This window comes from Neoarius graeffei, chromosome 2, assembly GCF_027579695.1.
Source record: "Neoarius graeffei isolate fNeoGra1 chromosome 2, fNeoGra1.pri, whole genome shotgun sequence".
NCBI classification, from domain to species: Eukaryota; Metazoa; Chordata; class Actinopteri; order Siluriformes; family Ariidae; genus Neoarius; species Neoarius graeffei.
This window is the reverse complement of record NC_083570.1, coordinates 79,028,793-79,172,971: the sequence shown is the minus strand read 5'-3', so window position 1 is coordinate 79,172,971 and position 144,179 is coordinate 79,028,793. Positions and strand designations below refer to the sequence as shown.

The 144,179-nt window shown below is 41.3% G+C and overlaps 1 protein-coding gene across 3 annotated transcripts; it reads left to right on the top strand.

Moving 5' to 3' along the window:
* Nucleotides 1–59,929: 59,929 nt before the first annotated feature.
* On the top strand, nt 59,930–130,516 carry accs (1-aminocyclopropane-1-carboxylate synthase homolog (Arabidopsis)(non-functional)). 3 transcript variants are annotated; one of them, XM_060915006.1, is made up of 19 exons: nt 59,930–60,817; nt 86,992–87,896; nt 89,879–89,938; nt 98,576–98,646; nt 98,832–98,901; nt 99,016–99,082; nt 100,336–100,433; nt 100,526–100,603; nt 100,700–100,800; nt 102,914–102,997; nt 103,081–103,126; nt 105,966–106,107; nt 106,373–106,515; nt 122,719–122,872; nt 122,994–123,455; nt 123,577–124,938; nt 125,140–125,330; nt 126,649–126,783; nt 128,179–130,516. In XM_060915006.1, the coding sequence occupies exons 1-15, from the start codon at nt 60,199–60,201 to the stop codon at nt 123,419–123,421; spliced, it is 3,066 nt and encodes a 1,021-aa protein (XP_060770989.1). In that variant the 5' UTR covers nt 59,930–60,198; the 3' UTR covers nt 123,422–123,455; nt 123,577–124,938; nt 125,140–125,330; nt 126,649–126,783; nt 128,179–130,516. The 3 variants fall into 3 exon arrangements, with proteins under 3 accessions (XP_060770989.1, XP_060770988.1, XP_060770986.1); XM_060915005.1 differs by having other exon boundaries at nt 126,644–126,783; XM_060915003.1 differs by having other exon boundaries at nt 126,592–126,783.
* The last annotated feature ends 13,663 nt before the right edge of the window (nt 130,517–144,179 follow it).

Genomic DNA, 144,179 nt, shown 5'->3' with positions numbered 1-144,179 from the left:
ATGTAGTGGGAGAGAGGAGGATGTTGGCCAAGTTGTCATCCTTAATGGCAAACACCTCCCATCCACTGCAAGAGACAGTAGCAGCACTGGGCAGCTCCTTCAGTGACCGGCTCCTCCATCTGCAGTGTGTTAAGGAGAGATATAGCAGCTCCTTCCTCCCTACTGCTGTAAGACTGTACAACCAGCACCTCACCAAGCACAGCACCAGTCACTCCTCACAATAATGAACAATACTGTCCAGATCACTTCTACATCCATAGAAACCCCTCTGAATGTATCAGGCCTAGAAATTCATATATTTTTTTCACCAGCCAGCCAGACTAGTTACCTTCCAAAGTAACTAGCCAAACAGAAAATCAACTAGCCAAAATTTGTTAATGTATGAATTTTACTTCTGTCAAAATAACACAAAAGAGAGTAGTTACCATTGTTCATGACTAATGTGCATTTATTTCAAGACCCAAGTATTTTGACACTGTTGATACATAAATGAGAACACAGAGCACCATAATATAATATCAACAAATAATAATATATTGGAAAACTTCCCTTAGCAAAAAGTAGTATACTTAAAGTTCATTTTATTAAGTATGCTTCAGTATAAGTATAGCAAGTATACTACAGACCATGTACTTTTAGTGTACTAGAAAGTATACAAATTTAATCCTTTTTCGGACTAAATTGGAACATTTCAAGTTTATAAAAGTATACTTTAAAGTTCATTTTAAGTTTGCAAAAGTACACTTTAAAGTATACAACAAGTACACTCATCTATATACTATCAATGTACTTGGTATATCCCTCTCATATGCTTAAAGTATACCACAAGTACACTTATCGATATACGGTACTGCCATTGTACTAGTTATATACTTCAAGTCCCTATTTTTAGTTTATTATTGTATACTTTAAGTATACTGTTATAAACTTTGGTTATTTCACTAGTTTACTTGTTATACTTTAAGTTTGCTTGGCATATTACTTGTAGCTTACTATTTATATACTGGAAATATACTCCTTAAAGTATTCTTAAAGTTTACTCATACTGTATGTACACGAGTGTGATGCATTTACAAAATCACAAGACAGAATGTTGAAAACAAGTTTGATATATTTTCAAACATTTCAAAAACAAAGACCTATGAAATCAAGTCCTTCCTTACTGGAGAAAATGAAAAGAAAAAGTGCACATTTGCATGTAAAAATGTAAACATAATGGTCTCTCCAAGATCAAGTCCTTATTTGTAAAAAGTAGTAAAGCAAAACTTGTGCATATGCTTGTAAAAATGTAAACATAGCGTCTTCAACTGAGAACTAAAGTCCTTCCTTGTCAAAAAAGGCAAAAGAAAAGTGCACACCTTTGGAACCAAAAATAAATAACTAGATAGAAACAAAATCTGTACTTTTATGATCAGACAGGCCTGTATGTAAAGATTCACAAATCAATGTACAAAGTACTTTCCTATATGTTGTTAAAAAACTGAAACTGTTAATGCTGTCTGGCCTGACATGATCAAAACAAAATGTGTTCTTGTTGAAACAGCTGACGCTATGTACATAACACCATTGCCAAACCCTTATGAAAGGGACTAGCTTGATCAATGAAGTCAAGTCAAAAGTTTTTCTGTTTTTGTGTATGATTTTAAGGTACATAAAGATAATGCAATTGAGCACACATACTATATACTGTAAAGTTTTAAACTCCAGCATTATATTATATTAATAAATAAATTAAATGTTAAGCATGAGTCAATGACTTGACCTTATTATGCACTTGGAGCAAGATATACTAAGTTTTAGTATTAAAGTATAAGTGTAAGTCTTAGTATTAATGTACTTATTCTTAGACTTTTGTTTATATTTTTCAGTATAAGCCAAGTATACTTCACTATACTATTCTTAAGTATATAAAATATAGTTTATAAAAAGTCAACTTCAAGTATACTTCCTCAATTTGAGTAAAAAATAAGTATACTCATAGTACATTTGAATAAACTTCTTTTTGCTAAGGGTTGGCAACTTGGTGTATGAATATTGAAAACAAAGATACTTACTATCATGACTATAGCACCCAAAATATGTCCAACATGCTTTCTGTATTTAACCATTTATGAGAGAGAAAGCATTAGGAGCTTCATATTGACTAGGAATCAACTTGAAAAAAATTAATTATTCCATAAAAATCATATCGCAGCCAAGGCCTACATTTGCTTAGAAGTCCTTTGTCATTTCTGTTAGGGTTTTGCTAGGATTCGAACCCGGGTCGCTGGTGTGATAATCCAGCAAACCCCCACTAGGCCACCAGGGGGATGACTCAAGTGGTTGGCCTGAGTCTGGTTGGTTCTGGAGGTCTGGATGAGGGTCCTCCTGACCTTGCTCCAGGTCTCGCGACACCATCTCACATATTGGTTGACTGAGGGCACCCCAGTGTCCTCCTCCTGGTCTGGGAACAGAGGTGGCTGGAACCCGAATTGGCACTGGAACGGTGACAGCTTGGTGGCCGATGACTGCAGGGTGTTGTGGGCGTACTCTGCCCATGGCAGCCAGGTGCTCCACGATGTCGGGTTATCCATTGCCAGGCCTCGCAGGGTGGTTTCCAGGTCCTGGTTGAGCCTTTCCATCTGGCCATTGGACTGGGGGTGGAACCCAGAGGAGAGGCTGGCAGTGGCTCCGATGAGATTGCAAAACCCGTGCCACACTCGGGAGGAGAACTGGGGCCCCTGGTCTGAGACGATGTCCTGTGGGAGACCAAAGACTCGGAAGACATGATTAAATATTAATTTAGCTGTTTCCAGAGCAGAAGGGAGTTTGCACAGTGGTATGAAGCGGCAGGCCTTCGAGAATCTGTCGACTATAACCAAAATGACAGTGTTACCTTGAGAGTCTGGCAGGCCTGTAATGAAGTCGACTGCCACATGGGACCAGGGATGCCGGGGAATAGGCAGAGGATGCAGGAGACCCTGGGACGCTGTCATGGGTTCTTGGTTCTGGTGCAGATCTCACAGGACAAATGACCTCACTTCCTTTTCCATGTTAGGCCACCAGAAGCATCTCTTCAAGAAGTCCAGGGTCCTCCAATACCCGGGTGGGTGGTGAGAGGGGAAGAGTGACCCCACTGGAGAACCTTGGCCCGGGCTTGACGAGGGACGTACAGGAGGCCCGGTGGCCCCGTCCCAGGACCAGGGTCCTGGCGTTGAACTTGTCGAACGGTCTCCTCAATACCCCAGCGGACAGGGGCCACAATCCGGGATACAGGGATAATAGGCCCAACCTCACTCTCCCTGTTGTTGGGCGAGAACAGCCTGGAGAACGCGTCCGGTTTGGTGTTCTTAGAGCCCGGGCGGTATGATAGGGTGAAATTAAACCGGCTGAAAAACAAGGCCCACCTAGCCTGTCATGGGTTCAGCCTCTTGGCTTGTTGGAGGTACTCCAGGTTCTTGTGGTCCGTCCAAACCAGGAATGGATGTTGCGCTCCTTCCAGCCAGTGCCTCCACTCCTCAAGGGCCAGTTTCACTGCAAGCAGTTTTCGATCCCCCACATTGTACCGGGATTCCGCAGGGCTCAGGCGGTGGGAGAAGTATGCGCAGGGGTGCAACTTTCCTTCCGAACGTTGAGAGAGCACCACGCCGACACCACTGTCTGAGGTGTCCACCTCTACGATGAATGGTTGGGAGGTGTCCGGGAGGACCAGAATGGGTGCCATGCAGAAGCGGTGCTTGAGGTCTTTAAACGCCTTTTCCGCCTGAGGAGACCAGACATAAGATCCACCAGTCCCTTTGGTGAGATCTGACATGGGTGCTGCTACGGAACTGAAGTTCCTGATGAACTTGCGGTAAAAGTTAGTGAATTCTAAGAACCGCTGCACCTCCTTGACGGACTTGGGAGTGGGCCAGTCCCGGATGGCCAGGGTCTTGGCTGGGTCCATTTGGAGTTGTCCCGTCCGTACAATAAATCGCAGGAAGGAGACCTCGGGGACATGAAACTCACATTTCTGGGCCTTCGCAAACAGATTGTTCCATAGCAGCCTCTGGAGAACCTGGCGGACATGGTGGCGGTGCTCCTGCAAGGTCTTGGAAAATACCAAGATGTCGTCGAGGTAGACAAAGACGCACTGGTTAATCATGTCCCTCAAGACGTCATTGATTAGGGCCTGAAAAACAGCTGGTGCGTTGGTGAGTCCGAAGGGCATCACCTGGTATTCGTAGTGCCCTGATGGGGTGTTAAAGGCAGTCTTCCACTCGTCTCCCTGTCGGATACGGATGAGGTGGTATGTGTTCCGTAGGTCCAACTTGGTGAAGACGGTGGCGCCTTGGAGCAGGTCGAATGCTGTGGACATCAGCGGAAGGGGATAGCGGTTGCGCACAGTGATCTTGTTCAGGCCCCTGTAGTCAATACATGATCGGAGCCCCCCATCCTTTTTGCCGACAAAGAAGAAGCCAGCACCAGCAGGTGAGGTGGAGGGTCGAATGAACCCAGAGACCAGGGCATCCTTGAGGTATTCCTCCATGGCCTTGCATTCTGGCTGAGAGAGGGAGAACAGTCTGCCCCGAGGAGGGGTAGTCCCAGGGAGCAAGTCGATGGCACAGTCGTAGGCCCGGTAGAACGGCGGCCCTGCTTTTGCTAAATACCTCCTTCAAATCCCAGTACTCTGTGGGAACTTGAGATAGCTCGGTGAGATCAGGGGGCTTGGCAAGAGACACAGGAGGGCTAGAGAGCAGACAAGAGGCATGGCACGCAGGGCCCCGTTCCACAACCTGGCTTGTTACCCAGTCTATGCGAGGGTTGTGGCGGGTAAGCCAAGGAAGGCCTAGAATCACTGGGAACTCTGGTGAATGAATAAGATGCAGGGATATCTCTTCCTTGTGACCTTGAGACTGGAGAAAGACTGGAGAAGTAACTTGGGTGACTCTTCCGTCACCTAAAGCTTGGCCATCAAGGGCAGACACAGACAGTGGGACTTCAAGAGGTGCAGTAGGGACATTGATACTTTGGGCAAAGTGAACATCCATAAAGTTTCCAGCCACCCCAGAGTCTAACAAGGCTTGACAAGAGTGGATGGACTCACCCCAGGAGATGGAGACCGGGATGTAGACTCCTTGGCCAGGGAGTTCAGGAGAGAGGGTAGGCCCCGTCACAACTCTCCCTCAGCTGGACGGAGCTGTCCTTTTCCCGAGAGCTCAGGACATGATGCTCAGAAATGGCCAAGCTTGCCACAGTAGATGCAGCACTTGTCCCTCCTTCTGCACTCCCTCTCAGCTGCAGAGAGACGAGCACAGCCAACTTGCATGGGCTCTGGACAGTCACTGGAGGAGGTAGACAGGCTCCATGTTGAGGCAGTGAGGCCAGGGAGACTCAGGACTTTGGCGGCATTCTCTAATCCTGTTGTCCAGACGAATAGCATGTGAGATCAGAGTTTGGGCATCCGATAGAGGCCAGGCCGTCTTTGAATTTGAGAACGTGATTACCGCGATATTCAACGAGATGCGTTATATGCATGTGCAGTAGTGAAAAAACCGACAGCCTGACTCGTACACGATATGATTCGGAATTCTTCGGTATTTTCTGTCCTGCCGATAAACACATCGATTAACACAGACACGGCACACACTTAATATGTGGCAGCTTTAGTTGACGGTGTGTCTGAATCTTCGCTTCATATATATTTTTTTATTTTCAACTAGCCAGCCGGGCTGGCTAGTGACAGGAATTACCCGCCAAATGACAAATTAAGTCACCTCGGGTGACCGGACCATCGCGAATTTCGAGCCGTGTGTATACTGTGTGCACTGACTATCAGCATCAGTACTGTACAGCGAACTGCTAGCTACACACAGTTAAAATGGCTCTTGGCCAATATACCTACTTACTTGTGCAATACTAACTGGGTAATACTGGTAATAATACCTGTGCAATACTTACACGTGCAATTCCACACAGCAAAATCCCCAGTGTTGAATTAACACCCAGAGTGTTTATATAGGTCCAACTGGACACAAATTAACTCTGAAAGTGTTAATTCAACACTGAGGAATTTGCTGTGCACTTTTGTAATACACTTATATTAACTGTATATTTGCAAACCTGTTAATCTATGCAAATTTGTTAATTTTTTATCTCTAAATTTGTAGTTTATTACTTTTATTTATATATATATATATATATATATATATATATATATATATATATATATATTGTATAGGCCCTACTTAGTACTTTTGCACCTCTCCTTCACTGCCTTATATTTTTCTCTTTTTATATATATATATATATATATATATATATATATATATATATATATATATATATATATATGCTGTAACAATGTAAATTTCTCTTTGTGGGATAATAAAAGGTTATCTTATCTTAAATCCTGGGTTGGGCAAATTGCTGCTATAATAACCCTGTTTAATTAAATAGCTGGTTGTTTAGTAACTGGTTAGCGAGAGGATTGTTTGGCATTGAATCGTTTAGCCTGTGAGTATTAGGATGGATTTTCCAACTAAAAAGTATGAACGCGGGAGCAACTGATCTGAGCCCGAGGTGGTGTAGCTTTTACAGCTCTGGTCGGATAAAGCAGTCCAGCTGGAACTGGAGAGCTGTCTCCGCAACCAGCACGTTTTTAACTGTATAGCTGTGGCGCTGCATGACCGAAGCATCTACCGCACCGCGGACCAGTGCCGGGAGAAAATCAAGAAGCTGAAGCTCGATTACCGCCGCATGAAGGAGAACCAACAGACGCCACGCGGTGCAAGAACGTGCAGGTTTTATGACGTGATAGATTGCGTGCTGAGTAGCCGCACCGCTGCCTCTTCCTCCTCCTCCTCCTCATACTCCACGGGCGATTGCTCTAAGACAACGAGGGAGGCTCAGCCTCCTCTAAAAATGACGAACATCGTGTAGGATGAATTGCGCTAGGCTTATGTTATAGCCAACCTTATAACATTGCTATTTCAGATCCAGAATCATAGAAATATGTGCTCAACCCAACTACAGTGCGAAATCATTCCGTTATAACTTTCCCCAGTTCACCTAATGTGTGCGTGAGTTTTTCCCCTCGTGACAGCGCGATGCAGCCCAGCCTCAGTGGACTTCAATGGCATTTGGGAGCTATGCACTTTCAATATCAAAATGCAAGAAGATTACTGGACAAATACTGTGAAAACGCCCACCCAAAGAGTCCCACGGACTCCCAGCCTCAGTGGACTTCAATGGCATCTGGGAGCTATGTGCTTTTCAATATCAAAATGCAAGACGATTATTGGACAAATACTGTGAAAATGCCCGCCCACAGAGTCCCACGGACTCCCAGCCTCAGTGCACTTCAATGACATTTGGGAGCTATGCGCGTTTCAATCTCAAAATGCAAGACGGTTATTGGGCAAATACTGCGAAAACGCCCGCCCCACGGACTCCCAGCCTCACAGTGGGAGGGACATGGCAAAGCTTTCCGCAAGGAGACTGGTGATTGGTGAAAGTGGCCAAATATTTTCTTTGATTGACAGCTCATTTCAAATATAGACAGGCAGCGGTGAATTTCAGTTCAGTCCCATGCGGATTCGCAAGTGGTGTGGTGTATTGTAAGAGATCAGCTTACATTTTGATTTCATTCATTACATACGGTTTCTACCAGCTTTTTTAGTTTGTATATATTTTCATTGTAAATAAAGTGTAAATATAGTGTTGTCAAGTTTGCTATCTTAGTTCCAGAAATTTCGCTTATTTGAGTGACTGAACTTGAGGGGGCTAGTCAGCTAGCAAGAAAGCTGCGCACGGATGCCAAGCATTGCTGATTTAATTTTGGCAAAGCCATTTGCCAGTCTTCCTTTCGAGGAAGACCAACGCCTCAAATTGACTTGGTGAAAAAGGTAGGGAATAATACTCGTTCCTTTCAGCTCTCCTGGTACGAGAAAGTGAATTGACTAACAGCAAGTGACCCACATCAACAACAGTAAATAGGCTACTTTAGTAATATGTCATGGATGGACCAAAAATATAGAATCTATTTAAAATGTTTATGCTGAGTATATTATATTGGAATATATATTTTTCTGGATATGAATTAAACACAGCTACAATTTGGAAAACATTTTTAAACAAAAACACAGCCGAGAACATTTCACACTACAGACCTGGATTAAAAGTGAAGGGTTATCAAAATTGTCAATAAAACATTTCTCAGTCAAAATAAGTAAAACATAGGGAAAGTGTCATTGAATGAAATGTGTGGCACCCAGCTCTATGTTTGGCTCCCCAAGGTCAGTGCTTGTGCCTATTCCAGAACACTCTGCTGTTACTGCTGAGGTTCCTGACAAAGAGCTGCTTTCAATAATGATCAATTTTTAAACAACATGCCACAATTTTAAAATATAAAATGTTAAAATATACCCCCCCCCCCAACACCACCATCATGTATATTGGACAGTAGGCTAACGGGCCAAAAGAACCTGTTATTTCACAGTTTGTGACCCTGCCAACAATCAGCCAGATCAGAGGCAAGAGTATGGGCAAAATTGATGTGTTTTTTCTTTTTTCTTTCAAAATCTGGAAATATTGTAACCGACCAGCCTCCCCTGTTTGAAAGACTACCACCCGCCACTGTCATACTCGGCTCTGTGGGGGAATGCTGGCGTGCATCAGCAGGTGGGCCCGGCCTCCTCCAGCTCCGCCTTTACATTCAGCTGTCCGCCCAAAGCAGGCGAGCTCATGGAGATAAAGCTCAAGGAGCTGAACACGGACGGCGAGGAGGAGCTGCTGAGTGCTGAGGATCCGCTGTGCTCAGAGGAAGAGGCGGAGGCGGACTGTAAATCTGCCGGAGCGGACACAGAGGATCCCGGAGCGCGGGGAGGGGAGTGTGCTGCTCACACTGGCTGGTCTCCTTCAGGTACGGTACAGCAGTAGGTTCACAGTATAAATCCCTGGATCTGTGTCTGTCTGTCTACTCTAAATTACTATCAGTAATAATAATAATTATTATTATTATTATTATCGCTTTCTTTCATCTCAGAAAGCTTGCTAAGATAAGAAATTTAATGTCACTACATGACGCGGAAAAATTAGTTCATGCTTTTGTTACCACCAGGTTGGATTATTGTAATGCCTTACTGTCTGGATGTTCCAATAAGTGCATAAACAAGCTCCAGTTAGTTCAAAATGCAGCAGCAAGAGTCCTTACTAGGACTAGAAAATATGACCACATCACCCCTGTCTTATCCACACCGCATTGGCTCCCAATCAAATTTCTTATTGATTATAAAATGCTACTATTGACTTTTAAAGCACTGAATGGTCTCGCACCACAGTACCTGAGCGAACTTCTGGTCCTCTATGACCCGCCACGCCTACTTAGATCAAAAGGTGCAGGCTATCTACTGGTACCTCGTATAGTGAAGACTACATCAGGGAGCAGAGCCTTTTCTTACAAAGCCCCACAGTTATGGAACAGCCTTCCAAGTAGTGTTCAGGAATCAGACACAGTCTCAGCATTTAAGTCTAGGCTGAAAACATATCTGTTTAATCAAGCCTTTTGTTAATATTGTTTATGAGGTAAAGGTGTAGATCTGAAGGATCCTCAGACAGAGTGTTTTGGTAAACTGGGATGTATGGATGCTGTCAGTCCCCCACTCACTTGCTTACTCGAGTTTGTTGACGGTGTAGTGGCTGGCTGCTTTATGTCCCGGGGCTCCCTCATGTCTGTGTTACCTTCTGGCTCTCCCCTTTTAGTTAAGCTGTCATAGTTAGTTGCCAGAGTCCCTGCTTGTACTCAGTGCCATATGTATACTGTTCCTACTTATTCAGGTGACACTGGGCATACCTAACAACCTGTGTTTTCTCTCCCCCCCAAAAAAAAAAAAATCTGTCCCTCTGAGTTACACGTCGGCCCTGGGATCGAGATGCTGACCTCTTCTACTCCTCGGACCTGCCTGATCTATCCTGGTGCCCTGTGTCTGGTTGGAGTCTCATCACATCGCTCCTGTGGAGGACAGCCCTATGTGACTCTGGACACTTACAGTAATGCTTTTATGGCTGATGACTACAGTTGACTTGCTAACTTTAGGACTGCAGTTGTCATGAACAGTTTTGCACTCAAGTTTCCATCAATGAAGAGTTTATAACATCAACGAAACTGACTTCATGTTAAAACTGTTAACATTATAGTCATGTTGTCTGTTGTTGCCCAAATGAGGATGGGTTCCCTTTTGAGTCTGGTTCCTCTCGAGGTTTCTTCCTCATGTCATCTGAGGGAGTTTTTCCTTGCCATCGTCACCACAGGCTTGCTCACTGGGGATAGATTAGGGATAAAATTAGCTCATGTTTTAAGTCATTCAAATTCTGTAAAGCTGCTTTGCGACAATGTTTATTGTTAAAAGCGCAATACAAATAAACTTGACTTGACTTAATACTACTACTAATAATAGAGTGGCGGCTACACTTATCAACACGTTAACGATCTTTTGGCCAATGCAAAAGTAGAAAAGACTTTCAATGTGTAAATTATGCGTAAATTAAAAAAAATGCCCTATAGAACTTCCGTAGGAACTCCGGTGTTCTATAGGATTTCAGCATGGTTCTATAGGAGACTGTGAATTGTGTCCTATAGAACAAGAAGTTTCTATAGGCTTTTCTCAGCTTTCTATAGAACTTGCCAAGTGTGTTCTTTAGGATAGAAAATTTCTATTAAAACTCAAGTTCTATAGAAAATCTATATTTGAACATTTATTGGCTTGGTGTTTTTGTGTCTTCTCAAGAATATTTCCTTTATATGATGGTGGTGGCACTACTGTTGGGTAAACCATACTAAAGGAACTGAAGAGAGCCCAGAGGACCCCAGACCATATACAGCTTGCTGGCATATAATATGATTTGTCTTTTTGAATTTTAGGTCGCAAGTATGGCTAAATTGTCATGACCATGTCATGAAATTTCAGTGCCTCAGCCAATTGTTTTCAACTTAACTCACCTGATCACCAGAATTATTTGAAGGAGGAAATAGGAATTATTTTTAAATACAAGATGGATTTATTAACAAACAGGAACTTACATGTAAGACATGCAAAAATCATGAAATTATATGCTATTAAATAAAAATAAGCAAAACAACAAAAACACCACTAAAAATCAGTTACAGTTGTAGGTTTATTTTTCTTTGGGAAAATATGGTTGTTTATTAAGTGTCTACATTTCGTACTAGTTGAAACTTCACACCACCTGCAGTAACTACATTTTAGTGGAAATAAACCACTGCATCTATCTTAAGTATAAATCCATTAGCAGGATGCACAATGACCTATCTTAAAATATTTAATAATTTTCACTCCAAAATATACTGCAAGTATTTACTATATCGAGGTGACAAATTTTAGGGACTGATCAACAATGCAGCTTGCATGGAAGAATGCCAAAAGAACCTGTAGCAATAGTAGCTGTGGAATTGCTGGGTATATGGAACTGGTCTATAGAACTAGTTTAAAGGATCTGCTGTATAGGAATTTTTTCTATAGAATGTGCCTATAGAATTTTTCCCCCTATAGAACTTGGGTACTAAAGTTCTACAGGATTTCCATTAAGTTTTCTATAGGATTCCTTTAGAACTTGTTCTACAGTAATCCTATAGAAGATTTTTAGCAGGGTTGTGCCTGAATAATTACTCAAACTTCCACTGGAAAAAAAAAGTTGATTCCTGATTACGTAGCGTATCAGATCACGTGACACCATTCCACAAGTATCGACACCTTTGTCCACAGTTAGACACCCAGATGATTATTTTAAAAAAATAAATAATCGGTATGTGGTATTAAGTTTTTAAAATTTGTTTTACATAGACTTTAGTACACAATATCTTTTATATAAATATATTGATGTCGGTGCTTACGTAAATAAGGAAGGAATTCTAATGTTTGTAAGGTGTCTCCCATAACCCAGTACGGAAAGTATGACCCAGAACAGGACGGTACATTACGATAACGTTACGTTTTCTAAATATTCAGAGGTTTCATACTTAACATCTTGTACTCACACATATCACTGTCATGTATTCTTTGATTATCCAGTATTATTATATCCTGTCACATTGTATTAACGTTATATTCACGATATTTTCAATCGAAATTGATCTAAAAGCCTGGAACTCCAATTACGGAATATACCTCGGTGTGGCATCACAAAAAAATCCCGTTTGCCGGAACGAGCACCATCCTGTTGGGATGGGTTCTCACTGGATAGCTGTCTCCACTTTTAACTGTCATGATGGAGATGTTGATGTGTTAGACAGTGGAGGAGGCAACTATCTCAGGTTAACAAGTTTAGGAAGTGTGGCTCGGTTTGCAAGACCAGTGTCAAAGTCACTAGTTTTGAAATTTGTAGATGTTCAATCCCAACCTGATACTAATTCCTGTGGTGTATTTGCCATAGCAAACTGTGTCAGTATTTTACATGGCATTGGCCCATGTACTGTCAAGTACGGTATGATGTTAGGGCCATGAGAGAGCACTTATATACTTGTATGCAAAACAAACTCTTTACCATGTTCCCACATAAAATTGTTGAGAAAACTGATAGATATGGGGCGGCACGGTGGTGTAGTGGTTAGCGCTGTCACCTCACAGCAAGAAGGTCCGGGTTCGAGCCCCGTGGCCGGCGAGGGCCTTTCTGTGCAGAGTTTGCATGTTCTCCCCGTGTCCGCGTGGGTTTCCTCCGGGTGCTCCGGTTTCCCCCACAGTCCAAAGACATGCAGGTTAGGTTAACTGGTGACTCTAAATTGAGCGTAGGTGTGAATGTGAGTGTGAATGGTTGTCTGTGTCTATGTGTCAGCCCTGTGATGACCTGGCGACTTGTCCAGGGTGTACCCCGCCTTTCGCCCATAGTCAGCTGGGATAGGCTCCAGCTTGCCTGCGACCCTGTAGAAGGATAAAGCAGCTATAGATAATGAGATGAGATGAGACTGATACTGTAGATATAGAACCATTCATGTAGAAAGGCTTTACTGTAGTTGGAAGTTACCAGGAGATTCAGATTTGTACTTTATGTGCAATGAATATAAAATGTGGTTTCACACTGATTGTGAAAACATGGGTCATAAAACAGAAGCGCAGATCAAAAAAGATAAGAACTTGAAATCTATACAATGTCAGCTGAAGAAACAAAAAGGTAGAGGCAAGAAATTGTAAAATAGATGAATAAATACAGTTGTTAAGTTATATGCTTCGACAAAACAACAAAACAATATATTTTGTTTTTCTTCTAACTATTATGTGACAGGACGGGTTCATCTATAAAGGTGGGATGACTAATGTAAGTACCGATTAATAAAACAGTGGATGTGACAGATGTCTCTGTGAAACTGGAACAAAAAAGGTAAGATTATACATTATGTAAATAAATGACACAAAAATGGTATTGCAAGATGGAACGCTTGTTATGGACCCTTTTCACGTGACGTCACGACAAATGCGGCCGCCATTTTGGACATGAACTACCAGTAGTCTACCACAGCCAACAACGAGGAACGACGGCGAAGCATCGAAAGGAATATAGCCATCAAAGAAAGTTTTTACTTTCAGCAAGACTTCCATCATGCCATTATATTGTTGTGCACCTGGATGTAGTAACCATCAACACACAAGGCAAGATTTATCATTTTATCCTGACAGATGCTGACCGACGGAGAAGATGGATGGTCTCTAAAATATTGGCAAAATGATGTTTATTGACATAGCAATCGTGTGTAACGGGAAGCATTTGCATATCCGAAGTGTTGTGTTTACATCAAAGATAAAATAAACCGATATGACAACGACTGCTGCTGCCAGGTTGGGGACACAAACTAGTAGAAAGGTCGTGTGCCAACAGTGCCAACACACTTCCTTTGTGGTCGATTAGGTAAGATGCATTTAATTATTCGTCTGCTGTGGGTTTGGAATCGGTAGCCTGACCGATTCGTTCATGTTTGTGGTGCCATTTGTTTGTTGACGCGTGTTGAAATGGAAGATTGGTTGTTGACATGATTTCCAGTGATGCTTTGGTGCTGCTGTGGATCAGATGTGTTGAGTAGCCTGACTGTTTTTTTTTTTTCTTGCGTGTGGTATCATTGTTGATGCGAGGTTGTTTTTTGAACATGCCAATGCGAACACGATTTCCCCTGATGAGTTATGACTTCAGACGCGATGCGTGTGTGGAGGTGTGGAGTCCGCATGATATGTGCGTAAGATAGGCTTCTCATGTGTTTGGAGATCCGCACTCTGAGGCAAGCGCAAGCACCCCCCCCCAAGGGAAAAAAGGGACCCCCCGAAAATATCGGCATAGTTCGAACACTGGGTTGGAGAAAGTAATGGCAAATAGTGAGTGCACAAACCATAGAAGGTAAACTGTACACAGCGCCAGGGCAGGCTGATTGTATGTCTACTTTTAGATTGTGTTAGCTTATCAATGAACACACTCGTCACTCGACGAGTTTCACGTCTTTACGACGGATACTTAAATGTGTGTTAGGTATTATTGTTGCAGTCTAAGCAGTCATTGTAGCAGCTAGATGAGCGAGAACCGAAAGGGTCTGTGCCATAAACCGTTATTTCTTCATGTCCAAAATGGTGGTCGCGTTTACGAAGGTCACGTGAGTGAAAAGGGTCCATACATGGGACGGAACAGCATATAAAAACCCGGAAGGCAAATATAAGAAAATGTGTGACACCACATTAAAATACGTGACAGTACTGTTCTGTCCCGTACTGAGTTATGGGAGATGCATGTTTGTAAACAAATAAACTGATAATGTTTAATGTGTCAGAAAGTCTTTGTTTTGAGGTGGCACGGTGGTGTAGTGGTTAGCGCTGGTGCTTCACAGCAAGAAGGTCCGGGTTCAAGCCCTGTGTCTGGCAAGGGCCTTTCTGCACTGAAAAAAATAACTGGTAAGATTTACTTAGAAAAATCCTTGTAAGTATTTGCATTAGCACTTTTTAAGTAAATTTCACTGCTGTAGTATTAAGTATTATTTACTTGCCAGTGTTGAATAAAATTTACTTACCACCACGAATAACTATCTTCAATTTTAATGAGTAAGTGTTACTCAAGTATAATTTAATATTTACTTTCATAAAGTTTTGATGAAATTATTGCTTAAATCTTAAGTGACTTTAAGATTTAGAGAACCTTTATTTATGTATTATTATTTATTTTATTCATTTATTTATTTAGTATTTATATTAATTACTTAGTTGTATAATTATATTAGTTATTCATATTATGCAAATGACACTTCTCTTGACAATTTTTTTCAAAAACTTTCAATTTTTTTTATTAAACAGCAACAAAAGTAATTCAGGTAACATCAAAAGTTTGTGAGATCGACATCTCATTTTCACTTAAAGATGGCAAGTTAAGTACAACATGTGAAGCTTAAAGAAAACTGCCCCTTTTCAACATAATCTAATTCTAGATTACAAGAGCAGTTTGTTTCAAGTACAAGACAGAGCACACACATACCAACATATGCATGCACGAACACACACATTCATAGTAAACACAAACTGCAGCATGAAAAATCTAGGAACCTCGTCAGCACATAAGCACTCGCTGTGTGTTTAGCAGGAGCACACACAGAAACAAATGTTTCACAGTAACCCCAGAGCTACACTCCATTCCCCTGCTGCCATCTCCTCCCTCATTGGCATCAATTTTCTATTTTTTAACACCCAATTCTTCATCAATTTCTGGCTCTGTTGTTAAGCGGGGGATGTAGAGCAAAGGGAGGGCGGGACGGAGGGGGAGGGGAAGGGAGTGTGTTAGGGACATAGGCGCGATAGAGAGGGCCGGAGAGAATATTCATAGTCATCATTAGCAACAGTAGACAGGATGAGAGACAGTACAGAAGGGGAAGAGAGCAACAAAGAGAGAGAGAGAGCGAGATTGACGAGAGAGACAGAATGAGTAAGAAAGAGAAGTCAACTTTTTTCCATGACCCTTCAACAAAGGGGCGGGGGCAATTCTGTGCACAGAACAATTTCAATTTCAACTTTGACAAAAAAAAACAATAAAAAAATAATAAGAATAAATGACAAAGAGTAGTTTGTTTCAAGTGCACAGGTAAAAATTACACATCCCATTTTCATTTCAAGATGGAAACACTTTCACTTTTTTCCATGACCCAAATATAAAACACAACGTGGGCAGGGAAAAGTCAAGAGTACACTTAAGAGCCATATCATGCCCTGTTGGGAAGCAACTTTGACTTGAGCGTGGCCACTTTTGGCAAAAGCTTTACCCCGTCCAGTTCCAGGAAAACCTTCTGGGACACCTCAAACGTGTATCGCAGTGGTGGGGGATATGCAAGATTCAATGAATAAATCAGTCCCATCAGTAAAACACAAGCCTTCGCAGAGCTGCCACAGTTGTCTAACACCTCCTTTCCATCTATGAGGGTGGACACACCTACTGGATCCTGTCCTACCACTCTATGGATGACGAGGATCTTCAATGGATGTTCGCTCTCATCAAAGGGGGTGTCCTCCTGCATACAGTTGTAAATTTGAAAAATAAATAAACTAAAAAATGTCATTAATTACAATTTTACTCTCTGAGGATAAAGTACACAAAACATGTTGAACATTTCAATAAAGTATCAATGCATGAAAACAAACAGTTGTCTTTTGTGGTTAAATGTGAATTAATGTATTACAACATAGCAAGTTTATACTGACAGTTTTTTAGATTTGTGGATGAATTATTGGACATCAATAGTATAGTTATCTAGACATCTTTATGTAGATGGTCGTGTGATGTACTGCACTTGGATGACAGTTTTACTAACAACAACAACAACAACAAAATTACCAGGCAGTCTTGGAAAAGCTCCTCCACTTGCTCTCCAAGGTATATGATGAGGCAGCGGATTATTGTGTCACGCCTCGTCTCAATGGTTGGGTTCTGTAAATAAATAAATGTTTGTGAAAAACAATTAATATTGTGACTACAAGAAAAGACTAGGAACGACAAGAATTGACAACTGACAATTGACAACAGAAGTTGACAGCAATGCAGCACTGGACAACTGCAACACAAGGTCAATAAATACACAGGGAACAAAGATACAGACGGCACATTTGGTCCGCCCAGCGTGAGGGAAAACAACTAGCCATGAATGAATGGCAGTGAATGGGCAGCTGTTAGGATCCCTCCTCACTAAACATACAAACTTGCCATGACCTGTTAAGATTCTAATTTTCATTTTACACCATATCATCCCTCTAAGTCAGCACACTTTGTACTGAAGTTTTGTAATGGCAGAAACTGATGTGTTTTATACAGTATGTGGCAAATAATATAGAAAATTAACCACTGAGAATCACACCTCGCTCAGCTTCTCCAGGTATGGCCTAAGTCGGGTACCCCGGATGCCTCCCTTGGACCTCATCAGTGTAATGAGTTTTGGGGTATACTGGTCCAGATTCATCATGAACGTCTGCTCCAGGGAAATTGTTGTGATCCTTCGGAATTCCTCCTTGATCTGAAATGACAGGAGATACATACACACACTGAACTTGGCATTGCACAGTAAAATCAAATGTTACTACCCGGTAATACAAATAGTTTTGACACATCTACACATTTTCCTACCTCAGCTTCACAAAATAGAGCTGGCCATCTTTCTTTGAAGACATCAGCTGCTGGGCTCCCACTGACCACCTCCAGCCTGCGGTAGGAGAAAGTTTTTGCCATCTTCTCACCGATGAGCCGGCTGTTGTTCATCTTCTTCACCTTGTTTAGCAGCTCCTGTCTCTCCGTCTCAAGGCTTTCGACGTTTTCTCCATTGGCTGTTCAAACTGCGACAAATCCAGGTATGTATATTCAAACGAGATGTCAGTTCAAATTTCTTAACACTTTAAGACCAAAGTTTTGCACTGAAACGTTTCACATAGGTGTAGAAAGACTGGTTTTGCATTCATAAGCCGTAGAACTTGGAACAGTCCTCTAGCATGCTATGTGACGACTGTTCTCCTGCTTGATGAGAATGAAATGTGTCCAGTCAGTGTTCTACATCCTGACATACATGCTCAAAATCGACGAAAATAGCTGTAATCAGTGTCGAGATAAACCATTAAATGCTTCCGTTTTGACTACAGTGGTGCTTGAAAGTTTGTGAACCCTTTATAATTTTCTATATTTCTGCATAAATATGACCTAAAACATCATCAGATTTTCACACAAGTCCTAAAAGTAGATAAAGAGAACCCAGTTAAACAAATGAGACAAAAATATTATACTTGGTCATTTATTTATTGAGGAAAATGACCCAATATTACATATTTGTGAGTGGCAAAAGTATGTGAACCTTTGCTTTCAGTATCTGGTGTGACCCCCTTGTGCAGCAATAACTGCAACTAAACGTTTCCGGTAACTGTTGATCAGTCCTGCACACCGGCTTGGAGGAATTTTAGCCCGTTCCTCCGTACAGAACAGCTTCAACTCTGGGATGTTGGTGGGTTTCCTCACATGAACTGGTTGCTTCAGGTCCTTCCACAACATTTCGATTGGATTAAGATCAGGACTTTGACTTGGCCATTCCAATACATTAACTTTACTCTTCTTTAACCATTCTTTGGTAGAACGACTTGTGTGCTTAGGGTCATTGTCTTGCTGCATGACCCACCTTCTCTTGAGATTCAGTTCATGGACAGATGTCCTAACATTTTCCTTTAGAATTTACTGGTATAATTCAGAATTCATTGTTCCATCAATGATGGCAAGCCGTCCTGGCCTAGATGCAGCAAAACAGGCCCAAACCATGATACTACCACCACCATGTTTCACAGATGGGATAAGGTTTTTATGTTGAGATGCAGTGTTTTCTTTTCTCCAGACAGAATGCTTCTCATTTAAACCAAAAAATTCTATTTTGGTCTCATCTTTCCACAAAACATTTTTCCAACAGCCTTCTGGCTTGTCCACATGATCTTTAGCAAAGTGCAGACAAGCAGCAATGTTCTTTTTGGAGAGCAGTGGCTTTCTCCTTGCAACCCTGCCATGCACAACATTGTTGTTCAGTGTTCTCCTGATGGTGGACTCATGAACATTAACATTAGCCAGTGTGAGAGAAGCCGTCAGTTGCTCAGAAGTTACCCTGGGGTCCTTTGTGACCTCGCTGACTATTACACGCTTTGCTCTTGGAGTGATCTTTGTTGGTCGACCACTCCTGGGGAGGGTAACAATGGTCTTGAATTTCCTCCATTTGTACACAATCTGTCTGACTGTGGATTGGTGGAGTCCAAACTCTTTGGAGATGGTTTTGTAACCTTTTCCAGCCTGATGAGCATCAACAACGCTTTTTCTGAGGTCCTCAGAAAACTCCTTTATTCGTGCCATGATACACTTCCACAAACATGTGTTGTGAAGATCAGACTTTGATAGATCCCTGTTCTTTAAATAAAACAGTATGCCCACTCACACCTGATTGTCATCCCACTGATTGAAAACACCTGACTCTAATTTCACTTTCAAATTAACTGCTAATCCTAGAGGTTCACATACTTTTGCCATTCACAGATATGTAATATTGGATCATTTTCCTTGATAAATAAATGACCAAGTATGATATTTGTGTCTCATTTGTTTAACTGGGTTCTCTTTATCTACTTTTAGGACTTGTGTGAAAATCTGATGATGTTTTAGGTCATATTTATGCAGAAATATAGAAAATTATAAAGGGTTCACAAACTTTCAAGCACCACTGTACATATTTGTCATTCATCTCGTCACCTGGCAAGAAAGCTTGGTCCTTTTGTGTTCCAAATTGCTAGATAATCCTTAACAACGAGTCGTGGTCCGCGACTATTATTGCGACGATTAGCCTACATTAACTTTACCCATATCATACACATTGTAATCAAAATGCCCTCCTCTTCAATGAGTTGTCGCACATGGTGCAAAAAAGTTCACAAAGTAGGTTACTTACCGCAATTTCTTTACAGACACAAGCACTGCTCAAGTGCTGCTTCTCATATAGGCTGAATGGCTGTTCTCTTCTGGTTGTAGAGTTCTTCTGATTCCAACCGTCTCCTCATTGAGCGCACATGCTCTGAATTTAAAAAGTACTAAGTTTTACTTAGTTTTTCTGTGTTTGTATGTAACGACCATATAACCCTTAAAACCTATGGGTATTTATATAGTAGAACTTACTCACTAAACACAATATTTTGATGACACAAGTAAAGGGCCCCATACACGTTCAAAAAAGTCGTCAAAATTTTGTATCAAAATTTTGATATCAAAATTTTGATACAAAGTTTGATCATGTGTAGGGTGTTTTGATGTCAAAAATTTGATGTCAAAATTTTGAATCCAAATTTTGACATATCAAATCACTTTGATATTTTTTGAAGAGTCGTCAAATTATTGATGCGTGTGTGGGGGGCTTGTCTTTCCAATTGCTTGCGGAGACGTTGCAGTCAGGAATTTCAAGTCTTCAAAAGAATTTCCAGATGCCAGGTACCTCAGTGTGATGGACAAGCTTTCACTTGGTGGTATAGATGAACGCATCACAGTGTCTTCTTTCAATATCAATGGCTTGACAAGGTCCAATAATTCATCGAAGGATGGAGCATCCATCCTAAGGAAATTACGGAAGCCCTCTGGTTCTTTGAGACGAAGTTCTCTGAGGAGGTTGATGTGACCGTACGTTCGCCGTTTCAAAAACCAGTCTTTCGACCATTTCCATTGATGCCGAGGCGGTTCATTGTCCAAAGCGAACACAAGTGCTACGGCCACTGCTGCGTCCATGTCAAAGTTTTTGACAATACTGAATTTTTGATAGAAAAAACATTGAATCGTTTGTGGACATTTTACATCAAAATTTTGCATCAAAATTTTGATACAAAATTTTGACGACTTTTTTGAACGTATATGGGGCCCTTAAAATGTCTATATGTTGTTTATTATTATTAAGTAAACGGCAGTTTTCACAGAATTATATTTCTGTGTAGAAATTACCACACCTGAGTTTATATATTTTACTACCCCCAAAAGTCATTTTTTTCAGTGTGTGTGGAGTTTGCATGTTCTCCCCGTGTCCACGTGGGTTTCCTCCGGGTGCTCCGGTTTCCCCCACAGTCCAAAGACATGCAGGTTAGGTTAACTGGTGACTCTAAATTGACCGTAGGTGTGAATGTGAGTGTGAATGGTTGTCTGTGTCTATGGCCCTGTTTACATTATTTCGAATCAGCGGATCATCAGATTAACGTTTTTAAAACGATTCGCATGCACACAGCAATGCCAATACACGATTCGCGTGCACACAGCAACGCCAATACATGGATACGCTAATCACATGACTAATTAGACAGCACGTCACATGATCCCAGTGCATATCGGGCATGCGCAAGTCACTCACCACTTGCAAGTGGAAGGATGGCAAGCGAACACCTTCTCTAGCAGATAAACACACCTGGCTGTGATGTTCATGTTCTCACTGAGTTTAAGCGCCTGAAGGAGGTTGAAATGTGTAAATAAACCTCAGTGTGGCTCAGCGCTTCCTCCTGCGCTCCAAATCACTCCACCCTGAACAGTGAGTGCCCTCTGCAGGGTGCGCACTCCGGCCCTGCGCAGCTCACAGAGCACGCGAGTGAAGCGCACGAGCAGTGATTCGGGACTGAGCCGCTGTGTGTGTGTTCCCAACGCCAGTGAATCAGGAAGGTGGATGTCACAGTGACGTTGTCCAATGACGACGTCAGCTAGAGCTCAGCACAGCGTATCCGCGTATCCTCAATGTTTACACAGCACCGGACCAGACACGAACTGGACTGACTACGTGGGCTCTGGTGGATTCCTGTTTCCCGGCGTTTCCCGGTGTTTCAATGTGAACGGACAGTGCATCCGCGAAGAAAACGAGACAGATATGGTCTAATGTAAACTTGGCCTATGTGTCAGCCCTGTGATGACCTGGCGACTTGTCCAGGGTGTACCCCGCCTTTCGCCCGTAGTCAGCTGGGATAGGCTCCAGCTTGCCTGCGACCCTGTAGAACAGGATAAAGCGGCTCGAGATAATGAGATGAGAAAGTCTTTGTTCCACTTTCTACCCACTTTAAGTATTTTTATAGATCACATTTTGTTAATCATTCGTTGTTTGTATTAATTTCTAGTTTGCCAATAAATGTCAGGCAACTGACATTGTAACCACATGAAAATCCAGGTCAAAGGTTGCATGTCATTCCTCTACCAAAAATATTACATGTCTCCTGATATTGTAATATGGGGTAGATATTTACAACAAACTGCAAAAAAAAATTATATTATATATTTTTTTTTCTGAGTGGATTGGGAAAATCCGAATATTTCAGGCATGTGATTTTTATATGCTAGGAATTTAATTCTGGTCTAATTCTATTTATTGCAATAGGATTCCAAATACTTTAAGCATTCCATTCTGTTATGAATCAGAAAAAAAATATCACAGCACTTATTTTTTTTAAAGTACTTCATCTACTTCAACAATGTTACACAAAGTTATACATAACAGATGTAAATGTCACTTAATTCCATAGGGTGTCAATAATGGTGGACACCGGTGAAAGTGATCACTATTATCGAAACATCACTTGACTTCTCAAACGCGCGTTTAGATACAAAATGGTGATTATCAAATAAAAGAGTAAGAAATAAAGTAGGTTTCGAAAAGGATATTATGAAATAACAGTGAATTTGATAAGTAAAAACATGTCCATGATCTTTCCACCATGCTTACCTGGAATGATAACATCCAGGTTTTTCTCAACTTGCTGATCGTGCTGGAAAAAATTCCATCTCAGGTAACGAGCTGTGTCATCGGACAAGATCAAAGGGCGGGTGTGTGTGTGTGTCTGTCTTCCGGTTAATTAATCAACCAATAATAACTTGTAACTGAAACTCATCTTTGGAAAATTGTTTTATTGGTAAATCTGAAAAGGTCTCAATAATTATTGACTGTCTTTAATTGTAGCTGCCGCTGTATTAGTGTTTTAGTAATATTACTATAATATTACTACTGCTACTACTACTACTAATAATAATGGCACGGTGGTGTAGTGGTTAGGACTGTTGCCTCACAGCAAGAAGGTCCTGGGTTCGAGCCCAATGGCTGACGAGGGCATTTCTGTGTGGAGTTTGCATGTTCTCCCTGTGTCTGTGTGGGTTTCCTCCAAGTGCTCCAGTTTCCTCCCACAGTTCAAAGACATGCAGATTAGCTAAAATACCCAGTCACTGGGGTTGTACAAGACAGTGCATACTTAGTGCTGGTCCCAAGCCCGGACAGATTGGGGAAGGTTGTGTCAGGAAGGGCATCCAGTGTAAAACCTATGCCAGATCATTATGTGGAACAGAGCCGCTGTGGTGACGCCAAACAAACGGGAGCTGCCAAAAGAAGTCGTTGTCACTGCCGTACCTGATCCGGGCTTGAGGCAAACCATGTTTGGTTGACTTGGCCATAATTACAGCTGTAGGGTGGCCAGTTCCTTTCTGCGCAATCACACACATTCACACCTGTGGGCAATTTAGAGTAGCCAGTTAACCTAACTGCATGTCTTTGGACTGTGGAGGAAACCCACACAGACTGAGGGAGAACATCCAAACTCCACACAGAAAGGCCCCTGTTGGCCCCTGGGCTCAAAGCCAGAACCTTCTTACTGTGAGGCGACGGTGCTAACCACTACACCACCGTGCTGCCCATTATACAAGTGCTTAAGTTTAAATTATGCCAGTTACTCTAATTTTTAATCAGAAGTTGCTCATTAACAAATCTAAAACTTAAACAAATATAGCCCAGGTCTGAATTACTTTACCTCATGTCCACTTACCCACTGTTACGGTCCAGAAATAAACCAAGACAAACAGCGATCTGTTTTTTTGTTTGCAACAACAATGGTAATTGCATTAACAATATGTACAATACAGACTTAAATAGCAGACTCTGGTAACAATAAGGTTAAATCAACAGCATGACAGTCACTCACGAAATTGTGTCCATGAACCCAGTACAGTATTCAAACAGGATTTAGGATCCAATAGAAAACACAAAGTTCAAATCCAACGCTGGCTCACTTGTCCACGGAAAAACAGCGTTAAGGGTGGCGAGATAGGATCCAATAGCAGAACACAAACCAGAAAATCCAATTAATATAAAATGATTTAATTAAAGTCCAAAAAAAAGTCAAACAAAAATAGCAAAAATAATCCAGACAAAAAACGAGGTAGGCAAGGACAGTGCTAATATGAAAAAAAAAAAGAAAAATAGTTCAGACAATAACCATAGTGCAAAAAACAAGAAAAAAAAGACAAAACGGGAGTACAAAAAACTGTGGCTAAGACTAGGCAAAACAGAGACCAAAAATCAGGAAGCAAAAAATGGCACAGAGACAACATGAGAAACAGACAAGATGTTCTGGCAAAGTCCCCTTCTGAGGCCTATTTTTTTTTTTTATTAAATTCAAACATAAACAGAATTATTTTATATTACAACATAAAATCACACCTCCTCTGAAAATATAATCTGAAAAGAAAACTTATCAAATACATATATATATAATATATGTAAAATGGAAAAAACAAAACAAAACAAAACAAAACAAAACAAGGGGTTTATGAAAGGTTAACTTCTGCTATGAATGTGTACAGTATATTTGCATGGGGATTGTTTATATATTTCAGACATTTTTGTAACAAGGACAGTTCATTCTTAAGAGCAGGCCATGGGGGGGGGGGGGGGGGGGGGGGGATTTGGCATATTGACACTTGTGTATGTAATATTTTGTAAAAATAATGAGATTATTCACCAAAAACTCAGTTTTCTTATCTTTAAGGATTACTCCCATTTGAATATGTTGAAAGGACCAGGAATCAATATTCCTGGAGCTGGACGATATTAAATCATGGAGAGATTTCCACAAACTTTGGACAATTTCACATTTGTAAAACAGGTGCTCTGTCGTTTCCATATCTGTTTTACAAATATAACAGTTTTCTACATCAAATTTAAAAATTCTTTTTATAAATTCATTTGACGGATAAATGTTATTTATAGTTTTAAAATGAACTTCTTTACATTTTGGGGAAATTGGGAATTTTAAGTAACTTGTTCGAATAGATAATATATCAGAGTTGTTATAATCTTTCAGAATGAGTGAGCTTTTTGTTATACTTGGATATAAAGTGTTTACTAAGTACTGCCTTAAAAATTTATTGTTACATTTTTCATTTACTAAATCCAGATCATCTATCTTTACTTTGTGTAAATTTGGAGTTGGTATGTTCCAAATATTATTCTTAATCAAATGGATAAAGGCTCTTGGGATATTATAAAGGGCATCATCATCATCATCATCATCATCATCATCATCATCATCATATTCTATGTGACTTTCCTATAGGTCTCACTGGAGCAACTCATACTATATTTAGCATTAAAATCATTTAGCTCAAGTATGTTTCCATTTCCATCCAAAATATGCATAACAGACCAAATTTGTTTTGCCATCCAGTCTTTCATAAACATAGACCTCCTCTGACTCAATATCACCCTATTATTCCACAACAGCACATTATGGGGGCTGAAATTATGTTTGAACATCATTTTCCAATATAACAGAGCCTGTTGGTGAAATTGAGAAAGTTTTATGGGCAGTTTGAATATTTCAAAATCACATACTAATAGAAACTCAATACCTCCAACTTTGTTGAAAACAAGAGAAGGCAACGAGAACCATATCTCATCATCATTTCTTAAGAAGGAAAGGATCCATTTGATCTTTAACATTCCATTCATAATTTCAAAGTCAATTGCTTTTATGCCACCATCCTCATAGTCCTTTATCAAATCTCCATTTCTAATGAAGTGATGTTTATTTTTCCATATGAAATTAAAATGTGTTCTATTCATTTCTTTTAGAATCCTTGGTGGGATTGCTAGGGAGTATGCTGGATAGATTAATCTAGATAATGATTCAACCTTGGTTAATATTGTACTACCAAACAGTGTTAAATCCCTTTGCAGCCAATTATTTAAAGTTTTTTTGCATTTATCAAAAGTATTTTGAATATTCTTTTTTTCACTAACGTCTGCACATTTAGTTATCCAAAGTCCTAGATATTTGATCTCATTTTTGATAGGTATATCATACAATGAAGAATCAGAACAACTATAGATACTCATGAGTTCACATTTTTCCAGATTCAGGTGCAAACCAGAAGCTTGAGAGAAAAACCTTATTGCAGGGGTCATCAAGTTATGGCCCGCTTTGACCGGCCCCCCAGCCCCTCTGCCCCCCACCACTTGAACCGGCCCTATGAAGCAATTCCCAAAAGTAGTCTCATTCATCTCATCTCATCTCATTATCTCTAGCCGCTTTATCCTTCTACAGGGTCGCAGGCAAACTGGAGCCTATCCCAGCTGACTACGGGCAGAAGACAGGGTACACCCTGGACAAGTCGCCAGGTCATCACAGGGCTGACACATAGACACAGACAACCATTCACACTCACATTCACACCTACGGTCAATTTAGAGTCACCAGTTAACCTAACCTGCATGTCTTTGGACTGTGGGGGAAACCGGAGCACCCGGAGGAAACCCACGCTGACATGGGGAGAACATGCAAACTCCGCACAGAAAGGCCCTCGCCGGCCACGGGGCTCGAACCCAGGACCTTCTTGCTGTGAGGCGACAGCGCTAACCACTACACCACCGTGCCGCCCCCAAAAGTGGTCATGGCCTATTTTTTTAAATTGCTTTTTGGCAAATAATAACATGTCTGCATCTTGCATTTTGTTGATTTTATCAATTAAAATTGATATTTAGTTATAAAATGAACTGTTCATATTTTCCGAATTTTCGTCATACGCTCACGATCAAGCAGTGACAGGCAGCGCACGTGCAGAGAACTGTCAGTGTTCAGGACAGCAAAATGGCTAGCAGTAAGCGAAAAGCTGACAGAGAGTGCAGAGTTTTTAAGGAACAGTGGACCACCGATTATTTTTTCGTTCAGTGTAAGGACCGTGCAGTTTGTCTTGTATGTAAAGAAAGTGTGTCGGTTTCAAAGAATATAATCTGCGTCGTCACTACGAAACCCGCCACAAAGAGTATGCTAGTTTGCGAGGGCAAACAAGAGAAGACAGGATTCGGAGGATGAAATGCGGACTGGCTGCACAACAGAATGTATTCCTTCGCCAAACCCAGATCAACCAGGCTGCTGTCTGAGCTAGCTATAAGGTAGCTCACCTACTAGCTACCCATGGAAAGCCGTTTACTGATGGGGACTCTGTTAAAGTAAGCATGCGTGTGTCCCGACAAGAAGGATGCGCTCAACGCGGTGAGTCTCTCCGCACCTACTATGACCAGGCGAACCGAAGATTTGGGGGACAACGTGTATAACCAGCTGAATGAGAAAGCATCAGAATTCAAGTTTTTTGCTTTGGCCATGGATGAGAGCAATGACATGCAGGACACAGCACAACTGCTGTGATCTATTGCTCATATTATTATAATTTCACTGTTTTTTTTAATGTATTTATTTTATAGGCCTATTTATTTGACCTTTATTAAGTGCTGCACACAATTATTATTAATATTATTAATAATATCAACAGGCCTACCTACAATTTATAATTTTCCACCCACCTTTGCCAGTGTCAATCACCTCAACTAGGCAGATGTTTCTTACCTTGACAGCTTTGATGTTATTTTTATTAGAAAATAAATAAATGGAATATCTGTGGTATTTCAAATTAAAACAAAGTGTGAAGACTCAATTACTACTTTTGCAAACCGCTAAACAAATAAACAAGTAAAGATAAACAAATATGTGCCAGGAATCAAGTATTGATATAGTACTGTGGATATACGGTGCTGGTGGTCATATTTGTCTGGGTCATACCCGTACAATTCTATGTTATATAGCTGACCCGACCCCGGCCCCCCATCACAGTCAGGAACAACAATGTGGCCCCCAGATAAAAAAGTTTGGTGACCCCTGCCTTATTGTTTCTAAGGCCAAAGGAATTTGTTCTTTATTTTTTAGAAAAATTGTTGTATCATCAGCAAGCTGACTTATAATTAATTTGTGGTTGTTTATGTCTCATCCTTTAATATCTGAGTTTATAACAGTCATGGCTAGTAATTCTGTAGCTACAATAAATAAAAGAGGTGAAATACTGCAGCCCTACCTGATGCCTCTGTCTACCCTGAATCTGGAGCATGTACCTTCTGAGAGGGAAACGCAACTATTAATATCAGTGTATAACATAGCAATCATATCAAGAAATGCATTACCAAATCCAAAACGTTTAAAGATGTTAATAATGAAGGCATGTTCAGTTGAGTCAAATGCTTTGTGGAAGTCCAGGAACAACATAAAACCATTGTCCTTAATTAGGTGATTATAATCAATGAGATCCAGAACCAAATAAATATTATTATGGATCATCCTTCCTTTAAGAAATCCTGATTGTATTGGGCTAATTATTTTAGAGCACGGGCGATTGCTCTAAGACAACGAGGGAGGCTCAGCCTCCTCTAAAAATGATGAACATCGTGTAGGATGAATTGCACTAGGCTTATGTTATAGCCGACCTTATAACATTGCTATTTCAGATCCAGAATCATAGAAATATATGTGCTCAACCCAACTACAGTGCGAAATCATTCCGTTATAACTTTCCCCAGTTCGCCTAATGTGTGCATGAGTTTTTCCCCCTCGTGACAGCGCGATGCAGCCCAGCCTCAGTGGACTTCAATGGCATTTGGGAGCTGTGCGCTTTTCAATCTCAAAATGCAAGACGGTTATTGGACAAATACTGCGAAAACGCCCGCCCCATGGACTCCCAGCCTCAGAGTGGGAGGGACATGGCAAAGCTTTCCGCGAGGAGACTGGTGATTGGTGAAAGCGGCCGGATATTTTCTTTGATTGACAGCTCATTTCAAATATAGACAGGCAGCGGTGAATTTCAGTTCAGTCCCATGTGGATTCGCAAGTGGTGTGGTGTATTGTAAGAGATCAGCTTACATTTCGATTTCATTCATTACATACGGTTTCTACCAGCTTTTTTAGTTTGTATATATTTTCATTGTAAATAAAGTGTAAATATAGTGTTGTCAAGTTTGCTATCTTAGTTCCAGAAATTTCGTTTATTTGAGTGACTGAACTTGAACTTGAGGGGGCTAGTCAGCTAGCAAGAAAGCTGCGCACGGATGCCAAGCATTGTTGATTTAATTTTGGCGAAGCCATTTGCCAGTCTTCCTTTCGAGGAAAAAATTAAAATTAAAGAGCAGGGTAGACCAACGCCTCAAATTCACTTGGTGAAAAAGGTAGGGAATAATACTCGTTCCTTTCAGCTCTCCTGGTACGAGAAAGTGAATTGGCTAACAGTAAGTGACCCACATCAACAACAGTAAATAGGCTACTTTAGTAATATGTCATGGATGGACCAAAAATATAGAATCTATTTAAAATGTTTATGCTGAGTATATTATATTGGAATATATATTTTTCTGGATATGAATTAAACACAGCTACAATTTGGAAAACATTTTTAAACAAAAACACAGCCGAGAACATTTCACACTACAGACCTGGATTAAAAGTGAAGGGTTATCAAAATTGTCAATAAAACATTTCTCAGTTAAAATAAGTAAAATATAGGGAAAGTGTCATTGAATGAAATGTGTGGCACCCAGCTTTATGTTTGGCTCCCCAAGGTCAGTGCTTGTGGCTATTCCAGAACACTCTGCTGTTACTGCTGAGGTTCCTGACAAAGAGCTGCTTTCAATAATGATCAATTTTTAAACAACATGCCACAATTTTAAAATATAAAATGTTAAAATATACCCCCCCCCACACCACCATCATGTATATTGGACAGTAGGCTAATGGGCCAAAAGAACCTGTTATTTCACAGTTTGTGACCCTGCCAACAATCAGCCAGATCAGAGGCAAGAGTATGGGCAAAATTGATGTGTTTTTTCTTTTTTCTTTTAAAATCTGGAAATATCGTAACTGACCAGCCTCCCCTGTTTGAAAGACTACCAGCCACCACTGTTTTAGAGATACCTGTTTTAATCTTGTTGCCAAGACTTTTGTAAAAATTTTGTAGTCCATATTTAAAAGTGTTATAGGTCTTAGGTTGCTTAAAATTTTCTTATCTTTTCCAGGTTTTTGGAATCAATTTTATTACCCCCTGTTTCATTGTTTCCATGAGTTCTTTTTGACTTATACACTCAATTAAAGCTTGGAACAATAGGAGTTTAATATCTTCCCAAAAATGTTTATAGAAATTTGTTGTTATTCCATCTAGCCCTGGTGAGCGGTCAGATGCCATATTTTTAATAGCACAATCAAATCCACCCACAGTTAAGTCTTTGTCACATATTTCTTTAAAGTCATCATCAATTACCGGAATCAAATTATTAATTTTGTCAAAGAAGGATGTAACATTCTGTTCTGAATATGAGGATTTATAAAGGTTACTATAGAAATTAAAGACTTCCTTTGAAATACGCTTAGGATCTGTGCATTCCTCTCCATTGATTATTAGACTACAAACTGAGTTATATTCTTGTCTGTGTTTTTCTAAATTACAAAAGTAGGCTGTGTTTTTTTTCTCCCCCTTCTATCCATCTGGCTCTGGACCTCGCATAGGCACCCTTGGCTTTATTCACATATCACATCCAATTGGGACTGCAGGTTATTAATTCTTACTTTCTCTTCCTCAGTCCAATCCAACTTGCTATAAAGATTCATAAGTTCTTTAACCACAATTGTTTCTTCTTCTTTCCTTTGTTTATTTAGTTTTTTACCAAGTGCAATTGATAATTTTCTAATGCAAAATTTTAGATATTCCCATTTGGATATCGGTGTGCTAATAGAGTCGTCATTTTTGATATCCGCAATTAGTGTTTTAATTGAGTCACAGTACTCCACATTTCTCAGCAGCTGGGCATTAAATTTCCAATAATTTTTAAATTTGTTGTTTTGAACTCTGTTTTTTAGTCTTAAATTAATAGTACAATGGTCACTCAAAGGACAATTAGAGATTGTTGTCTCTGTAACATATTGTGAAATTGAATTTGAGACCAACCAGTAATCAATACGAGATCTAATTTGACCATTGGGTTTGTGCCAGGTAAATTGTTTGACATCTTTGTTTAAGATTCTCCAGATATCTATTACTGCTATTGTTAGTGAAACTTTCCATGATAGGGTTTTTATGTTCCCTTGAAAGTTTTGAAGGCCATCTATCCATCCACTCATCAGGGGTTACATTGAAATCACCCCCAACTATCAAATGATCAGTGGGAAATTTTGTATTAAGTTCCCTTATAACTGTTGATATTTGATGCAACAAATTCCTATTTTTTTTATCATTGTTATACCCATAAATGTTAATCAAGATAATAAGAATGTTATCAATATTCAAAACACATGCAATCCAATGTCCATCTTTATCCACCTTGTTACACAAAATCTTCCCAGGACATCTGTTAAAACAAATGGCAACTCCAGCCGAGCGGTTTGTACCATGACTTAAGAAGATTTTATCTCCCCATTGTTGTGACCAAAACTTAACATCAGACTCATCAGAATGAGTTTCCTGGAGAAAGATGCAATTTGCTTGTTGCCCCTTGCAGGACAAAAAAACAGCTTTGCGTTTTACAGAGTCTTTGAGTCCCCTTGTATTAAAAGAAAAAAAAAGAAATGTCAGTTTTCAACTGGAACACAGAACACATGAACAAGGTTTATGAAAAGGTTTAGGGAGGTGGAGTGAAAAGCTTCGAGGTAAAAGTCCCATTACCGGAATGTTCCACTGTGTATCTATTTCACATTTAGATGTCAACCCATACCTGGAGTCTCAATCATAATGCGCTTGTCTTCTATGAAACCAAATGGGCCCCTGAAACCTGCAGCCTTGCCTTCCTTCCTGGCCTGGTCGATTTTTGGCCACATTGCCTGTCTGGATCTCCAGTCCTCTTGGGTCAGGTCTTCAGCAAAGCGGATCCCTTCTTCTTTACACACATGGGAAGCCCTTGTTCTCCTCCAGATGTCATCTCTCACTGTACGTCTCACAAACAGAATGACGATTTGTCGATGCCTGTTCTCCATCGCTTGCCCCACTCTGTGGACAACGTCGACCTCTTCGTCCATCTTCATCTTCAGGTCTGGTGCAATTCTGCCCAGAAGCTCCACCACCTCTGCTCTGATGTTTTCATTCACCTTCTCCTTTTTTCCTTTAATGCGAAGGCACCATCGCCTTTTGTATCTTTCTTGATTCAACAGCCGATCCTTCCTGTCCTGTTCCCCCTCTGTAAGGACAAGTTGATGGCCAATTTCACTGGTAACAGTGACAATAAAGGGTTCATTCATTCATTCATTCATTCATTCATTAATGTCATCATTTTCCTTTGTGAGTGATTCAATCTGTTTCTCCAGGTGTTTTATTTTTGTTTTACACCCTTTCAGCTCCTCTGAGTTAAGCTGCACTGATTTGGCGATAGCAGCCAGCATGGTGCTGTGTTGTTGCATCTGCTCTCTAACTTCGCCCATGCGGTCATCAACACGTTTTCCAAGAGTGTCGATAGCTTTCAGTATGGTGTCAGTAGATGTATCGGAGTCGTTCTCCTGAGTCGTACCTTTTGCTTTCTTCTCCATGTGTGATTTTTCTGGAGTATCTGCAGGGGTTGTCGACACTCTGTCCCGTTTGTTGCTGCTAGCGTTAGCTGTCTCCATCGGCGTTGAATAGTCATGCTCACTATTCATACGGGTTGTAAACGGGAGGCTTTTAGCCACTGAAGGTTTCATACTGTTGGTTTTTTTTCATGTTTGGATTGAATTTTTCTTTTTTACTGTTCAGGAAAGTGGATTATATAACTACAAAAACTAATACATCGGGACTTTATTTAGGAGCTCAGACGGAAACACCTGCTCAGCTCACCATCTTTTCCCCTTCTGAGGCCTATTTATACACAGCAGAGCAGACCAGGAAGTGAATGCCGGCAAGATGGAAGTCCCATCCGGGATCCGGATTATGCTGAACTGGGAGATAGTAAATCTCCGGAGTGGAAGTCCGGGGCAGATCATGACACACAGAACGATGTCCGTGTAGACACACAAAAATTCCACACTGGGAATTATGAACACAAAGTGAACAGTTCTTCAGCTGAACAAAAACCTCCAAGGGTAGTCAAATGGATCCGTTTAAAAAAAAAACCCCTGAAATCACAAAATGCAGTTGATATGCATAGAATGCCGTAACGAGAGCATACAAACAGTGGTGAACTGTCTTGTCTGCTGATAAACACCGTGAAGAGCTCTATATCAAACTTTGCACAAAAAAAAAAACGCTTCCGGAGCTGCACCGATATCTCATATATATTTCCATCTTGGTTCTAGAACATGCCCGATGTCTGTGTCTACTTCTGTACTGACCTAGATTGTTCTAGAAAAGACCACTTTTAACATAAACAGGAAGTTGACGTCAGCCAAACACTATCAAAAGAAAACTTTCTAGAGCCATCTAATACACACATATAAAACTAGGTCAGACATGTGTCAAAACAAAAACAAACAATCTTGTACATAACACCTGCGATTAACATGGTCTCTTATTACCAGATCCTATTTAGTCTGCAGAGCTTGGCATGCTCGATTTAACCCAGCTCTTAATTGCTTTTACTGATGGCAGTGATTGAAATCTGACCTCCCCTGGGGTCGGGAGGTCAAGCAGTGGATTGTTTACATAGGTGACAGGAAAGGGTGAGTGATGGGGAGTATCATGCACATTTCAGACTTTCCCTACCCTTAGGGGCCAAGGGGCAAAACGGTTTTTCCCCCACACCCATCACTCTGAAAAGAGTCTAACTCTGCTGCCAATTCCTGCTCATAACTTTTATGTACTGTATCTGCTTTCAATCACTAATTACTAACATCTTAACTGCTCCCAAGTCCAAGTTCTTTCAGTAGACAGCATCCAGATGCAATGTAATATTACTAAATTTCAATACAGACCATGCCCTGGTGCTATTTTTTGCACCACGAAAACTGGGACCACCCCCAGTACCTATTTACTTGCTCCACTAAAGCTGGGACCACCCCCAGCGACTATTTACTTGCATTAATGGGTACCCCCAATTCTTCAGTGCTTTTCCCTAGTAATGCATGACCACAAATCGTACGAGCAACTAAGGCCCTGTCCACACGGCAACAGATTCAGGTGACTCCGATACAATTGCTTATCGTTTAGGCCTGGTATCCACACGGCACCGGCGTTTTGGGTGCTCAAAACGCAATCTTTTTGAGAACGGGTTCCAGAGTGGAAAGATCTGGCAACGTTGCCATTGTGAAGTCGTCTGGATGAGTAGAACGGATTTGTTTACGATGACGTCACAACCACATGACTGTGAGTGCTTCACGCCGGGTAGAAGTGTAACGAACTCGATGCGAGTTGTCAATAAATCCTATAACTTGGTTCATGAAACGCGCTTACAAAATATTTTCACTGTGAATATTTATTGTGTAATGGTGCAAAGTGAGAGAGAGAGAGAGAGAGACTCTGCCCTTAGGGCAGAGTCAATCCTGCCAGCAAAAATAGGGAAAAAAAGGAGCGATCTCATCTCTTCAGATGTTGGTTTAAGCCCTACAATACATTTCTCAAAAAGGGCATAGAAGAGCAAATTAATCCATTAACGTGTAGCATTCAATTTATTCCGGACCATTAAAGACGCCGCCTTCCGCGTAGAATCATACGTCATCCTCGCCGCCATATTGGATAGGTCAAAGCGGAGAATAAAGATTCATGTGCTGCGTTTAACTGTACCAACAGGTTTACCGTCCAAACAAGATCACATGGGATTACCTTTCACAGGTGAGAAACAACAAATTAATCCATCAACGTGTAGCATTCAATTTATTCCGGACCATTAAAGACGCCGCCTTCCGCATAGAATCATACGTCATCCTCGCCGCCATATTGGATAGGTCAAAGCGGAGAATAAAGATTAGCTGCATTTAACTGTACCAACAGGTTTGCCATCCAAACAAGATCACATGGAATTACCTTTCACAGGTGAGACTGGAAAAATACTTTTCATTGTATTTGGTCATTATAATGTAATTTTACGAACAGATTTTCCTGACTTTGTGGCTAATATGAAGTCTCGCGCATAATAGTTTATGCGCATGCATCCTTACTTCTTCTATTGTTCTGGTGTCTCCGAAGGGACCGTCTTACAGCGCCCCTAGAGGTGTGGCATGTGTATTGCATCGTTTTCAGCAAGCGTTGCGTTGCCATATGGACCTGATATTTTACTGATCGTTGCCCATTTGGACGCGATATATTTTTAAATAACATCTCGTTGCCATTGTTGTGTGGATGTAGCCTAAGTCATTACCCTAGGTTCAGTATGCTGTATTACATACTGAAAGTGTAATGTCAGGGTCAGTATTGACAAGGCTAAAACCAAGGACCTATTACTACATCTAGGATGATCTAGGGCCATCTGAGAAGAAGCTTGGACTACTGCGTTTTTCTATAAATGTTTAGGAGAAAATGTCCGAAAGCATAAAAACTAATCTCACCATTAGTCCTAATATAAATCTGCAATAGCTTTCATGGCTTTCAGAGTAGTGTCATTATACCTTGTTAGAAATAAATACAGTCTTGATCAGTTATTTGTCTCCTGGGTCTGATAGTGAAAGCTGTATATATAGATACACAAAAGTGTATATAAAACATTTTAAATACTCAAACACCACATTGCAGCTGAAATTGAAACAGCACCACATGGTTGTTACATACCAAACAGATTGAACCAGAAGTAAAATAAAAACAGCAGATATATTTAGTCTTTCAGATGCAGAAATAAATTGTTGGTACACAGTTTTCTTGCCTAAGTTGTCCTGAGTGGTATGAAAGCTACATAATTTAAACTTCAGAGGGCACTAAACTCCTTTCTGCATCAAAAGATGAAACGTGCTTAACACAGCGCAAGCTGATCAAAGGTTCAGTGTCTGAATGTAACCCATGTACCTGAAATGGTATACTTTTGAAGAAAAAAGTATGACAGATTTTTCATAATGTGACATGTTCTCAAGTGAAATGGGTTTAGCTTTTTGCTTGATGATACCTGGGAGTAGATGATGGGAGGAGGTGAAACCTAACATGCTTAAAATTATTTTTTTTACTGCCTGGGTGTGCATGGTCTCATCTCATTATCTCTAGCCGCTTTATCCTGTTCTACAGAGTCACAGGCAAGCTGGAGCCTATCCCAGCTGACTACGGGCGAAAGGTGGGGTACACCCTGGACAAGTCGCCAGGTCATCACAGGGCTGACACATAGACACAGACAACCATTCACACTCACACCTACGGTCAATTTAGAATCACCAGTTAACCTAACCTGCATGTCTTTGGACTGTGGGGTAAACCGGAGCACCCGGAGGAAACCCACGCGGACACGGGGAGAACATGCAAACTCCACACAGAAAGGCCCTCGCCGGCCACAGGGCTCGAACCCGGACTTTCTTGCTGTGAGGCGACAGCACTAACCACTACACCACCGTGCCGCCCGGTGTGCATGGTGACCTGCTAAAACTCAGATGTTCAGAGGTGGTCAAAAGTTTAATAGGAGAGTACAGAAAAATCAGATCTGATACAGAGTGATCATGAACAATATGACCAGGGTCATAAATAAGGTAAAAAGGTCAGTTTTCCCCCCTCAGGTTGTCTTCTTTCAAGCCTCTTGTGTGGAACTGTAGTATTCATGAATTTGGAATGAATATGTCATGAATGTGACGTAAAAATGTGTAACTATATAAACTGTATAGTCTGAGACTGTGTATTTATCTCTGGATATTCAACCACCACTCAGTGGATTTGCTCTATGAGCAGTGTGTTCTCAGGTCCTGCAGGGTCAGCAGACCATTTTCCTGAAAGTGTTCTGTGTGCCCTGAAATAATGTCAAGTGTCTTTTACTGCAATAATCTACTTTGTACAGTTTTATAACACTCAAGAGCTGTGTCCTATTGGTGTTGTGGGTTTAGGCACTTAAGTTTCTTTTATGAAGTGCTCATGTTCAGCTTGTGACACTTCAATTGACTTGTAATTCACAAGGATCAAAGCCACTAGGATCTGGAACCACTGCAGTAGTCTGTCATGTGCACCTTTTGGACCTTATTCTCTGTATCAAAGACTTTTATATAATTTTTTGGCTTCAGTGCACAGTCAGCTCACTATGAACTTTGGCAGTCAGCAAGCTTATGTTACTGAGTTTATGAAGCTAAGGTTACTCAGCGTATACTCATGAGTTTATGTCTCTAAAAATACTGTGGATCAGGCTTGTACTTTGCAGGCAAATGGAAACCGATCCTGTAGATAACAAGGTAACATTTATAGAATCAGATACATAAGATGTGTTTCTTATGTTTTTATAGAGTAATAAGAACACTGTTTACAGCACCGGTCATAAGTTTGGACACACCTCCTAATTCAATGTTTTTTCTTTATTTTTAAGAACCAAAATACACTTCATGTCTTAAAGTAATGATGGACTGTCATTTTTCTTTACTTAGTTGAGCGTTTCTTGACATGATATGGATTACAACAGTTGTGGAGTAGGGCTATGTACTGTTACTCACTTACTTACTTACTTACTGTCTGTCTGTCGTATCCGACAATGATGATCTATTAATTGCTCTTTTCCATCCTGTTCTATCAAGTGACCAACGTTGCCAGGTACCGGGTGAGATGTTTCTTTCGGCTAAGTTCCTTTTTAAGGTGTCCTTGAAACGTAACCTAGGCCTTCCAGTTGCACGACTACCCTCACACAGCTGAGAAAAAAGAATTTGCTTGGGGAACCTCCCATCATTGAGCCTGTTTATGTGGCCGGCCCAATGAAGATTTCTCAGAATAAGGATATCATAGAGGCTGGGCAATTTGGTTCGTTGCAAAATCTTCTGATTGGACACAAAGTGCCACCACTTGATGTTTAGAATCTGGCGCAGATGATTAATTACGTATGCACTAAGTTTATGAGCAGCAGCTTTGTAGACAGTCCATGACTCGGCTCCATAAAGCAAGGTAGAGAGAACAGTAGCAGAGTATACGGCACATTTGGTTTGCAGTGTAAGCTCACTATTTCGCCAAACTCTATTTCTTAGTCTGCCAAAGACTTTCAAAGCTTTCGACATCCTTGAGGCTAACTCAGCATCAAGCTTGTTGTTGTTGGTAACTATCGACCCCAGGTATTTAAATTCATTCACCTTGGTAAGGTTAGTACCGTCAATCTGGATGTTACCTCCCTCTACATGTGAGCCACCACCAGGGAATTCTGCAGGAAGGCTACACAGAGTACTTTACCAACATGCATGATGAGAACAGTAACCCTGACGTTAGTAGCACACAAATTACACCTATAAATCGAAGCACTTTGCTTACACATTTGTACAGCTGATGAAGGACTATTTTCTGAAATGCTTCTCTGGAAAGGAAAGATGTTATTATATTTTAGAATCTGACCCTATTTGCCTTTTTTTTTTTTTTTTTTTACCACAAATGACAATAATGAATTAATGATATAAAATGTTATAAAGGTAATGTTATATACATTTCACTAGCTATATTTGAGAAAGTGTAATATTGAAAAGGGTGAAAACCTTCTGACTCAGTGTCTTAAGATTACAGATTTGTCTTATAGGACCTTGGAATTGGAAAGACATTTGCAAAACAAACAAACAAAAAAGATTCTTTATTGTCTTTGGTTTCTCTCATTCAGGGCATTATAAATATGGGTACATCTCACTTTCTACCCCTATGTGTGGCGTGCACACAGTGCACACGACCTGCACACAGCGCACACGACCTGCACGTGACACGAGGGGCAAGACTCTGGGTATATACTAGTGCATCTCAAAAAATTAGAATACCATGAAAAAGTTCCTTTTTTTCATAATTTAATTCAAAAAGGTAAACTTTCATATATTCTATATTCATTACATGTAAAGTGAAATATTTAAAGCCTTTTTTGTTTTAATTTTGATGATTATGGCTTATAGCTCATGAAAATCAGAAATCCAGTATCTCAAATTATTAGAATATTCCCTAAGATCAATCAAAAAAAGGATTTACAATACAGAAATGTCCAACTTCTGAAAAGTATATTCATTTATACACTCAATACTTGGTTGGGGCTCCTTTACCATGGATTACTGTATCAATGCAGTGTGGCATGGAGGTGATCAGTCTGTGGCACTGCTGAGGTGTTATTGAAGCCCAGGTTGCTTTGATAGTGGCCTTCAGCGTATCTGTATTTTTGGGTCGGGCGTTTCTCATCTTCCTCTTGACAATACCCCATAGATTCTCTATGGGGTTCAGGTCAGGCAAGTTGGCTGGCCAATCAAACACAGTAATATCATGGTCAGCAAACCATTTGGTAGTAGTTTTGGCACTGTGGGTAGGTGCTAAGTCCTGCTGGAAAAGGAAATCAGCATCTCCAAAAAGCTTGTCAGCAGATGGAAGCATGAAGTGCTCTAAAATCTCCTGGTAGATGGCTGTGTTGACTTTGGACTTGATAAAATACAGTGGACCAACACCAGCAGATGACATGGCACCCCAAATCATCACAGACTGTGGAAACTTCACACTGGGCTTCAAACACCTTGGATTCTGTGCCTCTCCACTCTTCCTCCAGACTCTAGAACCGTGATTTCCAAATTAAATGCAAAATGTACTTTCATCTGAAAAGAGGACTTTGGACCACTGAGCAACAGTCCATTTCTTTCTCTCCTTAGCCCAGATAAGACACTTCTGACATTGTCTCTGGCTCAGGAGTAGCTTGATATTAGGAATGCGAAAGTTGTATCCCCTTTCTTGAAGATGTCTGTTCGTGATGGGTCTTGATACACTGACACCAGCCTCAGTCCACTCCTTGTGAAGCTCTCCCAAGTTCTTGAATCAACTTTTCTTGACAATCCTCTCAAGACTGCAGCCATCCCTGTTGCTTGTGCACCTTTTCCAGCCACCCTTTTCAGCAATGACCTTTTGTGGCTTACCCTCCTTGTGGAGGGCATCAGTGATCATCTTCTGGACAACAGTCAAGTCAGCAGTCTTCCCCATGATTGTGGTTGTGTGTACTGAACTAGACCGAGAGATACACTGTGTTCATATTGTTTTGCTCAAACTCAAAATGAAATATTCTAATATTTTGAGATTTTTTTTTATGTTTTTTTACTGTATGCCATACTGATTAAAATAGAAAAATGCTTGAAGCATTTTAGTTTATGGGTAATGAGTCTATAATATATAACATTTTCACTTTCTTAAATAACTGATGGAAAATATTGAACTTTTTCACAGTATTCAAATTTTTTGAGATGCACTAGTATATTGGGGAGGAACCAAGGAACCATGTAGCGTGTAGTATTGTCAAAGAGAAGAAGACCACCTCATTTGCTGTTTTTATTTGAGTATATGTTAATTTACCATGCAAACGTCAAATAATAAAACATGAGTATAAGGGAATAATGCATTTTATTATATTGTAAAAATCCCAACTAAATAGCCCAACAGTTTGAGCACTGAGACACACTTTAACTCTGAGCTACTGTCCTGCTCCTACTCCTGCTGAGTGGTGGGACAGGGTGCTGGGATGTCCTTGTCCTTATCACTGAGCATGGCACAATGGCCTGACAGCGATGATGGGATTGCAATGTCCTCACTTCTGGGTGTCATTAGCTGAAACATACATGAAAATCAGCATATATAATGTTAATTACATAAGCATATAGATGCTGAAATGAATGTTTAAAGCATGTGTAAATAGCATGTTCAGTGAGTGTGGAGTGTGAAAATACCTCTGGCAGGATGCTGTGCCTTCTGCCGGCTTGAAGGCATACTTCTCCCTGTCCGTGCAGGGCTCGCTGGTGCTGCTACCATCATCATCAAATTCTTCCTCCTCCTCCCCCTCCGCTGTTTCAGGCTGGGTAACTTCACTTTTGCTCGCTTCTTCTTGGGTCCCATTTTCTAAACTTTAAACTGAAAATTTTTACATTTTTTCCACAAAATATCCAGTGTTCTTCAGTCGAAAGACAGATGCAGAATGCTGCAGGCTTTATACCCACTCCTGGCTTGCATCACACACAAGTTATGAGTAATTGTAACGTGCTAATCACATGCGTCACACACGCTTCACAAGTGCAGCCCGTACTTGGCGTGCAGGAAATTAGTAAAATGCAAGTCACATGCACTCCACACTCACTGAACATGCACTGATCACGTGCGTCAGACATACGCTTTCCACGGGCTAACGGTGCAATTTTTCTCATGCCTCAAGGAAGTCAGGCGTGCAACCTGTACTTGACAAGTACTTTGCCCGTACTCCTCCCCCAAACATTCCCCTGGGTTCACTGCGACCCTGCGGCACGGCTGCGAGCTACCAAGCCCTGCGACCTGTGTGTGTCCAAAACACTTACGGCTGGTTGCGAAGCTTTATGTGGATATCAATCTTAATGTTATTCAAAGTTTACTTATCTGTTAGACATTAGGTATGGCAATAGCCAGAAATAGAAAATGGAGAAATAGAGAAAAAAACGGACCAATTGCCCATCTGACACATTTCAAGTGATGAGGTGTAACATGCTGTACTAACGTCACTGTGCCAGCTAGCATGAGCATTCATGAGTTGCATTTAACTATTACAGATCAGTTACCTTAGTGAAAAAAAAGCTTTTATGTTTTTATAGGTATTCTAGACTATTTCATTAATTGCCTGGCATGTGATTAGCAACAAAATGCCAACTACAGGTCACTCATAGAGAGTCAGAAGCACCTGAGAACTATACAGGGTTTTCCCAATTTCCTAGACAGCATTAACAAAACACCAGATAGTCCAATGATAAGTTATTACTCTTCTACAACTGGACAGACCGTAACATTACATACTATTAAGGATGTTCGGTGTGAGTGTTATAGTCTGCATGATTAGGTAAAACTCAACAGTGGAGGTGTTTTCTGAAACAACTATATTGTTCACCTGTGTTTCACTTTGATGTGTGTGTACATGTACATGTTTTTGTGTGTGTCTTTAATAGTATCTAAAGGAGCACACATTTGCAGAGGAGCTGCGTTTATAGAGGTGTTTACTGAAACACCGGGTGTTGCTGAGCTGTGGTCAGGCATTTAGCTGTTCTTCACCAGGATGGTTCCGTATCATCTTCTCTGACCAGCACCATCACCTACAACTTGGTCTGCTTGTGTACTATGCCATGCCATATGCCTCTCATTGAATTTTATACTTTTTACCTTAATGTGCTCTATATTAGCTGGTGTGTGTGTAATGGGGCCAATTTCTTCTTTCTACAGGCTTAGAAAGGATCAGAGAGACTCTAGAGCTGGGGTGCCATGGTAACGGCCCGCGGGCCGGATACGGCCCAATTGGTCATCACATCCGGCCCGGTGGTTCATGAGACTTTTTTTTTTAAATAATAAATTAATAAAAATCGAATGTTGTGTTTTTTTTCGTAATGATTTTAAATCTAATGTTTCAATTTGATTCCATTTTCGTGTAATCCATCGGTTCGTTTTTAGCTGCTCTCTGCTTGCTGCAGCACGCGCAGGTGCAATGACCCGGATTTAATGTAGAGTAGGCTAGTTGTTGCTCGTTCACAAGCAACAACAGTCTAAAAAGAGAAAAGTTGATTCTGAGGGTCGCATCTTTCAGGAAAAATGGAGAGAGAAATACTTTTTCTGGGAAGTAGGGGGAAAACCTGTTTGTCTGATTTGTTCGCAACAAGTGGCTGTACCGAAGGAATACAATGTCAAAAGACATTACGAGACCCACGCCGACAAATATAGCCAATTCACCGGGCAACGCAGGACTGAAAAGCTAAATGAGCTTGCCTCAAACCTTCAAAAACAGCAAGCAGCTTTCTCAAAGTCTCGAGAGACACATGAAGGTTCGTTTTAATATCATACATCATCTTCAGTTCTCCTTTAATGTTAAATGCGGCTGTTTTCAAAGAGGGGTGTCTCAATATCTTTGTTGTACATTTTATTTCATGTTAGGGGCAGTGAAGGCGAGCTACATCATCGCGTGGGAGATCGCAAAAGTGTCCAAGCCATTTTCGGAGGGTGCATTCGTCAAGGATAAATACGCATCTGTTGGAATCCAATCTTTCTATCAGTCATTGCCACCAGAGTAACCAATTATCACGGCCTTTGCCGGTAAAATACTCTGTATGTTCGGGACAACATATTTATGTAAACAGGCATTTTCAGTAATGAATATTAATAAATCGAAACTGCGTAGTCGTCTGACCCATGGACATCTCAACGATGTCATGAAAATAGCAACTGCCCAGAGTCCACGGGCGCAGATAGAGGGGGGGATGGGTGGGATTCGTCCCACCCAGATTTAAATTCACCTCGTTCGGTCCCCCCCACTTATAGGGAGGAAAAAACGTCTATGCTGTCTTTCTTTGCATAAGGCAAACCTCACGGAAAAATCAAAAGACTAATTACCATTCGGTTTATTGAGGTGCACAGCAGTACATACATAGTTGCAACTGCGCAGACTGCACAGGTTGCGAGCTCGAGCTTGGTTGCTATGGTTACAAGTTTGACAGGCATATCGGGGACAGCTCCTCCTAGTTCAGGACCCCAACACGGCATGATGAAGGGTGCCAAAAGGCAGAAAACGATTGCATTGTTTTTTCAAAAAAAAAAAACGACTGTAAGTAAACTGTGCCTTACTTTACCATATCACCTTGCAATTTTTTGATAGTCTGTTCAAAGTAATGTCGTAGTGAAAGTAAAATCGTACGGAGTAGAGAAGCCTTTCTGGTAGCCTCCTTCTTTCGGTGGTAGCCTGTAGATACAGTGCTCAGAAGGCAGTTTTAATGTTTAATCTGGCGTTCCCTGCCATAATTTCAGCGAGCATATTGTTTCATAAGGAAACTTTGCGAAGAGTTGTTGACTGACTGCCGCTCACGCAACACACAGGCATAGTTAGAAAGTCAGGATGCACTGGTTTACACTTTACACACACACACGTAGCCCAGCCTCTCGCTATGTTTAACAGTTGGAACTTAGCGGTTTTAAAACTAGTTTTGCAGTTTTGCAATTTCTGTGCGTGATGATAATGTGTAAACTTTGGATTTCCATAGGCTATGTTAAAATGTTATCATTGTCCTGGCCTGCAGGTAGTTCCTGGTGATGGCAGTGAGGGAGGTGAAATAACATGTATACACACTACCGTTCAAAAGTTTGGGGTCACCCAGACAATTTTGTGTTTTCCATGAAAAGTCACACTTTTATTTCCCACCATAAGTTGTAAAATGAATAGAAAATATAGTCAAGACATTTTTCTGGCCATTTTGAGCATTTAATCGACCCCACAAATGTGATGCTCCAGAAACTCAATCTGCTCAAAGGAAGGTCAGTTTTGTAGCTTCTCTAAAGAGCTAAACTGTTTTCAGCTGTGCTAACATGATTGTACAAGGGTTTTCTAATCATCCATTAGCCTTCTGAGGCAATGAGCAAACACATTGTACCATTAGAACACTGGAGTGAGAGTTGCTGGAAATGGGCCTCTATACACCTATGGAGATATTGCACCAAAAACCAGACATTTGCAGCTAGAATAGTCATTTACCACATTAGCAATGTATAGAGTGGATTTCTGATTAGTTTAAAGTGATCTTCATTGAAAAGAACAGTGCTTTTCTTTCAAAAATAAGGACATTTCAAAGTGACCCCAAACTTTTGAACGGTAGTGTGTATATATATATATATATATATATATATATATATATATATATATATATATATATATATATATATATATACACACACACATATATATATATATACAAAATGGAATCATTTGCTGACAGCTCAGTCCCCCCCAGTTCAAAAATCCTATCTGCGCCCCTGCCAGAGTCTGTCCCCCAATGTCGACAAGCTGGTAAAAAGTTAAAGACTTCTGGCTTCCACATGTAAAATGTAGCTGGTATTTCTCCCCCATGTAACCTTGTGCTGTGTGCTTGAGGGGGAATAAACAGGATGGGTGTGTGGAAATATATGTGGGACTTGACCAGCAAAGTTAATGTGCCATCTGTAGTTTGTTTTTATTGGTATGTTCAGTCATATTTGACTCTTTTAAACTAATGCTACTGGATATTTAGTCACTTGACCTATTGGTGGAATTATTTACCCTGGCACTTCTTTCTTTTGACTCGTTTAGGCCTACTTGCCAATCGTTTTAATTGGCCTAATTAGGCCTATGCATTGACATGTTTTTGATGTGCAAGATCAATAAATTTGATCTAAGTCATTTACAGTTTACACTTGTGTTATTTGTGTCTTAGTCCATTTCTGTAGCATTTTTTTTTATAAATGTAGGCTACTTGCATGCTTAGACTGTTACATTTTCAGATGGTAAATTGCTTTTGTCTGCCATGTTATTGTGCGCCTCATTTTGAGGCTATAGCTTTACAATTCCTTTTGGGCATATAGGCCTTCAAAAATCATATAAAATAATGTCCTTTTGTTGAGTTAGTGTCTGGTCTTTTCAGGCCAAAAGTGTAATTCGGCCCCCAAGGTCCCACTTGAAAAAAATCTGGCCCCCTTACCAATTTCACCCTGGCACCCCTGCTCTAGAGGAACTTCATTGCTCCAGCATCCTGACTGACTGTGAGAACACAAAAGCAGACAAACAAGAGGATGACAGACAAACACAGAGGCATTAAAAGACAGCGGACAAAAACAACAAAGACAGTTCCAAAGATACAACAATTGAGGCCTTCAATAACAAAAGTGCATTTAGAAAGTAAAGGTGCTGTGGGTGAAAACTTGTCATTGGCTGAACGAGGATGTTCAGGTTAACAACTGCGAAACATTTGCCAACTCAGAGAGTCTAGAATAAGATTCACTAATAGGAGCATTGCGACAGCAGATCCACTCCTCTGATTGGCTAGAGAACAGGCCAGGATGGATTTTTCCTCTGTTGCTTCCAGTTTGCGCTTTTGTTAGATTTAAAATCTTTCTTTGCACCTTATTTTTGTTAATATCATGATGATCAGTAAGAATGCTTCACAAAATAACACCTTTAAATAAAGAAAAATGCTTTTTAAAATGTGTTGTCTTATTTATTTTTCTTTTATGTAATGTGAGACCATGCTGAGGCATTAGTAATGCTTCGGGTGTGACAGCAGTGCTAGCGATGGATAAATATTTGAAAAGACTATGTGAACAGACTGAGAAACAGGTAGCTTTATTGAGGAAAACCACAAAGATGAATGAGAGAGCTCTCAAAGCTAGCTACCAAGTTGCTGAACTCATCGCCAAATCAAAACAACCACACACCGTGGCAGAGACATTAATACTACCTGCCTGCAAAATCATCGTAAATTAGATGCTCGGCCCTGGCGCTTTTAAAGAAATAGCCCAAGTCCCTCTCTCAAATAATACAATTGCCAGACGTATTGATGGCATGTCTGCAGACACTGAAAGGATAGTTTTGGAAAAGTTGTGCATCAGTGGAAAATTTGCATTGCAACTCAATTAATCTACGGATATCAGTGGACCAGCCTTGTGATGACCTGACGACTTGTCCAGGGTGTACTCCGCCTTTCGCCCGTAGTCAGCTGGGATAGGCTCCAGCTTGCCTGCAACCCTGTAGAACAGGATAAAGCGGCTAGAGATAGTGAGATGAGATATCAGTGGACCTTCACAACTTTTGGCAAATGTGCGCTTTGTAGACGGAGACACCATCAGAGAAAACTTCCTGTTTTGCAAGGAATTGCCAGAAAGAACAACAGGAGAGGAAATTTTTCGAGTTGTATCAGAGTACCTTGAACAAGGAGGACTTAAGTGGGAAAACTGCGCAAGTGTTTGCACTGATGGAGCAGCCGCCATGTTCAGGTGCACCAAAGGATTTGTTAACAGAGTGAAAGCGCAACATCCAGATTTTATTAAGACACATTGTTTTCTGCACTGAGGCACTTGTTGCCAAGACGTTACCAGCAGACCTAGCTCCTGTATTGGAAGATGTTGTGAGCATGACAAACTTTGTGAAGACAAGAGCTGTAAAAAGTCGCATGTTTGCATCATTGTATGAGGAAATGGGAGCAGAGCGTTATTGCTACATATGGAGGTCCAGTGGTTGTCCTGTGGCAAAGTTTTAGCCCGTCTATAGGAGCTGCGGGAGGAACTAAAAGTGTTTTTGACAAATGAGAGGTGTGATGACGCCAAGTTGCTTTCAAGTGATGAGTGGTGTGCAAGACTGGTGTATCTGGCAGATATATTTTAACATTTGAATGACCTGAACACACGGATGCAAGGCCGAAATGAAAACCTGCTCACAAGTACAGATAAAATAAATGGATTTCGTTCAAAGGTGCTGCTCTGGCAACATGTGGAAAGTGCCAACCTTGACATGTTCCCGCACACCCAGAAATGGCAAGGCGTCAACAGTGCTGCACTGTGTGAGACAATAGGTAAACATTTGAAAACTCTTGAGCAGAAGTTATTTTATTTCCCTTCAGTTTCCACTGATTGCCTTGGCTGGGTTAGGAACCCATATAGCTCAACCGCAGTTGGAAAGGACATGACTTTGCAGGAGCAAATAACTGTACTGGGACAAAATCGTGGTTTAAAGCTGAGCTTTGCTGATCTATCTTTGGACAGTTTTTGACTGACTGCTGCTAAGGAGTTCCACATTCTGGCAAGCAGAACTATTTCAGTTCTGCTCCCATTTTCCACAACCCATCTATGCGAGCTGGGCTTTTCAAGCATGACAGCTATAAAAACTTAAAAAAAAGAGAGAGAGACTCAGAGTTGTTGAGGAAGATCTTGTGTGTCTCTCTTGAATTCCTGCAAGTATATCAGCTTTGTGTTCAACTAAACAGGCCCAGGTTTCACACTGAGTAATTAAATTGTGAGTAAATTGAGACTAGATGATCATTATATACACTTTTTGTGACATTTTTGTTTGGTAGTGTGCCATGAGATTTTTCTAATGTAAAATGTGTGCCGTGGCTCAAGAAAGGTTGGGAAACACTGGAAATATGTCTTATTACAATGGCTCTTGGTAACCCTCTTTGTCCATACTATTTTAATACATTATGAACTTACATAATAAATATTACACAATATGAAAACAAAGGGCCACAGCTCCAGTGTCACCTAGAGCTCAGATTAGTGTCTGTTTGCAGTTTCTGTGCATGTTCTCCCCTTCTCCATTTCTTCTGGGTCCTCCAGTTTCCTCCCACAAAAAGGCTGGGAGGTAGACTAAATTGTGAATGTATGTGTGCAGGGATGGATCCAGCCCAACGCAACCAATGCACATGTTTCAGTCAGAAATATATGCACACCACTTGGCATCATTCATGGGGTGTTTGTTTACTTTACCGCTAGCCGGCTACATGGGCTATAGCTATACTCAACCAACAGACCAATGGACCACCTGTGGGAAGTAGGGATGCTTACCTGACCTAATTACCTGTATTCTCACAATACTTTGTGTAGCGTGTCCTAAGACAAATCTAGGTCAAACCAATAAAATGCTCCAGAAAGAGATCATTCTACCACTAGCTTGATCATGCAACAACAGCAGAACAATCAGTGACAATGGCAATGAAAACAAGTCAAGTTTGTTTTTATAGCACTTAACAATAGTCAAGTCAACTTTATTGTCAAATAGACAGACATTGTCCCAAAGCAGCTTTACAGAATCTGAATGACCCAAGACATGAGCCAATTTTATCCCTAATCTATCCCCAATGAGCAAGCCCATGGCAACAGTGGCAAGGAAAAACTCCCCCAGACAATATGAAGAAACCTCAGGAGGAACCAGACTCAAAAGGGAACCCATCCTCATTTGGGCAACAGAAAACAGTTTTAACATGGAGTTAGTTTTGTTGATGCTATAACTCTTCATTAATGGAAACTTGAGTGCAAAACTGTTCACGACAACTGCAGTCCTAAAGTTAACAAGTCAACTGTAGTCCTCAGCCATAAAAGCATTACTTAAGTGTCCAGAGAATCTTCCAAGTGTGACTTTCAACTGTCCATATGGGGCCATCCTCCACAGGAGCAATGCAATGAGACTCCAGACATTGGGCATCAGGATGGATCAGGCAGGTCTGAGGAGCAGAAGAGGTCAGCACCTTGATCCCAGGATTGACATGTAACTCAGAGAGACAGATTTGAGGGGGAAGAGAGAAAACACAGGTTGTTAGGTATGCCCAATGTCACCTGAATAAGTAGGTACAGTATACATTTTGCGCCGAGTGCAAGCAGGGACTCTGGCAAAACTAACTATGACAGCATTGGGTGAAAACATTGAAACAAGGGAAACTTGGAACATTTTTCATTAAGACAGACAAGAAACAGTGAGCTATTGGGAGCCAGCTTGCAGGAGATGGTTCTGAGTGGCAGGTGGCGTGTGGAGAGCATGACTCGTTGCCCCACCTGGTAGGTGGGCACCTTAGGGTGGTGTTCGTCAGCCTGCCTCTTGGATACTAGGAAGGAGCAAATGAGTCTTGTCTGGGCCATTGTCCACGTCCTCCTGCAGGGGCGTATGACGATCTGGGCTGAGGGTACGGCAACCTCCTCCTCTTGGTTGGGGAAGAGTGGTGGTTGGTAACCTAGGGAGCACTGGAAGGGTGAGAGACCTGTGGCAGGTGAAGGAAGAGTATTATGAGTGTACTTGACCCAAGGTAAGTACTTACTCCAAGGCTTGCCTTTCAATGGGAGAGAGTAGAGTCGCCCTTTGGGTGGCGCTGTCCCAGGCAGGAGGTCAATTCCACAGTCATAGGGTCTGTGAGGAGGGAGGGACACTGCTTGGGTCTGGTTGAAAACAAGTCCAGGTATTCCAGAGGCATGCGAGAGAGGTCAGGAAACTCGCTGGCTGAAGGCTGTGGTGGTTTGGTGGGAGGCAGAGTGGAGTTCAGGCAGGAAGCTAGGCAGGAATGGCTCCAGCCTAGGATGGCATCATCAACCCAGTTTAGGTGGGGGGGGGGGGGGGTTGTGCTGCGTTAGCCAGGATAATCCTAGGATGATGGGTATATGGGGGTTGTTCATGACATGGAGTTGGATGGTTTCAGAGTGGTTGCCGGAAATCCCCAGGATGAGTGGGGCAGTAAGGTGGGTGATGGTCAAGCCAGTGCCATTGAGTGTCAGGACTGTGAGAGGGACATCGAGGGCAAGTAGAAGAATTCCCAGACGCTTGGCAGTGGCAGAGCAGATCAGGTTCCTGTCCGCCCCTGAGTCAACAAGAGCCTGGAGATGCTGGCTGTCGTGGATGACGATGACAGGGAGTAACGGTCGATCAGCAGGGGGCTGGTTCTGAGTGTTGCCCACCAGGGCCCCTCAATTCACTGATGGTCTCATTCCCTTTAGCGGGCAGGCTTGGCAGATGTGTCCTCACTGACCGCAATAGAAACAGGCCCCTGTGCTCCGTCGGTGCTGTCGTTCCTCCACTGACACCCGACCCTGGTCTACCTGCATGAGATCGGCGGACGCAGTGGGGGGGGGTGGAGAGGAGGTGAAGCTGGGGTGGTTCTTCTCTCTCCTCCATTGCTGGACCCGGGCATCGATGCAGTTGGTGAGGTCCAGGAGGCTTGAGAGGTTCGACAGCAGTTCCCATGATACCAATTCGTCCTTAATGGCGTCAGACAGGCCGTGCAGGAAGGCGTCAATCTGGGCACTCTCGTTCCAACCGCACGATGTTGCCAGCGTCTGGAACTCGATGGCATAGTCCGAGGTAGACCGGGACCCCTGCCGCAGCTCCATGAGCCCTCCAGCCGGGAGGCGGCTAGACAGAGAGCAGTCAAAAGTTCGCCTCATCTCCTCGCAGAAATCCTTGAAACAGGAACAAAGGGGTGCATCGGCATCCCAGACCGCTGTTCCCCACTCTCTGGCCTTGCCGGTGAGGAGCGTGATTGTATATGCTACCTAGGAGCATTCTGTGGGGAAGGCCAGAGGTTGCAGTTCTAGGCTCAAAGAGCATTGAGACAGAAATGATTTGCAAGTACCTGGTTCTCCATCGTAGGCCTGAGGCACTGGAAGTCTCGGTTCACGGAGAGGAGCAGTGGCAGGAGCTGAAGTAGGAGATGGCTGGGCAGGCACGGCTTGATAGCACTGCATCTGTGTGGTGAGGAGGTTGAGGGAGTTGGACAGGGTGGCGAGGTTCTGGGTGATCTGCTGGAGGTCTTGTTGATGGGTCCCAAGGAGAGTCCCTTGCTGCTGGATGGCCGTTCTCAGACAGGTGAGTTCCGCTGGATCCATGCTGGCCAGAATATACTGTTAGGAGAGGTGGAGGTGTGGTGAGAAGGATCCACAAGCAGAACACAGACAGCAATCCAATAAAAAAGGTGATTTAATCCAGGGAAAAAGGGCATAGCAAAAAGACAAGCAAATGGGACAAAAACAAATGGCAAAATAGTCCAGGTAAAAAGAGAAAAAACTTGACAAAAACAAAGGCAGCCAAGGACAAAAACACTAGAGCAAAAAAACAAACAAAGAAGAAAACCCTGAGTACAAAAACTAGAAAAATAGCTTGAGCAAAAACCATGAAATGCAATAAAGGCACAGAAATGGCTGAAATAGCAAAACAAGACATTCTGGCAAAGTCAGGGTCTGAAAACGGCTTATTTATACACAGCAGAGAGAACCAGGAAGTGAGTTGAAGGTGAGCTGGAATTCCAGTCCCGGATCCGGATCAGCGCTGGCTTGGGAGATCCGTAATCTGCAGAGTGGATGTCCAGGGCGGAGCATGACATATTCGCCCCTTTCCCAAATTCCAGCATGCACTGAACACTGGGAACTTCCGGTGGCTAGGCTCACGTTGCTGATAATGGTACAAAAACAAATGTTGGGCTATATAATCATTTTCAATGTTCACATATTGGATGTAAGCTGAAATGTGACGCTACTAAATTGCCTTCATTTGTCTAGTTACTGGTTCCATGATATTGTTCGTCAGCACAGAAGGAGTCAGGGCCAAAGACAATGTAATAATATAAGGATGACCAATTATAAAGGCAATCTAATAACATCACACTTCAGCTTGCATCCGATATTTGACCATTGAAAATGATTATATAGCCCAATATTTGTTTTTGTACCGTTATCAGCAATGTGAGCCTACTCACCAGAAGTTCCCAGCACACAATTCATGCTGGGATTTGTAAAAGGGTTAAATATAACAGTTTCCTGTACCTTCTATAAAGATGACTTGCCCAACTTTTCTGGTCTTTCTGCTGAACTGACTGTGTGGCAGTATCACTGGGAGAAGAAACACAATGCTGTACACGACATACCAGACAGTGACTACGTTTACATGCACATCCAAATCGAGCTGCTGTCGGTAATCGAGCTCAAGGTCCCAGCAGGGTGCCAGAGAAATCCAATCCTACATGCACACAATGAAATCGGGCTATTGTGTGAGGTGCATTGTGCACCTGAGCCACAGGTGGCGCTACATGCCCCATCGTGTTGGTACACTTCCGGTTGTCGTCATGAAGAAGAGCTATTCAAGAGTGTAAACAAAGTTATCAGTTCCGTGTTCTCCATTGTGCGTTTTTCTCCCGTCCATGAATTTTAATATATTCAACTCCTTAAGCTGAATGAGCATGAACTCTGTCTCCTCACTGCTCCAGAAGTGCACGTTTCTGCTTGCCTGTGGCAGTGGGGGCGTGGTCAAGCGCCGGTCTGTGACAGGAGGGTGGAGCCAGGGAAGGTGAGTGGCAGAATGACGGTACACCTGACGGTAATTAACCTGTGTTTGTGTGTCTTCCCAGTAACCGCACCCTATTTAAGGAGGCAGAGGGGAGAGCTCATCCCGGGACTAGAACACAGCGCGCGCGTGTGTGTGTGTGTGTGTGTGTGTGTGTGTGTGCGTGCGTGCGCGCGCGCGCGCTTCTCTCAAGAATAAAAGTAGGCTGTTAAACTGAAAAGTCTGACAATAAAAAGCCTATTAGTACCAGAAGCTTTGTCCTGCCGTCCTCTGTGCTCCACCCACACTTCAGAGAGCTCTACATCGCCATTTTCTCTTCTTCGTTTGTTCCTCCTGACCTCTTCTGCTGCTCGCTACTACTGTTGTCATGCCGACCGAGGCTGTTGTGTTTCCCGCTTGTGGTCTCGTCACTCGTCACTTCCGGAAGTAGCTCGACAGCTAGCTCGATAGGGTATACATGCACAAAGTAGCTCGGCAGAAATCGCATAAACTAGGTCGTGTAGCTCGATTCCGAGAAATCAAGTTCGGTTCAATTTCAGCTGAATTAAGGTGTATACATGGCATTTTGAACTTCGATTTCAGTCGAGCAACGGCAGAAATTCAATTCTCTCTATGTGCATGTAAACGTAGTGAGTGTTACTTCTACACTCCAGGCATCAGATCCTGACCTCTTCCCCAATGTTATGGCTGCAATGACTGTATTAGCAGTCATCCCAATCATAATCATCCCAGACACAATAGACCCCCTTCAATTTGCATATCGTCAGAACCATTCAACTGATGATGCCGTCAATGCAGCCATCCACACAGCCTTGTCACACCTGGAACACAGGGACACCTGTGTTCGAATGCTGTTTGTGGACTACAGTTCAGCCTTCAACACCGTCATCCCCAGCAGACTGACTGACAAGCTCTCCACCCTTGGACTGACATCCTCCCTCTGCTGTTGGGTTCTGGACTTTCTCACAAACAGACCCCAGGCTGTCAGAGTCGGTACAAGAACATCCAGCACCAAGACAGTGAGCACAGGGACCCCCCAAGGCTGTGTGCTCAGTACACTCCTGTACACCCTCTTCACCTATGACTGCACCCCCACCCAGAGCAACACTTCCATCATTAAGTTCACTGACGACACCACTGTCATTGGGCTGATCACCGGCAGAGATGAGAGCGCCTACAGGGAGGAGGTGGCTCAGCTGGTCTCCTGGTGCCAGGAAAATAACCTCTCCTTGAATGCTGAGAAGACCAAGGAGATGATTATTGACCCGAGGAAGAGGAGGAGAGACCAGCACGCCTCGCTGCACATCAACGGGACACAGGTGGAGAGGGTGAAAACATTTAAATTCCTCGGAACTCACATCAGTGAGGATCTCACCTGGCCACACAACACACAGCAGACCATCAAGAAGGCTCAACAGAGACTCTTCTTCCTGAGGAAGCTGAGGAAATTTGGACTGTCCACCAAACTCCTCAGCAACTTCTACAAGTGCACAGTGGAGAGCATCCTGACAAATTCCATCAGTGTGTAGTACGGGAGCTGCACAACTCAGGGCAGAAAGGCTCTCCAGCGTGTCATTAAAATGGCACAGTTCATCTGTGGAGCTGTCCTCCCCACACTACAGGACATTTACAACACCCGGGTCACAAAAAGGGCACAGAGCATCATCAGGGACCAAACACACCCGCAACACAGACTATCCACACTCCTACCATCTGGCAGACGCTACAGGAGTGTGAAAGCAAGGACTACTAGACTGACAAACAGTTTTTACCCCCAGGCCATCAGGCTTTTGAACCAAGGATTATAATCACCATCTACCTCTATATTTCCATCAGGCTTTTGAATCAGGGATTATAATTACCATCTACCTCTATATTTCCATCAGGCTTTGAGCCACGGATTATATTAGCAATTTTGCACAAGACATTGCACAGTATATCTACCTCTATGTTTTCACATTGTTTGTTTGCCTCTCCTTTTTTTAAAATATTATCTTCATTTTTCACTCTACCTTTATATTTTGCATTCCATATCTCATCTCATTATCTCTAGCCGCTTCATCCTTCTACAGGGTCGCAGGCAAGCTGGAGCCTATCCCAGCTGACTACGGGCGAAAGGCGGGGTACACCCTGGACAAGTCGCCAGATCATCACAGGGCTGACACATAGACACAGACAACCATTCACACCCACATTCACACCTACGGTCAATTTAGAGTCACCAGTTAACCTAACCTGCATGTCTTTGGACTGTGGGGGAAACCGGAGCACCTGGAGGAAACCCACGCGGACACGGGGAGAACATGCAAACTCCACACAGAAAGGCCCTCGCCGGACCCGGGGCTCGAACCCAGGACCTTCTTGCTGTGAGGCGACAGCGCTAACCACTACACCACCGTGCCGCCCTGCATTCCATATGCGCTTTATATTTTATATATATATTTCTTTTTATTTTGGTAAGCGTAGTTTGGTCGGGCAGTTGCAAAATAAGAATTTCATTACTCAATAATAAACCGCTGTGTCTGTTATTGTGTATATGACAAATAAAAAATCTTGAATCTAATGTGTGAGTGTGGGCATTCAGTATCAGTTCTCTGCATGCTCAAGACATACCTCCACAGTAGGATGAGCCAGAAAAAATTAACTGGCTTGGCTCTAATGCACATTCATTATGAAATACAATTGAATACTGATACTCTGGTTAACAGTTTTGCCAAACATTATCCTCGCAGGATGGAGTTGGTGGATGTATTAAAAGATTAATATAATGTGCAGAACCAAATTGTTAGTATATTTCAATACTATGGTATACTATTTTTTTATTGATTATAAGTAATTTACATTTGTACTTCCTGACTTATATCCATTTGACACAAATTTCTCTTGTATTTGTTATTTATTAAAAGGTTCATAGTATTTTGTACATTCCTTAGACAACTGCAAAATACAACTGTTCATTCTTTGTTACATATTATACATTCAATATTGTTGTTACTAGAAGGATAACTGATTGTTGTTATGTGATTCCTAATGGTTAGAATATGTTTTTGCTTACTGAAATTGTTTGAATACAAGTTGGCCACTTTATCGTTATGCCAAAATTATGCTTCCATCCAGTTTTTGTTGTTATATTGTAGTAGAGTAGAATTTATGTTCCTGGTGGATACTGTAAAAGAATGAAGTAGTTGTGCCAAGTCTTTTGTAGATTTTTTTTTATTTCTGTGGTAAAAACACTTGTCTAACAGAAAACTTTTACAATTCTTGTTGTAAAAACTTATTACATTGTTATTAAATGTGATTTATATGTGCAATACAAAAACATTGCTCAAACAGTATAATATGAATACATTGTCGTACATGGTGTGTTGACTTGATAATGAATATTAGCATATCTTAAAAACAAAAATCCAGAGCAATTTGGTAAAATTAGTGAAAATATTTCTGCAAATGTGCATCTGTCAGATTCTTGGGCTGGATCCATCCCTGGTGTACATGGTGTCCTGAGATGGACTTGTGTCCCAGGGTGTACTGTATATTCCCATCTCACACCCAGTGGTCCTGGGATAGTCACTGGACCCACAGCGCTTAACGAAAGATGATTTTTTTAATAACCCCCAAGACATATAAACAGCTAAAATAGACATTAAGCTAAATGATGATTAATATTGAATTTAAATCTTGTGCTTCAAATGTTTTCTATTATTCATTCTCAGTGTATTCATGTCCACTGACCATCAAATGTCATTGCTGAAACATGAACCCTTTCCAATCAAGATATGATACTGGATATATCCTCACCGAAATGCATACACAATGGCCATTGGTGATTTCCGAAATAGGGGTTGTCATTCACATGAATTGCTGAAAATGAAGACATCAGTAGTACATCTTTCCATTTTGTAGCTAGTGTTACTACAGTGCATGAATCTGATGATAAACAGAAGCTCTAATATCCATTCCTGATGAAAGTGTGTCTGTACACTCTCTACTGGCTTCATTAAAATCCTGTAGTCATTCTAAGCTTCTAGCTTTTCGAGTTGAAATATGTCACATTGTTACCAAGTGAGTAGTTCAAGTAAGCAAATGCACACCCAGCACATACATCACTATATATATATATATATATCACCACAACCTTGTCTTTTTGTTCTAGTCGTTTTTGATACAGTACCATTTTTATATTGTTTGTTGTAACTGATTGTTATTGCTTTTGAGTGGACCCCAGGAAGGTGAGTAACCACTTTATGGAAGCTAATTGGGATCCCATAAATAATACATAAGAATACATTTTCCACCACAAGACAGTGCAATGGAAATGACAGTGGTGAAAGTGACATTTCAACAGTATTTTGTGAAAAAATGCAAGGTAGCTTGACAGCTAGTATACGATGCAGAACAGAACAGTGATACTGATGTCTAAAAGAATATTAAAAAGTAAAAAAAAAATCATAATGGACAGATGGTCAAAAGTTTCTAAGATGATCTTATTGTTGCTTTATACAAGAGAGAAGGAATTATGACCAAAATACATGAACAATATGGAACAATATATAGGAACAATATATAGGAACTGCCATTACACACACACACACACACACACACACACACACACACACACACACACACACACACACACACACACGTACAAACCCCCCATTTCCAGAAAAGTCAGGAAATTTTCCAAAATGCAATAAAAACAATTAATTCACTAATTAATTAATTCAATTAATTAATTCAATGTTAATTCACTTGAACCTTTATTTAAGTGACAAAAGTACAAATGGGTATAAAAGGAGCATGCAGCAAAGGCTCAGTCTTTGCAAGCAAGGATGGGTTGTGGCTCACCTCTTTGTGCCAAAATTTGTGAGAGAATTTTTAGTTAATTCCAAAATAACATTTCTCAGTGCAAGATCGTAGAGAATTTTTGTATTTCAAAACCTAGAGTTCATAAATTTGTGAAAAGATTGAGGGAATTTGGAGACATCTCAGTGCGTAAAGGGCAAGGTCAGAAACCACTGTTGAATGTGCATGACCTTTGAGCCCGCAGGCAGCACTACCTGAGAAACTGTCAAGCCAATCAGACAAATATTGCCATATGGGCTCAGCAGTACTCTGGAAAACCGTTGTCACTTACCACAGTCCGTTGCTGCATCTAGAATTGCAACCTGAAACAGTATTATGCAAGGAGGAAGCCATTTATCAATTCTATGCAGAAACGCTGCTGGTGTCTCTGGGCCTGAATGCATCTCAAATTGGCCAAAAGACAGTGGAAATGTGTGTTGTGGTCAAATGAGTCCACATTTCAGCTTATTTTCAGGAAAACCGGATGTCGAGTTCTCAGTGCCAAAGGTGAACATGACCATCTAGTTATCAGAGAAAGGTGCAAAAGCCAGCATCTGTGATGGTGTAGGGGTGCATCAGGGCCCATGGCGTGGGTGAATTGCATGTGTGTGAAGGTACCATTGATGCGGAGGCATATACGCTGTAAAAAATGATTTGTTGTTTTAACTTAAAAAAGCTAGTACCTGGGCTGCCTTAAAATTTTGAGTTCATTGAAATTCATATAGTAAGTTAAATTGTTCACCTTGTTGTGCTAACTTACTATATGAATTTCAATGAACTCAAAATTTTAAGGCAGTTAAAACAACAATTCATTTTTTACAGTGTACTGGGATTTTAGAGAGACATATGTTGCCATCAAGGCAATGTCTCTTCCAGGGAAGTCCATACTTATTTCAGCAGAACAATGCCAGGCCTCATTCTACATGGGCTACAACAGTGTGGCTTCATAGACACAAAGTACATGTGCTTGACTGGCCGGCTGCCAGTCCAGATCTGCCTCCGATTGAGAATGTATGGCACATCATCTCATCTCATCTCATTATCTCTAGCCGCTTTATCCTTCTACAGGGTCGCAGGCAAGCTGGAGCCTATCCCAGCTGACTACGGGCAAAAGGCGGGGTACACCCTGGACAAGTCGCCAGGTCATCACAGGGCTGACACATAGACACAGACAACCATTCACACTCACATTCACACCTACGGTCAATTTAGAGTCACCAGTTAACCTAACCTGCATGTCTTTGGACTGTGGGGGAAAACCGGAGCACCCGGAGGAAACCCACGCGGACAACATGCAAACTCCACACAGAAAGGCCCTTGCCGGCCACGGGGCTCGAACCCGGACCTTCTTGCTGTGAGGCGACAGCGCTAACCACTACACCACCGTGCCGCCTATGGCACATCATAAAGGGGAGAATCAGACAACGACGACCACGGACTGTTGAGCAGCTGAAGTCTTGTATCAAGCAAGAATGGACAAAAATTCCAATTGCAAAACTGCAACAATTAGTCTCCTCAGTTCCCATATGATTAAAAAGTGTTATTAAAAGAAAAGGTGATGTAATACAATGATAATAATGCCTCTGTCCCAACTTTTTTTGAGTGTGTTGCAGGCATCAAATTCTAACTTTGTTTATATTTACAAAATACAATTAAGTTGGTCAGTAAAACTATTGAAAATCTTTTCTTTTACTTTTGTCAGTTAAATAAAGGTTCATGTGAATTAACAAATCACAGATTTTTGTTTTTATTGTATTTTGGACTTGGACATGAAAGTGGCATGTGTGTTAGAGAAGGATGTCGAGGACAGGGAGCAATGGAGACGAAATATCCACTGTGGCGACCCCTAATCGGGAGCAGCCAGAAGAAGAAGAAGATTGTATTTTGGAAAATATCCCAACTTTTCTGGAAATGGGGTTTGTACAGAACACCACAACACTGTGATACCTAGCCTACACAAATAATTCCCATCTCTCTAAGTTGCACAGCTATCATGCGGTGCTACAACATGCGGTGTGGTATTCACTTTCACAATTCCATCGTCTAATTTAATTCAGTTAAATGTTCAGGTGTGACATTAAAAAAACAAACAAACAGATTTGAACAACCTCTCTCCAGATAAGCTTCAGACAAATGAGCACTAGAGGGTGGTGTCGGGTGAAACACCAAACTGGAGCTGAATCCTAAATGGCTTTCAGCTGGGCGGCTACTGCACTACATAGGGTGTATGACAATGATTGTAATACCCTATGTAGTGTACTACGTAGGGAGTTGTAATGCATTAGGGATTCAGCCTATATTTCTGGCACTAGGTCTGCTTGTGAAAAGCTTCGCCCTGCTTTAGCACGGGCCAAAATTATCCCGGAATAAAGGCAGCACGCATGTGCCGCAAACCCGGATGTAACATTTTCTAAAACACCAGTTGGGAAACAACAAATGGGTTAGCTGGCGTTTGTCATATATCAGTAGGCCTGGTCCTTAAAACTACCCAAATCCTGGGTTGGGCAAATGTGCCAGGCGCGGGGTTGCTGCTGTAATAACCCTGTTTAATTAAATAGCTGGTTGTTTAGTAACTGGTTAGCGAGAGGATTGTTTGGCATTGAATCGTTTAGCCTGTGAGTTTTAGGATGGATTTTCCAACTAAAAAGTATGAACGCGGGAGCAACTGGTCTGAGCCCGAGGTGGTGGAGCTTTTACAGCTCTGGTCGGATGAAGCAGTCCAGCTGGAACTGGAGAGCTGCCTCCGCAACCAGCACGTTTTTAACCGTATAGCTGTGGCGCTGCATGACCGAAGCATCTACCGCACCGCGGACCAGTGCCGGGAGAAAATCAAGAAGCTGAAGCTCGATTACCGCCGCATGAAGGAGAACCAACAGACGCCGCGCGGTGCAAGAGCGCGCAGGTTTTACGACGTGATAGATCGCGTGCTGAGTAGCCGCGCCGCTGCCTCTTCCTCCTCCTCCTCATACTCGGCTCTGTGGGGGAATGCTGGCGTGCATCAGCAGGCGGGCCCGGCCTCCTCCAGCTCCGCCTTTACATTCAGCTGCCCGCCCAAAGCAGGCGAGCTCATGGAGATAAAGCTCGAGGAGCTGAACGCGGACGGCGAGGAGGAGCTGCTGAGTGCTGAGGATCCGCTGTGCTCGGAGGAAGAGGCGGAGGCGGACTGTAAATCAGCCGGAGCGGACACAGAGGATCCCGGAGAGCGGGGAGGGGAGTGTGCTGCTCACACGGGCTGGTCTCCTTCAGGTACGGTACAGCAGTAGGTTCACGGTAATAAATCCCTGGATCTGTTTCTGTCTGTCTACTCTAAATTACTATCACTTGTTTTTGTTATAATTACTATTGTCTTGTTTTTTATGTATTTTGAAACTTTTTGCCGCCAGTCTTGGCCAGGACTTCCTGAGAGAAGAGTTATTGTAACTCAACGGGACTTTTCCTGGTTAAATAAATAAATCTCATCTCATTATCTCTAGCCGCTTTATCCTTCTACAGGGTCGCAGGCAAGCTGGAGCCTATCCCAGCTGACTACAGGCGAAAGGCGGGTAGGGTGACCATTTCCATAACACCAAAAAGGAGGACATTATTTGGACGGGGGGTCTGGGGCAGGGCCGTAACCAGGATTTTTCAAATACCGAGGTCAAGCATGGCTGACATCATTCAAGTATTCCATTCAATCTGGAAAACGAAAAAACAAACAAAAAAAACCACTCAATATTTCGTTTTCCTGTTTTTCTGTATGACCAAAAAATGAGGGATTGGTGTTTGTTTTCCTTTTTTCAACTCAAAACAGAACAAATAATAAACAGGGAAACCAAAACGAAATAATAACTCTAATTTACGATTATTGATTTTCTCTATTCCCCACGCTACATTAGCCTTCCCATGATCCTCAGCGACAGTCCATCATCATCTCTGCGTCTATGAAACAGAAAAATTGCATGTGCATGTATATATCAAGTAATTTTATTCATACATCCTATTCATTTAATATATTAAGCTGATGATCTCTTAATTATTATTATCTCAATATAATAGTAATCTGTACTCGAGTTGAGGGGGGATGGGGGGGATGCCATCCCCCCGGAATAAAAAATGGTCAAAATCATCCCCCCTCTAAAACGGGCATCCCCCCTCCCTTCCCTTGAGCAATTTTATCAATAAATGTGGACATTACTTCTATTTAACATTGGAATTAGAAATGCTATTCCACGTAGCTTTGCTGAAACTGAGCATACAGTAAGCTACCGCGAGAGAGGGCGCGCGCAAGCGAAGCATTTGAGGAGGTGACATTCAGTTGGGGTTCCGTTATTTTTGATTTCATTCGGCGTCAGTGACAGCAGCGGATTGCAGCACCATGGCCAAGCGGAGTGGACAGCAAGACCTAAGCAAGTTCGGATTTAAGGTCGCAAGAAAAAACATTTCAGGAGGTAAGTCAAGAGTTACGAATATCAGTCCCACTTTCTGTGAGCCCACTATCATGCTGTAAAGTTACCGATATGGAGCCTAATTTGTGGGCGGCGGATAACAACACAGCTATCATAATGAATGTTAGTTTGGAGTCTAGCCAGCTATCAATAGCTTACTCAGGTTCATGTTAGCTTTGATTTCTTGTATAAGGCCAGTAATTTAATCAGCCTGGACGTTCGTTTGTTATTCTTCAGGCAACAAATTCTATTGACTTGATATAAAAAGATTCAGTTGTTCATTTACATTGCCTGCTGAGGTTTTAATAAATTATTTACCAAACGATTTAAAAGGAGCCTACGTGTACCATGACTATGAAGTTACACTTCAAATTGCACTAGTCATGGTAGGCTCCTTTTAAATCGTTTGGTAAATAATTTATTAAAACCTCAGCAGGCAATGTAAATGAACAACTGAATCTTTTCATATCAAGTCAATAGAATTTTTATTCAAAGCTGAACATTGGGAACATTGAGTTAAATACAGAGGTAGGTAGGGAACCAATAAGCTAAAACAAGCAACAGTAAATTGTAAATCTTCAGCTCTTCAGCTGTTGGTTCTCCTGCTTGCTCCTGCTCCTGTGTTGTCTCACACTCCGGGTCCTCCAGCTCCTGCCGCACTGTGCTGCAGTTGCTGCTGACTGTCATCTGGAATAAAGAGCAGTGGATAAGATAATTTAATTAAATATAATTATAATGTTATTTCTGATTTATTTATTATCTGAACGAGGATTTGAGCTTTGAAAAATGACCGGATTCTTTCTGTAACGTTGATTCCCGCTGTTATCTAGGTCACGTGACACCTTAACGACGGTTACCAAGGAGCTGCCTTGGATACTTTGCTTCGATACATACCAGCACTTTGATACATACAGTACTGGATACAAGCTAGCAAAATGAGTTAAAAGCAGGCATCTTTGGAAAGTTTCTTTGGAAAGGGGAAAAGGCCCATTGAGGAGACAGAAGAAGAGCCTATGACGAAGAGAAAGAAAGCTGCATTTTAGCAGACACTGTCGAGTCCTACACCAATTCTGCTCTGCCTTACATGTTGTGACCGGCTCTCTAATGAGGCAATGAAGCCTTCAAAACTGCTAGTGTCGTTAATTTTAGCCTTCCTGTCTTGAATAACATTTTTTGTTGCCTGAAGAATAACAAACGAACGTCCAGGCTGATTAAATTAATGGCCTTATACAAGAAATCAAAGCTAACATGAACCTGAGTAAGCTATCGATAGCTGGCTAGACTCCAAACTAACATTCATTATGATAGCTGTGTTGTTGTCCGCCGCCCACAAATTAGGCTCCATATCGGTAACTTTACAGCATGATAGTGGGCTCACAGAAAGTGGGACTGATATTCGTAACTCTTGACTTACCTCCTGAAATGTTTTTTCTTGCGATCTTCAATCCGAACTTGCTTAGGTCTTGCTGTCCACTCCGCTTGGCCATGGTGCTGCAATCCGCTGCTGTCACTGACGCCGAATGAAATCAAAAATAACGGAACCCCAACTGAATGTCACCTCCTCAAACGCTTCGCTTGCGCGTGCCCTCTCTCGCGGTAGCTTACTGTATGCTCAGTTTCAGCAAAGCTACGTGGAATGGCATTTCTAATTCCAATGTTAAATAGAATTAATGTCCACATTTACTGATAAAATTGCTCAAGGGAAGGGAGGGGGGATGCCCGTTTTAGAGGGGGGATGATTTTGACCATTTTTTATTCCGGGGGGATGGCATCCCCCCCATCCCCCCTCAACTCGAGTACAGATTACTATTATATTGAGATAATAATAATTAAGAGATCATCAGCTTAATATATTAAATGAATAGGATGTATGAATAAATTACTTGATATATACATGCACATGCAATTTTTCTGTTTCATAGACGCAGAGATGATGATGGACTGTCGCTGAGGATCATGGGAAGGCTAATGTAGCGTGGGGAATAGAGAAAATCAATAATCATAAATTAGAGTTATTTCGTTTTGGTTTCCCTGTTTATTATTTGTTCTGTTTTGAGTTGGAAAAAGGAAAACAAACACCAATCCCTCATTTTTTGGTCATACAGAAAAACAGGAAAACGAAATATTGAGTGGTTTTTTTGTTTTTCGTTTTCCAGATTAAATGGAATACTTGAATGATCGGATGATACACGGACCAATGAAACGTTTCCCCTTGGAAAGTTGGCATGACACCGCTGAACGGTCTGCCACTGCACTGACAATATTTTCTCACCTTCCCTCCTTCTCTTTCCCTGCTCTTCTGTTGGCTGTCCAAACCGTAATTTAGTTTGTTGCAACGTTTTCATTTTGCACTCAGGTAAAGCTCTATAATGCGACATTAGGTTAGGTAGGCATATGTGATAGAGCGTAGACTACACCCTGCCCGTTTTATCCAAAACCCAACTTCCCCGGCCGACACTAGTATAGGCTACGTCGCGTGACGCTGTGTTAGACACGGCAACGATAGAGGCTGAGAGATTTCAGATGGCATTAGACAAATGTGAATTTTACTGGGGGGAAATACAGATGACATGTGGATGCGGACGCTGCGTTTTACATTGATCACTGCTCGAATTCAGCTTAGACCAGTTTTAAATTTCTGAAAAAAATACCGAGGACATGACCTCGGTGTCCTCAATGGTAGTTACGGCCATGGTCTGGGGGCCCTCCCCCAGAAAATTTTGTATTTCTTAGATGCAATTTCCTGCATTCTAATCAATTTTAGGGTGAATAATGGCAAATCCCATCTGATTCATAGCCCTCAAATTTTTATGTAAACCACAGTGGCAAGATTGAGAATGGATTATTTTTATGCAAGTCACTCAAGTTTGGTGAAATCAACATGGCAGTTTTGTAGGGTTAAAGATTATGATTGTGGGGAAAAAAGAGTAAGGTCAAAGCATTCATAGTATTTATTATAATTCATGTATTAGCTCTTAATTGGCTAGAACACACAGTATTTATATTTATTAAAAACATTGTGGAGTTAACAAACCACTGAAATTAAACTTAAGGTGCTGAGTACCAAAAAGCACAACATTTGTAGATTCTCAAAGAACAAATAGGCAACATAACCAGCAACATTATAAAACGTTTTAAAACAGTCTATCATGCTTCAGTCTTAAAGTGTCTTCAGAATTCGTAGGTGTCTTTGTGTGTGTGTGTGTGTGAGTGAGTGAGAGAGAGGGAGAGAGAGAACAGTCAGACTCTTTGAAGTAGCCAACAAGGCACGCGCCAGGAAGATCATTAAAGGATAGAGCACAACGCGTTCTAGAACGCAACGCCTCGCGGTGCGGAGTTCGCATTGCATGCCAAAAAACATCGAGCCATAGACTCTTTATTGTAGATTACTAGTGTGCAGCACAGATCTGCAGTTTCCCTGCAAAACGTTATTCTAGAACTCTGCTCTTCCAGTCTGGCAAGTCGATATTATATAATTCCGCTCATCGTCTCTAAAAGGAGGACAAATGTGCATCTGGCTTGATGCTGCGCCGGACGCCGGACAAGACATTGAAAAGACGGACGGTCCGGCCTAAAGACGGACGTCTGGCCACCCTAAAGGCGGGGTACACCCTGGACAAGTCGCCAGGTCATCACAGGGCTGACACATAGACACAGACAACCATTCACACTCGCATACCCCTTTTCCACCAAATCAGTTCCAGGGCTGGTTCGGGGCCAGTGCTGGTGCTGGTTCACAACTCGTTCAACTTGCGAGCCAGCTGAGAACCAGTTTGCTTTTCCATAGCTCGCGGTGCTAAGGGAAGCCACGTCATTACGTTGCTGTATACATCATTACGTCGCTGTATACGTCAGTTACGTCGCTACGTTTGCATAAACCTTGGCGCGAATATTGAAGCAAAAACAACGTGGAAGAAGCAGCAGCAACAACAATAACAATAATGGATGACTTCGCGTTTGTACAGCTGCTGCTTCTCGTCGCTTAAAAATGGCGATCTTTCGCGGTCTTGTTATTGTTGTTGGTCTTAACAACTCTGCCCCCCCGCTGATGTAAGCGGTTCTTTCCTCTGGCCCAGCAAAGAGCTGGTGCTAGCCTGGAACCGGTTTTTCTGGCCCCAGAGCCAGTTCTTGGTCAGTGGAAACAGAAAACCCGGTTCCAAACTAAGCACTGGCCCCGAACCAGCCCTGGAACTGCTTTGGTGGAAAAGGGGCAACATTCACACCTACGGTCAATTTAGAGTCACCAGTTAACTTAACCTGCATGTCTTTGGACTGTGGGGGAAACCAGAGCACCCGGAGGAAACCCACACGGACACGGGGAGAACATGCAAACTCCGCACAGAAAGGCCCTCGCTGGCCACAGGGCTCGAACCCGGACCTTCTTGCTGTGAGGCGACAGCGCTAACCACTGCACCACTGTGCTGCCTAATAATAATAATAATAATAGAGTGGCAGCGACACTTACCACCTTAATGATCTTTTGGCCATTGCAAAAGTAGAAAAGACTTTCAATACGTAAATTGTGCATGAATAATTACTCAAACTTCCACTGGAAAACAACAGCAACGAGTTGATTCCTGATTACGTAGCATAAACACCGTTCCACAAGTATGGACACCTTTGTCCACAGTTATCGACACCGTTCCACAATTATCGACACCCGGATGATTATTTATTTATTTATTTTAAAATCAGTATGTGGTATTAAGTTAACAAAACATAGTTTTATTTAAAATTTGTTTTACATAGACTTATATTTAGTACACAATATCTTTTATATAAATTATATAAATGTTGGTGCTTACGTAAATAAGGAAGGCATTCTAATGTTTGTAAGGTGTCTCCCATAACCCGGTATGGAAAGTATGACCTGGAACGGGATGTTACGTTTTCTAAATATTCAGGGGTTTCATACTTCACATCTTGTACTCACACGTATTACTGCCATCTATTCTTTGATTATCCAGTATTATTATATCCTGTCACATTGTATTAATGTTGTATTCACAAGCTTTTCAATCGAAATTGACCTAAAAGCCCGGAACTCCAATTACGGAATATACCTCGGCATGACGTCACAAAGAAATCCCGTGTGGCGTAACGAGCGCCATCCTGTTGGGATGGGTTCTCACTGGATAGGTGTCTCCACTTTTAACTGTCATGATGGAGATGTTGATGTGTTAGACAGTGGAGGAGGCAACTATCTCAGGTTAACATGTTGAAGAAGTGTGGCTCGGTTTGCAAGACCAGTGTCATCAGTGTCACTAATTTTGAAATTTGTAGATGTTCAATCCCAACCTGATACTAATTCCTGTGGTGTATTTACCATAGCAAACTGTGTCAGTATTTTACATGACATTGACCCATGTACTGTCAAGTATGATGTTAGGGTCATGAGGGAGCACTTATATACTTGTATGCAAAACAAACTCTTTACCATGTTCCCACATAAAATTGTTGAGAAAACTGATAGATATAGACCCATTCATGTAGAAAGGCTTTATTGTAGTTGGAAGTTACCAGGCAGTGGCGTGCACAGATAGACACGAGGTGGTGCTTAAGCACCTGCCCCTCTGTCCAAAAAAGTGCCCTTTTGAATTTTTTTTTACAGTTTACTGAGGCCAATGTCGACATGATCTTTTAGAAAAGCCACGCCATTAAAAGCGTATGTGAAAATAATGTCCCGATGTGTGCCCCCTCCACACACACACCGGACCTCTGTCTCTCTTGCTCTGTCAACTGAACAAGCGTGCAGTGCATTCAATGTGAGGTTGCAGCAGCATAGCGTCCTGGAAGCCACGGCCTTGTCATAGCGCAGACAACACATCGGGCAGTCAGTCAGCTCTTCCCCTGCCCCACCAGCCAGGTAACACATGAATCGAGTGAAAATGTATTGTTTGCCCTCTAAGCCCAAGCTGTAATTATTTTGTCATGAAGTAGCCCGTCGCATACAGAAACAACCGCGCATAAGTATTATATTTTTTGCTAGACCATTTTCAGATTTAGGAAAACAAAAATTTCTTTTTCTATTTTGTTCAACTAGAGATTCCTGGCAAAGTCAAAAAGCCTTGATGTAATAAATTAACATTAAGTGGTTGTTTTACACCTTTAAAAACTAAAACGGGTTAATGGCGACCCGAACACAAGAGGAGGGTTAAATCTCAGACTTTTATAATAAGGTGTTCCGCATGCGCAAAAAAGTGCCCTTTTTTCCCCCCAGAGCACTTGCCCCCCAAAATGTCTGTGCGCGCCATTGTTACCAGGAGATTCAGATTTGTATTTTATATGCAATGAATGTAAAATGTGGTTTCACACTGATCGTGAAAACGTGGGTCATAAAACAGAAGCACAGATCAATAAAAATAAGAACTTGAAATGTATACAATGTCAGCTGAAGAAACGAAGAGGTAGGGGAAGAGGCAAGGAATTGTAAAATAGATGAATAAATAGTAGTTATGTTTTGACAATAAAACAACTAAACAATATATTTTGTTTTTCTTCTAACTTTATTTATCATATGAGACGGGGCGGGTTCATCTATAAAGGTGGGATGACTAATGTACCGTAAGTACCGATTTAATAAAATGGTGGACGTGATGGATGTCTCTGTGAAACTGGAACAAAAAAGGTAAGATTATGCATTATGTAAATAAATGTCACAAAAATGGTATTGCGGGACGGAACACTTGTTATACATGGGAAGGAACAGCATATAAAAACCTGGAAGGCAAATATAAGAAAATACGTGACACCACGTTAAAATACGTGACAGTACTGTTCCGTCCCGTCCAGTTCCGTACCGGGTTATGGGAGATGCGTGTTTGAAAACAAATGAACTTATAATGTTTAACCTGTGTCAAGAAAATCTTTTTATTAAACTTTCTACCTACTTTCTAAGTATTTTTGTAGAGCACATTTTTTAATCAGTCGTTGTTTGTATTAATTTCTAGTTTTGTAGTTTATCAGTAAATGTCAACAGGCAGTTGACATTGTAACAACATGAAAATCCAGGTCAAAGGTCGCATGTCATTCCTTGAACTAAAATATAAAATGTCTCCTGATATTGTAATATGTGGTAGATATTTACAACAAACTGCAAAAAAAAAAAAAAATTCTGAATGGATTGGGAAAATCCGAATATTTCAGGCATGTGATTTTTTTTTTTTTTTTTATATATGCTGGGAATTTAATTCTGGTCTAATTGTATTTATTGCAATAGAACTCTATAAGCATTCCATTCTGTTATGAATCAGAAAAAGGATTATGATAAATCACAGCACTTATATTTTTTTAAAGTACTTCATCTTCTTCAAAAATGTTACATAAAGCTCCATACATAACAGTTGTAAATGTCACTTAATTCCACAGGGTGTTGATAATGGTGGACACCGGTGAAAATGATCACGATTCGAAACATCACTTGACTTCTCAAACGCGCGTTTAGATACAAAATGGCGATTGTCAAATAAAAGAGTAAGAAATAAAGTAGGTTTCGACAAGGATATCATGAAATATCGGTGAATTTGATAAGTAAAAACATGTCCATGATCTTTCCACCATGTTTACCTGCGATGATAACGTCCAGGTTTTTCTCAACTTGCTGATCGTGCTGAAAAAAATTCCATCTCAGCTGTGTCATCAGACAACAAGATCAAAGGGCAAGGGGGGGGTCTTCCGGTTGATTAATTAACCAATAATAACTGTTGTAACTAAAACTCATCTTTGTAAAATTGTTTTTTATTGGTAAATCTGAAAAGGTTTTAATAATTATGGACTGTCGATAATTGTAGCCACCGCTGCATTAGTAATACTAGTAATATTACTATAATATTAGTAATATTACTACTACTACTAATAATAATAATAATAGTATAATAAGGGCGGCACCGTGGTTAGCACTGTCGTCTCACAGCAAGAAAGTCCTGAGTTTGAGCCCAATGGCCGACGAGGACCTTACTGTGTGGAGTTTGCATGTTTTCTCCGTGTCTGCATGGGTTTCCTCCAGGTGCTCTGGTTTCCCCCACAGTCCAAAGACATGCAGGTTAGGTTAACTGGTGACTCTAAATTGACCGTAGGTGTGAATGTGAGTGTGAATGGTTGTTTGTGTCTATGTGTTAGCCCTGCGATAACCTGGCGACTTGTCCAGGGTGTACCCTGCCTCTCGCCCATAGTCAGCTGGGATAGGCTCCAGCTTGCTTTTGACCTTGTAGAACAGGATAAGCGGCTACAGATGATGGATGAATGGATAGTATAATAAGTAGTAGTATAACTATTGTGATAATTCTTATAATTATTAAGTCCTTATTATACAAATACTTAAATCTAATATTATAATATTATACATGTCGTTGTCGTGGAGTTTGCATGTTCTCCCTGTGTCTGCGTGGGTTTCCGCCGGGTGCTCCGGTTTTCCCCACAGTTCAAAGACATGCAGATTAGCTAAAATACCCAGTCACTGGGGTTGTACAAGACAGTGCATGCTTAGTGCCGGTCCCAAGCCCGGATAGATTGGGGAAGGTTGCATCAGGAAGGGCATCCGGTGTAAAACCTATGCCAAATCATTATGCTGAATAGATCCGTTGTGGCAACCCCAAACAAACGGGAGCTGCCGAAAGAAGAAGACAAGTCGTCGTTACTGCCGTACCTGATCCGGGCTTGAGGCAAACCATGTTTGGCTGACTTGGCCATAATTGCAGCTGTAGGGTGGCCAGTTCCTTTCTGCACACTCACACACACATTCACACCTGTGGGCAATTTAGAGTAGCCGGTTAACCTAACTGCATGTCTTTGATGATGATGATGATGCCCTTTATTGTCACTAGTCACATGTACCAGCGGAATTAGCCGTCAACCTGTCCGTACATATACAACATACAATTGACATAGGGTAGACAGGACAGGAAGACAGGGATAAAGATAAAAAGGAAACACAACATGAGGAGAGAGAAGGAAAAAAAAGGACACCCCCCCCACTATGCTCCTGTCAGGAGTACAGTGTGAGAACATTTAAAAACCTTTTGCACATAAGCACACAACAACACAAGTACACTTTAAACACGGGACTTGAGGGGGGGAATCAGGGGGGAGGGGAGGAGGTAATCCAGCGCAAGCAGCTGTCCGCTCCTGCAGCCATGACGGCGCTGGTCACGCACCCGCTTGTCACACTGGGGGTAAAAATGGCGACCGCAGAGAGTTAGAGAAGGAATGCGAGGGCGAGAGTGTCTTCTGGCAGTGACCTTCAGGGGAAAATGTTGCCTCAGCAACGGCCTAAACCAAGGCCAGTGCTGTCTCGGGGCGCCGAATGTCGATAAGATATGAATTGTTTGGTCTTTCCAGACGCAGTCTTTGCACGTCCACACCGCTCGTCCATATCTGTCCATTCCGTCCATTCTATTCAAATTGATCTCCGAAAAACGTATTCCTTGCAAAGCTGAAAGTTGCTCCGAGATAACAGCCATTTTGTGGTTAAAGTTCTGAATGTCCACAGTCTGAGTGCCAACAGCTTTGCCCACCACTCCAATCATATCGGGCAGCTTTGTGGGGCTTTGAACAGCTGTCACCGTTGTCTGATTTCTTCAATATACCAGGGCAATGCATAATCCAATCAGCAAAAGTCCTGTAATCATGGTTCCGAATAGGTAGATATCTTCAATGTCCTCCACAGAAAGAATCGCCAGGCACACGATCCGCCACCGCTCCCACATGTCTATCGTGTAACCAGCCGCAAACATTCCAGCAGGACAGACGGGTTCCCCCGAACCCAGGCTTCTCGTTGAGAAAACTGTGTCAATTTTGTTAGGGGACCAGTTTGTCAATTCCATGCTTTTTTAGTTTAGAAAGTAATGCAGGAAGAGTCTCTTCAAAAAGTACAGCAGACGAGACAAGACACAGAAGCACAAGCAGGGAAAAAAGGATGTCTTTAGACTGTGGAGGAAACCCACACAGACTGAGGGAGAACATCCAAACTCCACACTGAAAGGCCCCTGTTGGCCCCTGGGCTCAAACCCAGAACCTTCTTGTGTGAGGCGACGGTGCTAACCACTACACCACTGTGCTGCCCATTATACAAGTGCTTAAGTTTAAATTATGCCAGTTGCTCTAATATTTCATCGGAAGTTGCTCATGAACAAATCAAAAACTTATTAAACAAATATAGCCCAGGTCTGAATTACTTTACCTCATGTCAACTTGCCCACTGTTATAAACCAGATATAAACCAAGACAAAGAACAGTGATCTGTTTTTTTGTTTGCAACAACAATAACAACAACGCTAATTGTATTAACAATATGTACAATACAGACTTAAAAAACAGCAGACTCTGGTAACAATAAGGTTAAATCAACAGCATGACACTCACTCATGAAATTGTGTCCATGAATCCAGTACAGCATTCAACAAACAGCTTGAAGCGGTCTAATAAAAACAACACAAAGTTCAAATCCAACACCGGCTCACTTGTCCATGGAAAAACACAGAACGAAGTCCGTGTATACACAAAAAATTCCACACTGGGAATTATGAACACAAAGTAAACAGTTCTTCAGCTGAACAAAAACCTCCAAGGGTAGTCAAATGGATCCGTTTTAAAAAAAAAAACCCTGAAATCACAAAATGCAGTTGATATGCATAGAATGCTGTAACGGGAGCCTACAAACAGTGGTGAACTGTCTTGTCTGCTGATAAACACCATGAAGAGCTCTATATCAAACTCTGTGCAAAAAAACCCCAAAACACAACTCTTCCGGAGCTGTGCTGATATCTCATATATGTTTCCGTCTTGGTTCTAGAACATGCCCGATTTCTCACAGTCTGTGTTTGTGTCCGTACTGACCTAGATTGTTCTAGAAAAGACCACTTTTAACATAAACAGGAAGTTGACGTCAGGCAAATACTATCAAAAGAAAACTTTCTAGAACCATCTAATACACACATATAAAACTAGGTCAGACATGTGTCAAAACAAAAACAAACAATCTTGTACATAACAGTGTACTCGTACATCCAAAGGCAGATTACTAGGAAACAGGGAACATAAATAGTACGAGCAATTAAGTCATTATCCTAGGTTCAGTATACTGTATTTCATACTGAAAGTGTAACGTCAGGGTCAGTATTAGCAAGGCTAAAACCAAGGACCTATTACTACATCTAGGATGATCTAGGGCCATGTGAGAAGAAACTTGGACTACTATGTTTTTCTATAAATGTTTAGGAGAAAATGTCCGAAAGCATAAAAACTAATCTCACCATCAGTCCTCATATAAATCTGCAATAGCTTTAATGGCTTTCGGAGTAGTGTCATTATAAGTGTTTTTTTCCCCCTCTACATGCTGTTTGCACTGTTATTGGAGTTGCTTTTTATCTCATTACACGTGTGTATAGTGATAAAGGTATTCTATTCTATTCTACCTTGTTAACCCCGCCGACAGTAGTCGGAGGGGTTATTATTTTCACCTGCGTCAGTCTGTGTGTGTGTGTGTGTATCTGTCTGTCTGTCTGTGTGTCTGCAAGATCTCAAGAACCAATGGATCGATTTGGACCAAATTTTGTACATGTGTTGCCAATCACCCAGGAAGGAAACCATTAAATTTTGGAGGTCAAAGGTCAAGGTCATGGCAGAACTTCGAAATTTTCGCCCAATGTATTTTAATAGGGAAAAGGCGGGGTTTGCACTCGTTAGAGTGTCCCTGTCTAGTTAGAAATAAATACAGTCTTGATCAGTTACTTGTTTACTGGGTCTGATAGTGGCAGCTGTGTGTGTGTGTGTGTGTGTGTGTGTGTGTGTGTGTGTGTGTGTGCCCTGTGATGACCTGGTGACTTGTTCAGGGTGTACCCCGCCTTTCGCCCGTGGTCAGCTGAGATAGGCTCCAGCTTGCCTGCGACCCTGTAGAACAGGATAAAGCGGCTAGAGATAATGAGATGAGATGATATATATATCAAACACCACATTGCAGCTGAAATTAAAATAGCACCACATGGTTGTTACATACCAAACAGATTGAACCAAAAGTAAAATAAAAACAGCAGATATATTTAGTCTTTCAGGGCCAGAAATAAATTGTTGGTACACAGTTTTCTTGCCTAAGGGTAGTATCTCACTGGACTGCGACAGCTCGTGACTAGTTCGAGACACAACAATTGCGATAAAATGTGCGAATTAGCGACAATTTTCACTTGGAATCACACTGAATTGATACTCCCATATTTTACCACAATTGTTGTGTCTCCAACTAGTTGCAGGCTGTCACAGCCCAGCTTTTCCTCGGCAGGCAGGGAAGTAGAGGAAGCCTCACGGAAACTGACTTGAGAAGGGTTCGCGACAGCTTTGCGACACCAGCAACGCATTTGCGACTATTTTGAGATAAATTTTGTCGCACGAATTTTTTGAACATGTTCAAAATTTCAGCGATGAAGGAGCGAGACTTTGTGGCTCATGTGAGGAAATTGAGAAGCCCCGTGAATGTTTCAAGACACTTTTGAAACTCTCGCGAGTGACGTTCGCAATTTGTTGCAAGCTGTCACAGCCCAGTGAGATACTGGCTTAAGTTGTCCTGAGTGGTATGAAAGCTACATGTAGAGGCTCGTTCGTAGTGAGACCTTGAGAAAAGTGCTATAGCTTATGCTGACGAAGTCTCTGACCCAAAGTAACTGTTTCCACTCTGTGTCCGTGTGCCTTGCAATAAATCCACTTGAAACGTCTTGAAAGTTGAACTTTAATCCTCGTTTAACAATTACAAAGGTTCTAAGATACAGAGAGTCGGTGAGTCAGTGTCAGAGAGTCAGGTAAGAAAAACTGTTCGCTTCCACGGCTTCTTGAGATCTACCCTGAGAAGCGCGAGACCGTTCTTATATAGCTGAATGAATTCTAATTCTAATTCTTGAGAAGTGTGAGACAGTTCTAATTCTTGTTCTAATTCTTCACATATGAATTCTTAAGAAGCGTGAGGCAGTTCTAATTCTTAACATATGAATTCTGATTCTTTTAACCTTGCCACATATTATTCATCATCTTAATCATGAAATAAACTACTTATATGAAATTACACACTCAAATGAAATTATATATAGCATGTAACATAAATTGTAATTCACATCTATATGACTTCTACCTTGGCCGTTACACTACATACTTTAAACTTCAGAGGGCACTAAACTCCTTTCTGCATCAAAAGATGAAACGTGCTTAACACAGCGCAAGCTGATCAAAGGTTCAGTGTCTGAATGTAACCCATGTACCTGAAATGGTATACTTTTGAAGAAAAATTTATGACAGATTTTTCATAATGTGACATGTTCTCAAGTGAAACGGGTTTAGCTTTTTGCTTGATGATACCTGGGAGTAGATGATGGGAGGAGGTGAAACCTAACATGTTTAAAATTATTTTTCTACTGCCTGGGTGTGCATGGTGACCTGCTGAAACTCAGATGTTCAGAGGTGGTCAAAAGTTTAATAGGAGAGTACAGAAAAATCAGATCTGATACTGTACAGAGTGATCATGAACAGTATGACCAGGGCCATAAATAAGGTAAAAAGGTCAGGTTTTTTTCCCCCTCAGGTTGTCTTCTTTCAAGCCTCTTGTGTGGAACTGTAGTATTCATGAATTTGGAATGAATATGTCATGAATGTGATGTAAAAATGTGTAACTGTATAAACTGTATAGTCTGAGACTGTGTATTTATCTCTGGATATTCAACCACCACTCAGTGGATTTGCTCTATGAGCAGTGTGTTCTCAGGTCCTGCAGGGTCAGCAGACCATTTTCCTGAAAGTGTTCTGTGTGCCCTGAAATAATGTCAAGTGTCTTTTACTGTAATAATCTACTCTGTACAGCTTTATAACTCTCAAGAGCTGTGTCCTATTGGTGTTGTGGGTTTAGGCACTTAAAGGAGATACGCAGAGCCTTAATTTTTAAATAAATTTCTGAGTGGATAGTATCTCCATCCTTGACCCTTGTATGCTGCATAAATGGGAATAAAAAAAAAAATATATATATATATATATATATATATATATTTTTGAGAGTTAAAATCGACCGCAAAGTTGTCATTCGAGCTGCCCTGCTGAGCCAGCCAGCTTTGAGTGGGTGATGTCACAGCAGGAACTGGTTTTAAGGCCGAGGCCTTTTACAGCTATAGACCAAAGTCATATAAATAAAAATGTATGGTGAAAATAAGAAATCCCATTACCGACTTGCTCAACTAAGACTGATTTGACTTCATTGATTGTGGGTTGACTCTCATTAAAACAGGATAGGTGTTATAACTTATGCAACATACATGTACATGCATGCATTTTCACTGATAAAACATAAAAGGCTAATTAAATAATCAGATGAACTGAGACAATCACATTCTGAAGCAAATTAAATAATCTTATACCGCTAACTTAAACACACAATACAAGTTACATGTATTAATCTAAATGCAGGTAAACAACATGTTGGTTTTTTTTTTTTATCCAAATGAGAGTCGGAGCTTACCCGTCTGTGTTCTCGCTTTTTGAAGGCTGATCTTGTGGCCGATTGTTTTTGAAACAAACAATCTGACTTTCAGTTTTCCATTCATTCACTTCTTCCACGTAAGGGTGAGATGGCAGCAATATCCAGTTTAGAAATAAACTGCTCCACTCATTCACTTTTCTTCATACTGTGCATTCCGCCATTACTGCTCGGCTCAGGCAATTACTAAAACCCGGGATGGAAAAACAACTTTCCTTTTCTTGTAGTTTTCTTTTCCTTTAATTGTTGGTATTGCACCCTCTTTCAATACAGGCTTATAGCCAATGCTCCTCAACAGATCAGAGGTCTCGTACGAGTCTTCAATAAAATGTGCAGAGCAGAGGAGAGACCACTTCATAGGTGCCCAATGTGCTCGTGAACTTCTCGCAAAACGCGTCCAAATCCTTGCAGTTTGAACATTCTTGGGCCATGAATGCAACATAAATCCAGCTTCTGTCATGTTGCTGCACCGGCAAAAAACACATCCACGTGGCATGGCGATAAATTAGCTCAAAATGGAGGATCTGAGTTGCAGTCAGCTCTGTGTTTTAGTATAGTGGAAATGGCGACGAGACCGATAGACTTCCTGTTATGACGTTACGGACGTCAAGGTCATTCACTCAGACCGCTACCTATATAAATCACTTTAATCGTAAAAATTACTATATTAGATTTATTGTTAATGCTTAAAACTATTCCTGTGCCATTCTTGAGGTCTCAAGGCATTTATAAACGAAAGTGAGGCCATGGCTCTGCGTATATGCTTTAAGTTTCTTTTCTGAAGTGCTCATGTTCAGCTTGTGACACTTCAATTGACTTGTAATTCACAAGGATCAAAGCCACTAGGATCTGAAGCCATTGCAGTAGTCTGTCATGTGCACCTTTTGGACCTTATTCTCTGTATCAAAGACTTTTATATAATTTTTTGGCTTCAGTGCACAGTCAGCTCACTCTGAACTTTGGCAGTCAGCGAACTTGTGTAACTGAGTTTACTTACGCTACGTTCACACTGCAAGGCTTAATGCTCAATTCCGATTTTTTTGTGAAATCCGATTTTTTTGTGAGGTCGTTCACATTAACAAATATATGCGACTTGTATGTGATCCTCAGTATGAACGAAAAGCGACCTAAAAGTGTTCCGCATGCGCATTGCAGGATATGACGACGTCACACGCAGTGAGCATGGCCAGTGTTTACGGAAGTAAAACCGCCTGGTTGCGGTATGACCCATCCAATCTAGCTTGAATAGCTGTATCCCCCCCAAATGGAAATCAGCTCCCTAACCTCTGCGTCCTTCCATTGAGAAGATTCAGAACCTTCACAGCCCGAAGTGTCCCTCGCATTGATGTCATGCGCAGGGGCGCAGATATGTTTTTTGAACTGGGGGGGACAAAGCTGCCAGCAAACCAACCCCAACCCCGATATGCCTGTCAAACTTGTTGTGGGTTACCATAGCAACCAAGCTTGAGCTCGCAACCTGTGCAGTCTGCGCAGCTCAACCAACCGAATATCAGTCTTTGTTTTGTTTTATGTGAGTTGTTGCAACTATGTATACACTGCTGTGCACCTCAATAAACCGAATGGTAATTAGTCTTTTGATTTTTCCGTGAGGTTTGCCTTATGCAAAGAAAGACAGCATAGACGTTTTTTCCTCCCTATAAGTGGGGGGAACCGAGTGAGTTGAATTTAAATCTGGGTGGGACGAGTCCCACCCTCTATCTGCGCACGTGATTATGCACCATGTTGTTGTAACTTTTTTTGAGAGACCCGCCGCCTACTTCAGCGCAGAATAGTGACGTTTGTGGCTTGTTGATAAGTAAGTCGGATGAATGCGACCTGGCAGTTCAGACTGAAGTCGCATATGAAAAGAGCGGATAGGAATCGGAATTAGGACCACATATCCAAACGGCCTGGGTCGGATTTGAAAAAATCGGATCTGTGTCGTTCATATTGTCAATAAAAGATCGGATACAGGTCACATATGGGCGAAAAGATCGGATTTGAGTCACTTCAGCCTGCAGTGTGAACGTAGCCTTAGCTAAGCTTACTCAGCGTATACTCATGAGTTTATGTCTCTAAAAATATCGTGGATCAGTCTTGTAATTTGCAAGCAAATGGAAACTGGTCCTGTAGAGAACAAGGTAACATTTATAGAATCAGATACACTGGTGTTGTTACACAATCAGGTACATTAGATGTGTTTCTTATGTTTTGGTAGATGTGTTTCTGAACAAAATTGGTAGTGTTCAAATTAGCGTGGAAGGAGCTTCCTGATGTAAAGAAAGTGCTGCTAGATCAGGGGTGGGCTGCTAGATCAGGGGTGGGCAAACTTTTTGGCTCAGGGGCCACATTGACTTTTGAAATTTGCCAGGCGGGCCGGGCCAACACCAAATTCATACATATCGAACATAAACCGGAAAAGCTCTAGTGTTATTGTAAGGCCTTCACTGACAAAGACCCAAATGCAGATCAGATTGACATTTATTTTAGTTCTCAGTCAACAAAGACAGAGCAGAAAAATGCTTGCAGTTCAATAGATTGGCACATAAAAAAATATATACACATAAAAACAAACACCAGCACTACAGCAGCCACCCACGACAACCAAAATTACTAAGAGTTATACTTTTTATATTATTATGTCTGTAAACATGTGACTACCATCTTATTACAGCTCCAACATAGTTTTAAAAAGAGAAAGTGTTAATACTCACATTCACTCAGCAACGGCTGAGCTGTATTCGTCCGTGCTTGCGCTGACTGGTTGTTAGCATAATTAGCATGCTTGGAGGAAAAGTGCCGTTTGATGTTATATTCCTTTAAAACTGCAACGGTTTCTTTGCAAATAAGGCATACAGCCTTTGATCGGACTTCAGCAAAAAAATATTTACAGTGGGGCAAAAAAGTATTTAGTCAGTCACCAATTGTGCAAGTTCTCCCACTTAAAAAGATGAGAGAGGCCTGTAATTTTCATCATAGGTACACTTCAACTATGAGAGACAAAATGAGAAAAAAAAAATCCAGAAAACCACATTGTCTGATTTTTAAAGAATTTATTTGCAAATTATGGTGGAAAATAAGTATTTGGTCAATAACAAAAGTTCATCTCAATACTTTGTTATATACCCTTTGTTGGCAATGACAGAGGTCAAACGTTTTCTGTAAGTCTTCACAAGGTTTTCACACACTGTTGCTGGTATTTTGGCCCATTCCTCCATGCAGATCTCCTCTAGAGCAGTGATGTTTTGGGGCTGTCGCTGGGCAACATGGACTTTCAACTCCCTCCAAAGATTTTCTATGGGGTTGAGATCTGGAGACTGGCTAGGCCACTCCAGGACCTTGAAATGCTTCTTACGAAGCCACTCCTTCGTTGCCCGGGCGGTGTGTTTGGGATCATTGTCATGCTGAAAGACCCAGCCACGTTTCGTCTTCAATGCCCTTGCTGATGGAAGGAGGTTTTCACTCAAAATCTCACGATACATGGCCCCATTCATTCTTTCCTTTACACGGATCAGTCGTCCTGGTCCCTTTGCAGAAAAACAGCCCCAAAGCATGATGTTTCCACCCCCATGCTTCACAGTAGGTATGGTGTTCTTTGGATGCAACTCAGCATTCTTTCTCTTCCAAACGCGACAAGTTGAGTTTTTACCAAAAAGTTCTATTTTGGTTTCATCTGACCATATGACATTCTCCCAATCCTCTTCTGGATCATCCAAATGCTCTCTAGCAAACTTCAGACGGGCCTGGACATGTACTGGCTTAAGCAGGGGGACACGTCTGGCACTGCAGGATTTGAGTCCCTGGCGGCGTAGTGTGTTACTGATGGTAGCCTTTGTTACTTTGGTCCCAGCTCTCTGCAGGTCATTCACTAGGTCCCCCCATGTGGTTCTGGGATTTTTGCTCACCGTTCTTGTGATCATTTTGACTCCACAGGGTGAGATCTTGCGTGGAGCCCCAGATCGAGGGAGATTATAAGTGGTCTTGTATGTCTTCCATTTTCTAATAATTGCTCCCACAGTTGATTTCTTCACACCAAGCTGCTTACCTATTGCAGATTCAGTCTTCCCAGCCTGGTGCAGGTCTGCAATTTTGTTTCTGGTGTCCTTTGACAGCTCTTTGGTCTTGGCCATAGTGGAGTTTGGAGTGTGACTGTTTGAGGTTGTGGACAGGTGTCTTTTATACTGATAACGAGTTCAAACAGGTGCCATTAATACAGGTAACGAGTGGAGGACAGAGGAGCCTCTTAAAGAAGTTGTTACAGGTCTGTGAGAGACAGAAATCTTGCTTGTTTGTAGGTGACCAAATACTTATTTTACCGAGGAATTTACCAGTTAATTCATTAAAAATCCTACAATGTGATTTCCTGGATTCTTTCCCCCCATTCCGTCTCTCATAGTTGAAGTGTGCATTTGATGAAAATTACAGGCCTCTCTCATCTTTTTAAGTGGGAGAACTTGCACAATTGGTGGCTGACTAAATACTTTTTTGCCCCACTGTAGTTGTCCATTCTTTATTGAACACCCTGCACTCACTGTCCACTTTTCTTTTTTTAGGATCACTCATTGTCAGGTTTTATCCTGTGTTCTCGAGATCATTAGTGGCACGGGCGCCAGAATGACTTACATGGCACGCGCTGCACCACTCTGCAAATGTAATCTCGCGTGAATACGACTGACTGGAAAGACGGATCTCTAGAACACCTGTCTGCGTGATAACACTGATGCTTATAGTTTATAGATCTGCTCAATCGTGTTTATATGATTGTCTTCCGCGGGCCGGATTAAAAACGCCAACGGGCCGGATGTGGCCCGCGGGCCGTAGTTTGCCCACCTCTGTGCTAGATCAACATGCCTCTCCTCCCTAATAGAAGATGATAAAAATAATCCTAGATTCCTATTTAATACTGTAGCAAAATTAACCAGGAACAAGTCCACTATAGACACATGCACACTTGCAGTATGTAGTAGCAACGACTTCATGAATTTTTTTTAATGACAAAATTGATAATATCTGACAAAAAATTCAAACTACTAATTTAAGGTCAGACAATGTAAGTGACCCTGTAGTTAACAATATAACTGTATCAGATCAGCAATTAGAATGTTTTACTCCCCTTAGAGAAACTGAATTACTTTTATTAATCTCCATATCAAAAGCCTCAACTTGTGTATTAGATCCCTTACCTACACATCTATTCAAACAGATAATACCTGAAGTAATTGAACCGCTTCTAAAAATAATAAATTATTCTCTTAGGATCGGCTATGTACCCAAATCCTTTAAGCTAGCAGTTATCAAACCCCTGATTAAAAAACCTGACCTTAAACCCTGTCAGCTGTCCAGTTATCGGCCAATATCAAACCTCCCCTTTATCTCCAAGATCCTTGAAAAAGCTGTTGCACAGCAGTGATGCTCATATTTACATAGGAATAACATCCATGAAATGTATCAGTCAGGATTTAGACCTCATCATAGCACAGAGACAGCACTGGTTAAAGTAGTAAACGACCTACTGTTGGCGTCTGATCAGGGCTGTGCCTCGCTGCTTGTGTTGCTTGACCTTTGTGCAGCATTTGATACCATTGATCATGCCATTCTTCTGGATAGACTAGAAAATGTTTTGGGAGTTAAGGGAACAGCCCTCTCCTGGCTCAGGTCTTATTTAACTGATCGCTATCAGTATGTTGATGTAAATGGTGATTTTTCTAGACATACTGAGGTAAAGTTTGGTGTTCCACAAGGTTCTGTCTTGGGTCCACTGCTTTTTTCTTTATATATGTTACCTCTGGGTGATATTATTCGGAAACATTGTATTAGTTTCCACTGTTATGCTGATGACACACAGTTGAATGTTTCTGCAAAACCAGATGAGAGACACCAGCTTAATAGAATTGATGAATGTGTAAAAGACATTAGACATTGGATGCTTATTAACTTCCTTCTGCTTAACTCTGACAAGACTGAAGTACTTGTACTAGGACCACATACAGCGAGAAGTAAGTTTTCTGATTACATAGTAACTCTGGATGCCCTTTCTGTTTCTTCACGTGCAGCAGTAAAACCTTGGGGTGATTATTGACCCCAGTCTTTCATTCGAAACTCACATTGATAACATTACCCGGATAGCTTTCTTTCATCTCAGAAATATTGCTAAGATAAGAAATTTAATGATACAGAAAAAATAGTTCATGCTTTCGTTATCTCCAGTGTAGGTACATTCAGTCCGTCTCTTTAAGAAACTACATTTCCCATCAGCCAACTTCTGCGTTGACCTACGTCACGCGTGGGCGGGATCATCTACGTCACATCCTCCAGGAAGGCATAAACCACCCGGAAACTCCTAGCTCCTCCTCTTTTGGCGCCGTGATTTCAACACGGACACAGGGAGGAATCGCTCACTCCATGAGCAAACCCAAAAAGACATCTTTTCTTTCTTGCAAGAATCAGAGTTTTGCGCTTTTCTTTGTTTACCTTTGGCCACGGTAGACTCTAAGATCGCGCGATTTCAAACTCAGCTTGAGTTTACAACCGGTTTTCATTTGTTCCTTATAAGTACGTACAACACTGCAACCAGGCAGTTATTTTAAAGTTAAGAAGCGACTGGATCCTTTTTAACTCAAAAGCAGTGCGCATTGTTTGATCAGAGACTTTCTTTTCATCACGAGCCACCACGCGTCAGACCGAGAAGTTCTCTGCGCATCACGGAAGCGACTCATGTGCTTCACAACGGCGAAACTCCAAAAGTCTCGGAACATCTCTTCATAATCTTGCTAGAGGCAAGATACTGAGTAAGACTTGGCATTTGGGCAAAACCTAGTCTTAGGAATTAGCTTTTATTGAACTAGTGTGAATTTAAACTCTGGAACGTTTAATTGTTACACTGTAGACACGCAGCGTGTTGAATTGTTCTAATTTTGTCCTCTCAATTATTTAATAGATAGGCTGTGCATGCTTCTCTTTATTCCTTACTAACATACTTAATTTCCTTATCACATCTTGACCACATCAAGATTTCAGTGGATTCAGTATTGTTATGAGCTAGTGGGTTAGCTATCGGCTAGTCCTTTGTTACTTAGAAACACGTGGTTACAGGCCTCAACAGGCCTCACAAACACACCTTAGCTAGCTTTCCTTTGCCTTAGCTAAATACAAGGCTAATCTAGGACTACACAAATGCGTGACCTCTCACAAACACACCTTAGCTAGCATTCCTTTGTCTTAGCTTAGCCACACGAGGTTAATCTAGGCCTACACGAACACGTGGTCACAGGCCTCACCTGGCCTCACAAACACACCTCAGTTAGCATCCCACACTAGCTTCTTTCTTTTACTAGGCCATAGGCCTTACCACGTGGTTAACTCCTCCCCCACAAACACACGTGGAGTTAACTACCAGAGCTAATCCTTTTTGTAGGCCACACACACAAGGCCTCTCTCTCTCCCCACACACAAACACACCTTAGCTAGCTTCCCTTTGTCTTAGCTTAGCCACACAAGGCTAATTCCTTTGTTCTCCTCAAATCCCACGTTGTGATCCCTACACCACGTGGACACACACGAACATACCTAGCTAGCATCCCATGCTAGCCTTCTGCTCAGGCCATAGGGCCTTTCACTCACACACACGCACACATCTCACACACACACACATCTCACTGTTTGTATATATTTCAACTGCCATTATCCATTTTTATCTTTGTTATAATAAATTCATTTATTATTGAAACTGTGTTTATTTGTGTTCCAATATCTCTGAAGTCCCCAATCTCCAAAGAATTCTAAAAGGTGCATATGATTTATGTAATATGGTAAGTGATCATAATAATTTGGAATATACCATGATTTAGCTGTTTGGTAATTTCTTATTAAGCACCAAAATTAATGGTATTAATTAATGAGACTGATTCCATGAGTGATTTAATGGTAACATGAGACTGATTCAATGAAAATGATTCACTGAAAATGATTCAAATGAGACTGATTCAATTTAATTATTAACCTTCAGATTTAATGAGATTGATCACTTAAAACCAAATGCACCTACACCAGGCTGGATGATTATAATGTCTTACTGTCTGGATGTTCCAATAAGTGCATAAACAAGCTCCAGTTAGTTCAAAATGCAGCAGCAAGAGTCCTTAAAGGAACTAGAAAATATGACCACATCACCCCTGTCTTATCCACACTGCATTGGCTCCCAATCAAATTTCGTATTGATTATAAAATGCTACTATTGACCTTCAAAGTACTGAATGGTCTTGCACCACAGTACCTGAGCGAACTTCTGGTCCTTTATGACCTGCCACGCCTACTTAGATCAAAAGGTGCAGGCTATCTACTGGTACCTCGTATAGTGAACGCTACATCAGGGGGCAGAGCCTTTTCTTAGAAAGCACCACAGTTATGGAACAACCTTCCAAGCAGTTTCGGGAATCAGACACAGTCTCAGCGTTTAAGTCTAGGCTGAAAACATATCTGTTTAGTCAAGCCTTTCGTTAATGGTGCTTATGAGGTAAAGGTGTAGATCTGGAGGGTCCTCAGACATGGAGTGTTTTGGCAAACTGGGATGTATGAATGCTGTCAATCCCCCACTCGCTTGCTCACTCGAGTTTGTTGACGGTGTAGTGGTTGGCTGCTTTATGTCCCGGGGCTCCCTCATGCCTGTGTTACCTTCTGGCTCTCTCCTTTTAGTTATGCTGTCATAGTTAGTTTTGCCGGAGTCCCTGCTTGTACTCAGCGCAAAATGTATACTGTTCCTACTTATTCAGGTGACATTGGGTATACCTAACAACCTGTGTTTTCTCTCTCTTCTCCCCCTCCCCCCCCCCCCAGTCTGTCCCTCTGAGTTACATGTCAATCCTGGGATCGAGATGCTGACCTCTTCTGCTCCTCGGATCTGCCTGATCCATCCTGATGCCCTGTGTCTGGTTGGAGTCTCATTGCATCGCTCCTGCACAGCAAATTCCTCAGTGTTGAATTAACACTTTCAGAGTTAATTTGGGTCCAATTGGACCTATATAAACACTCTGGGTGTTAATTCAACACTGGGGATTTTGCTGTTTGGAGGACAGCCCCATATGGACAGTTGAAAGTCACACTTGGAAGATGCTCTGGACACTTACAGTAATGCTTTTGTGGCTGAGGACTACAGTTGGCTTGCTGACTTTGGGACTGCGGTAGTCATGAACAGTTTTGCACTCAAGTTTCCATTAATGAAGACTTATAACATCAACGAAACTGACTTCATGTTCAAACTGTTAATTTTATAGTCATGTTGTCTGTTGTTGTCCAGGTGAGGATTGATCCCCTTTTGGGTCTGGTTCCTCATGAGGTTTCTTCCTTTTGTCGTCTGAGGGAGTTTTTCCTTGCCACCGTCGCCACGGGCTTGCTAATTGGGGACAGATTAGGGATAAAATTGGCTCATGTCTTCAGTCACTCAGATTCTGTAAAGCTGCTTTGGGACAATATCTATTGTTAAAAACACTATACAAATAAACTTGAAACAACCTTATCGAATCACAAGAACTCTGTTTACAGCACCGGTCATAAGTGAGCTCTAGCACGCGCTCCATGAACAAGGCGCACCTGTTTTCAATTAATGAACTAAGTGTTGGGCTATTTAAGGACTGCGCTGATGCAAGGACGATGCGAAGTATTACGCCAACTTCAGTGCACATTGCCGAGCCTTGTTTCCCATGTTTGTGGTTTTCCTGGTTTCTCGCTCCTGTTCTCGTTTTGCCTCCGACATCCTGTTTGCACCTCGACCGACCCTTTGCCTGTTTTCATGTTTATGACCTTGCCTGCTGATTTGGACTGTTTCTTTGTGTGTGTTTCATGCACTTTTTGTATCGATCGCACTGTATTATAATAAACATTTCTGCACATACGTCTGCCTCTCTCGTTCACTTGACAGTTTGAAGGTACTTTGAAGAATCTAAAATATGAAACATATTTAACACAGTTTTTGTTTACCACATAATTCCATATATGTTCCATATGTTATTTCTTAGTTTTGACATCTTCAGTATTGTCCTATAATGTAGAAAATATCCAAAATACAGAAAAAACTATGAGTAGGCGTGTCCAAAGTTTTGACCAGTACTGTATATTTGTTTAAAAATCCAAATTTAAATGCAGATCTGGACTTTTTGTTGTTCTTTGTTTTTATTTAATACATTTAATGATTTGTAGTGTTGATGCAGTGGGCAGCATTGCTACCTCACTGCTCCGGGTTTCTCAGTTTGATCATGAGTTTGTGTTACTGACTGTGAGGAGTTTTTCATGTTCTCCCTGTGCCTGCATGCATTTCCTCCAGGTTCTCTGGTTTGTCTCAAAAAACATGCTGGTAGGTCGATTCGGTTACTCTAAATCACAACTACCTTTCCTCCTGTGCCCATGCTCTCAGGATAGGTTCCAGATCCTTTTTAAATTGACGTGTTTTTTTATTCATAGACTGTGTAGTGGTCCACGATTATAAATCTTTTTTTTCTTTATAGGTTTTAGTGACCATAACGTGGCTGGTTCATCCGGTGCAGGCTTTTCTCCTGTAGCAGTTCCTGTGACCAGTGTAGACAGATGCACCCAGGCTGACCTGAAAGATCCTAAATATTCCACCAGGTTCCATCCGAGGAAGCGGCGTCGGGCAGTACGTGCAGGCAGTGGTGGGAGGTTGCTAGAGAAGGCACTGGCAAGTTTCATAAACTGGCAGCAAGTCATGGAGGAAAGATACGCCTCTCTGGAGGAAATGAGGCTGCATCAGGAGGCACGGGCTGAGAAGGAGAGGCAGCATCAGGAAGAGAGACGGGTTCAGCAGGAGAGGGAGCATGAGCTGCGTCTTGTTTCCTTACTTGCAGGGGCCTTCAGTGCAGCCAGAAGGACATCAGAGCAGGGAAGCAGCAACACTGAAACCTCTGATCCCAGTGCAACAGTGTCAGAGTTGACATTACTCTCTGTGCCACCTGCTTTTACACCCAACCCTGCCACAACCCCCACTGTACCCAGAATTCTGCAGGAAGGTCACACTGTTAATCAGGAACAGAGCAACACCATGATCCTTTACTCCAATGCAGATGTGTCAGTGCCATCCCAGTCCCCATTTGTACCCAGAATACTAAAGGATAATCAGAGAGCTGATGAGGGAAACACCAGCACAACAACCTCTGACTGCAATACAACAGCATCTGATTTAGCAACTTTCTCTGTGCCTCACAATTCTTCAGGTCCAGGCCCTGAGCCTTCCACACACCCCTTTGTGCTCAGCATGCTACAGGGTGATAAAACACCCCAGCACAGCAAATTATTGTCCCGCAGGGGTAACAGCATCCGCCATTACCAGGGACTTCTGCAGGAAGGCTACACACAGTACTTTGCCAACAAGCATGATGAGAACAGTAACCCTGATGTTAGTAGCACACAAATTACACCTTTAAATTTGAACACTTTGCTTACACATTTGTAAAGTTGTGCTTGAAAGTTTGTGAACCCTTTAGAATTTTCTATATTTCTGCATAAATATGACCTAAAACATCATCAGATTTTCACACAAGTCCTAAAAGTAGATAAAGAGAACCCAGTTAAACAAATGAGACAAAAATATTATACTTGGTCATTTATTTATTGAGGAAAATGATCCAATATTACATATCTGTCAGTGGCAAAAGTATGTGAAGCTTTGCTTTCAGTATCTGGTGTGACCCCCTTGTGCAGCAATAACTGCAAGTAAACATTTCCAGTAACTGTTGATCAGTCGTCCTGCACACCAGCTTGGAGGAATTTTAGCCCATTCCCCAATAAGGAACAGCTTTAACTCTGGGATGTTGGTGGGTTTCCTCACATGAACTGCTTGCTTCAGGTCCTTCCACAACATTTTGATTGGATTAATGTCAGGACTTTGACTTGGCCATTCCAAAACATTAACTTTTATTCTTCTTTAACCATTCTTTGGTAGAACGACTTGTGTGCTTAGGGTCATTGTCTTGCTGCATGACCCACCTTCTCTTGAGATTCAGTTCATGGACAGATGTCCTGACATTTTCCTTTAGAATTTGCTGGTATAATTCAGAATTCATTGTTCCATCAATGTTGGCAAGCCGTCCTGGCCCAGATGCAGCAAAACAAGCCCAACCCATGATACTACCACCACCATGTTTCACAGATGGGATAAGGTTTGTATGCTGGAATGCAGTGTTTTCCTTTCTCCAAACATAACACTTCTCATTTAAACCAAAAAGTTCTATTTTGGTCTCATCCATCCACAAAACATTTTTCCAATAGCCTTCTGGCTTGTCCACATGATCTTTAGCAAACTGCAGACAAGCAACAATGTTCTTTGTGGAGAGCGGTGGCTTTTTCCTTGCAACCCTGCCATGCACACCATTGTTGTTCTGTGTTCTCCTGATGGTGGACTCATGAACATTTACATTAGCCAATGTGAGAGAGGCCTTCAGTTGCTTAGAAGTTACCCTGGGGTCCTTTGTGACCTCGCCGACTATTACACGCCTTGCTCTTGGAGTGATCTTTGTTGTTTGACCACTCCTGGGGAGGGTAACAATGGTCTTGAATTTCTTCCATTTGTACACAATCTGTCTGACTGTAGATTGGTGGAGTCCAAACTGTTTAGAGATGGTTTTGTAACCTTTTCCAGCCTGATGAGTATCAACAATGCTTTTTCTGAGGTCCTCAGAAATCTCCTTTGTTTGTGCCATGATACACTTCCACAAACATGTGTTGTGAAGATCAGACTTTGATAGATCCCTGTTCTTTAAATAAAACAGGGTACCCACTCAGATCTGATTGTCATCCTATTAATTGAAAACACCTGACTCTAGTTTCACCTTCAAATGAACTGCTAATCCTAGAGGTTCACATACTTTTGCCACTCACAGATACGTAATACTGGATCATTTTCCTCAATAAATAAATGACCAAGTATAATGTTTTTGTCTCATTTGTTTAACTGGGTTCTCTTTATCTACTTTTAGGACTTGTGTGAAAATCTGATGATGTTTTAGGTCATATTTCTGCAGAAATCTAGAAAATTCTAAAGGGTTCACAAACTTTCAAGCACCACTGTGGAGGTGATGAAGGACTATTTTCTGAAATGCTTCTCTGGAAAGGAAAGATGTTATTATATTTTTGAATCTGACCCTGTGTGACTTTTTTTTTCAACCACAAATGACAATAATGAATTCGATATAAAATGTTATAAAGGTAATGTTATATACATTTCACTAGCCATATTTGAGAAAGTGTAATATTGAAAAGGGTGAAAACCTTCTGACTCAGTATCTTAAGATTGCAGATTTGTCATATAGGACCTTGGAATTGGAAAGACATTTGCAAAACAAACAAAAAAGATTATTGTCTTTGTTTTCTCTCATTCAGGGCATTATAAATCTGGGAACAAGTGAGAACAAGCTATGCTCTGACCTCCTGCAGAAACGGGTAAGGCATTTTGACTGCAGCTCACCCAGATTATCAGAATAACCCCAACAACAAGCTACATTAGATATTTAACAGTTCTTCCACGAAGTTGAGCTGTACATGAGCTGATAGCCGACAAGGCACGTAGTGCTGAGTTGGCTCTCAGCCATGTATGACAAGATTGAGTGGAATAACTGTTTTATTATATCCACATTCAGTGGATTTTGAGAAACAGAGCATTTTTATTTTTATTTTTTGAAAATTCGATAAATAAAAACTTTATACAAGATGTCTGACAAAATTTCTGCTTAGAATGTATACAAACTGGCGAAATGACAGTAGCAATTTGTGAAAAATGCTATAATTATTCTTAAAAAAAAAAAATATATATATATATATATATATATATATATATATAGTGTGTATGTTCTTGGGCGGCACGGTGGTGTAGTGGTTAGCGCTGTCGCCTCACAGCAAGAAGGTTCTGGGTTCGAGCCCCAGGGCCGGCGAGGGCCTTTCTGTGTGGAGTTTGCATGTTCTCCCCGTGTCCGCGTGGGTTTCCTCCGGGTGCTCCGGTTTCCCCCAAAGACATGCAGGTTAGGTTAACTGGTGACTCTAAATTGACCGTAGGTGTGAGTGTGAATGGTTGTCTGTGTCTATGTGTCAGCCCTGTGATGACCTGGCGACTTGTCCAGGGTGTACCCCGCCTTTCGCCCGTAGTCAGCTGGGATAGGCTCCAGCTTACCTGCGACCCTGTAGAACAGGATAAAGCGGCTAGAGATAATGAGATGATATATGTTCTTAACAACAAATCCGTTTATTTCATATTTTGTTGCTTTTTTTAATTTTTGGGGTTTTGTTTTCGAGTAGAAGTTTTATTTCTTCCTCGGTTAGTTCAGCAACACGTTGCGCCATTTTGTTTTCCTCTACTCACGGTATATGAGCTGATATCCTAGTAGTAGAGTAGCCAATTAGACCATGTGATTGCTCATATCCAGTAAATGTGGATAGAATAATAATGTTTATAAGATGAAGCCTGGTGAAGACATACAGAGAGATGACAAATGAAAGGAAAAATGTATGGCCTGAGTAAGGTTTTTAACACCACGAGACACCAGAGCAGCTTCAATTCACCACAGATTCTCTGGAACTGTGCTGCAGGGATGAACATCATTATTCCAAAAGATATTGTGATGATGATCATGATGATGATGATGATGATGGAGAGCACTCCCTAACACATTCCAAAATTTCCCATCAGTGTTTAGTTGGATTGAAATTTGGTGTTTTCATCCCCATCAAACCATTCAGAGAACCCTCATGCTCTGTGGAATGGGTGGAATCTTCCTGGACGAAACCACTCCCATAAGGATAGAAATGTTACATCACAAGAAAAAGTGATCAGTCAGAATAACTTCGTATTGATACACAGTAACTATTCTCGGGAAGGGAGCAAGCGGACTCAAACCATACCAGAAAACCACTTCTTACAGCATTATTCAACCCCGATTCCAAAAAAGTTGGGACAAAGTACAAATTGTAAATAAAAACGGAATGCAATAATTTACAAATCTCAAAAACTGATATTGTATTCACAATAGAATATAGACAACATATCAGATGTCGAAAGTGAGACATTTTGAAATTTCATGCCAAATATTGGCTCATTTGAAATTTTATGACAGCAACACATCTCAAAAAAGTTGGGACAGGGGCAATAAGAGGCTGGAAAAGTTAAAGGTACAAAAAAGGAACAGCTGGAGGACCAAATTGCAACTCATTAGGCCAACTGGCAATAGGTCATTAACATGCCTGGGTATAAAAAGAGCATCTTGGAGTGGCAGCAGCTCTCAGAAGTAAAGATGGGAAGAGGATCACTAATCCCCCTAATTATGCGCCGACAAATAGTGGAGCAATATCAGAAAGGAGTTTGACAGTGTAAAATTGCAAAGAATTTGAACATATCATCATCTACAATCACTTCCGTCTTCCTCTTCCTCTGGCGGGAAAATTCAGAAAGGCAGTGAGGCGAACAGCTGGCTGTGCTAACAGCTGACGGCAAAAGCTGGTTGTCCCAGCAACTTGCTACCGGGCTATATGGGCCCAAAGAAGATCCCCACTGCTGAAGTCGATGACATAAAAAAAAAATCACTCGACTTCATAACTGAAGAAGTTTCTGCAGTCAGGCTGCAGCAGAAGAGCATATTGGACTTGGTGGAGGAAGTGAAAACGTTGCGGATCCAGAATGTGTTGAAAGATAAGCGGATTGCCGGCCTGGAAAGCCGAGTGGCCGACCTGGAGCAATACTCCAGAATGAACAACGTTGTCGTCACCAGGCTCCAGGTGAAACCTCGGTCATACACTCAGGCGGTGACCGTTATCAGCAGGGGGGAGCCCGGGGAGCTGGATGTGAACTCCACGGAGCAGCAGGTAGCTGCTTTCCTGCAGTCCAAGGGAATTCACCTGGACTGCGATAACGTCACGGCTTGCCACCCGCTACCAAGGAGGAACACCAGAGACAAGCAGACCATCATCATGAGATTCATCAGCCGGAAACATAAAGCTACACTGCTGAAACAAGGAAGGAAACTGAAAGGGACAAACGTCTACATTAACCAGCACCTGACAAAACGCAATGCTGACATTGCCAGAAAAGCAATACAACTGAAGAAAGAAAATAAAATTCAATCTACATGGATCACTAATTGCAAAGTATTTATCAAGCTGAATGGGACACCGGAGAAGGTGAGAGTTTTGGTCATACGGAACATCGAGGACTTGGACAAATACCAGTGATGCTATCAGGACTGTACGGTAATCAATACCGACGTGACACGACACCAAACTCAACCATGACACACACCGAAATAACTCCTTCATCCATTACCCGGAACACTACTCGGCTCACGCAGATGCTTGTTGATTATGAAAACCTGGAACTGAAACCACATGAATTCACTGACCATAAACTATTGGATACAGAAAATGACATAGGCCCAGACAATAACTTTTTCTCAACCATTAAGGACAATTGCCACTATTACACAGAGGAACAGTACAATCAGTCCACTAAGGCTATGGGAAAATTATCAATAATAAACTTCAACAGCAGAAGCATGTACGCTAACTTCAAACACATCAAGAAATACTTAAGTCAGTTTACTCATCCATTCAACATAATTCAGACCCTCCAGGATTTAGCAATGTTGCGATTTGCAACTTCAACGCAAATTCAACCAATCCCCGTGAATTCAGGGCGGTGTTGCAATTATATCCAATCACCGCAACTTTCCCGCAAATTTGACCAATTGTTGGCGTCGTCTTGAGGTGACGTCGACAAACTACCTTCCGCCTTACTTCCCTGTATACGTTCAAGAGAAGCAGCATGTGCGCAGTGTTGCCAGATTGGGCGGTTTTAAGTGCATTTTGGTGGGTTTTGAACATATTTTGGGCTGGAAAACGTCAGCAGTATCTGGCAGCACTGCATGTGCGAGTCAGTGTTTATGTAGGCTTAAATTCTGTTACTGAAAGTGTGTTATGTTTACAGTGAAGGACTGTGTGCACTTTACATTATTTTTTTACTTAATACAAGAAATTAATGGATGCCAACATTTTTGCCAAAATGGTATTTTATTTTCCATTGTTTAGGCAGCTTCAGCATCATACTGTGAGATTCTGTTCAAATTGTTTTTTTTTCTTTTATGAAGCCTGAGCCATTTATTTTATTAGTTTATAATTATTGTTTAATTTACTCTTCAGGAGAGACTGCCTGCACACAGTACTAGTATTAATAGTTTTTTTTCTTGCATGACAGCTGAGGCATTTATATTATATTTTAAGGTAACTTCATGTTGTGCTGTGAGGTTCTATGCACTTTAACTTTTGAACCAACAGGTGCATTTGGATAGGTAAAGCCTATTTTTCTGCATTTTTGTAGTCCTGGTAATCTTTTATATTGGTAAAGTTGTTTATAGGACCATTTCTCAGTGTCTTTGTTTTTTTAATCAATAGTTTTTCAGTAATAACTTAATATTTAACATATCACTCAATTTTAATCACAAAAAGAGAAAATTGCAACAATTTCTCGCAACTTTCACTTCCTCCCGCAATGTAATTGCAACAAAAACCTAAAAAACACCGCAACTTTCATCGCAATTTTTTGGAAAAAACCCCCGCAACATCAGACATTTTAGCCCGCAACAATCACAAAAAAGGCCCGCGACATCCTGGGGGGGACTGATAATTGCCATATCAGAGACCTGGATTGACCTGGAGAAAGGGGTGGATTTCGAACTGGCTGGATATGAATTTAATTATATAAATAAGAAAAATAAAGGTGGAGGAGGAGTGGTGGTGTATGTGGACTGTAATTTGAATTATAAATTAATAGATGGCATGACACCAGTGATTCATAACTTATTAGAAAGTTTAACAATCAAAATTAATATTGAAAAAAAGTAGAAATGTATTAATTAGCTGTATATATAGAGCGCCAGAAACTAGTATAGAGGCGTTTAAGGACTGGGTAGAAAAGACATTTACAGTAGATAATAAAGTTATCTTCATTTGTGGGGATACTAATATTGATCTGTTGAACCCTAGGAAGCACAGTATGACTGAGGAATTTATTAATACCATGTACAGTATGAGTCTCCACCCAAAAATTACCAGACCCACCAAAATTACTGACCATAGTGCTACCTTAATAGATAATATATTTACCAATGATATAGATAATAGCATTATAAGTGGAATATTAATCAATGATATTAGTGATCATCTACCAGTTTTTACAATTTATGACTGTAATCATAAGAGAAATGTGACAGACCATAAACTTAAGTATAGAAGAGTTAGGACTGAGGAGGCCATGTTTGCATTAAATAATGATTTATTAATACAAGACTGGGAATCAGTTTATATAGAGAATAGCATTGATAGAGCATATGATAACTTTTTAAGTATATTCAAATTATTATATGATAAAAATTGCCCACTGAAGCAATATAGTACAAAACAAAACTATAATGACCAACCTTGGATTACTAAGGGATTACAAAATGCCTGTAAGAAGAAAAACACTCCTATATAGAGAATTTATTAAATTAAGAACCAAAGAGGCAGAAAATAAATATAAAAACAAGTTAACAAGTATCATAAGGAGATGTAGGAAGGACTATTATGGTAAATTAATATATAATAACAAAAATAATATTAAAGGAATATGGAATATATTAAATAGTACTCTTAAAGATGGCTCTGGACAAATACATTACCCTAAATACTTTAATGACAAAGGTATCGAAAATTATAACATGGATGTAGTTGCTAATAGTTTTAATAATTTTTTTGTTAATGTTGGACCAAGATTAGCTCAAAATATCTCTGATCCGGTAACAAATGATGATTGTATAGATAATATTATAAAGAGGAATTCTTGTTCTGTTTCTTACACCAGTAGATGAGAAGGAAATTATTGATATAGTTAATAAATGTAGTCATAAAATGTCCACAGATTGTAATGATATTGATATGAAACTTGTGAAAACTATTACTGGGGTGGGATTTCTAAACCATTAACATACATCTGTAACTTGTCATTTCAAACCGGTACATTTCCAAGCAATATGAAAATAGCAAAAGTAATTCCATTGTATAAATCTGGGGACAAACACAACTTCACAAATTACAGACCTGTTTCTTTACTTCCTCAATTCTCCAAAATTATTGAAAAACTATTCAATAACAGATTAGATAAATTCATCGAAAAATACAAACTACTCAGTGATAGTCAATATGGATTTAGAGCAAATAGATCAACAGAGATGGCACTAATGGAATCAATTGAAGAAATCAGTAACTCTATAGATGATAAGAAATATGTCGCTGGGATATTTATTGATCTTCAAAAAGCTTTTGATACTATTAATCATGATATATTAATTAATAAGGTGGAACAATATGGGATAAGGGGAGTTGTAGTAAATTGGATAAGAAGTTATTTGAGCAACAGGACACAATTTGTGAAGTTGGGTGACTGTCTCAACTCGTTTGAATATTGATTGTGGTGTCCCTCAGGGGTCAGTATTGGGTCCTAAACTGTTTATTCTTTATATAAATGATATGTGCAATGTATCAAAGATATTTAAGATGGTATTATTTGCAGATGACACAAATATGTTTTTGTTCTGGAACAAATTTACATGAGTTAGAAAACATAATCTCTTCAGGATTGTGCAGGTTAAAAAGTTGGTTTGATCGAAATAAATTATCATTAAATCTGTCTGAAACAAAAATCATGTCATTTAACAATTATAAAATAAATAGGGCAATAAATGTACAGGTACATGGTGTTGATATTGAAAGAGTTTTTAATAATAAATTTCTTGGGGTAATAATAGATGATAGAATTAATTGGAAATCACATATAAAATACATACTAATTAAACTATCAAGAAGCATATCTGTGTTGAGTAAAGCTAAGCATGTCCTGGACTATAATTCACTCTGCATTCTATACTGTTCCCTGGTTTTACCGTACTTAAATTACTGCTCAGTGGTGTGGGGAAATACGTATAAATGTTCACTTCATGCAATAACTATACTTCAAAAAAGAGCTATAAGAATGATTCATAGTGCTGGTTACCGAGATCATACTAATTCACTATTCTTAAATTCAAAATGTTTAAAATTCAGGGATATTATAGAATATAAAACTGCCTTAATAATGTACAAAGTAAGGAATTATAAAGTACCAAGGAATAAAATTGACATTTGATTAACGGTGGTATTGAGGGTTAGGATTTGATAAGTTATTTACTTCTTCCTAATCCTTTCCGAACATTATTATGTTACTGCCTTGTGGCTACGCTATTCTGTTTGTTTAGGATGATGTTTTAATGATTGCATTTTTTACTTTTATTTTTTGTTGTTTTTTTGTTTTGTTTGTTTTTATATCTTCTTTACTGTTCGGAATAAACCTCTAAATAAATAAATAAATAAATAAATAAAATCATCAAAAGATTCAGAGAATCTGGAAGAATCTCTGTGCATAAGGGTCAAGGCCGGAAAACCATACTGGGTGCCCGTGATCTTCAGGCCCTTAGATGGCACTGCATCACATACAGGCATGCTTCTGTATTGGAAATCACAAAATGGGCTCAGGAATATTTCCAGAGAACATTATCTGTGAACACAATTCACCGTGCCATCCGCCGTTGCCAGCTAAAACTCTATAGTTCAAAGAAGAAGCCGTATCTAAACATGATCCAGAAGTGCAGACGTCTTCTCTGGGCCAAGGCTCATTTAAAATGGACTGTGGCAAAGTGGAAAACTGTTCTGTGGTCAGACGAATCAAAATTTGAAGTTCTTTATGGAAATCAGGGACGCCGTGTCATTCGGACTAAAGAGGAGAAGGACGACCCAAGTTGTTATCAGTGCTCAGTTCAGAAACCTGCATCTCTGATGGTATGGGGTTGCATTAGTGCGTGTGGCATGGGCAGCTTACACATCTGGAAAGACACCATCAATGCTGAAAGGTATATCCAGGTTCTAGAGCAACATATGCTCCCATCCGGACGACGTCTCTTTCAGGGAAGACCTTGCATTTTCCGACATGACAATGCCAAACCACATACTGCATCAATTACAGCATCATGGCTGCGTAGAAGAAGGGTCCGGGTACTGAACTGGCCAGCCTGCAGTCCAGATCTTTCACCCATAGAAAACATTTGGCGCATCATAAAACGGAAGATACGACAAAAAAGACCTAAGACAGTTGAGCAACTAGAATCCTACATTAGACAAGAATGGGTTAACATTCCTATCCCTAAACTTGAGCAACTTGTCTCCTCAGTCCCCAGACGTTTACAGACTGTTGTAAAGAGAAAAGGGGATGTCTCACAGTGGTAAACATGGCCTTGTCCCAATTTTTTTGAGATGTGTTGTCATGAAATTTAAAATCACCTAATTTTTCTCTTTAAATGATACATTTTCTCAGTTTAAACATTTGATATGTCATTTATGTTCTGTTCTGAATAATATGGAATTTTGAAACTTCCACATCATTGCATTCTGTTTTTATGCCTCCGCCACCGTAAGGTGCAGGAGGCATTATGTTTTCGGGTTGTCCGTCTGTCCGTGCGTCCGTCCCGCAACCTTGTGAACGCGATATCTCAAAGGCTAATAAAAGGAATTTCACCAAACTTTCACCATTTGTGCGCTTTGGGACAAACATGAACTGATTAGATTTTGAGATCAAAAGGTCTAAGGTCAAGGTCACTGTGAGGTCAAATGTCTGTCCAAAAACCTTGTGAACACAATATCTCCAAGACTAATACAAGTAATTTCACTAGGTCAAGATTACTGTGAGGTCAAATGTCCATCCCCAAATCACAACTTAATAAAGCGTGTCGTCTACCAGGCGGAGGCATCCCCATTGAAGCCGTTGGCGTCGAGTTCTATCTAGTTATTTACAATTTGTACTTTGTCCCAACTTTTTTTGGAATCGGGGTTGTACACCGGCCCCATTTTTTCCTTTAATTTCTCACTCCTCATCCACCAGAACCAATGTTAGGTACTGTAGTGATATTTTATCTTGAAGTAATTTATTTCTCCAGTGTGCAAATGGTTCTAATCTATTTCTGGTCTTTTCTTTAGCTGACACAACCTGATATGTTCTATGTGGATTCTTGCCTGCTGCAGTACGCAGACTGGAAAGGCCATCGCTTGTATGAAAACTATCAGTCTTTTGAGAACTTTTTCATGTCGGAATGCATATTAAATTAAAGATAATAAGCACAGTGGTGTTGCTGATTAAGTGAAAAGTATGACTAGCTGAACTTCCTTTTCAGCTAAGAGCCATTTCATTAGAATAACTTTATTAAGTGTACTGAAATAATTCTCATTTCCCCAGCCTAAGAGAGGAAGTAGCAGAGTTCCTGTCAGTATATTGTCATGCTCCAAGACCTCTAAAAGCCGACAATGTGAGTTTCTTTTTATGAGTTCTGCAGCATCAGCAAAATGTGCTGTTATGGTTATACTCAGAATTAAGCTTTCCTCAGAAGGACTGATAGAATGTGGTGTGTGTGTGTTACTAGGTGGTTATGATAAATGGCTGTGGCTCACTATTTTCTGCTATAGCAGCTGTGCTTTGCGACCCTGATGGTAAGAGTCCATATGGGCAGAATCTTTACTCAGTATAAGTTCCCTGTGTTCATCAAAACACACACATCGATACATTTACTGATTTGATTCAATCTTGGGATGCTTGGCGTTTTGGATAGTTGTGTTTTTGTTAACTTGGCTAGCCTGGATGGGCAGTGTATAGAGTGCTATTTGACAATTCTTGTTTCTGATTGTCTGGCAAGTGTGCATTCATATCTCATATTTACGACATTATAGACTTGATCAGCCACTTATTTACAGTTCTGAATCAATTAACATGTTTGGAGAACACAAACTATGGGTGATATGGAAGGCAAAACGTACTAGTGGAAGAAAATCCTGATGAATATTCCAGCCTTACATCCTCGGTGTGGCAGCTAAAGTCTCCTCTGCCTGCTGTGATTGTGACAAGGATGATCTTTGAGCAAAAATAATAAAAAGCATGCACTTCTTGTTTCACTTCTGTTTGCACTGAATTTCAGTTTCAGTGAAAACATTCAATTTAATATTCATTAGTTATTCATTAAGCTTGACTTTCCTACAAGCACCAGTGACAAGATGATGAATTTGATCCTTTCAGGTTTTTCAAGTTTAGGTTATGAAAATTATTTTCCCTGACACCCAATTATTTTTGTTTAGTGGACCGAAAGCTACTGAATTCAAATCACAGACTTCCAATTTTATTTGTTTTTTTTTTTTTTCTAATAGAACAGTTAATGAATTTAGGGCTGCATGGCCCTAAATTCGCCGCTATTTTTTCTTGCTTCACCATAATGCAAAACAAGAGACTACGTCATGCATCACATGGTGGACTTTCCCATTCATGCAAGGCATTGTGGAACACAAATTTGAAACAGGAGAGGGAAATGGAGAACGAGTGTGCGAATGAAATGTGAAAGACTGACTACAGTAACGGAAAGCATTACTGTATGTATTCATATAACAGAAAACTAATCAACACATTCTGACCAATCAGAATCAAGAACTGACCTGCACTGTGGTATAAAGTCTGATATAGGGATACTTTGTGTTTTCTCTTTTGTGGGGTCACTATGCCAGATAAAGGCTGGAGAGAAACTTGTAGGCAATTGAACATTAGCCCATCATGGCATTAGCTTTCATATTTGTGGACAGTATTTGTACACACTAAACATCATGCTCATTATTGTATGACATGAAAATGTCTAAGAATTTTTATATTATAATTTCTAATTCTTACCGCTAATGTGTCATGATTCCTGGGTGTCTTGCAGATGCAATCCTCATCCCAACCCCTTTTTATGGTGTGATCGCAGAAGACGTTGGTTTGTACAGCAGTGTGAAACTCTACTGTGTTCCTCTTGACAGTGAGGTAATTGTCCAATGTCCTTTCCTCTTGTCTGTATTTCAGTGCTCTTGTTTGTGGAGTGTGCAATATTTATGTGCCATTTTTTTCCCCTTCAGCCCAGCCAAAATGATGAGAGACCATTTCGCCTCACTGCCGAAAAACTGGAACATGCTCTCCAGCAAGCACAGAAAGAGGTGATTCATGGAGCACAACATTTCATATACATAATTATATGCACACTTGCATTCAAAAGGAGTGATCCCTCTGGTCTGTTTTTTTTTTTTCTTCAGGGGGTGAATATCAAAGCTATCATCCTGGTGAACCCCCACAATCCTTTAGGGGACGTCTACACCTCTGAAGAGATGATCAGCTTTCTAAACTGTGCCAAGAGGTAATTTTATTAAATGTTCTTCCAAAACTGTAAATAATCGTGTCTGTTGTTTCTTGTTTTTACGACAAGTAAATTGAGTAAATGCCTCATCTTCCAAATAAAATACTAAAATTACTCTATAAACATCCTCTGTAATGTGCACTGGGACATCATTGCTATGAGCACATTAATTTTTACTGAGTGTAATTAAAGTGCTGATGACACGTTTTTGACATCTTTGGCGATGTTTTATAACATAAAAAGTAATTCCCGATGATCCATATATTAATTCACGAAGGCGCCTATTTTACAAGTTATGATAAAAAAACGCGGCTATTTGGGCAAATTTGATGGGGCTGCAGCACCCAGGAGACGAAAGAGGAGGAGGAGCTATATGACATCAGCAAAAGAACCTTCCTCCTAACTTACCAGTTTGTTGTTGATGCGGTAGGTGTTCAGTTTATCATTATTAGTATTTTTATTATACATTATTATATTTATATATATATATATATATATATATATATATATATATATATATATATTAGTTATAGTTATAGTTATTATGCCTTCGCGTTGTATTGCCGGCTTTTGCTCCAAAACCCACAAGGATGGGGTAAGTTTATTCAAGTTTCCCAGAGATCCCGAGCTGCATGCGAAGTGGGTGAGGCAAGTTAGGCGCACTCTTGACAAGTGGGAGCCCTCACCAACATCTGTCCTGTGCTCTGAACACTTCGATTTGGATTGTTTTGACACCCTTCCCAGCTTAAAGGAATCTCTTGGGTGTTCAGTTCAGCACAAACGTGTGTTGCTACCATCAGCAGTGCCTACAGTATTCCAGAGGGGGTCTACTAGTAGCTATGCCGGATCCAGCAGTCGCCTGGGACAAGGCGACTCCTCCAAAGACAGTCCTCCTGTCAGAACATGTGTTGTGAAACAACATAAGATAAAGGTACGTAGAGCTATAGAGTGCTCCGACATGATGCTAAATACAGTAACCATGCGGTCTGCGCGGCCATCTTGGAAGTGACTCGCTCCAGAGCGCTCATAGAGTACACATCATAGAGTACACATTCATGATAATCATAAATGTAATCATAAAGTCGGCGTGATATCAGTCATGTATTTGCTTGTGAAAGCTTGCGGCTTTCATGTAACTGCCGCCTAGCAACGAGAGGCAAAGGGTAAAGAGGGTAGGCTATCATGGATTCTATTCGGAAGAGATCAATACATGATTGCTTAAAAATTAGGTATTTTAACAATTTGCATCTGTTTTGTGATTATCGTGACACTTGTGTGTTATATAGAACTGTATGTCTTATCAGCACATCGAGGATCTTCCACCGGAGGCTTTAGCAAGTACCCGTAGCAACACTACACTTTACCCTTTGCCATGCGTTGTTAGGGAACGGTAGCAAGTACCCCGATGACCAACTTCAAGAATATGTAGAAAAAATTTAGAAATTATACTTTCCAAAAGTCATTTGAGCTTAGTGTATTGCATTTCCATTTATATTGTAGGTTCTTGCTGATGTTTTTGCGGAGTATGACGCAGCTGCTGAATCAGAAGCTGCAGAGTTTGTATGTACTAGTTGTGAACATTCACATTATTATCAATCTCATTTATTTAAAATCAGATAAAATCATGCCATCATGATCACTGCTTAAAGTACCAGTATTTGGTTGTTGAAGAGCTAACACTAGAGAGTTCACCGGCGTTTTCATGCGCCATTTCCACTGAGTAGAACAGCCAGTGAACCGCAGCGTGTTCTTCCGCTGACATCACAGCATGGCCGTGAGCCACGGACCCAGTTTTCTTGCGCTGTGCAATTAAAAGTTGGATATTCGCGTAACAACAGCTTCTTTTCACGTAATTATAACAGAAATCTAACATGTTTGCCATGTTGTATAGTTTATTTAAAAAATTGCAGAGTCATGTTCGTGTCATCAGCACTTTAAGCTCTTCATGGCTGAAAGGGGAATTCTGGTGTTTTGAGAAATTTCATTAAGACTGTCATTCATCCTGTAATCAAATTCATAAACATGTCTTGGTGTCTCCTTTTCATATCTTACATGTCTTTTTTTTATTAATTAATTATTTAATTAATTAATTTATTTATTTGATGTGCCACAGGCATGAGTTGCATGCTATTGTGGATGAGCTCTACATGTTGTCTGTGTTTGATGGCTCCTTTAACAGCATCCTCAGTCTACCAAGGTAACAAACAATGACATTTTACTTCAGAGTGCCAAGGACACACACCCACAGGAGTCTGTAGTAATGCAAGCATCTCTCTTCAGGTTACCAGACCCTCAGAGGACTCATGTGATGTGGGGCGTTAGCAAGGTGAGAGGAAAGAAAAGTGTATTTGTGTTGTTGCTCATGTGTTGATATCATTATGTGATATACTTTTATAATTTTACACCTATCAGAGGGTGGACAAATCATACATTTATTAAGCTAGCCCACCAAGCAAGCCCAGATGTGCTGCCCAATTAAATTTTTTGCCTGGAAACCTAAGTGTTTAGAAGTAGTAATGAATGTAATGTATAGTAAGCTAGCCTATTAAATATATTAATACAGTCTAAGGGTAACTGATGAGTGTATGATGGTCCTCTGTAATGTGGTATATCATGGAGTGCCCTAAACAAAAAGTCAGCAACTTCTTGGCCAACATTTCAGTCATGAGATGTGGTATTCTTTCTTCGCATAACACATCAAAGATATTAATTGAGTAATCATCTGTGCAGGCTAATTAATAGTTTTTTTCTACTGTTAGAGCATTATTTTGCATCCTATCCCTGTGAAGAAAATCTTTTCCTTGTCCACCAGGCAATTGCAAATCAAAAACTAAAATCTGGACATGAAATCTGCTTGTCCCAGGCACCTGTGCTAGTGATTTTCCCACGCCTACCCACTTTCCACCACTCATTTAATATTATCATGCTCGCTTCCCACTATATTACCTGAATACCACTATCTTGTGGGATTTTTTTTTCTTTTTTTTTTAGGATGAGGCTAACAAATTGTAAGGCAGCATCAGGAAGGCAACCTTTGTATAATTTGTAACAGTAATGCAAATAACCACCCTTTACAACTGTGATAAGCAGAAAACCATGTCAGAACGCACAACACACTGAACCTTGATGCAGATGGGCTACAATAGCAGAAGCTTACATCAGTTTCTGATGAATCTATGGCTCCAGTTGGCTCAGGTTCAGGCTAGGTGACTTTTGTCCAGTCTTCAGTTGTCCAGTTTTGGTGAGCCTGTGCCCTATTAAATTTAATATACCGTATTTTCTGGACTATAAGCCGCTACTTTTTTCCTAGGTTTTGAACCATGCGGCTTATACAAAGGTGCGGCTATTCTGTGGATTTTTCTTCCACCGCTAGGGGCGCTCTAACCGGAAGTAGAATCAAAAATAAGATAGACGGAAAATCAATGCAAAGAAGAATTAGCAGATCTTTAGCAGATAGAACACGCACGACAAATTACTAACTGGTAATTATTTTCAAATCCAGCGAAGATGATTAAAGTGACTTGTGGTTTCAAACACAGGAGAAATGAAGGTAAATAAATACCGGTTATTTTCTCTTGGTTCTGTTCCGTTTTAATCAGCAAAGTTGCTGCCGTGTTAAAAGGCACTGTTCGGAAAGAATCTGTTCAGGTACATACATGTACATTTACAGTACAAAATCATTCTGTACATGCAGTAAATATCAACATAGATATCTGCGGCTTATAGCCCGGTGCGGCTTGTATATCTATCTTTTTTTTTTTTTTTAAATAGAGCGGATGCGGCTTATATACAGGTGCGCTCTATAGTCCAGAAAATACGGTAATGCAAAATTACAGGCCACATGTTTAACTTGCAAGCAAGCCAAATAATAATAATAATAATTCTACTACTACTAATAATAGAGTAGAGTGGGGTAATACGCCCCCGTGGGATAATACACCCCCAGCCTGTTTTACCCAAAATAACCACCAGATGGCGCAAAGTTACATTTCTATTGTTGCTATGGACTGGCTTGACAACGGGGATATACAAATATCCACTGTGGATCGCATATCAGCAACGCAGCGGAGAGAAATCAAATTTCATGGTAAGTGATATAATTTTCAGATATCAGTAAAACTGTATTTAGATAGCTGCTATTTTGTCAGATATCACAGCTGTGTATGTGGTATGAGTCGACAAGTCAGTACGTTAAAAAAAATACATTAGGTATAAAAAGTTGAATCACATTTTGAAAGTAAGACCCTTTTTTGTAAAAGTGTAGTCTGTGGGGTAAAACGCCCCCATAATGGCGGGGTAAATGGCCCCCAGGGGGCATCGTTTCCTTTTATCATAATTACTGTATTTCATACATTTCTGAATAGCAGATACATAGTTTTTAATAACATGTCGCTTACCTGGTTGAGTAAAGCAAGTAATTTGAACTTAATATTAAAAATAATTGAAATTAAAAAAAATTTGAAATTCTCATCTCATCTCATTATCTCTAGCCGCTTTATCCTGTTCTACAGGGTCGCAGGCAAGCTGGAGCCTATCCCAGCTGACTACGGGCGAAAGGCGGGGTACACCCTGGACAAGTCGCCAGTTCATCACAGGAAATTGAAATTAAAATGTGAAATATAATAAAATAATGCATCTATTCATTAATTCAGGGATATTTTCTTGTTTCTTTCACATTATAGGCTTAAGTAAACACTTTTGCTATCCAAACAGCTTTTTTTGAGTGAGGGGGCCTATTGCCCCACCTCAAGGGGCCTTTTACCCCACTGGGGGGGGTAAAAGGCCCCCTTGGCACAATGTTTGTTTTTGTTAAAAAAAAAAATTTAAGTATTAACTTTAGGCAAACTTTAGGTGGCATTATTGTTCATGTCACTGTTGTCAAAAACTATGATTAAAACTAAACACATGGTTCATTTCAGCTTGGAGAAAAACTGAATTTTCCTTAAAGGGGTCTTTTTTCCCCCACTCTACTGTAATAATTACAGATATTTGGAGCAAACATACTGGAAACAGATCATAACAATAGTATCAGCTTTAATGATATGATAACTGAATATTGGTACCTGTGATCAGTTATCAAGTTTTATTTTTCTTCTACTTATTTTTTTAAAAAGCACACTGGTGTAAACCTCACACTGTGTTCTGACTGCATATTTTGTGTGCAGGACCTTGCCATGGCTGGCGTGCGTGTGGGTACAGTATACTCTGAGAACTGTGATTTAATTGAGGCCCTTGGTCGACTGGGCTATTTTCATGGCTTAGCAGGACCAACACAGCACCAGGTGTCTCAGCTGCTGAAGGACCGAGGTACTATTTAATTTGTAATTTTCATTTATGCTTGATAATTAATTAATTGCTTGGACTCTTGTCATTAGTGTTTAGAGTACATACTTATTAAAGTTTTTTCCACATTTAGGCTGGCGATATTTAATGCTGTGCTGTTTACTGTATTGACAACTCAATCTGTATTGAGCCTCAGTAACAAGTATCACAGTTTTGCCTTTGGATCAGCTGACATTCTTCGGTATATAATGGAACAGAAATAGCTAAATTCATGTGCTGATGTTTTCAGATTGGATGAATAAGGTGTTTCTCCCTGAGAATAGACGCAGGTTGCAAGAGGCCCACCAGTACGTGTCTACTGAGCTAAAAAGGCTCAACATTCCCTACCTCCACAGGGGTGCAGGCTTCTTTATCTGGGCTGACTTCAACAAGGTGAAATGCCTATAGGAGTATTGTATACTATTATGCAGACATGATCAATCATGTGTTCTAAAATCTAAATGAAACAAAACTGAATTTTTGGCTATAACAGTTTGCTTTGTGCTGAAATGAATCTGGTGTGGGTGGGTGGGGGGCTGTTTATTTGCAGATAAAAAATGGTTTTATCTCAGGAATGCACATCAACAACTTGCACTGCATCTTAATGTCTGTTTAGCACTTTTAAGACAAGGTCATACAACGTCAAGGCAAACAAGAAAAAGAAGCTGGTTGGATGGATGGTTGCTTGGTTGTTGTTTTTTTGTGTTTTCCTAATCCATTTGAGGTGTACTGTATTGTCTGTGCTCTCTGTGCAGATTGTGTCAGACTTGTATAATCGGAGACTCATACAAGACAGCTAGCCTGAATCCAAAGTGACCACTTTCCCAATATTTTTAATGGGTGTATTGTTTGAGCCTCTCACCTTCTTCCATCATCTTCTGTGCATTCTCAGTCTCATGTGAAAGCTGATCCTCCAGCTCTCCCCTTTTCTTTGAGGCTTAAGAAAACTAATCCTAATAATTATTCAAAGCTGCTAGTATAATACTAAATGAGGTGTGAAAAAAGAAACATGATACTTGCTATGCAAGCTGGAGCTCAGATTTAATTTAAACCATGTAACGACTAAAACCAGCTTATATAAGTAGCACATAAAAAACTTATAATATTTGCAGTATATATCACACATAATTGCCTGTTTAAGTGTAGCTAAATGGGAATCCCCAAAGTGCATTCCAGTGACTGATTTGTGTGTTCTGCCAACTCATGGTGCTGCCATTACTGCAGTGACACATCATAGTGACTCAAGTGTCTGCTGCTGCTTCCTGACAGTGAGAGCAGCATGGCCAGTTGCATTGATGATGCTAAGCAGTGGCCCTCAGTGACTGGTGAAGATACCTTATGTGGATAGCAATCTTAATGTTATTCATCTCATCTCATCTCATCTCATCTCATCTCATCTCATTTTCTTCCGCTTATCCGGGGCCGGGTCGCGGAGGCAGCAGTCTGAGCATGGAAGCCCAAACTTCCCTCTCCCCAGACACCTCGGCCAGCTCCTCGGGAAGAACACCGAGGCGTTCCCAGACCAGCCGAGAGACATAGTCCCTCCAGCATGTCCTGGGTCTTCCCCGGGGCCTCCTCCCAGGGGGACATGCCTGGAACACCTCCCCAGGGAGGTGTCCAGGAGGCATCCGAAAAAGATGCCTGAGCCACCTCAGCTGATTCCTCTCGATGTGGAGGAGCAGCGGCTCTACTCCGAGCTCCTCCCGAGTGACTGTGCTTCTCACCCTATCTCTAAGGGAGCGCCCAGCCACCCTGCGAAGGAAACTCATTTCGGCCGCTTGTATCCGCGACCTTGTTCTTTCGGTCATTACCCAAAGCTCATGACCATAGGTTAATGTTATTCAAATTTTACTTATTTATTAGACATTGGGCATGGCAATAGCCAGAAATAGAAATGGAGAAATAGAGAAAAAAACGGACCAATTGACCATCCGACACATTTCAAGTGATGAGGTGTAACATGCTGTACTAACATCACTGTACCAGCTTGCATGAGCATTCACGGGTTGCATTTAACTATTATAGATCAGTTACCTTAGTGAAAAAAGCTTTTATGTTTTTTATAGGTATTCTAGACTATTTCATTCATTGCCTGGCATGTGATTAGCAACAAAATGCCAATTACAGGTCACTCATAGAGGGTCAGAAGCACCTGAGAACTATACAGGGTTTTGCCAATTTCCTAGACAGCATTAACAAAAGTAACATTCCATAGAAATTAAAGGTAAAATTAGAAAATTGTACACTTCTGCAGACATCTTGCATTAACACGCATGCATATTGTCGGGAGACTCATGAATACATGCATGCACTCATGTATACACACTGGGTATACATGATAATTACTAAGAGTAATTATCTTTGTTATAACTGTAGCAGTTTTCCGATCTAAATACATTTTCTCTTCTCATCTCATTATCTCTAGCCGCTTTATCCTGTTCTACAGGGTCACAGGCAAGCTGGAGCCTATCCCAGCTGACTACGGGTGAAAGGCGGGGTACACCCTGGACAAGTCGCCAGGTCATCACAAGGCTGACACCAGTGGCGGCTGGTAGTCTTTCAAACAGGGGAGGCTGGTCAGTTACGATATTTCCAGATTTTAAAAGAAAAAAGAAAAAACATCAATTTTGCCCATACTCTTGCCTCTGATCTGGCTGATTGTTGGCAGGGTCACAAACTGTGAAATAACAGGTTCTTTTGGCCCATTAGCCTACTGTCCAATATACATGATGGTGGTGTTGGGGGGGGGTGTATATTTTAACATTTTATATTTTAAAATTGTGGCATGTTGTTTAAAAATTGATCATTATTGAAAGCAGCTCTTTGTCAGGAACCTCAGCAGTAACAGCAGAGTGTTCTGGAATAGGCACAAGCACTGACCTTGGGGAGCCAAACATAGAGCTGGGTGCCACACATTTCATTCAATGACACTTTCCCTATATTTTACTTATTTTGACTGAGAAATGTTTTATTGACAATTTTGATAACCCTTCACTTTTAATCCAGGTCTGTAGTGTGAAATGTTCTCGGCTGTGTTTTTGTTTAAACATGTTTTCCAAATTGTAGCTGTGTTTAATTCATATCCAGAAAAATATATATTCCAATATAATATACTCAGCATAAACATTTTAAATAGATTCTATATTTTTGGTCCATCCATGACATATTACTAAAGTAGCCTATTTACTGTTGTTGATGTGGGTCACTTGCTGTTAGCCAATTCACTTTCTCGTACCAGGAGAGCTGAAAGGAACGAGTATTATTCCCTACCTTTTTCACCAAGTCAATTTGAGGCGTTGGTCTACCCTGCTCTTTAATTTTAATTTTTTCCTCGAAAGGAAGACTGGCAAATGGCTCAAGTTCAGTCACTCAAATAAACGAAATTTCTGGAACTAAGATAGCAAACTTGACAACACGATATTTACACTTTATTTACAATGAAAATATATACAAACTAAAAAAGTTGGTAGAAACCGTATGTAATGAATGAAATCGAAATGTAAGCTGATCTCTTACAATACACCACACCACTTGCGAATCCGCATGGGACTGAACTGAAATTCACCGCTGCCTGTCTATATTTGAAATGAGCTGTCAATCAAAGAAACTATTTGGCCGCTTTCACCAATCACCAGTGTCCTCGTGGAAAGTTTTGCCATGTCCCTCCCACTGTGAGGCTGGGAGTCCGTGGGGCGGGCGTTTTCGCAGTATTTGTCCAATAACCGTCTTGCATTTTGAGATTGAAAAGCGCATAGCTCCCAAATGCCATTGAAGTCCACTGAGGCTGGGAGTCCGTGGGACTCTGTGGGCGGACGTTTTCGCAGTATTTGTCCAATAATCGTCTTGCATTTTGATATTGAAAAGCGCACAGCTCCCAAATGCCATTGAAGTCCACTGAGGCTGGGCTGCATCGCGCTGTCATGAGGGGGAAAAACTCATGCACACATTAGGCGAACTGGGGAAAGTTATAACGGAATGATTTCGCACTGTAGTTGGGTTGAGCACATATATTTCTATGATTCTGGATCTGAAATAGCAATGTTATAAGGTTGGCTATAACATAAGCCTAGCGCAATTCATCCTACACGATGTTCGTCATTTTTAGAGGAGGCTGACCCTCCCTTGTTGTCTTAGAGCAATCGCCCGTGGCTGACACATAGACACAGACAACCATTCACACTCATATTCACACCTACGGTCAATTTAGAGTCACCAGTTAACCTACTGTAACCTGCATGTCTTTAGACTGTGGGGGAAACCGGAGCACCCAGAGGAAACCCACGCGGACACGGGGAGAACATGCAAACTCCGCACAGAAAGGCCCTCGCTGGCCACGGGGCTCGAACCCGGACCTTCTTGCTGTGAGGCGACAGCGCTAACCGCTACACCACCGTGCCGCCCCAAATACATTTTCTGTATCTTTATACCGTATATAAATATTCAGTATCGGGCTGATACCAGCAAAAATGTTGGATTAGGTATCCGGGGGGGGAATAAATTTGTGTTGCAGTTTCCTCTTACAACTTCAAAATTGACGAGACGAGATTCTGAACTTAAAATCAGACATTTTTAGTGAATAAATAAAAGGGAAAGGCATACATGTAGCTTGTGCAAATGAGGAGTACACGGCATGACCACTAACAACAACAAATTGACTGATGTCATCACGCCAGGTTCACCCTTTTGCGCCGAGAACATCATGGGTATTGAAGTCCCCTTTTAATACAACTCCAAATTAAACACTCAAATGAAATGCAGTCCTCTTTTTAACTAAGTATTTAACACATTAACTGTCTTTATGAATATTAACTTAAATTAACTCTTACAAATATGTTCCTCAAAATAAATTCTCAACATCCTCCCCCCCAATAAACTACAGTTTATCTAAATTTCCAAAGGATACAACAGCTGGATTGGTCTCTGCAGAACAGTCCCTGAAGTAGTGCGAATTGCACATGACCTCAAAACGCCATTATGGCCTGGAAACAGTTCCTCAATTCTCCCCAGCTTCCAGCTCTGCCTTGATGTGCTATCCTCTCCAATGAGTGCAACATGCCCCACCTTCAGCAGAGAAGGCTGTGGGGTGTCACAGTGATGTGCTGACTTCAAACTCAGCAAATGTTCTCTCTGCCATCTGTTCCAGAAGTTGGTCATAAGTCTCTGTCTGTATCGCCATCTCCGTGTCATCTCCTCCTTGTTCACTGTTGGATGGTTAGTGTCAGGTGGAAATGGCTTAGGCAAGTCAGTCTCTGACCCACCAAGCAGTGAGCAGGTGTCAGTGGCTGTGGCTCATCCACATCGTTGTGCACATAGGTGAGTGGCCTCGAGTTTATTATGGCCTCAGCTTCAGTCAGAATGGTGCACATTTCCTCAAACTTGAGTTCAGCTCTGCCAAGCACTTTCATGAGAATGACTGATTGATTTTGACTGACCTTACAAGCCTCTCCCAGAATCCACCCCACCAGGCTGCTCTTTCAGTGATGAACCGCCAGGTGATGCCCTTCTCTGAGAAGAACTCTCGTAGCTGTGGATCTTTGATGCTTTTCCAGAGCTCCTTCAAATCCTGATCCGCTCTCTCAAATGTCCTGGCATTATCTGAGTAGATCACCTTGCATAACCATCTTCTAGAGATAAATCTTTTCAGGGCTAACAAAGTTCTCAGTGGACAGATCCAAGACCAGCTTTAAGTGTACTGCTCTGGTTACAGCACAAGTGAACAGTGCTATGTATGATTTTGTCATGGAGCTCTGTGCCTTCACAGCCCTGCGAAGTCCACACCTGTGACCTCGAATGGTGGTGACCGTTACTCTGTCCTTTGGCAGTGGCGCAGTAGTCTGCTGTCCAGCCTTTGCTTTGAATTTCTTGCAAAGTACACATCATGACACAACTTTCTTGACTACCTGCCATGCCCTCAAAATCCAATGCCTCTCTCTGGTTTGCACGAAAGTGTCTCATACACCTGTGTGCATTATCTTCTCATGTTGATACTGCACCAACATTTCTGTGTATCTGTGGTTGTGGCAGCGGGGGTGTGGCCAAGCAGCCATCTGTGAATGGAGGGCGGGGTCAGGGAAGGTAAGTGGCGAAGTCATTCCACCTGCTGTCAATTGTGTGTGTGTGTGTGTGTGTGTGTGTGTGTGTGTGTGTGTGTGTGTGTGTGTGTGTTACAGGGACAGAGCATAAAAGGGGAGAGAGAGCAGAGAAAAGGAGCTCTCTCCCCAACCACAATGCATGTGTGAGTGAATGAGTGATGAAAGAAAGCTGAAAAGCCAGAATAAAAGTATATGTGTAAAACATCTGTCGCCTGCCGTGCTTCTGTGCTCCACCCACATCAGGAAGTGTTACAGTGGTGCTGAAACCCGGGAGCACAGAAGAGAACCACCCCATGGAGTCCCCGCGAAGAGCTCATCCTTGCCCTCGCTACCGCCCAGCAGAACCAGCATCAAGTGCTGATTGCCCTCCGAAAGGAGCAGGAGCAATGCTTCGAAGCCTTGATGCTGGCCCAGCAGGAAGATCGCCAGGCGTTCCGGCACCTGCTCGCGTCAGCAGGGGCGTTGACCACCGCTGCCGCCACCCTCATGAAGATGGGACTGCAGGATGATCCAGAAGCGTTCCTTGCTCTTTTCGAGCAAGCAGCCGAGGCGTGGGGGTGGCTGCTGGAGCAGCGTGGGGCGCGCCTTCCAGGAGGTGCAGCACAGCAGCTCCCTGCTGACAGCTGGCTGGTCTATGCGGACCTAAAGAAAGCCATCCTGCAACGGTTCGGCCGCTCCCCGGAGCAACATTGCCAGCACTTCTGGAGGTTGGCCGGCCGTTTGCATTCGACCAGCAACTCTGGGACGCCTGCCGGCGGTGGCTGAGGGTGGAAAACCGTGACGCCGACGAGATCATCGATCTGGTGGCGCTAAAGCAGTTTGTCTTTCGACTTCCGGAAGGAACAACAGAATGGGTCCAGTGTCATCACCCGGCGTCGCTGGAGCGAGCCATCGAGCTGGCGGAGGACCATCTGGAGGCGGCTCCGACGGCAGGCAGACGAGGCCGGTGTGCTGGCGCAGCGGGGGAATCGGAGCATCTCCAAGATCAGAGCTCCGCAAGGGAGGTGGGTGCTGTAATCCAGATCCCCGACATGCCAGAAACCGCCCCCGATCGGTCCGGAACGTATCGCATACCGGTGAGTATTCAAGGGGCTACATATCACGCTTTGGTGGATTCCGGTTGTAAACAGACCTCAATTCACCAATGCCTGGTACAAGGTGAGGCATTGGGGGGAGCACAAGTGGTAAAAGGGTTGTGTGCACGGGGATGTTCACCATTACCCTCTAGTGTCTGTCCAAATTCTATTTCGGGGCCAAATGCATAGAATAAAGGCGGCGGTTAGTCCCCGTCTCATCCACTCGTTGATTTTGGGTACTGATTGGCCGGGATTTAAAAACCTAATGGAATATTTAACACGCAGTGGGTCCTGCACTAGTAAGTCACGGGAAGATCCCAGTGTGGCGTTGACTGGAGAAGCTGTTGCAGAGCCATCTACGTCAACACCGCATCAGAGTGAGGAGCAGCCTGCTCCTCCTCCCTCTCTTGGGGATTTCCCATTAGAGCAGTCGCGGGACGAGACTCTGCGGCATGCGTTTGACCAAGTGAGAGTAATCGATGCTCAAACTCTTCAGACAAGCGCAGCACCGACCTTCCCCTATTTTGCCATTATTAAAGATAGATTGTACTGAGTGACACAGGAACAAATAACCCAGTTGTTAATCCCAAAGAGCTGTAGGGAACTCGTGTTCCATGCGGCTCACTTTAATCACATGGCTGGACACTTGGAGTAAGATAAAACACTAGCCCGAATAATGGCCCAGTTCTATTGGCCAGGGATTCACAGGGATGTCCGTTGGTGGTGTGCGGCATGCCATGAATGCCAATTAGTAAATCCCGCGGCCACTCCAAAAGCGCCTTTGCACCCTCTTCCTCTAATTGAGACCCCGTTTGAGTGAATTGGAATGGATCTCGTCGGGCCATTAGCTCGGTCAGCACGGGGATATCGCTTTATTTTAGTTCTAGTGGACTATGCAACGTGATATCTGGAAGCAGTGCCTCTCCACAATATCTCAGCATGCAGTATTGCGGAAGCGCTCTTCCGCTTTATCTCCCGGGTTGGGATTCCGAAAGAAATCCTGACAGACCAAGGCACTTCGTTTATGTCACGCACACTGCATGAGTTGTATGGGTTACTGGGGATCAAGTCTATCTGCACCAGTATCTATCACCCACAAACGGATGGCTTAGTAGAGCGATTTAACCAGACACTTGAAAACATAATCCGTAAATTCGTAAGTAAAGATGCGCGTAATTGGGATAAGTGGCTCGAGCCCCTGTTGTTCGCAGTACGAGAGGTCCCGCAAGCCTCCACGGGGTTTTCTCCCTTCGAATTATTATATGGGCATATGCTGTGTGGCATTCTGGATGTGCTACGGGAAAATTGGGAGGAGGGACCTTCACAGAGTAAAAATGAATTCCAGTATGTTCTTGACCTGCACGCAAAACTTCACACCCTCACGCACCTAACCCAGGAGAATTTATGGCAGGCACAAGAACGTCAAAGCCGGCTGTATGACAGGGGCACGCGCCTTAGAGAGTTCACGCCGGGAGACAAAGTGCTCGTATTATTGCCCATGTCGAGTTCTAAATTAGTCGCCAAGTGGCAAGGGCCCTTTGAGGTCACACGGTGAGTCGGGGACGTCGACTATGAGGTGAAGCGAATGGATAGGGGCGGGGCACTGCAAACCTACCACCTCAACCTTTTAAAACGCTGGAATGAGGGGGTCCCTGTGGCTTTGGCATCGGTAGTCCCAGAGAAGGCAGAGACGGGGCCGGAGGTAAAAAAGATAACAACATCTCGGACCACTCTGGTCCCTTGTGGAGACCACCTCTCACTGGCTCAACTCACGGAGGTAGCCAAGTTGCAGAAGGAATTTTTCGACGTCTTCTCGCCCCTTCCTGGTTGTACCCACCTCATAGAACACCACATCAAAACGACCCTGTGGGTGGTAGTGCGTAGCTGCCCTTACCAATTGCCTGAACACAAGAAAAAGGTGGTTCGGGACGAATTCAAGGCCATGCTCGAAATGGGCATAGTCAAGGAGTCCCACAGTGACTGAAGCAGCCCAGTGGTCCTGGTTCCCAAGACCGATGGGTCGGTCCGGTTCTGTGTGGACTATAGAAAGGTCAACGTGGTGTTTAAATTTGATGCATACCCAATGCCTCGCATTGATGAGTTGCTTGGTTGGTTAGGCTCTGCTCACTTTTATTCGACACTGGATCTAAGAAAGGGATATTGACAGATCCCCTTGACTCCTCTATCCCGAGAGAAAACAGCCTTTTCCACACCGTTTGGATTACACCAATTTGTCATGCTCCCTTTTGGGTTGTGCGCCCGCTACGTTCCAGCGGCTTATGGACAGGGTCCTCTGCCCTCACACTGCCTACACGGCCGCCTATCTAGACAACATCGTAATTTACAGTAATGATTGGCCATGGCACTGGGAACACCTGAGGGCTGTTCTAAAGTTGCTGAGGCGAGCGGGCCTCACAGCTAACCCAAAAAAGTGTGCGATTGGGCAGGTGGAAGTATGGTATCTGGGGTTCCGCTTGGGCCATGGACAGGTGCGTCCCCAAATTAACAAGACCACAGCAATTGCGGCCTGCCCGAGAACCAAGACCAAAAAGGAGGTGAGACGGTTCTTGGGGCTGGCTGGCTATTATCGTAGGTTTCTACCTAATTATTTGGACGTCACCAGCCAGCTAACCAATCTCACTAAAAAGGGGGCTCCAGATCCAGTCCAGTGGACGGAGCAGTGCCAACAGGCCTTCTCTGAGGTAAAAGCTGCATTGTGTGGGGGGCCACTTTTACACTCCCCTGACTTCTCTCTCCCCTTTATTTTGCAGACTAATGCATCGGACAGAGGGCTGGGGGCCGTTTTGTCCCAGGAGGTGGAGGGTGAGGAGCGCCCCGTGCTGTACATCAGTCGGAAACTCTCGATGCGTGAAAGCAGGGACAGCACAATCGAGAAGGAGTGTCTCGCCATCAAGTGGGCGGTCCTCGCCCTCCGATACTACCTGCTGTGGCGCCCTTTCACTCTCTGTTCGGACCACGCGCCCCTCCAGTGGCTCCACCGCAAGAAGGATTCCAGTGCATGGATCACCCGTTGGTATCTCGCACTTCAGCCATTTAAGTTCGAGGTGATCCACAGGCCGGGGGTGCAGATGGTGGTGGTGGACTTCCTGTCCCATCGGGGCGAGAGTCAGCTTCAGGCCAGATGACTCCCCAGCCTGAGTCGGGCGGTGGGGGTATGTGGCAGCGGGGGCGTGGCCAAGCAGCAGTCTGTGAATGGAGGGTGGGGTCACTTGTCATTAATTAACCTGCTGTTAATTAATGTGTGTGTGTTTATTACAGGGACGGAGCATAAAAGGAGAGAGAGAGCAGAGAAAAGGAGCTCTCTCCCCAACCACAATGCATGTGTGAGTGAATGAGTGATGAAAGAAAGCTGAAAAGCCAGAATAAAAGTATTTGTGTAAAACATCAACTCTCACCTGCCATGCTTCTGTGCTCCACCCACATCAGGAAGCGTTACAGTGGTCATTGGGCAAAATCCATGGGTGCTTTTCTCTGTAAGAAAGGTCAGAATGCTGGAGCCTTCCTCCCATGCTGAGCAGCTCATCTTCATCCAGAAATGGTTTTAGCTCTCGGATTCTGGAGTCAGTGTTGAGGCATTTCCCTGATTTCAGAAGATCAATTTCTGGGCTGAAACTCTGGATCTGAGTTACTTTTATCCAGTGTTTTCCTGCTTCATGCAGCTCTTCTGTTGTCAATTCATCACTCATTTTTGTGCTTGAGTGGGTGTTGGTGATAAACCTCTTTATCCAGGCTGTCACTCAGAGCACTGTTTTTAGTTTAGTGTACCTTTCCAGACATAACACAGGTTTTAAGAACTCTGTGCCTTGATTCACAAACTGTACAGCAACCTGGTATTTGGGTCTGAGTTCAGAGTTCACCTCATCTTCCGGAACATCCTCCTGAGTGCCCTCTGACTGGCCGAGTGATATCAGAACACAAGGTCCACTCCACCACAATGTGCTCTGCTTCAGATCCTAAACAGTTACACCTCTGGTGGGAAGGTCAGCTGGGTTCATCTTCCCTTGGCAGTGAGACCATGACTGTGGGTTGGTTAGAGACTGGATTTCTGTCACTCTGTTTGATACAGACTGCTTCCACCTGTGAGCAGAACTGTGGATCCTGTGTAACACTATCATTGAGTCTGTCCACAGTCTGAGTTGTGTCCTGTCTAGTTGCAGCGCTTTCATGAGAGTGCTCCCCAGCCTGGCTGCTATTACAGCTCCCATCAGTTCCAGACGTGGCAGTGTCATCCTTTTAAGTGGTGCCACTCTGGACTTGGATGCAACCAGGCTTATGGTCATTTGTTCATCCTCTGTTTCTCCCTGCAGATAAGCATGCAGATTCGGTACAATGGGGCCACTGTAACTGGCGCAAGCTGTAGTGGTTTCCTAGCCATAATGTATGTACATATATAGATCTTGCTATGGCAAAGCTAATAAATAAATAAAAAAATCATAAGCAACTGCACTGTAAGCCCTTTCACTGGAATCACAGAATACATGTAATTTTAAATCATGGCCGTTCTGCTGCTGCATGTGTGTTTTGTACCACCGTGGTATTGACAGCTGGTGCGGTTGAGGGAGCTCTGAACACCACTACTGCCATTTTTTTGTCAAATCAGGCGGCAATTCCTCGTCCCACCTCAGCCCTCTCTCCCACATTTCTTGGAATAGGCACTTTATCCTGATGGTGAGGGGGGTCAAGAATGCTAGACAGTCAAAGATGTGAGCAGAAGACTGCAGAACACTTCATTTTGTGTTCTCTCTTTCCTTCAGAATATCAAGCAGCCCCCTGAAGTCGAACACAAAATCATCAGTTGCTGGTCTCCACACCAAGCCCAGAACCTTCAGCACTGACCTGTGTATTTCTGGCTGTACATGGCAATCCATCGAACTCTCCTGCCATTTTTCTTTGAGCTCAGGAGAGTTTGTCATCCATTTACATAGCTCCATGCCTGCAGCAGACATAGTGTTCTTGGCTTTTATTGTCACTGCATGAGCTTCTGTCACCTCACTTGCACTTGAAATAAAATCATCCACATAAAGTGAGGAGCTGATGGTTTCTACCACTTCTGGGTGTTCTGACTCACATTGTTTCAAATGCTTCCTTATGGTGGCTGCGAGTAAGAATGGGCTTGACGCAGCTCCAAACACCACTCTTGCCATTGTCAGCACATGCAGCTTCTCATCCTTCTCTTCTGTTGGTGGGCCTGTGAACCACAGAAATCTTACAGCATCCCAATCTCTTTCTGACAGTGATATCTGCAGAAACGCTTTCTTGATGTCTGCCATGTATGGAATATCATGCAGTCTGAACTGGATCAAAACACTCCTCAGATCTGGATTCAGATTGGGTCATGTTAAAAGATAGTCATTTAGTGAGGGACTTTCTTCTTCGTGGGATGAAGGATCAAACATGACCCGCAGTTTTGTTGTCACCTTATCCTCCCTCAATACAGCGTGATGAGGTAAGTAATATGTCTCATTGCTTGGTGGTGATGTTTGGCACATCCTCAGCCATTCCTTGTTTTAAATAGTCCTCCACTACAGCATTGTATCTGCTGTAGAGTGTGACATCCTTTCTTAGTTTCCTTTTCAAACTCTCCAGCCTCTTTTTTGCAATGTGGTAATTGTCCTGGAGTGGAGGATGGTTTTGCTGCCATGGCAACTCCACTTGGTAACGCCCATCCTTGAAGATGGAGGTTTCCTCGAACCGCTGCAACGCTTCCACATCCTGTGGGCTCTCAGGCTTCTCATTTGTGATGCCCAGTGGCTCAAGCTCCCAAAATGCATGCAGCTGTTTGTCAGTCTGTGCATCCTCACTGAGCTGAATGTGCATACATGTTGTCTGTCATTCTGGACACTGCTACTGGGCCCTGCACTGCCCATCTGAAGATGCTCTCTAGCGCCACCAAGCTCTCTGTCAGTCTCTCTACTCTGCCTGATACTATCTGCCAGTAGTAATCTGAGCCAATTAGCACAGAAAGTTCAGGTTTGTCATCTCCATGGGAGTCTGCAAGTTGGAGACCTCTCTTTTTCATCTCTTTATGTTCACCAGGGACCCTCATCACTGCTGTACACACTTTAGGGGTCACAACTGCCTCTATTTCAATGCTCTGCCGTTTATCCCAGACATTCTCCAAGCTGAGATTCACTATGTTGCGCTTCACCGTTGTCGGAGCAGAGGAGCCAGATGTGTGGAGGGTAAGTGTCCCTTGTCTAGTGACCGGTAGCTGCAGCACCCTCACCACATTCTTATGCACAAAACTCCCCTGGCTGCCTCCATATAACAAGCAGCAGACTATCTTCCTGCTCGTGGGCCCTACAACCCATGCCTTGGTGGTTTGTAGCAGCACAGTGTTCTCATTGTCAGGCTTGCTTGTTTCTGCTTGGGGAATTACTGAGGAAATGAGTGTCCACGTTTGTGGAGACAGCAGGTGGGGGTGCCTCATTTTTTTTCTCACAAATGGCTGCGTGATGCCTGCCTCCGCATGTGGCACATGACACGCCCTTTGACCTGCAGAACCTTGCGATGTGTTTGGGTTCCAAACACACATAGCACCTACCAAGCTTCTTCAGCTTTTCATGTGCTGCCACTTGGTGGTCTGGACAGTTTTCAGATTTGTGTTCAGCACTATCACAGAACAGGCAGTTTGGTGTCTTCTGGTTGGCAGTGTATAGTGCAGCTGCTGATGTTATGCTTGGTTTCTTTAGTTTCATGTCACTGGCTGAATATGATTTGCTGCTTGTTTTGTGAGCAGACTGGCTCTCTGGTTACATGATCTCATCATTTGCAAAGCTCTCTCTTGGCTCTGAACCTCTTTCTGCAGGAACCTGAGCACATGAGGCACCCTCCACTCAACCTCATCTCCCCTGTGATGGCTATACTCAAGAGCCATGTCCTCTGGCATCAAATGGAGCAGTATTGGGCATAACATGCCTCCGTAGGTGTCTGATACAACTCCCAGTGGCTCTCGGCTTCTGATTTGAACTTCACATTCATCATATAACTGCTTCAGTGCACTGACATCAGATGATTTCTTCACAGGAGTGAGATTCAGCAGCTTTGACATGTGGGCATTTACAATGAGAGCTTTTCTTCCAAATCTGTGTGAGTATATCAACTGCAGCATCATAGTTACTGTCTGTCAGTGTGAGCCCTGCTACTGCCTTTGCAGCTGTTCCTGTGAGGCAAGTTTTCAGGTAGGTGAACTTTTCTCTTTTGCAAAGGGCATCATAGCTAAGAATAGCAGTCTCATACTGGCTCCAAAATTCCTGCCATAAACTTACATTTCTGTTGAATTTCTCGATCATCAGCTTTGGCAGTCTCACTGTTGGGTTACTGTGCTGAGAGCCGGCAAAGTTTGCACTAACATCACTTAGCCGAGCAGGCCGGGGATTGTCATTACTCACAGTCTCATGCGTTCTGAGAACTCAGTGAGCTCGCATCTTCATACTGATGATGCGGTCTCTGTATTCCTCTGCGAGTTCAATCTCCGCCTCCACGTCTTCCAGCGAAGTGTGTTCCTCCACTACACGGTCAAGCTCGCACAAGCTGTCCTCCTTCACTGACAGCACAGCCAGCATCTCTCGCACATGGCCAACGTCCAGGTCTTCCTTTTAATAATTCAACAGCAATCTGATTCAGCGGTCTCGTGGTGGAACTCCGTATTGTCCCATGCTTTCTTTTCAACTTTTCAGTTTGTTGTGCCCCACCGTCCAGTCGCTCCTCTGTGTCTCTATCTTCATCAGCCATTATTTCCTGCAGTCCCAGGTTTCAGCACCAAAAAAATGTTGCAGTTTCCTCTTACAACTTCAAGATTGAGGAGATGAGACTCTGGATTTAAAATCAGATATCTTTAGTGAATAAATAAAAGGAAAAGGCATACATGTAGCTTGTGCAAATGAGGAGTACACGGCATGACCACTAACAATAACAAACTGACTGACGTCATCACATCAGGTTCACCCTTTTGTGCCGAGAGCATCATGGGTATTGAAGTCTCCTTTTAATACAACTCCAAATCAAACACTCAAATTAAATGCAGTCCTCTTTTTAACTAAGTATTTAACACATTAACTGGTTAGCACTGTCGCCTCGCAGCAAGAAGGTTCCGGGTTTGAACCCAGTGGCTGGCGAGGGCCTTTCTGTGTGGAGTTTGCATGTTCTCCCCGTGTCTGCGTGGGTTTCCTCCGGGTGATCCGGTTTCCCCCACAGTCCAAAGACATGCAGTTAGGTTAAGGGGCGGCCTTGGGCTGAAGTGCCCTTGAGCAAGGTACCTAACCCCTGACTGCTCCCCAGGCGCTCTAGTGTGGCTGCCCACTGCTCTGGGTGTGTGCGTGTGTTCACTGCTTCAGATGGGTTAAATGCAGAAGATGAATTTCACTGTGCTTGAAGTGTGCATGTGACAAATAAAGGTTTCTTCTTCTTCTGAATATTAACTTAAATTAATTCTTACAAATAATATGTTTCTGGGCGGCACGGTGGTGTAGTGGTTAGCGCTGTCACCTCACAGCAAGAAGGTCCGGGTTCGAGCCCTGTGGCCGGTGAGGGCCTTTCTGTGCGGAGTTTGCATGTTCTCCCCGTGTCCGCGTGGGTTTCCTTCGGGTGCTCCGGTTTCCCCCACAGTCCAAAGACATGCAGGTTAGGTTAACTGGTGACTCTGAGTTGACCGTAGGTGTGAATGTGAGTGTGAATGGTTGTCTGTGTCTATGTGTCAGCCCTGCAATGACCTGGTGACTTGTCCAGGGTGTACCCCGCCTTTCGTCCGTAGTCAGCTGGGATACGCTCCTGCGACCCTGTAGAACAGGATAAAGCGGCTAGAGATAATGAGATGAGATGAGATGAGAATATGTTCCTCAAAATAAATTCTCAACAATTTGATCTGATCCTTTTACAAATTTTTGGAACTGTAAATGAAGACTTGATTGTAAGACGTGAGGTGCATGAAATAACTTTAACTCTTAATATCTAACTTTTATTTTTCAATTTTTATGGTAGGACAGATGGTGGATTAGTGCTTGTCAGAATTATGTTTATAGCCAATCAAATTTTATTTGGTTAATGCTTTTAACAAGAGACATCTTGATGTAGAACTTAGAGCCTTAATGAGGAAGCTAGAGGACACAGCAGCAATAAGAAAGTCCATGATACAGCATGAGGAAGTAACCTTGAGAGGAACCAGTTTCAAAAGGAACTTATCCTCTCCTAAATGACACCAGATAGTCCAATGATAAGTTATTACTCTTCTACAACTGGATAGACCGTAACAGTAAATAGTATTAAGGATGTTCAGTGTGAGTGTTATAGTCTGTATGATTAGGTAAAACTCAACAGTGGAGATGTTTTCTGAAACAACTATATTGTTCACCTGTGTTTCACTTTGATGTGTGTGTACATGTACATGTTTTTGTGTGTGTCTTTAATAGTATCTAAAGGAGCACACATTTGCAGAGGAGCTGCGTTTATGGAGGTGTTTTCTGAAACACCGGGTGTTGCTGAGCTGTGGTCAGGCATTTAGCTGTTCTTCACCAGGATGGTTCCGTATCATCTTCTCTGACCAGCGCCACCGCCTACAACTTGGTCTGTTTGTGTACTATGCCATGCCATATGCCTCTCATTGAATTTTATACTTGTTTTACCTTAATGTGCTCCATATTAGTTGATGTGTGTTTGTGATGAGGCTAATTTCTTCTTTCCACAGGCTTAGAAAGGATCAGAGAGGCTCTAGAGGAACTCCATTGCTCCAGCATCCTGACTGACTGTGAGAACACAAAAGCAGACAAACAAGAGGATGACAGACAAACACAGAGGCGTAGAAAGACAGAGGACAAAAACAACAAAGACCATTCCAAAGATACAACAATCGAGGCCTTCATTTCAACAACAAAAGAGCATTTAGAAAGTAAAGGCGCTGTGGGTGAAAACTTGTCATTGGCTGATGAGGATGTTCAGGTTAACAACTACCAAACATTTGCTAACTCAGAGAGTCTGGATTCACTAATAGGAGCATTGCGACAGCAGATCCACTCCTCTGATTGGCTAGAGAAGAACAGGCCAAAACTGGCTGATGGAGAAGATGCGACACAAGCGGAGGTTTTTAAAGACCTCTTGGACAGAGCCAGGATGTAAGAGTGTGAAAGATACTTTCATTCCCAATTCAAAGGCAAGCATTTAAAAAACTTTTTTTTATACATTTTTTATGTAAGTGTTTGTTTTCATATGGGCTTTCAAACTGTTTTCATTACAAGGGTGTTCTGTTTCCTTTTCATGCATATGGAGATCAGATGCCTCATTTTAAAGCACAGGTTACTTTGAGGCCTTTGGATCTTGCAAAAGTCCGGGTGATTGTTGTGAAGATTATTTGGAGGCTTTGAAGAAAAACTCTACCCTGCAACTCATTACATGCTGCTGAACTGTTTGAGCAAAGTGTACAGATGAGGTGATGAGAGAGCTGGATATTCTAAAGGATTAAAATGCTTCTTCATCTCTCTCTTTAGGTAGAGATAAAGAAAGTGCTAATTCCACTGCTATCACTATTAGCAAGTATTACCCTGAACAGCATTGTGATTAATGCAGGAAAATAAACAGCAGGTTGATAGAAGAAGTTTAAGCCAAAAAGTCAGAATTTCACTACAAAATAAATCTTGGACACAGATCACATATAAAGATTATTATAAATTCACTCAGGATGGATTTTTCCTTTTTTTGCTTCCAGTTTGCTCTTTTGTTAGATTTTAAATCTTTCTTTGCACCTTATTTTTGTTAATATCATGATGATCAGTAAGAGCGCTTCACAAAATAACACCTTTAAATAAAGAAAAATGCTTTTTAAAATGTGGTGTCTTATTTATTTATTTATTTATTTATTTATTTTTCTTTTATTTAATGTGAGACCATGCTGAGGCAGAAGTCAGTTTTAGTGCTTATGTATGAATTATTTCCTCCTTGTGAATCCTGAGCAAACTGTTGAATAAGAAAAAGTAATGCTAACAGGTTGAGCACAAAGAAAAATCATGGAGGCGTTTTTTTGTTTGTTTGTTTGTTTGGTTTTAAGTGCATTTGATGGTGTGCTTAGCAGTGGGCTCTTCTTTCCTCTAGAGGTTACACCATGACATCAGAGCAGCCCCTCTTCTGTTTCTGCGGGGGGGAAACCAACAAAAAAAAAAAAGAGAGCAACCACAGATTGACGTATGAGAAGAATGTAGTTTGAATTTCTTAGTGCATTTTGACCCAGTAATATGAACACCCACTCTTTAGTTTCCCTTTCAGAAATGTGAATATTAGTTATAAATAATTTATTTCACTGTACAAACTGCAGTTTGGTTCAGATGGGCTTCTAGGGGAATTTAAACACAGCGTTTGTTCCCCTGTGTGTTTGTGTGTATTTTCTGGCAGGGGGAGTTTCCACCACCTGGAGGCTGGGTCTCCACTGTAGGCTGAGGGAAATCTCTGGTGTCACTTTACAGTTGTGTAAAGGGGAAGTTAGAGGGTGTGTGTGTGCGCGCGATGTGTGTGATGTCTATTCTCTGTTTCATTCCCAGTCTTCAGTATTTAGGTTTGAGCTTCGACAAGGGTGACATCTCTCTCTCTCGCTCTCTCTCTTACTTGCTCTCTAATCATTTTGCAACAGCTCTTTTCAGCTGAAGGTAGGATAATTTCTTAACTGTCTTTTTGTTAATTAAATTGTATCTTAAAAATCTTTTGTCTTAATGGTGTGGATTAATTAATCAAACCACATCAACATATAAGGTGGCAAAAATGTTCAGTGCTGTGCTATATGTCAACGTACCACAATTGTTTCACCTCAGTTTCTTCTCATACTTTCTCTACACATCTACATTATGAAGAATGAAAGCACCAGAGCTTGTAGATTCAACAAGTCGCTTTCGATTCGCTGACTCAATCCTGGGTTTAGTGGGCTGCATGTGTATCAGTTACGCTGTTTGGACACCTAACTGGTTGGATGGAAAGGGACTGTGGTCCAGGGGAAACGAGTCCAATCCAGTTGACAGCTGGACACGGGGGCATGTAATCCAAGGTGAGAGTCATTTAGTTTTGTCTCAGACTAAAGTAGTTTGTTAGCGATCAACAGTTGAACTGAACAGGATTGTATTGACATGAAGCGTCGTCTTTGATTGGAGGTTACAGCTTGTTTTTCTGCTAGCCTTTAGAAACAATGCATTAAATGTATTTGATTACATGATAAGATGGTGTGAGTCATTTTGAACAGACTTGTAGGAGTATGCAAAGCAGGAAATTCCAAATACCATGTCAAGACAGAATAAGTTCATTTTCACATGGACAGGTGTGGGCTTGTTGAACTGCAAATGGACAAAGTATATCTCCTAGGGCTACAGAGTAGTGGCTTGTTATTAAGATAGGCTTCACTGCTGTTGAAATCCAAGACACACTTGACTTGGTTTGCCATCATTGTGGTTTGACACCATATCAATTTAATTTTCTAATCATGCCTAGTTGCTTTAACATTGACCTGAGCTCAAACTTAGGCTTTCACCTTAAGCATTTCTGACATCTTTTTTTCCACATTTACACCTTGCCTTGGATGGAGTAAAGCTAAAATGCCAGTTTTGTTATTGGATTATTCCAGACACAGCCACTAGGGTGTCACTTTCAAAACCATGCTGGACTTGTTATGGAATTCCCCTGAACAATTCAGCTACTTCTTTCATTTTATATTGAAGATGCAAATGCAAATTCATTTAGTTTTGTTATTCATGTTGCACTATGAAGATATCTGTATTTTTGTCATTGTATCATAATGTTAACCAGACATTCACTTTGTTACATAACCTGCTTATAGTGTTAACCATGGTCTTCTCACTACTTAGCAAAATATGTCCCAATTACAGAGCCCCCATTTTCTATAATATAATAATCTACTTTGAAATGGATTAAAAAAATTTTTTTTTCTTGTGTTTAAATGGATAAACAACAACAACAACAACAAAAAACCTCTTTGCATATTGGGGGAGCCTCTGAATGGCAAGTGTAGGTACTGATAAAATATGAAATGGAATTTGACAGTTAAAATGATTTCTATAACATATTTATATAATAAAAATATGACCTTCATGAAATTATTTTTCATTAGATCCAAAAACAGCATTATTAGAACTAAGCTGGCATTTTATTTTACTTTCACTTATGCTTTTAAACTGACTAATTTTGACCCATAGAGTTACATTGTCATATTTAATCCTAAAATTGGTCATCTTTTGAATCATTTTGTTATTTAACAGCTTTTTAGGCAGTAACACATTCTCTGTTGTTGTGAACAGGTTTAGGGCCTCACAATGTGTTTGCTGCCCTTTCTTTCTTCATGGCTGTAAGCTCAGGAATTCTGTGTCTCCTGTTTGCATTCTGCTGGACGTCAAAGACTGTGCTCTCTTACTCCAACACACGCTCGCTGCTGATGGCAGGCCAGGCACTTTACCCTACCACCCTGCTGCTCATCATGCTGCTACCAACAGGTCAGAATTAACATGTCATACTGTAATGCCAGCTTTCCTGAATTACCCTGTGAAAGTGAATCTTTACAAATTAAACAAAATTGAAATTATTTTTTTTGTTACATGTTACTTAAGGGCAGTGTCCACAGTGCTACATATCACCAACTTAAGCCCCTCCTGACAAGTGACTTAAAGCTCCATGAACATGTATAAAGACTTATTTCAAAAAGCATCACCTGTCGTAAGGATTGCTTTTGTAAATTTTGATGTCAGGTTGATATAACACATGAGTCAAATGACAGAATTTGTGTTAACAGCTAGAATTGTTCATACTATTGTCTTATGATGCTTTCCAGATTGAATTTTTTAGTGTAGTGTATGTCTGGTCATGACGTAATCATGTGTCATTTCAAACCTCAAAACCCAAATTGCCCTAAAAATGTAAGTAATTTTGTCATTAGTGTGTCATAACATTCTAGATAGATAGATAAATACATTTTTATTTAAGGGCCAGAGAAAAAAAAAATCCTGTTACAAACCATGTTATAATGGTATCATGGCTATTCATCAAAATCTTATAAATAGCATAATAAATTGTACTTTACTTTAAGTTTAGAAAAGATTTATAGAATCTTATTGTTACAGTTTAATAATTGTCACTCCCAGATGTTCAGCGTTCCACAGCAGGTATTTTATGTTGAAGTAACTACCAAGTACAGGAGACAATATAGATACTGTGCTATGCGCTGAGCTACAAAGTCAATTGTCAGGATATTCTGACATAAATCAGCTCACAAATTGAAGTGTCATAACTCCATACATCATCATAACAGCACACCAACATCTTATATCGACATAAATCTACTTCTACCACTAACACACCAATCTATTCCACTCAGGTGTTATGTCACTTTACATCAGAATGAACAAAAATAATCTTTGACAGCTGATGCCTATTTGAATAATATATACCTGTATGTAAGAAATAAAATATGATGCTATTACAGGAAAATAATTAATGATAGGGTGGTGTGATGTGTTACCAACTAAAGTTGGTTATTTTCCAGTAACTCCTGGCACATTTTATTTCTTACATATGCCATACGTCATAGAAAATCAGTTCATACCTTCTGACCAATCAAATTATTAAGCAGCACTCTGGTATAAATATGTTGATGAAGGTGGATGTCAGTCTTCAATAGTGGCTTATGTACAATATGAGCACTGCTCTCTCCTTATGAATGGTTTGCATATACTGCTTCTGAAAATCACTTTAGGGGAATCACAGCACTGCAATGAATTTTGCAATATTCATTTTAGGTATAGTATGGCTAGATCCTTCACTGAAAGATTAAACAATAAAATGATCTTTTTCCATGAAAAGCCTTAATCTGTATCTTACATCTCCTTCTCTAGGGTTTTTCTTTCTCCTAAGCTGGGCGCTCTTCACCAGCCAACATATTGCCGATATCCAAGATGACCTGACACGCCTGGGCTCCTCCTTTTGGCTGGGTGCTGTGGGTTGGGCTCTGTTGTTGGCTGTGCTGCCAGTGGTGTTCCTGGTGGAGCAGTGTGTGGTACCTGACATACTGCCTGAGCTGAACAGGAAGACTGAGTTGTGGTGGAAGGGATTCGAGGTGTCTCACACACCCTCGTTTAGTGACCGCCACAAGCACAGTGCCGAACACTTTAACCATGAGTACAAGAGACACATGTCCATGCCCTGAGGAAGACAGCAGCATCAAATGTCACTGCTGTTTAAATATCCTTATTGCCTCGTCACTGAAAGGCTGAGTGTGTTTCCAGAACCAGGTAACTATGAATCTTGTGTCCTTTGCACATAAGGGTTCACTCAGCTTGAAGATACATGGATTTTTCCATTCTGGAAGCTCAGAAGGCTGTGGCTGAGTTATTGCTCTTTGCAGAGGAACTATCAGAAGTAACAGCCTGAAGAAGAAAATAACTCATTCACTGTAAGCAGACATTACAAGACTCGGTTGCTTTTAAAGAATTTTCTTTTGAACTTTATTATGCATATTCCACAGATTAGTAGCACACACTACTTTAAATGAAAAATGCACACCTAAAACACTAAAAATATTTACATTGAAATGTGTGATGCGCTTTGTGATTCAGATGCTAATTTGCTGGTTGGTGCTATATTTTTGTTGTTCAGGTGACAAGTTAGTATTGTGTGCCACGATGATATCACAGGGGGACATGGTAACACAGTTACAATGGCTAATAATAAGGAAAAAATTCCAACAATCTCAAACCTAAGTGATATGATCAGGTTTTGCTGTTAGGCCTGACAAACAAACAGAAAAAGTTTCTTTTCTCATTCACCATTTTCAACTGATGACAAATCCAGCATAGAAATAACAGAGATAGCAAGCACTGGAGTCCAAGTTTCAGAATGCAATGCAGATAATGATGCAGTTGCAACGACTTACAGTAGAGACTCGACTTGGCTAGTTGGTGATCTATGAGATGACAAGCATGATGGCATCCATCCATCCATTATCCATAGCTGCTTATCCTGTGCAGGGTCGTGGGCAAGCTGGAGCCTATCCCAGCTGACTATTGGCGAGAGGTGGGGTACACCCTGGACAAGTCGCCAGATCATCGCTGGGCTGACACATAGAGACAAACAACCGTTCACACTCACATTCACACATTAGAGCCACCAATTAACCTAACCTGCATGTCTTTGCCCTGTGGAGGAAACCGGAGCACCTGGAGGAAACCCATCCAGACACAGGGAGAACATGCAAACTCCACACAGAAAGGCCCTCGTTGGCCGCTGGGCTCAAACCCAGAACCTTCTTGCTGAGGCAACAGTGCTAACCACTACCCAGTATTAGTGTGAAAGTTGAAACTTTGGAACCTGATCTGTTTGAGCAGAATCTACAGATGAGAGAGCTGGATAGACGAAAGGACTAAAGTGCTGCTGTCCTTGCTCTCTTTAGGCAGAGAAGAAGCAAGAACTAAATGGTTCCACAATGTTGTTTGACTCATGGGAAGTCAAACAAAATTGTGGATAATGTAGGATGCTTTCATGTCAGTGAAAGCATTTGAAAACAAAAACATTAACTCTGAGCTGAATTGTAAAATAAACATTTTTGTAGAATTGAAGATCACATGTTGATTATAAATGCTGATATGCAAGTCGTTCAGAGTGGATTTTACCTTTAATTGGATGATTTTCGAATTACATTTATACAATTAATTCTGAACACTAATAGACATCTCAACCAGTCCAGATTTAAGCTATTTACTCTTTAACTCTGCATGCTTCACTGTACTTACTGAATAATAACCCTTAAGGTTGATAAGTGACTAGTAAGCAGGGGACATTGTTTTAATTAGTTGATTGTAATTTGGTGCATATATTATTATTAATAATAATAATAATTATTATTATTATTATTATTATTATTATTATTACTACTAAATGAATAATCCATCGAGAAAGTTTGCAGATTTAAACTTTGGCCAAATCTTAGTCATTTGATTGACATGAATAATTTTGGATGATATCATGGTTGGGAAATGCCATACCTGTGCCAAATGACTTGTGGCACTAGCACCCTCATATGGTTGTTCTATGTTAAAACATGGCAAATTATCTGACTATATCCAGGGGGCGTGAAAAGGTTGTGATTTGCTGTTGCAATTTGGTCATTTGCAATATTGATAGTTTTTGTAATTATGTGTAAAGACAGGAAATAAAAAAAAAGTGTTTAAAAACAAAGTGTTGTCTGTTTAACTGTGATTTTTTTTTCTCCCCTGCTCATTTCTTTTTGCCTTATTTAATGTAAGTGCAGTGTCTTACTAGACATTTGGCTTGTTTGAGCCATTTCAAATTTATATGAATTTCTCATTATATATGGTCCAACTCATCATGTAATTATCACTTATAGTTACTCTTATTGAGCTTATTAAAACTTTATGTAGCTGGAAGGATGACTCAACATGGACTGGTATTAAAGGAACTTAAACTATTTTTGTGAATACCATGGATACATTGCTCTATACTGAGAAAAGTAAGAGTGGAAGTTGTTGATGAGACCAACACTTCCCCTTAGGTTTCCACTGTCAGTAAGTTTTGAGTAAACCGGTTTTCTGCTCTTTTCTCCATACAAATATTTATAGTATTTGCCCAAACACTACAGGTGCAGGAGATTATGTTTAAAAATGCTAGAATATTTATTTAGCACTCCTGGCATCCTGGAATATTTCCCACAGTCTGACAACATGCTGAAACGTGCTCTGGCACTTTTATTTTTACATGTTCATTTCTGAATTGGTATTTACTGGGTATGAGGAATATGGGGAATGCTGTGCTATGGATATTTTGCCCAAGACTAGTGCCAGATAAAGCAAGGAGTGATACCAAGTGAGCTCAACACTAGAGAGAAGTTGCTGAGCTCATGTTTACTTTCTTATCCCACTAAAGTAAAGAAGAATAAACTGTCTAGCCTTGTGAATTGTGGATTACTCAGGTGTAGCACTAATTAAAAGACTGTTCCACCTTGTTAACAATGGCTAATGAGTATGATAATCAATTCACGGATGGCCCTTTCTAATTTACCAACACAAAAACACCTAATTGGGAGCCTCATATAGCAATGTGTTTTAATGTGCAGTAAATGGAAAAATAAACTCCTTAAAATTGAGTATCAAAGCCATAAACCTTCTCACTACTGAAAACTCTCTTAATTCTCATGGCTTGACCCTAAATGTGTCCTCTGTAACTTGCAGCCAGGGATCCTCTATATTTAGATCCTCTAAATATAGATCCTCCTTTTCTTGAATTTACTTTTATGTCAGGATGCCTTTGACCTGTCTCATGAAAGCTAGGCGTGAGGCTGGAATACACCCTCAATCAGATGCCAGTTGATGACAGAGCACCATACACACATTCCCTCATTCACACCTAGAGGCGGTTTATCTGATCCAGTCCAGCTATTGGCATGTGTTGTCCCAGAGAACACCCACACAGACACAGGGAGAACCTCACACAGATCAGGATTGAACTGTGGAACCCTGGAGCTGCAACACATCAGCTCCCTATAACCATCTACTTAAAAGAACAGTCCACCATACTTCCATAATGAAATATGCTCTTATCTGAATTGAGATGAGCTGCTCCGTACCTCTCCGGAGCTCAGTATCAATGCGCTGTCGAAGCGCGCAGAAGGTGTTAATACGCCTGTCATTATAATGCGGACTTTCCATAGCATAGAAAATCGCTACGTTTCAATTTGTGTAACTGAACTTGTTTCATGTCACTGGTCATATAAACCTATGTAAACAGGAAAAATGCGGAAGAGTTTGGTCGCATCTAACTACAGCCCCAAAAAATACCATTGGCCATGCTGAGCCTAGCTACATTGCTAACAGGAGTGACAGCGCGTCTGACTGACTGGGAGGTCGCGCAAAGCTCGGAGAGGTACAGAGCAGCTCGTCTCAATTCAGATAAGAGCATATTTCATTATGGAAGTACGGTGGACTGTTCCTTTAAACTTAAATATCTATCCATCCATTATCTGTAGCAGCTTATCCTGTACAGGGTCGCAGGCAAGCTGGAGCCTATCACAGCTGACTATGGGTGAGAGGCGGGGTACATCCTGGACAAGTCGCCAGATCATCGCAGGGCTGACACATAGAGACAAACAACCATTCACACTCACATTCATACCTACGGTCAATTTAGAGCCACCAATTAGTCTAACCTGCATGTCTTTGGACTGTGGGGGAAATCGGAGCACCCGGAGGAAACCCATGCAGACACGGGAAGAACATGCAAACTCCACACAGAAAGGCCCCTGTCAGCTGCTGGGCTCAAACCTAGGACCTCCTTGCTGTGAGACGACAGTGCTAACCACTACACCACCGTGCCACCTAAACTTAAATATAAGTAAAATAACTATGAAAAACATAACTGATTTGACAGTAGTGGACCCCACTTTGAAAACCATAGCCCTATGTTGAATGCTCTTTAGATCATTTTTCTAGTTATAAGACAGGTTTATATGCTGGAACTATGGTTCATGTGCTTAGTCTAACACAACTTTGATTTACATTATTAGGATTTCAGGCAGTGCTGCACTATGATTTTCAATCCCAGTTTTGAGGGATCTGTGCACTGCACAATGATGTGCTTTTTCCTGCTTTAATATACAAAAGGTCTGGTAGTTAGCTGATGGGTTATAGAACAGGGCAAATCTATTCTACAGTGTTTATGATTATTAAAATGGAATATAAGATAGATGGAGATGTGAGACAGTAGATGCACATAACATTGCTGAACATTTTATTACATAAGGCTCTCTCAATTAAAAAAGTAACAACACTGATACATATACCGATCAACGATAACATTAAAACCACTGAAAAGTGAAGTGAATAACATTGATTATATAATTACAATGGCACCTGTCAAAGGGGTGGGATATATCAGGCAGCAAGAGAACAGTCAGTTCTTGAAGTTGATGTGTTGGAAGCAGGAAAAATGGGCATGCGTTAAGATCTGAGCAACTTTGACAAGGGCCAAATTGTGATGGCTTTGACTGGGTCTGAGCATCTCCAAAATGGCACATCTTGTGGGGTGTTCCCAGTATGCAGTGGTTAGTACCTACCAAAAGTGGTCCAAGGAAGGACAACCAGTGAATTGGTGACAGGGTCATGGGTGTCAAAGGCTCACTGATTTGCATGGGAAAGGAAGGCTAGCCCATATGGTCCATTCCCACAGAAGAGCTACTGTAGCACAAGCTGCTGAAAAAGTTAATGTTGACATCTTTCTGTTTTAGTCAGCTTTAACATTTTCAGTAGTTTGTGCTGACTTGTCCAGGGTGTACCCCGCCTCTCGCTCATAGTCAGCTGGGATAGGCTCCAGCTTGCCTGCTACTCTGTGGAACAGGATAAGCGGCTACAGATGATGGATGGATGGATGGATGGATGGATGGATGGGTAGTTTGTGCTACAGTAGCTCTTCTGTGGAATTGGACCATATGGGCTAGTCTTTGTGCCCCATGCGAATCAATGAGCCTTCGACACCCATGACCCTGTCGCCACTTCGCTTGCACATTTTTCCTGTTTCCAACACATCAGTGTCAAGAACGGACTGTTCTCTTGCTGCCTAATATATCCCACCCCTTGATAGATGCCATTGTAATGAGATAATCAAATGTTATTCACTTCACCTGTCAGTGCTTTTAATGTTATGGCTGATTGGAGTACTTACTAGTTTTTCTACATGATCACCCATAAGGTATGATTGACTGACAACTGGTCCACACCCATTAACCATGCCTGCCCACTCAAGTATGTGTCTCTGTGCAGAGTTTGGGCCATAACATGTTTCCTGTCAATTAAAGTCTAATTAAGGAGCAGTGTAATGTTATTAAACCACAGCTTTCCCTCAAGTATACGAAAGTGTGTGTGTAAGATAAACAAATAAAGACATCCCCTGCCAGGGTATTGTGATGCTTTTTCTCTTATGGCTTTCGTGAATAATGTGAATTTTCTGATTTCACCATTTGGTGGCGCTAGTGTAGTTTGCTTTGAAAAAAAAAACCCGAACACTTAATGGCATGAAAAAGGAACCTTCAGATTTCGTTCTATTTGACAGATAATTAAATCAGAGTGGGATGCTCCATACTAAAGCTGAATGTGTGGTCGGAGGCATGCGTGCGGATTTGCATATATGTGGCCATGCGTGAACTAGTTCCTCTGCTCAAACATCTCAAAAGAACTCAAAATACATTCAGGATAGAATGTAAAATACAAGCAGGATAGAACAGCATCCAGGAATATGATGAATTTTGCAAGTTTTCATCATTACACAAATGAAATGTGACTAGAAATTTCATGTTCCCTTGGTTGTTATCCCTTGTGAAATAAGTGGTATAATTTTGTAGAAATTTAAGATGACACTTAAAAGAGGGTTTGTATCTTCTGTATGGCAATAAATGTCTCAGGTAGAGTGTATATGCTGATTCCACTTAACTGAAAAGGACTATAGTAGGATACAGTCCAAGGTCGGAATACAGGCAAATAAGCTTTCAAAGAACAGAAAGAAAACTACAAATGATAGAAATTTGCATTGGTTACTATACAGTATGCACACTGATTTCATGTATAATAAAGCCTTGTAAGTGATAAAAACCTTCTTAGAAACTCACCAGGAAAATGAAAAACTTCTGACAATCTCGCAGCAGCTGTGACTTACAATGTCAAGTGATGTAGGTTGCCTTTTTTTTTTTTGCATATCATCACTGTATTTCCTTTTGTTATAATTTTAGGTGCTGGTCACCCAAAGTCAGCTGGGATTCGCTCAGCGCCCCTGTGACCCTGATGGATAAGCAGTATAGATAATGGATAATTGGATGGATGGTATTTTAGGTATTGTACTTCAGCTTTTGTGACATTTGCAGTGACTTCATATGCTTAAAGTCACTTTCAAATTTAGGCATAAAATACCATATTATAGCCACCTTCATTTTCAACACAGCTGCTGAGATATGCTAGCTGATATGCTCGTGATGAGATAAGCTAACAGCTAAGCAAACAAGTCACTTTCTGTAGAAATTTGTAGTGAAAGATTAACTGTAAAACTGTTACATTTGAATAAAGAGTAGGTTTTGGATATCTATACTGGATATATATATGTTTAGTAAAGCTAAACATGCTTTACTTATGGAATCAGTGTAGGTATTTAGGACTATCATAACACAAGAAATCTCCCAAGGGTGCTCCAAGAAATAGGCATTATTGTACTAGCAGTGATCAGAAAAAAAAAAGGAGCTACTTAGAAAGTAGATTACAAGGATTAAACATTATATCAAACTTTGCCATGTAATAATTTCATTGTAAAGATGTAATTATAGGAATATAATGTTATAGACCCGGTTGAAGGATTAAGATGACTGAAATTTTGACTACACCAATAGGGGTCTCTGAAGTGCTTTTATAGAAGCAGTATCAGCATTGCGCAAAATAAAAATCCCTGGGACATTAATATGTGACTTATACAGTCACATATAATCTTTGTTTCTCTCATGAAATAAAATTTTAGAGGGGTGTGTCTTGTACTTTGCTATGAACAAACAGCATGATAAAAAAAAATAAAATTAAATACATACACACAATGCAATGCAAGAGGTTTTAGTAATCTTTGGGACACAAGGTACATCCAACTTGTTGCTACACTCATGGGCCATTTTATCAAGTAAATCGACCATGTAGATGCACTTTGTAGGGTAGAGAGTTACAGACTGCAGCCCATCTGTTGCCTTGCACAATTTGTCAACCTCCCTCTCTCCCATTTATCAGTAGAAAGAGACCATGATAGGACCATTATTGACTATATTCACATGGTTGACCTCAGTGTCACTGCTGTGTTGAGAATTTACCACCAATCAAAAATATCCAGCTAAGAGAAGAGGCCTTCCTGTGTGGAGTTTGCATACTCTCCTTGTGCCAGTGTGGTTTTCTTCTGGTTTCCTCCCACAGTCGAAAGAATGGTGGAGTAGGTTATCTGGTGACTCTAAATTGCCCATAGGTGTGAATGTGAATGGTTATTTGTCTCTGTGTTAGACATGCAATCAACTGGTGACCTGCCTGCATTGATGTACCTTTCCTCTCATCCAAAGTCAGGTTGGATTGGCTCCAGCTTCACCTATGACCCTGATGGATAAGTGATATACAGAATGGATGGATGCACATTGGGAAAAAAGAGCTATAAACCAATAAGGTGTCTGTAAATGTGGTCAGTATGTGTACAGAGTGCTTAAGTTCCCCAAATTAGAGTATATCCTTTCATGGTATTAATTGCATTGAAATGCTGTTTTTAAAGCAATAAGTGCATTTTATATACTTAAATTTTAGCTCATTTTAAAATATTTGCATTTATTGTAAATAGTGTAGTAGGTTTTGGATTTCCTAAATAAAATTTATATTCAAAATAGAAAAGTAGGAATGTACAATCACATTTTTCCTTCTATACTTGCATTTAGTTGCATGTTTGAAGATACTTTCTTTTGCTTGAGATATATGTATTTGTTTATCAAGAAAGATAAAGATAGACTGAGATTCTATTGATAGAAAGAGATGATGGAAAGGAGAGATGGAGAGAATGTGAGCTGGCACAGAAGATGGGTGTAAAATAGGATTAAATTCATTCAGGCGTGTTATCGGGTTGGTTTGTATGCAACTGGTCTATGGTGCATGCCCTTCAGCCCTCTCTTTTCTTACTGTGCTTCTCTTACACACTTCTTACACACAGATGCATTGTATTCTTTAATTCTTTCCTCTATGGCCTTCGGCTTTATCAGTTGATACCCAGAGACTAGGGTTGAGTTGGTGTACTGTCTTCTCTATTAACCCATTTATAGAAATGTAGGCCTACTCTCGTTACCAATGCAGTTACATTTAGCCCATTTCACTTTGGGAAATAGCTGTATAAATATTTGATTATTATTTTTATATAGGAGGATTGTGTATATAAATGGAACATTATAGATCATGATATATACAGGATGTAAATCTGCCATTCTATGCACAATCCAAAGGGAATTTTATCTTTTTTTTTCTTTGCCCCAAGATAAGGAATTGCAGTTTGAACCACCTTAATGTTTACTCCAGACAAAAGCGATAACTCTGCTCTAGGTTCAACCATTCTATGTATGTGGACAGTAGGTACCTGTCCATGTCCACAAGGCTTAATATGTCTTCTAGAGCCAAAATATGAAAATGCTTTCCTTTAAATGTCTCACTTAAAATGACATCTGACATGTTACACTATTTGGCTATGCAAGTAGCTGGAAGGAGAGAAATGCATGTTTCTCCATGTTTACAGGCAGGAAACTCCACCCTAAATCCCTGAATATGTTTATATTGAAATATTTGTGATGTGTTTTGTAATTCTGATGCTAATTTGTTGGTGAGAACTATATTTTTGTTATTCCTGTGAGAAGTTCCCCTCTGACATCACAGGGTGACATTGTCAGTACAGTTCTCAAATGAAAGATTTCACTGTTAGCTCCTAAAAACAAAAGAGCAAGAGATTCATTCATTCATTCATTCATTCATTCATTCATTCTTTTCCCTCTTTTCCTAGTGACAGAAATAGTGGCAACAGGCTGAGAAGGTCAGTCTAGCAGAAGCAGACCAGGAGCATCTTTGTAAGGTGCCCAAGCCACTTCACCTGTCTCCTCTCAATTCTGAGTAGCGGCAGGTCTTCTCTGAAGATCTCCCTGATTGTTCAGCTCCTCACCCTATCACAGAGAGTATGCCCAATATCGATGTGGAGGAGCCTAACTTCTACCAAGTGTACTTGCAACTTTATTCTTTTGGTCACTACCCACAGTACCTGACAATAGATGAGGATAGGAATGTATACCAGAGGGATCTGTCCACATTTATCCACAAAGTGTTGGAGTACATATCAGAGGTCCTGTTTGGATGCTGACACATGGATGGAACTATGGTCATCTATGTTACAAATAACTGGGACATAATTTCTATCCCCCCATACTGAAATTCTCTCCAGCTTTGGTAAGACCAGATTGCATGAAGTACCAACCAAGATGGCACATACTCCTGTAGTACCTGCCACAACAAATGTCGAGGCACACAATCACAGATAAGCTACTAAACACATGTAGATGGGATTAGGATACTTTCTATGACCCCTCACAAAGCTGTGCAAGAGTGCTTCTTTAAACACTCACCATTTTCCACTGATGTTCAATGTCATATAAACTAGAAATCCAATGTAGAACTGGAGGCACCAAATGTTGGACTTCACATTTCAGAATGCAATACAGTGACAATGTGGTCCAAAAGTCTGAGACTGTGGCTGAAAATGCTTCTATTTTGCATTGTTTTCTAATTTAATACAGTAAGTTTCTTTACAAATTATATCCTTGGCAACTACTTAAGTGAAAAATAGAATATTTGAAATATTTACATGAATTTCAGAGTTTCTTAGTATTTGGTATGTCCCCTTTTTTTTGCTTTAATGACAATGTGCACTGGAGCTAACACAGACTGCACAAGTTTGTGCAAAATCTTATGATCCATTTGAGATCAAAGCTGTCAGAGTATCGTCTGAACACCTGTTTCAGTAGAACAGATTAAGCATGAGGAAAATCCAACCTTTAGTACAAAGCAGTTAACATCAGTATCACAAATTTGCTTACATTTAAACAGGGACCGAGAAATATGCAGAATCTTCAATTTTCATTGTGGTCTCAGACTTTTGAACCCCACTGTATATGACACAGTAATACGGAGTTATGGCAGTGACTTGGATATTTCGTTAGTGATCTACAAGATGCCTTCAGAATGCATTCTGGGAGTTTGAAGAACACTTGTTAATTATAAATATTGATATGCAAGTCAGTCAGGGTGGATTTTTCCTTTATGAGGAAACTCTTTGTACTTTCTATTTACCACTCTGTAGAATAGCCACATTTAAATAATACAACTGATGGTAAAATATACAGAAATGTTTACAAAAGATGGAGGAAGTGCTTTATGGCTCCGGTTAATCTGACCTTGATGAAGAACTAGAGTCGATACACATTGGGTTATTTGTTTGCCGATTTGCTCAGAAAATAAATTTAAAAATATTATTTCACTGGAAGATGGAAGGCCTAAGTCTTTTTCAACAGTTATCTGCATTTTCCTACATCTAGCAAGACTTCTGGGATTTAGGTTTTTTTTTTTTTTTCTCAAACAGAAATGTTTATTTAATGCAACCAAGCAACATGAAGTCAATCAGACTTACAAGTTATTCCACTGCAGCCAATGTGCCTTGAAAAAGTGCATTAATCAGGTCATGCATTTTAAGAACTGTTCAGAAAGCAGTCTTTCCTGGATTTATACCCCAGAAAGTGGAATTTCCATTTATGTTATGATCTGAGACAGACAATGAATTTCATTCATCAGTTACAAGAACCTGTGGATGCTCTGAATGGAAATTCCTCTTCAATATGTCACAGAAAATAAACAAATGCATCAGCTGATATACCATGTAAATAAGCTGAATATCTCATGTACTCAAACTGAATATGATTTCTCCTTCATATGAAACATCTCAACTTATCTTACTTAGGTAAAAACAGAGACACAGCTCATTTAGTGTTATTGTTAAGCCTGAGTATCATTCATAGCAAGTTTCATGTATAAGGCAGCTTACAACTTTCACATGTAATTGTTCCTCAGGGCACTGCAGACATACATTCATGTACAGTACATATAATGGGAATGCAGTTGAGCTAGGACAAAGAGTTCTGATTTTGTGTCAGTGAGTTTCCCTTTATTGGCACACAGCTGTCTGTGTTCATACCACTCAAATAAAGGTTGTTGCCTATATCTTGAAAATGAATTTTCTTCCATTAGAAATCCAGAAGCAATCAAGTTACTGATATTATTTTTAGAGGTATAAATTATAGACTGTGATGTCTCTGATAGACTGGATCTTTGTTGTTATCGTGATAAAACTACAGTGCTGAATTTCCAGTCCCAGTCTGCACACCACTCACAGTAGTGCAGACTGTGATTCAAGTCACAGATTTTTATACATTATGGTTTCTATAGTAACAGCGCAATCACTCAATCACAGGGACTTGTATGGTGTGTATGTATATATATATATACCACACAGATTTAATACTTGTCATTTTTAGGGCATACCTAACAACGTGTTTTCTTTCTCTCCCCCCCCCATCTGTCCCTCTGAGTTACATGTTGATCCTGGGATTGAGATGCTGGCCTCTTCTGCCCCTCGGACCTGCTTGATCCATCCTGGTGCCCTGTGTCTGGTCGGAGTTTTATCGCCCCACTCCTGTGAAGGATGGCCCCATGAGGACAGTTGAGGGTTATACCTGTTAAAACTGTTAATATTATAGTCAGGCTGTCTGTTGTTGCCCAAATGAGGATGGGTTCCCTTTTGAGTCTGGTTCCTCTCGAGGTTTCTTCCTCATGTCGTCTGAGGGAGTTTTTCCTTGCCAACGTCGCCACAGGCTTGCTCATTGGGGATAGATTAGGGATAAAATTAGCTCATGTTTTAAGTCGTTCAAATTCTGTAAAGCTGCTTTGCGACAATGTTTATTGTTAAAAGCGCTGTACAAATAAACTTGATTTGATATATATATATATATATATATATATATATATATATATATATATATATATATATATATACACAGAGACACACACTGTATTTAACAGTTATTCCACGAAATTGAGTTGGTTATAAGCCATATATGATGAAATTGAGTGGAATAACTTTTATTCTATCCACATTCACTGGATTTTAAGAAACAGAGTATTTTTATTTTTTACTTTTTGCAAATTCGATAGATAAAAACTTTATACAAAACGTCAGACAAAATCATTTCCGCTTAGAATGTAAGTAAACAAACTGGAGAAATGACAGTAGCAATTTGTGAAAATGCTATAACAATAATTCTTGAAAAATAAAAAAGCTATGTTTTTACCATCAAATACTTTTATTCCACATGTTGTTGCTTTTTTTTTGTATTTTTGGGGGTTTTGTTTTTGAGTAGAGTTTTTATTTCGTCCTTGGTTGGTTCAGTAACATGCTCTGCCATCTTCTTCTTCTTCGAGGGGGTGTCGTGGCTCAGGTGGCTAAGGCGCCATACCATAAATCCGGGGACCCGGGTTTGATTCTGACCCAAGGTCATTTCCCGATCCCTCCCCGTCTCTCTCTCCTGCTTGTTTCCTGTCCTGTCTCTACACTATCCTATCCAATAAAGGTGAAAAAAAGCCCCAAAAAATATATTTAAAAAAAAATCTTCTTTGTTAGGGTTTCTGGCAGTTTGGCACCACCAACTGGACTGGAGTGTGGAACAGGAGATATGGGGGGGGGGACTATATTCTTTTAGCTATTTCTGTTTCTTTTAAATACTTGATAAAAAAGTGATATATCTGACTTGATATGCACCGCCATTTTGTTTTTTTTCTACCTACAGCATATGAGCTGATATCCTAGTAGCAAAGTAGCCAGTCAGACCGTATGATTGCTCGTATATATATGGGGTGGCACGGTGGTGTAGTGGTTAGCGCTGTCGCTTCACAACAAGAAGGTCCGGGTTCAAGCCCCGTGGCTGGAGGGCCTTTCTGTGCGGAGTTTGTATGTTCTCCCCGTGTCCGCGTGGGTTTCCTCCAGGTGCTCCGGTTTCCCCCACAGTCCAAAGACATGCAGGTTAGGTTAACTGGTGACTCTAAATTGACCATAGGTGTGAGTGTGAATGGTTGTCTGTGTATCAGCCCTGTGATGACCTGGCGACTTGTCCAGGGTGTACCCCGCCTTTTGCCTGTAGTCAGCTGGGATAGGCTCCAGCTTGCCTGTGACCCTGTAGAACAGGATAAAGCAGTTATAGATGATTGATATATAAATGCTGATATCTTTCCGTTTTAGCCAGCATTACTTTTTTTCAGCAGTTTGTGTGACAGGCACTTTTAAAGGCAGCTTTGCTCTTTAAAACAGGCTACAGAACTCAATTCAGACTCCCCTGCTGATCACCCTTTTTATAAAGACACACAAAAGAGAGAGAACAACAATGTCTCAAATGATTCAGAATCATGGGTCAGTTTGAGATCTGTGGTCTGTAATCTGCCTGTCCTTTTCACTTTGGATCATTTTGACTTTTTATTTATCTAATCATCTTAAATAAATTATATCTTGCTGTACAAACATGTCTGTATTTGTAATGATATCACACTAAATTTGTAGGTAGTAAGTGTGTATATTCATAAGCTTCATATATATATATATATATATGGGTCTGTCTCAGAATCTGGGTTCTGTTGGGGTACCCCACTAAATATACTCACAGTCAATAAACTATACGGTTTTGAATGGTGATGGTTTTAATTTGAAATAAAATTATAAAAGAAATAATACACATAAAACTAAATATTTGATGTGAATACTCTATTCAGAATTTGGCAAAAATTCAGCAAATTTGTAGAAAAATGGCAGCTTGATCTGGGACATGATAAATGGTTGACTACATCACATTCCCTTAAAAAAGTTGTAGTCCGCTGAACAAGGGCGTAGGTTTGGTATGATCATTGCTGGGGACGTAAACCCAATTCCAACCCCCAGTGGCGTCAACATTAGAGGGTCACAATATTTTGCCCCGTTGTGTTCCACCAAAAGAGTATCCATCATCTCTCCAAAGTCCAGACTTTTAAAATGTGAAGTTCAGAACTGTAGTAATTCATGAATAATAATAATAATAAGCAATTCATCTCATTATCTCTAGCCACTTTATCCTGTTCTACAGGGTCGCAGGCAAGCTGGAGCCTATCCCAACTGACTACGGGCGAAAGGCGGGGTTCACCCTGGACAAGTCGCCAGGTCATCACAGGGCTGACACATAGACACAGATAACCATTCACACTCACACCTACGGTCAATTTCAAGTCACCAGTTAACCTAACCTGCATGTCTTTGGACTGTGGGGGAAACCGGAGCACCCGGAGGAAACCCACGCAGAGAACATGAAAACTCCACACAGAAAGGCCCTCGCCGGCCACGGGACTCGAACCCGGACCTTCTTGCTGTGAGGCGACAGCGCTAACCACTACACCACCGTGCCGCCCATAATATGCAATTCATTTGATTAATTGCAAATCTTGCATGCGATGATTAACTCATTCTAACAATTTGCAAATGTGTTTTACAAGTGAATAAGTATCAAGTCGGATTGTTATTTACATGCCACACAAACTTAGAAAACAGTTATACTCATACGTTGTCGTTTTTACACAGTGAATATGAACTGTTGTTAACTGATTGGTTTTACAAGCTAATCTAACGTTACATTCCTCAAGGACAGTTTGCTAGCTTGCTCGCTAGCAGCCGGTCACTGCACTGCAACCGCACTTGCTAATTGACATGGTAGCCAAACTTGCTTGCTGTTCTCATGACCATGTCCCCAGAATGAATATTCATGAGCGAATTTTGCGTGGTGTTTCGCCCAGTGGAAACCGACAGTAACCATTTGTGTACCGCGCACGGAGAGTGATTTTTTTTCTTCAATCAGAAATATTAGTAGGGACATATCAGCCGTTGTTTGATATTGGTAGGGACATGTCCATACCGTCCATACCCAATTCTACGCCTATGCCGCTGAAAAGTCTACAGTTATCACAAATTTATTTTAAGTTGTAACTTTATACGCCTAAGGATTGGTGCGCTCACAGAATAATCATAACCGTAATAAAACATCATGCAAAATATTTGATCACCGTTGTAACTCCATTTTCCGCATACCCAAAACCAATACAATTGTGTGTTTTGATCTAAACGGAAAGCCTCAGGGTCAAGGTCATTACCTCACCAAAAGTAGTAACTTAAAATCAATACGCCA

Excerpts from the sequence above, each read along its gene's own strand:
- accs (XM_060915006.1), top strand. The coding sequence starts at position 60,199 with ATGGATTTTCCAACTAAAAAGTATGAACGCGGGAGCAACTGGTCTGAG. Across the intron at positions 98,902-99,015 it reads GACCTCTAAAAGCCGACAAT|GTGGTTATGATAAATGGCTG; the intron begins GTGAGTTTCTTT and ends GTGTGTTACTAG. Across the intron at positions 100,801-102,913 it reads TTTCTAAACTGTGCCAAGAG|GCATGAGTTGCATGCTATTG; the intron begins GTAATTTTATTA and ends GATGTGCCACAG.